At 40.0% G+C, this 111050-nt stretch overlaps 3 protein-coding genes across 5 annotated transcripts; 1 reads left to right on the forward strand and 2 right to left on the reverse strand.

The window, feature by feature from the left end:
* Positions 1-4040: 4040 nt before the first annotated feature.
* ADIG (adipogenin) lies at positions 4041-9533 on the reverse strand. Its single transcript, XM_045528586.1, has 3 exons — positions 9333-9533; positions 5866-5998; positions 4041-4355 (listed from the first exon to the last, which is right to left on the reverse strand). The coding sequence occupies exons 1-2, from the start codon at positions 9457-9459 to the stop codon at positions 5880-5882; spliced, it is 246 nt and encodes an 81-aa protein (XP_045384542.1). The 5' UTR covers positions 9460-9533; the 3' UTR covers positions 4041-4355; positions 5866-5879.
* Positions 9534-11815: 2282 nt separating this feature from the next.
* Positions 11816-110837, reverse strand: RALGAPB (Ral GTPase activating protein non-catalytic subunit beta). Of its 3 annotated transcripts, none has more exons than XM_045528587.1 (30): positions 110565-110837; positions 96840-97055; positions 93405-93607; positions 89241-89404; positions 87398-87584; positions 80187-80318; positions 75503-75681; positions 74286-74434; positions 73940-74156; positions 70325-70526; positions 68012-68179; positions 67430-67544; positions 66915-67062; positions 57884-57948; positions 56441-56570; positions 54430-54563; positions 50013-50195; positions 48543-48694; positions 42814-43001; positions 39632-39738; positions 37958-38110; positions 35583-35792; positions 31365-31523; positions 27645-27810; positions 24058-24180; positions 22942-23078; positions 20559-20667; positions 19690-19768; positions 16421-16569; positions 11816-15949 (listed from the first exon to the last, which is right to left on the reverse strand). In XM_045528587.1, the coding sequence occupies exons 2-30, from the start codon at positions 97023-97025 to the stop codon at positions 15756-15758; spliced, it is 4488 nt and encodes a 1495-aa protein (XP_045384543.1). In that variant the 5' UTR covers positions 97026-97055; positions 110565-110837; the 3' UTR covers positions 11816-15755. The 3 variants fall into 3 exon arrangements, with proteins under 3 accessions (XP_045384543.1, XP_045384544.1, XP_045384545.1); XM_045528588.1 differs by having other exon boundaries at positions 54430-54551; positions 110565-110788; XM_045528589.1 differs by lacking the exons at positions 89241-89404; positions 96840-97055; positions 110565-110837 and having other exon boundaries at positions 93405-93421.
* LOC123622341 (60S ribosomal protein L7-like 1) lies at positions 64340-65088 on the forward strand. Its single transcript, XM_045528590.1, has one exon. It carries the CDS (start codon positions 64348-64350, stop codon positions 65086-65088), a length of 741 nt encoding a protein of 246 aa, XP_045384546.1. The 5' UTR covers positions 64340-64347.
* Positions 110838-111050: the final 213 nt, after the last annotated feature.

A 111050-nucleotide genomic window follows, 5' to 3' on the forward strand; every position in this document is an offset into this window, starting at 1 on the left:
GCCGGGACAGAAAGGCGACGTGCAAATGGTCTTCCTCCACATTGCCCTGCCCGCCCTGCCCTTGTCAAGGCTCTGGTGTCAGGGAATTTTTGCCTTTACTCCAAGGGGCCCCAGAGTGCTCCTCAAGGAGGGGTCCCAAGTCCACAGGTCTGCTCTGGCCTGGGGGAGGCAAGAAATGGGGCCCAGGAAGCTAGAAATAGAGCCCCACTGGAGCTGCCGCGCCCAGGACTGCGCATGGTCCTGGCAGCAAAAGATGGGAAGGGCCCCGCAGGACAAAGCGCCTCAAAGACGCCCCGAGTCTCAGGTGGCCATCACTGGCTCAACATGCAGACTGGGGCTGTGCAGATGTCCCCCTGTCCACTTTCCCTGAGCCTCATCCTGAGGATGATCCCAAGGAGCTGGGGGTCAGTCTCACTGGTGCTGAGACCCTGGCCCGGTACGTACATGGAATTCTCAGTGAAAGTGGGTGCAAGATGACTTCAGGAGCCATAGGAGTGTTGTGTGGGTGCTTGATAAGGTTGGGTGGGTGGATAGAGGAATGGATGGATGGAGGAATGGATGGAAGGAGGAATAGATGGATGGAGGAATGGATGGAAGGAGGAATGGATGGATGGAGGAATGGATGGAAGGAGGAATAGATGGATGGAGGAATGGATGGATGGAGGAATGGATGGATGGATAAATAGGAGGAAGAAAGAATGAAAGGTTGGATGGAAAAATGGGTGGACAGAGGAGGGATGGATGGGAAGACATGGTACCGGAGGAGGGTGGATGAATGGATGAGAGGGTGGACGGGCCGGTGGAAGAGTGGATGACTCTGTACACCAACATGTGAAAGCGCGGGTGAATGAACGCGTCAATGAATGAATCAGTGACCCATTAGGTGAATGGGGGGCTAAGTAAACACAGGAATGAATGAATAAATGCTCATGTGAGTAAACAAGTCAGGACTTGAGTTAATGAACTTCTAGTCCAGAACTGAACACCTAGCTGGCTATCACCTCCCTTAGGTCCCGGGAACCCCTCGCATGAAAGCAAGAAGGAAGAGTAGCCTGAGTCTTGGGTGAGCCGCACTTTCAAGCCTCTTTAAGGAAGTCCTGCCTCGTGGCTTCCTAGAGAGCTGCGTGTGCTCAGGAGGAGAAGCGAGTGTTCCAGGCAGCAGCATTCCTCAGCCCGGGCTGGGCCTGTCCCAGCCCTGGAGTATCGGCCAGGCCGGTTAGGGAGCAGTGGAGTGACGCAGACCTGCTGGCCCCAGCACCTCCCCGGGCGGCCTGCGATCCAGCTAAGCCTCTCACTGTCGTGGAGACTCGGTCTGCACCCCTCAGACCCAGGAAGCTCCCCAGGGACTCACACATGTGTGCTCAGCATTTCCTCTCTGCTTTCTGCCCCTCTGAGTGGCTCCCACCCCACCAGAGCACTGTCCTAGCCTGTGTGATGTCATGGAGCCCCGCAGGCCTGGGCCTGATCCTCAGCCCTGCCACTTAGGCTGTGTGACTTCAGGCAAATGCCTTAACCTCTCTGAGTTACAGCTTCCTCATCATTTAAATGAAAATCTTGCCTGTCTTGAGGGATGATTGTGAGGATTCAGTGCGATGATACATGCCAAGCTCTTAAACAGTGCCTGGCACATGATGTGCATTGAGCTCCTAATTTCCAGGTGCTCAACTGGGTTTTCTCTGGACAGGAATCTATGGGGCACTTACACAGGGCTGGCCAGCACCGTGCTCCGAGCTTTACACGCGTCGCCACATGTGACCCTCATGACAACCTCACGAGAGGGTGTTACGGGTTCACTCGTGAATTGTGTTCCCCCCAAAACATATGTTGAAGGCCTAACCCCCAGTGCCTGGAATGTGACCTTATTTGGACATAAGGTCTTGGCAGAGATAACCAAGTCAAAATGAGGTCATTAGGGTGGGCTTGCTGGCTCCGCTGGCCTTTCTACGTCGGCGGGGAAGCCAAACAATGCCCCAGCAGCCCCGACAGCAAAGGGGGACAGTGGCTGAGTAAACGGTTCCTGGGGCCACCAGGGGACAGGGCGGGTGGAGAAAGTGCCAGACGGTGCCAGGGAGAAGCTTCAGCCGCAGGAAGTTGTTGCCAAAAGTGTTTATTCAGTGCCGCTCCTGAAGTGCCCGGGAACACTCATCAGTCAGGACAAAGCCTGTATGGAGACAGTGTGTGTGTGTGTGTGACTGTGTGTGTGACTGTGTGTGTATCAGAGAGTGAGTGTGAAAGTGTGTCTTTGTGTGAGTCTGCGTGTAAGTGCATGTTTGAGTGCAACTGTGTGTCATAAGAGTGCATGTGTGTGAAAAAGTATGTATGTGTGTAAGAGTGTGTGAGTGCATTTGTGTAAGCATGCATGTGTGTGAGAGAGCATGTGTGTGAGTGCATGTGTGTGTCAGTGCATGTGTGTGAGAGAGTGCATGTGTGTGAGTGCATGTGTGTGAGTGCATGTGTGTGTGAGTGCATGTGTGTGTATGTGCATGTGTATGTGCATGTGTGTGAGTGCATGTGTGTATGTGCATGTGTGTGTGCATGTGTGTGTCAGTGCATGTGTGTGAGAGAGTGCATGTGTGTGAGAGAGTGCATGTGTGTGAGTGCATGTGTGTGTGAGTGCATGTGTGTGTGTGAGTGCATGTGTGTGTATGTGCATGTGTGTGAGTGCATGTGTGTGTGTGCATGTGTGTGCATGTGTGTGTCAGTGCATGTGTGTGAGTGCATGTGTGTGTGAGAGTGCATGTGTGTGAGTGCATGTGTGTATGAGTGCATGTGTGTGTGAGAGTGCATGTGTGTGTGTGCGTGCATGTGTGTGTGAGTATGTGCATGTGTGTGCATGTGTGTGTGAGTGCATGTGTGTGTGTGTGAGAGCGTGTGTGAGTGTGTGCATGTGCGTGTGAGTGCATGTGTGTGAGAGGGTGTGTGTGTGAGTGCATGTGCGTGTGAGTGTGTGCATGTGTGTGTGAGAGCGTGTGTGTGTGTGCATGTGTGTGTGTGTGAGTGCGTGTGTGTGTGTGTGTGAGAGCATGTGTGTGCTGGGGGATGTACGGGGGGGGGCAAAGGGCTGGGAAATGGGTACATACACTGGTGCCACCTTTTGTGGGGCAACTTGGCAGTATCTGCAAAATGTAAATACATATACTTTATACTCAAAAATGTCTCCTTTCAGAATATATCTTCCAGATTTGAGTTCGAGAGTGTCCTTGCTGCCTGCTGGTGAGCACAGAAAGCTCATCCGGCAAATTCAGTGGGGCTCAGGTCCCAGAAGGGGGCTTTTCTCCACCAGATGAGGAGCTCGGACGTTAGCCCGGGGACAGCAGGGAGCCACAGGGGGCTTTAAGCAAGGGAGGGACGTGCTCCAGTCTCTGCTTGGGATGGATCAACCTGTCTAACAGGGCAGAAAGAGCAGAGACCAAAGGCCGGGAGACACGTTAATAATTCGGGCTCTGTTCCCTCTCCTTTGGACAATTGTAAAGCCTCGCAGTGGCTGGCAGGGAGTGCAGCGAGGGAGACAGAGGGGTAAGGTGACACCCGGGTGGCCCCCAGGAGGGCCTGACCCCTCGTCCAGCCCGTCACCCTGCTGCCTCCCCCCACCTCTCCGCCAACACTCCAACTGGGAGAAGAACTGGCACAGTGGCTCGGGACCTGGTTCTGGAGTCACAGGGCCGGGGTTCAAATCCCAACTCCACCGGTGTGACTGTGAGCAAGTTACTTGACTGCTCTGTGCCTCGGTTTCCCCATCTGTAAAACAGAGGAAACCAAAGACCCTACCCCATGGGATTCTGGCAAGGGTTAAAAGTGGCAGCGTGTGTAAAGCACACGCGGAAGTACCTGATGCAGGTAGTACGTGCTCACAAAGTGTGAGTGCTTCCTGTCATACCCAGGCAAAGGCAGACACTCTGTAGCAAGTTCAGAGCAGCTGGTGAAGAGGGTCAGGCGTTTCCGGAGAGGGTGAGGGACAGCTGGGCCCCACAGCTGGTTGAATGAAGGGACTAGGTCAGGCAGGTTTGTCAGGGGCCCCTGAGCACAGGAAGCCCCTCGCTTCTTTAATATGCAACCCCACCCTTTGGCCCAGGCCTGCCTAGGGCCTCTCTGGCTGGGGTTGGCCAACGTGTCCCCCTACGCCTGCTCCTCCTGTCTTCACAGACGCGGGCTCCTCCCTGGGGGGCCTGGGTGGTCTCCCCAAGGGCGTAGAACAGCTGGTTCCTCCAGAGGCTTTCGGCTATCTATCTGCAGAGCACACGAGTTGGGGGTTCCAGGGAGGCACTGCAGTTGCCAAAGTCCTCTTCCGTCCCTGGCCAGTCTCTCCTGTCCACTTCGGTCATCGCCACAGTCCAGATGACACCAGGAAAGCCAGGCTAGAAACAAAGTGAAGGTTGGGTCTGACATTGGAATGAAAGAGTAAAAAAGAGACAGGTAAGACAGGGTGGGAAGGGCCCTAGATAAATGGGATAGGGCTCTTGCACAGCATCTGAAAATCTTGTTTTCTCACCCCACAAATTGTCCAAAAACGGGACAGGCTGCATAATTTATGGGGCCCAATAGCAAATCAGGTGGGACCCCTCGTTCAAAAACTAAGAATTTCAAGCCAGCCACAGCAGAGCATTCATTGTACCAAGCATGGGGCCCTTCCGACCCGGGACCTTGTGTGACTGCAGGTCACAGACCCGTGAAGCTGGCCTTGCACAGAAATTTCTGAGTGCACAGACATGAGTTTTTCTAGGGAAAGGGCCCTCAACTGTCAAGGTCATGATCCAGAAAGGTTAAGAGTCACGAAGTTAAGTGAGGGGCCCTCCTTCCTGCCCTCACCTCCTCCCTCCACTCAGACAGGCAGGGCTCCAAGCTGGGGGTTAGTGACCATGTTGCTCGAGCCAGCTTCAGAGTGGGGGGGGCTCTGGTGGCTGTGGGGACAGAAAGAAGTGGGCACGTGAGAGACGGAGATTAGAGTTGGGAGGGAAAGGCATGAGGCTGACTCCCGGGCGTGTGGCTCAAGCAACTGGATCGGGCAGTGGTGGTGCTGTTCACAGAGACAAAAGCAGAGGATTGGAGTGTTGCACTTGGCTTTCTTGGGCCGACACAGAATCGGGAATTCCACGGTAACATGAAGGGGTGTCAAGGAGACAGACAGCAGGGCTCAGAAAGAAGATTACAGGGAGACACACACATTTTGGGGGCCATTGGCATAGAGATGGCATCTAACCCCATTGGAACAGCCGAGTCTCCTGGGTGTTCCCTGGGTGCAAGAGCCCTGCTGCTCTGGGCACGCTAACTGCCCCGACACCCAGGGCTCTCATCCGTAAATGGAGGCGAGAATAACATCCTCTTGATCAGGTTTCATAAATGCACTTGCGAAAGAAAAATGCTTAGCACAGGCCCTGGTACCTTTGAAGTCCCCAGTGAATATCAGCTGTTATTGTTATTACTAATATCATGATCATGTCATTCCTTCTACAAGTATGTATGGAGCGCCAGGCAGTGCTCTGGGCTTTAGATACTTCCACGACCAGCATGTTAGAAGGCGGTGAGCACTATGGCAAAAGCAGAGCAGAGTGAAGGGCATGGTGTGTGCGTTGGGGGTGGGGGTGTTGCAATATCAAATATAGCAGCTGGGAGAGCCCTGCTGAAAAAGGGACACTAGAGCAAACCCTTGGAGGTGAGGGAACAGCCCATCAAAGACCATAAGGAGGTGAGGTCATTGAGTAGAGGACAGGGGACCCTTGCATGGGCTCCTCATGGCAGAGGTGGCGGGTCCCCTGACAGGGCCAGAGCAAGTCTGCCGCACAATGAGGCAGAAGGTGGAGGGAGCTGCTCTGCCTCCGGCAGCCCCTGAGCCTCCCCTGCCACCCCCACCCCCGAGAAGGGGCTCACCTGGCGGAGCAGGCTCACCCGCAGAGCCACTCCTCCTCTGCGCTAGGCCGTGCCCCCGTCCAGCAAAACCTGGCCAGGCCTTTGCTCCAGGGCTCCCAATCCAAGCACAAATCTGAGTCATTTTCCTCTGAATCTGTGGAGATACAAGACCAGGCCTCAGGGGTGGTCGTGTCCCGTCTCCTACCCTGACCCAGGGGGAGCGCCCTGCCAGGCCGGGCTGCCCCTGCAGCCTTGTCTGAGGCCAGTGGGCCGAGGCAGAATCATACGGGCCGGCCCTGAGGCCTCAGGAAGACTTCTGGGCCTTCAGTGGTGACCAGGGACTAAGAGAGAAGGTTGTCCTGTGATTTAGGAACTGGGCATATCCACCTACCAGAGGGAAGGACCCCAGAGGTGAGCCAATGACATGCTGTTTAGGTCACGGTCCAGTTCAGTTTCTCATTTCATCCTTTTAACAACTTCCCAGAGGCAATTACTAGTATTTTCATATTTTACAGATGAGGAAGGCTCAGAAAGGTGAAATGACTTGTCTGGGCTCACAGCCAGGGAGCGGTGGCGCTGGATTCGAAGTCAGCCTCCCTGCGCCGCCGTTCCCGCGGGTGCACTTGTTTGGAATTTGAAGGCAGCTTTGAGCTGAACATCTTGCTCCAAGGCCCACCACGAGGAGCGGGCAGGACCCGCAGCAGGCGCGGCCTGTTGTGCCATTCCTCTGTTTCAGCCCCAAATCTGCCCCTTTGGAGGTTTGCTTTCCTCCTTCTGCAAATCGCAAAAGGAAACACTTGCAACAGGGCAAGTTCCTCTCGAAGGGCGCATGTGGCTCTTTCCTCTCTCCCCATGTCATGGCCAGAGCAGCACTGTGCCCCCGGCCAGCTTCTCCCAGAGTCCCTCAGTGCCAGCCTCACCAGGCAGCTCCCGTCTCCTCCCCACCTGCTCCTCCAGTGACCTGGGCAAGTGCACCCTGCCGGGCACTCCGTGCTCAGTGCTCTTCCTTCCAGGCCCTGAAACCGCCCTGCTGAGCCCGGCAGGAGTGGGCTTGGGCCAAGGAGGAGGAAGTGGCAGAGCTACTCCCATCTGTTCTTCATACTGGATTCCAGGCCAAACTGATTCCAATCAAGAGATAACGCAGAATAGAAAACCACTGGCCTGGGGGTCCTGAGCCCCCAGTCCCCTAAACCCTGGCAGGCCAGACCCTGGCTTTGGGCCAGCTCCCAGCTCAAGGGCAAAACTCACACAGTAATTCTGAGAGTTCCAAGAACACAGAGACCCTGAGGGAGGATTGCGCACCCCACTTTCAGGAGGATTTCTCTTTATTGCAAAATTAACAAAGGACTTATTTCAAAATGCCACGTGGTAGGTCAGGGAGTAAACAGCCTCTCAGGAGAAAGGCTGAGGAGCGGTCAGGCTGGGGCAGGTTGTGGATGGTTTTGGAGCAGGGCCTCCAAGGAGAATGAACTCCTGGAGATCAATGCCTTGGCCTGGGTGGTAGGTAAAGTGTCCCTCCGCTCTGGAGAAGCCAGCCAAAGCCGCTCCTACATTGCCTACCACATTGATAAAACCAACATGGGCTGGATTATTTTTTTAGCCTATGGGCACCCACCACGTGCCAGGTGTGTATATGCGCTGTGTGCCCTGCCCTGCAAGCACCTGAGACGCATCGACCCACGGAAGCCCTTCCATACCCCAAAAGGATTATCACCTCCATTTTGCAGGTGAGAAAACTGAGGTTCAGAGAGGACATGCCCAAAGTCACACAGATGGTAGGTGGCAGAGCCAGGATTTTAAGGGAAACAACTGGCTCTTAAGTACTTCATAGATGTATGACCTGGGGAGATTGTTTCTCCTCCCCAAGCCTCGGTTTCCTCAATTGTAATCTAAGAATTACTTCACAGGGTTATTTTTAGGATTAAATGAGATACTGCACGTCAAGTATTTAGCACAAGACTTAGTACACAGGTTTCAAAAAAGTTTAGCTATTGTTATGAACTACTAAGAAGCAAGGCTGAAATCTGAACCCAAGTCTTCCAGACCCCAGAAAGGAGACTTTTATAGCCAGTACACAAACGAGTCTTCTGAGTCCCACCAGCTGCTGGGCCCAATGCCAGAACTGTGCTCCTCAGGGAGGGCTGTGGTCTGCCCTGGGAATATGAGGAAAATATACTTTATTTTTTATTTTTTTATTTTTTGAGACAGAGTCTCACTCTGTTGCCTGGGCTAGAGTGCCATGGCATCAGCCTAGCTCACAGCAACCTCAAACTCCTGGGCTCAAGTGATCCTCCTGCCTCAGCCTCCCAAGTAGCTGGGACTACAGGTATGCGCCACTATGCCTGGCTAATTTTTTCTATATATTTTTAGCTGTCCAGCTAATTTCTTTCTATTTTTAGTAGAGACGGGGTCTCACTCTTGCTCAGGCTGGTCTCGAACTCCTGACCTCGAGCGATCCTCCTGCCTCGGCCTCCCAGAGTGCTAGGATTACAGGCGTGGGCCACCGTGCCCGGCCAGAAAATATACTTTAAATAAACATTTTCTGGAAGCAAGAAGACTTCCTAGGCTCTTGCCGGGAACTCCCCATAATTACACAATTACCGGCCCCTACATTTGAGACCAGAGGGCCAGTGGAGCAGGGAGGACTGCTCACTCTGCCTCACTGACGTCTGACCAGAGCTGGCCGCGTGCTCAGCGCCCTCCCTGCCTAGGGGCCAAAGGTCATGGGGCTGAGGAGCAGGAGGTGGGAGGTTAAGTGGTCTCCAGGAAGAGGGCTCTCAATGAAAGGGACACCCAGGGAGACAGGACACCCAAGGGGTAGAAGAATCACTCCTGCCACATGGCCAGACCAGACCCTGGCCCACCTGTCCCCAGCTGTCCTCGTGGCCAGCTTTGCTCTGGCCCTTGCTCCTGTTGGTGGCATGCTGAGGTCAGCGTGAATGTCAGCTGGCTTCCATGATCCTGTGTCTCAGAGAAGCCAGATCCTCTCCGATGTGTGGTCTAGGTGGAAACAGTATGGTCTCTGGGTACCTGAAAAACACCTAAGGCTGCTGTATCCCATTGTCCAAGATGTTTACTACACAAAAGCACCCAGCTCATGGGGTGAGTAGGACTGAAATCCAGCCCATGCTCTGCTCACAAAGCCTTGTGCCCCAGCTGCATTCTCAGGAAGTGGCACCTTTTTCTAATTCATCTGCCCAGAAGAGCCACCTCTTTCTAATTTGTACAAACGACCGTATGTGTTATAGACATGCAAACCCATTGCTCTGCAGTCAAACTCGGGGACTCACTTTTGAACTCTAGATTAAGAAACCCTAAACAACCAAGCCCATCCTCTTCTCTTAAGAGTTCACTGCTTGTATCTGAGCCAGCACTTAAAATGCCTGAACAAAATCCTTTTTCTGTAGTTGATTCAGGACACTCTGGCCCACTCAGGCTCCTGCCCAGCTCCAGGATTAAAGCCCAGCCTGGACGGGTAAGAAGCTCACCTTGGCGAAGTAAGAAGCGTAGCCAGACGATCAGCAAAAATAACAGCAAACCCACAGGGAGGCACAGGCAGAAAACCAGGGAAGAAAACTTGAGGTCGTTCACCAGCAGCACCAAAGGGTACCTCATGGTGCATGTGTGGCTAAGCCAGGCCAGCCTGGGCTAGGCTGGCAGAGCTGCCCCTGGGGACCTGGTAGGCTGGACCACACTCTGCTCTCAGCCCAGTTGTGACTGAGCTGTGATGCAACCAGGAAGTCACAGTGTCTCTCGGGCACAGCCTGCAGGGGCGACCTGGAAGGAGAGCTGTGTGTTTGGATGGATGTGTGGGAGGCAGGCAGTGAGACACTTTGGCTGAGAATAAACACCCAGGCTTCCAGGCAGGCAGGCAGGCTTGCGTTTCAATCCCAGCTCAGCAGCTATTGGGTTCACGTGACACTTCCCTGATCCTCTTTCTTCTAAGATGGAAATAATTCTCTAAGTTAGAAAAATAGAAGAGGTGACAAAAATTACCCCTCTGCGTGGGTGTTGACATATCTGAGGTCACAGATACCTCCAGGAGCCAGCCAGGTCCCCAGTCCTGTAATTCCAGCTGCACGTGTCCACACCCACACTCTGTGGGGGTGCCGGGGACTGCAGTGGACAGGACGGAGTACCCCACATCTGAAGCAGGCAGCTGGAGTAGCTGCAGCCAATTGCTGGGAGGGAAGTGCGGGTTCAGTATTGCCAGAACTCCCCACTTCCCCAAGGGGAGCCAAAAATTCCGGATTTTTATGTAAAATCTCCCAAATTTAAAGTGTTGGATCAAACCTTGTTACAACATTATCGGCTTAACAAAACCTGTCTGCCAGGCTGGATTGGCTCACTGAGCTGCCACTTAGACTTTCTAACACAACACATAGTAGGCCCTCAATAAAGGATTATTTAATCTGGGAGTTTCTGTACCTCTCCTTATCACGGTTTTCAGTGAGGAACTTATAAAGGTATTAACCTTGTTCCTTTTTCTCTGTAGTGGGCAGAACACTCCCACCTCACCTCTGTCCTTCATTCATTCATGAGGCATTCAATAAACTTCCACGTGCCAGACCATGGCAGGAAAGAGGCTCTGGGCCTTCCAGGGCCCAACAGCCCCTAAGCTGGGGGGAAGAACTCGGGCCGGGTCGAGAGCCTGGTAGGCACTAGGGAGCCCACTCCCTGGACCACCTGCCTCAGTCACTGCCAGCAGAGGCGCAGGGGCTGGAAGGTTATCACACATGACAATTCCTAGGCTCACCCTGATCATAGTCGGATCTCTGGAGCCAGGTGTGAGGCTCAGGATTCAACCCGCTGATGAGCAACCAGGGTGATTCGATGCAGACTTGATTGTGAGAGCACAGCAGCACCTGGTTTAGGAGCATCAGTTGAAAAGTCAGGCAGAACCAGGAGTGGTGGCAGACCTTGGGGGAGACACGGGGTGGAAGGAACCCCTTATGGGAAGACACCAGTCCGAGGAGAAGGGCAGGTAGGGGCAGCCATGAAAAAAATAAGAGTAGGGGAATGCTGGGACTTGGTTTTGTTTTGAGGGAGTCCTACCCCAGCTGTAGGACGCCCGAGTTCCCAGAAGTCTGGGAAAATGGCATTAATGTGCATCCGAGGAAGGCAGGAAAGCTGTGCCAGATGCAAGGCCCGGAGACCAAGATCGGGAGTGGGTGCTTGGGGCTGGGGGTGACTTCTTGGCATTGGGTCCTGAAGGGGCTGGGGCCAGAGAGGGCGGAGCATTCTTGTTGAGAAAGGCTTGAACACACACTTTGTGGCTATGAAATCTTTCCAGACACCGAAACAGGGCCGCTGCGCACCAGGCCCAGCTGGAGGTCCTGCGGTGAGCAGGCAGGGCAGGCGTGGACACACCGAGGGGAGGGTCTCAGACACAGATCAGGGGCCGGCACACAGCGTCATTCTGAGTCTGTGCCAGGACAGAGGGGCAGCTCTTGGCAGAGGCATGTACCATGATGGTTCTCACTCGTTTCCTCAAGTGGTCCACCCACCCCTCCATGTGTGATGTAGGCATTTCGGCACTAATCTGGCCCATGGGACCCTCTGCAGCCAACCCTACACAAGGGGCAGTGGGAGCAGGGGTGACCTCCTCTACATCTCCCCTCTTTCCTGGCTGCCCAGCCCTGGCAGGGCTGATTTTCTGCAGGCAGAGGGCATGGCTAGCACTTCCTTGTTCCCGAGACACAGAGAGCCACCCCTCCCCTCAGCAATTCCCAGCCTTTTCAAGGCGAGCCTCTGGGCAGTGTTAGGGTTTTCGTTATGTGAGCTCCTTCCAGCATAGAGGGCCAAATACTTTCTTTGAAAATTAAGCGAATTTTGAGTATTTCCTGAAACTCTACAGATCTCCATTACGTAGGGTAGCCGAAGCCAGGCAGACACCCCCTGGAAAGGTAACTGAAGAGCACCCATGCAGGAGGCAAAGCCCAGCCTGTAACCAAAAGCATACACCAAGTTGTTAGATAAGAATCTCCTTAAAATTTAATTGACTAAATGTATTACATTCAATATTCCATGTGTTTCTTCTGGACAAAGGATTGGCATAAATACAAACAAACCTCTGGGCCTTCTTCCCTAACCGACGAAGATAAAACACAGGAGGCGAGGGGACACGGGTACACCTTCATATTTACATTTCGCCTTTACTTTACAGTTCAGTGCCAGAAATATTTACAGAAAATACAATAAGAAAAAGATCATGTCTTGGCAACATACTGAAATTCATACAAATTGTATATATGATTTCAAGCAAATAATGATACTGCTTATTTTTTAGCCACAACTGCCAAGCCCTTCAGAGGAGAAAGATGTCTTGGTCACTGCAAGAGACGAGGACTTGGGAAACTTGGTTTGTTTCAACAAGTATTTATTGGGCGCCTACTATATGCAAGGCACTGTGGAATCCCAAATTACACCTTTTCCCTCTCCATTAAAAAAAGAAAAGCATCTGAAGAACAGGAGTTGATATTCTGAGAAAAACACTATACAGTACATGGCTTCTTTAGCTACTGAGAAACCCACCGTTTGATTCCACACTGTACGGATGGATCCCCTCCAATCTCTCCATCTCGGGAAGAGGCTGTCTTGGAAATCTTTAAAACAGACCGTCTGAATCCAATGATCATTTCATGTAAACATGGAAATCAATTCTTTTTAGGAAGATAGAACCTGAACGGGTTGTGAAATGCTGAATGAAGAACTACTGCTGGCAGGAGTGTCAAATTGCCTCCAGTATGTGTCCTACCAGCTACCACAAAATATGTCTTTCAGCAAGGCTGACTCCCACTTTGGGTAAAGCTCCACTTGCCAAAAGAAATAAATATTCTTAAAGACTCTGCCTCTCTAAAACCCAGTCTCTGCAGAGCTTGACAAATGCTTCCCCAGCATTATATAGAAAGTAACTGCTCGTGAAGGCTTTATACACACAACCTGTAGGCAACTGATGCTACTGGCCGACAGTGTGGGTATTCTGCATTTATAAATGAGTCCAGAGGCAAATGGGCTGCCCTGAAATACAGGACCTGGAAATGGAGGAAAATGGCGTGTGTGTGTGTGTGTGTGTGTGTGTGTGTGCGCGCGTGCGCGCGTGCATGCGTTTGTGTGTGTGGCCAGGGGAGGGGGATCAACCCACCAGGTAATTATTCCTTTCTAAGGGCCAATGGACAGGAGAGGGTCTCAGGAAGAAGCCCTGGACAAAAGGCAGAGCTGGTAAACAAGGAAAGAGTTAAAAAGGTAAAACCCCCCTCACTGTCCTTAATGCTCCCAGCCAGAGAGGAGGAAAGCTTAAGATGGGAGTAGGAAGGTGACCTGCCTCTGTCTCTTGGGTAACACTTTCCATTTTCCTCTTCACAGAACGCCATACTCATCCATCCACCCCCTGGTGCACCTGGCACAGATGTAGCAACTGAACTGTTTAAGCCACAGACAAAAGTGGTTCTGGCTTCCCCCAAAAGGTTTTGAACATATCCTGGCAAATTTATCAAGTGGGCTACTAAAGATTATTATTAGGTACTAAATACGTTCCTCCAGCATTATTCTACTCAGAGTGATTTCTAACACAGGCAGTTGGGTGAATTTAGGGACCATGAACTCAAACCCAAACTGGTGAAAGGTCCAAGGGTTCTTACCACACTCGCTTTTCCGGCAGATGTTATTCTGAGCAGAAGGAACCAGCACCTGACGAGGTATGCGCATCCCATACTCCATGGGCTCTGCACACACTGGGGGCTTCATGCCTTCAGGGGCTGCATATCCCCTCTTCCCTGGAAGACCACAAAGTCTCCCAGATCACAAACTGCATTCAGCAGGGTTGTTCACTTATCAAAGTCATCAGAATTACAAAGAGTTGCCAGAAATTACAGCTAACTGAAGGATCAGCAAGCCCATATCCCATATATTTTTCTGACATTGAAACTATGCCAAAAGTAAAAGTTTTATCTGAAGAATCACATGAGGAAGTACATCTACATCAGTTATTTTTAACCTCTGGAATGTTATAAGTTGCACATCAGTTTATAGCCTTCTTTGTTCACTCCAACTAGAACAAGGGCCCATTTTCCTCTTGAAATGTCAATCTGGAATTACCTTGAAAGTTTTTAAACCTCACCTTATTCCTGCTGAACTACTAACACAATTTTAGGGTAGAACTTGCTCATCTTTATCACACATCCCCTCTCTCCCATGCTGCCATCTGGAAATGTCAACTTATTGCCCAGCTTAAAAAGAATATCAATTATTGAAGAATATCATACCCTGAATGGAAATTGGAGTCAGAGAAGGAGGTGGTTAACTTTACCTGAGCTTAAAACAAACACAAAGAAAAGGCGATGGGAAACTTAAAACCAAAAGCTGCTATGCTCACATTTCTTGCTCATAGATGGCAAAATACATACTTTCGGAATAGAGTTATCTGCACAGGGAATTAGGTCCTACACTATCCCCTGCCCCCTAAGTAGACTACCAAAATATCAAATCAAACAGACCATTGTAGCCCTAACCTACAAAATCTACTGACATCAGAGTTCAAGTGGGAAAACACCCCTTATACAACTATGATCACTCTTTGGACTTCAAATATCACTTATTTTCTTAACATAAAATAATCTTACTAAAGAACAAAGTATATAAGAATAGGAGAAATGAGCGGTGTACACTGCAGCACTGTAACAGGAATCCTTATACGGATGTTCGGGGTCTGGCCACCTCAAAAGTTTTATCCCTGGCAGAAAAGTAGCAGCGAGGTAACAGAAGTATTTCCAAAACCCTGGCAGGGATCTGTTGTGTCTTCAGCTGGCAGAGTCCAGAAAACATGACGATAGCCATTTCTAACAGTAGCCACCCAAGGAGGTGGGCACTAATAGCTGATGAAACATTACGGTGAAATCCAGCAAGCTCTCTGGGAGAGATATGAATTAGTATCGTTGAGAGGCTACTTTCTGAACCTCAAATTAGAATCCTTCATAAACTATTGCAGTTTGCTGCTTGGTCCTGAAATAAGAGACAGTGGATGAAACCAAATAATTTTTCAACACCTATTGTGAATTTACATTTTTTGATATTTAATCAATGAGTGAGTCATGTGTAACCTGTCATTATGTCACCAAGCTGGACAATAATGGAGAGAGTGGAGGTATCACTACTGTCACTACTGTCTTAGAACTTTTAACCCCACCAACTTCATTTGCATCCCCATTAAAGGACAAGGCCATGCCATCTTAGGTCTGTTCCTGGGTCGTCCAGAAACTGGGGCTTCAGACAGATCTGCACAGCGATGAGAATGACAACTTTTTGAAGTGTGGAGAAAAAATATTAAATATTTTAATGTCTTCTTATCCGAGCAAAAAACATTTACGTTCTTTTCTTTTTGTCAGTTTGACAGTTGGATGACAAATGGACCTACCAGTGAGCAGAAGGTTGAGACTTGTTCCTTCTCCTCCACGCTAGCAATGCGAGTCTTTAAATGTCCTGAAAGATTCTGAGACAGATTTTAATTCTGAATACAACCTCCTAAAAAGTGAGGTATAAAACTATCTTCAACTTCTAATTTGCAAATTTGTTGATACTACCAATGCATGTGTTTAACTGAGATGCATAAAGGCCTTTCTCCTCAAAAGGCTTGTATTTAACTAAAATTGTCACTTTTAAAAGAAAGTTTATGGCTAAAATGTATATCGTCATTACCAGCAGGAGTATGATTGTGTCTGGGAACCCATTTCACTAGAAAGCCAGAAGTCTTCTATCAAATGGGTTTATAATGTGTTTCTTCTATTCTGGTGATTAAACAGTAAGCTCTTGGGAAGTGATTTGTTTTTATTTTTACAGTGATCATCTATCAAACTGTTTTGCTTTGATATCATAGTCCCCAAACTGAAGTTCAATAGTCCTAGACAAACAGTGGTCTAAGAACTGCAGTTCTTGAGTCCAACCTCCTGGAAAAGTGAAGTATAAAACTCTGGCTCTAACTGCTTGTTCCGGTACTTGTTGACGATGTCGGTGATTTTCTGTTTCCGGCGGACATGTGGTGGACTGTAGGAGTCACTCTCCAGTCTCTTTCTTCTGCATATGTTAATTACAGTCTGCCTCACCAGAAAGCCTTGAAAACAGACAGTTTTAAAATAAATGTTAACAACCAGTCAGTTAGGTGTACTATCAGTATTCAGGTGAACTATTCTCAGCATACTCAAAACTATTTCATCAATTTGCAAAACTTCCTATCCCCAGAGAGGCAGATATAGCACTAAGATAAAACTGTCAGAAGAAACACACACTGACAAGGAAAAAGTGTATCAAAATCTGGTCTGACAACCCATTTCCTGCTCTGAATTATAAACAGCTATTTTCATTTTCTAATACTAATAGTTTATGATGTTCTACCTGTACTTACTAGATTAAGGATAGTTTAAAACAGAACAAAACGTGCTCCCTTTTTAACAAGAGCCATAGCATTTCCTACATGTGGAACCTATTAAGTAACATCACCATTTCTTTATTTTCACTTCTTTTTGGTTTGTAAAAATGTTAAAGAAAGAAACTCTAACCCTTCAGCCGCACATAAAGACCTTACCAAGAGCACGTCTGCTGACTATCATCCCGTCCACAAGAGGGATAACCATGTTAAATTTTCCAGTGGCTCCTTGAATTTTTATCCGAAATAATCCAGTGTTTAAAGGGTGGATGAATATGACAGGAACTTCTTTTTCAAGAGTCGTAGATCTTAAGAAAAGAAATTTTTTTTTTTACCCCAGACACACAAGAGTCGAAGGCTTCCATATGTAGCATAAACATACCAAGGGAATCTATTGCCAGGCAGTGGTTTGAAAAAAGTCAAGGGGTCAGGCTGCTCAGAATCCTCTTTCTGGGAGCCCGTGTTGCTGCCTCCTATAACACTTGGCCCTAAATGTCCATTACTGGGGTCAGGCTTTTTAAGCTAACAAAAAGGGGCTGAAAAATATGCTTAGAAAACCACTGGGGACACAGGGTGGAAGGAAAGACCAGAGAACTCTATTGTGGGGAGCTAAGATCTAGCAACCAGCTATGGGACTTTCTCTTAGTTCCCTCTTCTTGTAGGGGACAAAAGTGTTCCCCATGACCAGAGCACAGGGAATTCCAGTACGGTCAAGGCTGGTATCTCAGAGCAGAAGCAGGAATACAGCTAAGGCCCATTATGGGGAACTGATATAATTTTTTTTTCAAAAGTGGGAAGAGGAGGTTGGAAGGGCCATTCCTCTGAGCCAGCTCCAAGTGTCCTCCTCAGCTGAGGTGATAAACCCACATCTTGACAGGGCCAAAGCCCTCACAGCCTCTGACCAGCAGCAGATGCTAAGGGCAGCGACTGCCCTCATGGAAGAGTCAGCTACACATCACATGTCAGGGACAGGCAACCTATCTAGAAGTGCTCATGTCACTTGCAATGTTACATGTTGGGGGTTTTCTGCAACACAATGAGCTTTCTTTCTACACAGGTAAAGTGATTTTAGCCAAAGATTAACTGAGTTAATTTTTCAAAACATAAAAAAAAACTAATTAATCCTACAGTAGTTCTGTCCCCCCAACAAACTGTAAACTTTGCAAAACTACCAATAAAATACAAATTTTACAGTTGAATTGTATTACAACCTTTGACCTAAAAAAGATTAAAACAACAGAAACCGTATACGACAGGTAAAGTTCTCATCCAAACCAGTTCTAGAAAAGTCTCTTTCATGACAACTATCGTATAGTCTCTTTAGCAACTCAGTGTCATGAAGAAAAAAGAAAAAAAGACTATTCCATATTAAAAGAGATTTAAGGAATTAACACTAGATGTGTGGTCCTGGAGTGAATTCTGGTTTGAACAAACCAACTGTAAAAGATATTTTAGGGAAAACAGAAATTTGAATATATTTATTACTGAGATAATGTTATCTTTAGCTATCTAAAAAGTGTTCTTTTGAAAGATGCATACTGATGGTATTTAGAATGTTAAGATATCTGTAATTTGTTTTAAAATACTTCAGCATAAAAAAGTAGAAGTTTTAAGAATGACTTGCCCTCTTCTAGAAATTTTTCAAAAATGATGTTAAGATGAACCATCTCTGCTTTACATCATTTCAACAATAATCTTACAATGTTAGAATAAATTCATCTTACACGCAATTAGAATCAGATCCTGTAATTAGAAGGAAGCTCGAGTTAAAATATCAAGTTTGAGGGTAGCTCTGTGAAGTGAGAGATCAGGTTATTAGTATTTGGAGTGAGAGGCCTGGGTTCAGATCGCTGTCCCCTGCACTGATGGGAGTTGTGATGCTGAGGAATAACCTCTACAAGCTTATTTTTTCCCACTGGTAAACCGGGATAACAACTGTAACTCTTGGAGTTATAAACCAAACACGAGGAAGCAAAAAGCCTTGAAAACTATAAAGCCCATACAAATACAGTGTTACTATTCTTGGAATCAAGAGTATTCTCTTTTTATCTTTCCTGTGTATGGGCAGGTAAAATAGAAACTTTAACATGTTTAATAAAGTTAGTATTACATTTTACTTAAAAATATTTATCCATTAAATAGCTCGTAAGACTAGGATATTTTAACTGTTATTTATCCAGATTGCTTTGACCAATTTAACTCTATTATTTCTATCTAATATTGCCACCCTATTGCCATGGTCTTCATTAGTACCTAATTGCTTCTACTTCTCCATTTTTCTTTTTGCTATAGATAAATGTAAAATAGCAACTAATTATACCATTTAAAAATCCTTACTAAGGTGCTCAACATCACTAATCGTCAGAGAAATGCAAATCAAAACCACAATAAGATATCACCTCATACCAGTTAGGATGGCCATTTTTAAAACAATTGAAAGATAACAAGTGTTGGTGAGAATGTGGAGAAAAGGGAACCTTGGTACACTGTTGGTGGGAATCATGGAGTCATCATGGAAAACAGTATAGCAGTTTCTCAAAAAATTAAAAATAGAACTACATATGATCCAGCAGTCCCACTTCAGGATATATATCCAGAGGAACCAAAATCAGGATCTCAAACAGGTATCAGCACTCCCATTTTTACTACAGCATTATTTGTAACAGCCAAGACATGAAAGCAACCTAAATATCCACTGACAGATAAATGGGTAAAGAAAATGTGGTATTATACACACAATACAATATCATTCAGCCCTAAAAAAACAAGGAAATCCTGTCATCTGCAACTACATGGATAAACTTAGGGGACATTATGCTAAATCAAATGAACCAGGCACAAAAAGACAAATTCTACATGATACCACTTATATGATGGCTCTAGAATAGTCCAACTTGCAGAAGCAGAGGATAGCATGGTGGTTGCCAGGGGCTGGAGGCAGGGGGAAATGGGGTATTAGGTAGAGGGTAGAAAGTTTCAGTTACACAGAATGAGTAAGTCCTAGAGAAGAACTGCACAGCATAGTGGCTACAATTAATAATACTGTATTATATACCTAAAAATTTCCTAAGAGGGTAGATCTTGTAAGTGTCCTTATCACAAAACAATAATAATAAGAAGCGGGCAGGAGAGAACTTTTGGAGGTGATGGATATATGTTTAGATTGGGGTGATGGTTTCACAGGTATACATCAAATATGCACAGCTTTTTGTATGTCAGTCCTACCTCAACAAAGTGGTTAAAAAAAAAATCCTTGCTAATTTGATAACCTTGTGCATTTATGTATAAACTTCTTTGATTCTTTTTCTCTATTTTTATTTATGCCTATAACCCTTTTGTTTCATTATAATTATTTCTTTATTAAGCTGCAATTAGTATATAAAAAAATAGACACTCTGATGAACTTTAAGCAAACAAAAAGAGTGTACCTCAGAGAAGTGCTACTGTTTGCAGTAGTTTCCACACCAGTACTGATCTCTGTCATCAGATCTGAGAGGGGAAAGTTTTCTGGAAGAAAATAATAGCATTACAATTAATATCTCCCTCATTTTTCCCAAACAAATAATAAGAAATCTAATTTACTAATCTCTTTACACAAGTGGGCAACAAATATATGGACTGTGCTATCCTAAAATATATAATCCTAACTATTGCCCACAAATAAAAAAATTCTCCCTCAAAACATATTTTAGCTAATTTCATCTAAAGCAGAAAGTTCTTAGAGAATTATGTTCTACAGTCTTTGAGGGCTTGGTTGGAAAGTATTTATCACATATTCCCACTAACTCTAGGTTGGATGGGATTCTAGCTAAAGTATGCACTTCTAACACTCTCATGTTGCTTACATAAAAATCATAAGAAACTTATTCATAGCAGAACTCTTAAGAACAAATCAACCTTTACACTAAAACTGGACAGCCAGGCACGTGAAGAGAGGGAGAGCAATCTGCCCCTCCTTCCCCTTTCCAGAGGTCTCAGGATGAGTATTACCAACAAACCACTGGCAACAAACCACTGACGGTGATACCAATATGAATAGCTAAAAGCTTTGTATCTACTAGTCTCATAAATATTCACAACTATGAAAAAAGTGCCATGGTGGCCTCCATTTAACAGATGAATAATCTATGGCTTAAAGAAATTGAGTGGTGGAGCTGGATGCAAACCCAGGCTCGCTGAACTCCAGAACCAGCTCTTGGCCACCACATCATGCCTATGCTCCCACTCTGTGTAGACATTTAGCAGTCCTTGTCATTCTCTTGTCATTTTATTTATGGACAAAGTCCTCATACAGTACCTATATCATCATATCGTTCCACCCAGACTACAGAAACTCTTGTCTCAGGTCCGAGAGGAGGCACGGGGCGACCCTGAGGCAGTTTCTTCATTCTGGAACTGGGACTGAGCTGTGTAAGGAAGAAGGCAGGTGTGGGTGTGCAGAAGAAGATATGGCTTAATAAAAGTACCCAGTCATACACTTATCAAGATACCCAGTGATGTAAGTAAGTATTAGGTTACGTGAAATCACTAGGAAAGAAGTGTGAAATACATTTGCAAAAAAGCTATCATTTGGGTTCTGTTTATCAGTCTTAATGTAGAATAAGGAAATGAAGACCTAAAATTGTCAAAGGAAAAAAGTTAAAGAATACTGAACAACTGTAATTTGCATTAATAAAAAGAAAACATATAAGCAATGAGGCAGTATCTTAATGAGGGCTTAAAAGGATTTGAGTCTATCTCTATTATGGCCAGAAAGTAGTATGCTCTCCCTGTTACAGCAACATCACTACTTTGCCTGGGGATCCTAATATCTAAAATTTTCCAGCAAGTTATTCCTAGTTCTCAGACCAAATGTTTTCTACTGAAATCTATGCCTCGTTCTTTTTTCTCGTCAACAGAAAGAAAAAAGACTTGCTTGGGCCTTTCCTATCATGCACAGTGTGCTTGTGTTCCTGCCACCTCATCAGCTGTAAGTTTCACTGTAATGCTAACAGGACTATGTGGCTCCCTGTTAGCAAACTGGCACCCTGAGCTACACCACCACTCTGGCATACAGCTGAGCTAAGTTTGTGCCAAAGCCCTAAATAAAGCTCATGTGTACAGAGGAAGAGTCTCATACTTAAGGTGAATTTTAAAATTAAAACTGCTGTATTATCACAGAAATACATATCTTTACCAGATGACAAGTGTCCATGGCAAGTCCCCCAGTTTTTTGTCTCTACTCTGACATTCACAGAAAATGACTGTGACCAAGAGATTTTTCCCAAACTGTGACAGACACCCAGCCACACTCAGAGACTACTTTCTTAGCATCACGGCTCCTAATCAGCTTTGACTGACTTCCAGCCCCAGATTTAAAGAGCTCCCATGATTAAGTCAGGTCTACTTGGATAATCTCCCTTTTGCTTAACTCAAAGCAACCTTAATTAAACCAACAAAATCCCTTTGCCAAATAACGTAACATAATCATGGGATGTCCTATCATAGTCACAGGTTCCACCCACACACAAGGGGAGGACATTACACAAGGGCAAGGGTCACTAGGAGTCATCTTAAAATTTTGCCCAATACACCTTCTTGTTTTCCTGCAATCTAATAGTTATAGTGGATTTCCAGCAATCCACTAATAGTTATAGTGGATTTTTTAAATAGATTCTTCCTGGATTTTCTACATATTAATACATGATCATGTCATCTGCAAATACACATAGCTTTACTTCTTCCTTTCCCATCTTATGCATTTTATTTTTTCCTTTTCTCATTTCTCTGTGTTGGGCCTCCACTACCAAGCTGCATAGAGAACTGGTGAGAGTAGACATCCTTGCTTTGTCCTCAGGGGGAAAGCACTCAAGAATAACATATTAATATAATGTATAAGTATGAAGTCAGCTGTAGATTTTTAGTAGATGATCTGTATCAGGTTGAATAAGTTCCATTCATAGTTTACAGAGAATTTTTATCATGAATGAGTGTTGAATGTCTGCCAACTGCTTTTTTTGCATCTATTGAGATAATCATGTGAGTTTGCTTTTTTTAGTTTGTTAGCAGTCTGTACATCGTAAGTGATAAATAAAAACATGATGCTTTAAGAGTTGTCAAATTCTCTTAGGTTTTAAAGGAGTATCTATGCTGGCATTCAGAAACTGAGTGCAAGGGTAGCCAATCACTGAATATTAGGTCTGGCTAAAATCCTTCATTACCATGGAACACTGCCTTCTTCATCTTTTCCTGTAAAGGATCAGGTAATAAATATTTTAAATTTATTTATTCATATACTTAGCTATTCTCTAAAACGTTGCCATTTTTATATGGTCACCAATGTTTAAGTTGAACATTATATGATTAAAGATACAAAACACACAGCTACTGCTATATCTTTAGTGGACATTTCAGGGACCAAATAAAAATCTAGGCTTAAAAGGGAACAGGTGAGAGAATCAAGCATGAGACCTAGAATGGTGAAATCAAAGCAAACTGCAAAGGATGTCTTAGATTGAACTATTTGTTGCAGTCTAAAAAAAAAATCGTGAGAATTTTATTTAAAAAAATTAAGTTATTAATGAATCAGTACTCTGCTATGATTACTCTCTGGGTTAAAGTAAAAAGCTTTTCAGGCAGGATTCTATAATTAGCCCCATTTCACCACAAATTTTTGGATATATATCAATAAAGTGACTTACCCTCTGTGAGGAATTAAGATTGTCTGTGTGATTGGGGAAGAGCTCAAGTGTCAGGGATGGCTGTTTCAGAATTCCTGGCATAAGATCCATATTTGAATCACTATCTTGGTCCGAGATGTTACTTTCCAATGAATCAGCTATGATGTAAAGAAAAAAAGCAATTATGATACATTCTACTTCTTGGAGCAAAAATGTTTAAATTAATTGTGCTCATTAATTTAAGTCACTTTAAACAAAGCATTGCTTCTATCTACAACATTCAGAAAATGAGTACAAGGGCAGCTAATCACTGAATATTAGATCTGGCAAAAATCCTACATTACCATGCAACACTGACTTCATCTTTTTCTGCAAAGGATCAGGAAATAAATAATGTAAGCTTTGCTAGCCATACAGGTCTCTGTTGCGTATTCTTCTTTGTACTTTCTTTATAACCCTTTAAAAAGGTAAAAACCATGCTTGGCTGAATTTGGCTTATGCGCTACAGTTTGCTGGCTCCTGCTCTACAGGATAATTGAGGTAAGACTAGAAAATATTTGACTTTTCAGATGTAGAATATAATAAATGCCAGCTGGGTGTGGTGGCGCATCCCTGTAATCCTAGCACTCTGGGAGGCCAAGACAGGGGGATCACTTGAGATCAGGAGTTACAGACCAGCCTGAGCGAAACCCTGTCTCTACAAAAAATAGAAAAATTAGCTGGGCGTGGTGGTGCACACCTGTAGTCCCAGCTATTTGGGAGGCTGAGGCAGGAGGGTTGCTCGAGCCCAGGAGTTTGAGATTGCAGTGAACTATGATACTGCCACTGCAATCTATGCAATCTAGCCCAGGCAACAGAGTGAGACCCTGTCTCAAAAAAAAAAAAAAAAAAAAAGAATAGAAAGAAAAGAATATAATAAATCTCACTGTTACTCTCTGAATTATTTTGATTATATATTCAATCATGTAGCACTATGCCAAATAGACTGGGACATCCAAAAGCTACAGAGGACCTAGTCTCAGTGATTAAAGAGCAATCCTTACATCACTTCAACATCTCTTCCAATGCAATAATACTGCACAAACCAGGAATACAAAAATAGATCCTAAAATAGTGCTATGCAAAAAATGCTCTTACTTAAGGACTCCATAGGAGAAGGAACTACAAAAGCTATTTCCGTAAGGGCATCTGCATAATACAGCACCTTCTTCTGTCCATTGAAAATGCTAGCCCCGATATCTTCAGAGGAAATCACTTCATCTAGGAACAAGAAACAGTACGTTACTGTTTCAAAAAGTGGGAAAAAACAGTGTCATCATGCTTCATGAAATGTTAACTGGTTAATAAAGTGATAATAAATAGAAGATATGTTTCCAATAAGAATCAAGTGTGTACAAATAAAAAATTATAATATTCATTAAATGTCTTTATACATAAAATCATTACTTTAGAACATAAAATCTTAACTTCATGGTTTCTGAAATGACTATAAGAACACAGATTATGACAGGAAAAAAAATGAAACAACTCTGTATCAGACCACTTTGATTAGCAGGGCCTTTAACTCATCTGCATAAAGCAGATTAAGAAAGCAGTCCTGAATCTCCACCACAGTGTACCTGGTTTTCCTGAGTCCTGGGTGGACAGAGTTGGTCTCTGGGGAGGTGGTGGAAGGTGGGGTGTCAGAGGGTTGTGTGTGGCTTACAATGATAGAGGAAGTCAGGGTGAACAGTCAAGGAGGTCTTCATTCTCTAGCCCTGCGGGTTCTATGTGTGTTAGGAGTGGGGCAAGGGGGTGGTCCCCGTGTCCAAGGTAACAAGAGTGTGCTTGTGTGTCACTGAGCTCCCCACTAAGGGATGCCTGTTGGAGGGCTTGGGTCTCATTTAGGAGACAGGTCCACAGATTCATGCTTAGGCTTGCAAGAAGTTGGTAGAGTCATGGTTATTCTGGTTGGAAACCTGACTGACCAGAAACTAATCTGTAACTTCGGTAAAATATCAAACCCTCTGAACTCAAGCTCCTAATCTGCAAAATGGAGATAAAATTACCAGACAATTTATGATTGTGTGGGAATTAATGAGTCTTGAGGCTTGCAAAGTTGAAAAGCAATAGGTCTTGGCATCCTATTTGACACCACACTATCTGATATAGGTAATCTTCAAAATGTGGATAATGATGGCATCAAGTATTTCGGTGGCTGTGAAGATTAAAGGAGATAAACCCAAACCCTGGGTTCAACCTTGGGCTGTCATATGTTACTCCACTCTTGGCAAATATGGTAATTTCCAGAGCCTCAGGGATATTTTATTTGCTCAACAGGGCCTCTGTTTCCACCTCTCCCAGGCAAAAAGGGGATGTGTAGGGGGGTCTTGTGGCCTTTGGATGCCCATGGTCTTGCCTCCAGGCTAAATTAAGCCTTTTCCCTCCTGCCTCTGGGGATTTAGAATGGAGAGAAGGGGTAGGTCCCCTCAGAGTGGACAGGGCCACCTCACCCTTAGGGAGGTAACCACAAGACCCTATTAATGCAGGAGGGAATCACCCAGTGCAGGGGTCCCTATTAACAGCTCCTTTTGAAAGACACAGGACAGACTGGGGAGGGATGGGGGTGAAGGTGACTGCTCATTTCTCTGGCTGGAGCTCTCATAAGGATTGGGAAGCCTTTGCAAGCTGTGAGGTCAACAGCTTCAAAGATTGTTTAGTGACAAAGAAAACTGCTCACACTATAGGAGAAAATAGGGAAATCACAGTTTATATATGAAGTGATAGCCAAAAAAAAGAAAAGAAAAGATAAGAAAAGAAAGCAGTCCTTTTGGAACAGGTAAATAATCAAACGGAAGAACACCCCAGGCTCTCTGAAGGGAACGTGGGAGGGAGAAAGAGAGAGAGAGAGAGAGAGAGAGAGAGAGAGAGAGAGAGAGAGAGAGTGTGTGTGTGTGTGTGTGTGTGTGTGTGTCCTGCTTGCAAGGCACTTCTGTCCCTGGTCTCTCTCTGCTGCTTCTCAGCTCTGCTTCTGCTCCACCTTCCCCAGTGGTCAGTGATGTCATATAAAAACATACATGAGTTTTAGTAATAATATCTGCTCTAAGCCAGCAAGGCTGAATTAACAAAAGAAATATTCCTGAGAGCTAATATAGTTCTCAACTAAAATGAACTCAATGTACTACCAATAATATATAAAAGACCAAAAACCTGACAAAAAGATTGTGCAGAGGAAATGAAGAAGCAGCTCTCAGGAAAGAAATAAAAACATGAAAAGATACTCTCAATTGTAATTAAAACCAGAAAATCTCTCACCTAAAAAATTGGAAGATACCTAATGCTGGTGAAGGTGTGGCAAACAGGAAATTTAGACCAAAGGTTAGCAAACTTTTTCCATAAAGGATCAGATAGTAAATATTTCAGGTTTTGCAGGCCATATGCTACAACCACTCAATTCTGCCATGGTAGCATGAAAGCAGTCATAGACAATATGTAAAGGAGAGTGTGGCTGTGTTCCAATAAAACTCTATTTACAAAAACAGGAATAGGCTTTAGTTTGCTGACTCCTGGTGTAGGCTCTGGGTGGGCACTTTGTATCTATTGTAGTAGACACTGAAGTTACAGCCCAACCCCTACTCTACCTGCCCCTACCCTACAGCAGCCATGACATACAGGGGGGACTGGCCCTTCATGTCAATTTTAACTCATCAGTATCTCTCCACTGGGGTCATTCCATCCCTCTTGCTATAGTTCCAGGGTAGGGGGATTCTGAGACCTGGCTAATCTCTCCTCTTCAGGCTAGTGTGGCATATAAATGTAAAACCTGGAACTGCCTTTCTGCTCTATGAGAGAAGCCAGGCTGGACACAAAGCTAACACACAGAGAACAGAGCTAAAGGAAAACTGCAAAGAAATAAACAGGAGAGTTGATCAAATGACACCAAAAACTTAACCAACTTCTGAAATTTTTAGTTACATGAGGTAATAAATCTAAGCCAGTTTGGGTCTGATTTTCTGTTACTTGCAACTATAAGTATCCAGCTGATATATTTATCAAAACAAAAATGTGCATTGGACATACACACTACCCACTTCAGAAAGATAATACTAACATTCCAGGGACATCAGGAGCCCAGGAACAAAAAACATTAGCCAGGAGGGCAAAGGTCTTTAGTTTAAATTTAGACTTGCTCTGGTACTCGTTATCCTAATTACAGTTCCTCAGGAGGATTTGTAGGGTTGGGCAAGAATCTCTCAGAGATAGACAGCTATTTACTGCAAAGGATATGATATATCCCAAGAATGTAACCTTGAATTGTGACTCTTTATAGACTCACAAAGTCTACAAAACACATCTGTTAATAGAAAACTATTTATTAGACAAAACACATTTGCTAGGAAGCTGTATTGTTTGTTATAATTTATATCTATTACAGTATTTTTACATAAAAATAAAATTGTTTACTCAGACTATAAAAAAGGAACTTATCAGTATTGTAATAATTAAGTCATTAATTCTGTATTAAATCTATTATATGTATATATCTTTCATATATACAGAAAATGTCTAGAAAAATATGTGAACTGTTATTAAGTTATTCCCTATAAGGACTGAGATTAGGGAAAGGAGATTTTTCCATTATATATCCCTGTTTGGTTCTGTATTCTTAACAAGACTATAAATTCATAGTAAAGGGGGGGGAGAGAATAAAAAACCAAGAAACAAACAACCATTATGAATTTTACCTTGCTCAGGTCCTTCACCATCGTCACAGCTGTTAATAGACCAACTGGTGGAAACATGCCCAGTCCAACCAGGGTGTCGGCCCACATCTACTGACCAACCAAGGGAGAGCAAAAATTCTAGGAAATGTGGCTGAACATTTCTGGAAGACTCCACATTCTTTAAAATCTGAAATAGATACCAATCGTCAGCTATAATGAAGGAAACAAAGAACATATCAAAATAAATCTTCATAAAAATTGGTTGGCTTTGAAGCTTATGACATATCAAGTCCAAGTTCAGAATAAATTTGAGGATATACCACTATAATGAAAAATGCATGCTCTGGAGTTACACAGATTTGGAATAGCTGGGCCTTGGGCAAGCTTCTTAACCTGTCTCAGTTTCACCATCTATAAAGGAGGGATAATAATAATAGTTGTGAAGATTAAATGAGATAATGCAGTTACAGCCCTTATGTGTCTTCCTGGCAAAACACTTACTGAACCAGACAAGTTTACCAAAAGACACTATGTCCCTGCTTTCACAGAGTTTACTGTCTATTTAATGAGAAATATTACATAGCTATGTGATTATTTAATTATAAATCTTGACAAACGCTATAAAAGTACAAACCTACTAAAAATTCAATAAAGATTAAGTATTATTAATAAATATGTGTGAAAATATCCTTTTCTTTGTCCAAGGAAGAGAATATAGCCACTCCAGAAAAATGAAGTAAGCAGTAGGTTCTCTCCTCTTAACTAAGTACCAAATGTAATGCTTTGGCTTCCTACTGGCCTCAGAAAGCACCCCTCATTCTAAAACAGTGCTTCTCACCTGGGGGTGATTTTTCCCTTCAGGGGACATTTGGCAATGTCTGGAGACATTTTTGGTTGTCACAATTGGTGGGGCACACTACTAGTACCTAGCGGTAGAGGCCAAAGATGCTGCTATATCTTCTAAAATACACAGGACAGTCCCACAATAAAGAATTATCTGGCCCCAAATGGCAATAGTGCTGTTGCTGGAAAACTCACTTCTAAAATAAGGAAAATAAGAAATTCTCTCTAAATTGAAAAGTAAAGTAGGGAGGAGCAGGGAGCAGAGTATATCAAAATCACCTGGGGAATTTCCCTAAAAATAAGATTCCCATAGCCTGCTCCAGACCTTCTATATTAAAATCAGCAAAGGCAGGATCCTGGAATCACTATTTTTAAAAAGTTTCCCCAAATGACTGATGCAGCCAGCCCACTTGTGAAAGTCAAAATATAAGAAGTTACACCCATTACTTCCACTGGGCATCACCGCCAGGTCACTACCTCTTGAATACAGAACCAATCTCTTTAGAGGTGTACAGTGTACCTATTTAATTTACCCATATCCCTTCATATTCTTACAGTGCCAAGAAACTTTTGACAGCCAGTTCCAGCTTTTGCAATTAAAATTTTTATCTAGAAGTGAAATTTTTAAATAAACAATTTCTGAAAATGTAGTTAAGCAGCAATAAGCAAATCAAATTCAACTTGCAGGCCACTTGCTGGCAGCCAGAAATTAATCTAAATCTACCATGTGCCTAGGAAAGCAGGTCTCAGCCATTTCAAAGGTGGCCTCAGGAAATCTTCATTGTTTCCTAGTCACCCTCAGCCCCTGGAAACCTAAGGCAATTAAACTGGTTTAGGAGTTGCCTCAAGGGTTTGTGTCTTCTTTTGCAAGTAGGAGAAAAATGGTTCCATTATTCTCATATGAACAATGCACTAAACGTCCTTCAAAACAGATCCCTAATCTCTGTAATTAATCCTATTTTACTGAGGTTCTTCCAAAAACCTTGAGCCCACCAATCTCATCCTTGACTACCACTAGCTCACCTTCTCCCAAGCTCCAAGCATATTAGACCCTAAAACGAATTTCACAAAGATGCAATACTCTCTTACCTCTGGGGAATTTACACATATCATCACTTTGTTAGTAACAATCTGCTTCTGACTTTTTACCTACCCCTACCGTCAATGCCTACCTCAAATACCAGTTTAAATGTCTTTTCCTCCAGGACACCTTCTTAAAACCAGGTTAAGTTTTCCTGTTATGGCTTCTATAAAATGCTTTAATGCCCCTAATAGCACAGTTTACTATGGTTGCTTATTTAATCGTCTGTCTTCTCTCTAGAGAGTAGTTCTAGGAGGCCAAAAATCTTATAGATCTTGTTCACCACTGTAACCCTGGTACCTAACAGCAGCATGAAATGAAAAGAACTTTCTCATAAATCAATCTTCTTTTCTAATAGCTCACCAATAATTTAAAACAATGCTTCTAGGGTAAACATTTTGTGACTTTGGTAAATTTCTTAAGGTATGCTAATTTGATTAGCTAATGGGCTTATAATGGTTACAGTAAATCTTCTAAGATCATACTGTTATAGTGCCCTACACACCCAAATACTACATTTTACAAATCTTCCTTTGGCCCTTTCCTAGTCAAAATAACTGCCTGCCTGTTCCATGTTTCAACTATTCATTTCCAACAGAAACTTCAAATCTCCTGCCATTTGCTCTCTGTTTTCCATTCTTGCTTCTTACATATTTCTTTATCCTTCTCCTAGTCTCTTTGTTACATGTATCCAGTTGTGTTTCACTTAGTGTTCTGTTTTTATCCTTTATTTCAGGGGTTATTTCCCTCACTGCATACTATGCATGCCTCAACTGAAATGTTGTGCTTGTGACATCACCTGGCAGGTAAGCTCCTCAAGAGGAAACTCTGTTACTCCCTTCCATACCTTGGCATGCTGAGCCACAGGGAAGATGTTCAGTAAATATTTGTGCTGTTATTTTATTCTTAAGTAATTAAGCCTAGTTTTAGCTTTTTGTGCCTAACTTCCTGTATTTTAGTTTCTTCTGTCTTATGAATCCGAATTCCTTAAGGGGAAGAAAGGCATGCTACAGTTCCTGTCTAAATCATGTTCCTTGAGGGTCAAAAGACTCAGAACTCTAAGCATCACAGTTCTTTTTATTTTTATTTTTTTAGAGATGGGGTCTCCCTCTGGCTCAGGCTGGTTTCGAACTCCTGAGCTCAAGCAATCCTCCTGCCTTGGCCTCCCAGAGTGTTAGGATTACAGGCTTGAGCCACCACGCCCAGCCCTAAACTTCACAGTTTTAACTAATTCAGTTTTTGAAATGGTTCATAACAAGTCTTTAAGCATCAAGCATAAAATATTCATTTCTTACCATGGACAGTGCAAACCATAAAATTCTACATATGAAAAAGAAACTTTTAATCTGAGGAATGCAAGCCCCTGTAAATTATCAGGCCCAGAGAAGCACTGAAATGTGAAAGCAGTCACGTCTTACTCTCCCTAAGGAAGCTGCCTGATATATGGACTCTAGACTGAGTGTTACCACCAATAGCTATAAATTAACCTAACAATGCCCCACACTGGACACCGTAACTCATAGCCTACTGTTCAACAATGTATAGCCAATCACCCATCAATGTTATTTCTGTAAACTAATGAGAATTCCTGACAAACAACTTTTGTAACCACCCCCTCTCCTGATTCGTCCTTTTTCTCTCTAAAAACTCGAGCCTCTCCTTTATTCTCTGGAGCACTTTTCAGTGTTTCCCAGGCTGCAGTCCTCAACCTTGGCCCAAATAAACTCTCTATATTAATTTTGCTTCAGTTTCTTTCTTTAAGTCAACATACATTTATAGCACAAAAAATTATCCAAAAAAATTTTCAGAATTCTTACCTCTTGGTTCGTTTTCTGACCTGGCTTCATATAGAAAATAAAAACTGTGTCGAAAGGACGACATGGCAAGAGATCCAGATACCCAATGTCATCAAAAAATCCAGGTATCGTGGAATCAAGTGCAATAAGGTGAGGAGGTAGACGACTATTTGCAGGTTCCTACCACCAAAGGAAGAAAGGAGCGATTATTATTTTTCATTATTCTAATTATAAAAGCAATACCTGCTCATGGTTTAGTAAAAATTAAGTAAAAAAAAATATTAAAAAATAAGAAATTATTTGGTATTTTTGTATACTTCCTTCCAATTATTTTATTTGCTATTTGTTGTTAAAGACAATTTAGATTATATTGTGTATATAATTTTGGATCCTGTTTTCTCTATAATATCATATATTATCTCTATGTCATATTATATTATACCTATATAATATATAATATAGATAATATTTCTCTGGATTATAATATTTTTAATGCATTTTTGCTCATTCATTGACAGTGGAAATGCAAAATTATATAGCCACTTCGAAAGATGGTTTGGTAGTTTCTTACAAAGCCCAACAGTCTTATTATACAATATAGCAATTGAACATACTGGTATTTGCCCTTGAGTTAAAAATGTATATCCACCCAAAAACCTGCACACGAATGTTTATAGTAGCTTTATTCATAAATACCAAAACTTGGTGAAGTACTATCTTGGGTAGAAAAAAACACACACAAAACAAAATTTGGAAGCAACCAAGATGTCTTTCAATAGATGAATGAATAAATCAACTGTGATACATCCATACAGTGAAATATTATTCAACAATAAAAAGAAATGGACTTTCAAGTCACAAAAAGACAAGGAGGAAACTTAAATGCATAATGATAAGTTAAAAAAGCCAGTGTGAGAAGACTACATATTGTATGATTCCCACGACATGTCATTTTGGAAAAAGCAAAATTACACAGAAATAGTACAAAGATCAGTGGTAGCCAAGGGTTGAGGGGGGCACAAAAAGGGAGGAACAAATAGGTGAAACACAGTGAATTTTTAAGGTAGTGAAACTATTTGTATAATACTGTAATGGTATACACATGTCATTATACATTTGTCAAAACCCACAGAACTGTGCAATACAGAACGAACCCTAATGTAAATTACAGACTTCAATTAATAATGCACCAATATAGGTTCACTAATTGTAACAAATGTACCACATCAATGCAAGATATTAAATTAGGGGAAATGGCGGGGGAGATTTTGGGAGCTCTCCATTCTTTCTGCTCAATTATTCTGCAAACCTAAAACTTCCCTAAAAAAATTTTTAATGCGTTTTTTATTTCGTTTTCCTCCTAATCCTTATCTTCTTTGAGATCTTGATCTTGCCAAAAATGGTTCTGCTAACCATAGTATTTTTCAGGAAGGCATACCCCAGAGATGGCAAGAACTATTCTCTTTCATATTGGCAAGGATTGTGAGCCTGGTCTTCTGATCTGTTACACAACATTCCTAGCAAGGGCTGGGGCAACAGTCTATAATAAAAGATTTTAATATTTCAAAGTTGAATAGTCTATGACCAGTTATCACACTAACTGAAATAAGTAAAGAGTACAAATAGCTTCATATCAATTCAGGTCATATTTTGCCACTAAGTGAATTTGCTATAAATGTACAAAAAAATTTCTATATTTCAGTTTTTACTTTGATATCATGAATAAGGAATTGTAGACCTGTAGCTTGCTGCAATACACCCTATAGGGTAAAATGTCCTCATTCTTCTTCTTCTTTTTTTTTTTTTTTTTGAGATGGAGTCTTGCTCTTCTGGGCTAGAGTGCCGTGGCGTCAGATTAGCTCACAGCAACCTCAAACTCCTGGGCTCAAGTGATCCTCCTGCCTCAGCTTCCTGAGTAGCTGGGATTACAGGTACTCGCCACCACACCCAGCTAATTTTTCTATTTTTGGTAGAGGTGAGGTCTCCCTCTTGCTGAGGCTGGTCTTGAACTCCTGACCTCAAGGGATCCTCCAGCCTCGGCCTCCCAGAGTGCCAGGATTACAGGCTTGAGCCACTGCACCAGCCTCTTCTTTTTTTTTTTAAGTAAGGTATATCCTCAGCTTGTTCTTCTGGATGATCTTCTAATCCAGGAATGCAATGCATATATTTTATATCTCTTAATAATAAGAGATATAATAAGTTTCTTAATAAGAAACTTAAAAGTTTCTTCCTCTAGGTCTTGTACATAGTTTGTTAAGGTAACTTTTGTCAATATCACAGCTATTATTTTTAACTGAATATTAGAGAATAGTCATTAATTTTTATACTTTTTTGCATAGTCATCTTAACTCCCTCATTTATTTTATACATCTTATTGATTTTCTTATGGTTGTGTAATTAGAAGTCATATTACCTGTACACTATTTGCTCATTTCCAATAATTTTTACTTCATTTAGTTTCTTTTAACATTTCATTGACTCACCTTATTTTGATACTGTACTGTAGTTATGTAAGATCGTACCATTGGGGGAAAGCTTCCTGTACTTCTATTTTGCAAATTCCTGCTAATCTATAATTATTTAAAACTAAAAAGTTAAAAAATTTCATTGATTGAAAAATTCTATTAAATAGTCATCAAGGTACATATCCTTTACCTCTGATTTTAACAAAAGGTACCTCTAAATTTGCTTATGGGCTGCCATTTAGAGAGAGCTTTAATGTGGACCTACACTACTATTCCTGGCTAAGTTTTTTTTTTAATCAGAATATTGTTCTATTAAATATTGATTTATTTTATTGATTGATCTACTAGTAGGATCAAGTTATTTTCTTAACAGCTTTATTAATACTCCCCAATAATTATCAAGGATAAACCTTACTTGGTCATGGAAGATAATTTGCTTAACATGCTCTTAACACATTAACTGCCATGTGAGTTGTACTTAACTCACGCTAGTTTTGAGCCCCCGGGCTCGTGAAGCATATGTAACTTACATATCTCTTCACCTTCGGAGCTGAGAGAACTATTTTTCAAGCTGCATATAACTCACACATAGAAAACAATAAAAAGTAACAAATTATTCATTAAATTAGAAAGGATCATTTTGTTTTTGAAATTATTCTATTTTACAATAAAATACTACGGCCCCAAGGAAAAAAATTTTTTTCTACTGTGGTAGTTAATTTTGTTAATTCAGAATTCAGTTTGACTAGCCTCTTCTTTAATACTTTTATATATATATTTATAAGTAAAACTGGTTTGTAGTTTTTTTTGTATGTATGTCCTGAGAGGATTAAGTTATTAGAGTTATGCTAAGGTTCACAAAATAAACCAGGTATCTTTCTGACTTTTTCCTATGTTCTGATACAGATGAGAAAGTATGAGAATTATTTTCTTTAAGCTTAACAATTTCAACTAGAATTGGTAATGTGAACAGAAAATTGCAATCTCAGAGACAGAGCTATTTAGGGCTTTTCTTGTCTCCCTGCAGTCCATACGATGCTATAATTTCCTTCTAGTATATTTTTATTTACTGCTTCTACTCTGTTCAATTTGCTCCACTAGGAATATCACTTATCATTTATATAGTTTGGATCTTTTTTCCTTGCCTTCCATATTTCCATATGCTTTCCATATTTCTTTTTATTCCCTTCTCTCTGCTCTTCCATTCTGTATTAAGAGTTTTTATGTTAGTACTCTGCTGCATCACAAAGTCAATTTTCTACAATGAGCTATGATCATGCCACTGCATTCTAGCCTGGGTGACAAAACAAGACCCTGACTCATTATAAATAAATAAATAAATAAATAAACAAACAAACAAATAAATAAATAAAAATGAAAGTGGCAGTGGCATGAAAGAGCAGAGTGAACTATAGCTTATACTTTCAGTAATAACATTTACTGGGGAAAGATTTTTAACATTCTCTTTTTAATTATCTGTAGATTTCATTTATATGTGCAATATGGGTCCCGCATTACTTAGGAAAACTCAGAGCTGAGTATATTATCAAAGCAGCCTCCTCAGACAGAACTCTGAATGCTTTCATGGGTAAACTGTCCTGGAGCTCACACTGTAACCTACAGCAGCACAGACTTTCATTGACGTGCATACAGAATAGGAGTTTAACCAGTTTTTTAAAGAAATTTCCTTCTATCCTCATAAAAATAATGTAGCTATCACCAGCCAAATGTTAATTTATGCATATATTTACTCATAAAAATTCATGAAGATTACCTTCAATGCTTCTAAGGACAAAAATCCAAAGTGTGAGAGGAAAAGGCGGGCTGTTTGGAATTCCTGGGCAGGAGGTGGGGGCCTGCAATCTGTAACAGGATCAGGAAAACTTCTCTTCTGCAATTCTTCCTCACTCTGTTGCTCAAGGTGTATTTCATAAGCAATCTGCTGGGCCATTCCACTCCTTAATTTTTCATGTCTTTCTTCTAACTGAAATAAACCAAATATTTCATTTTTTGGAAATATTACAAAAGTTACAGGGTCAAACTTAATTTTAAAATGAAAATAAAGCTGCAAGCAACAAAGAGAATGAAGATAATTTTCAGTGATCAACATTGTACTTCCGTTCAATAACACGTTTCAAGTTTGAAAGAAATACCAAAGAAACTTCCCTATAGCTTCAATAATTGCTTCTTCATCTCCTTGCTGTGAATAAAAGCATTCTGTCTCTGTTCCCCTTAAATGGGCAGAGTGGTTGCTCCCACCTTCTCCCCTCCAGTTCACTGTCTATCTTCACCCTGCAGTAGCCCCTCATGTGGATTACTTGACTGTATTCTTGCAGACTCTCCTGACCCCTCCCTTCCCTTCAGATCAATCCTAGTTTAAAATTCCATCCTCTGGCAAGTGATGATCCATCTAACCAACTGGCTCACAATTCTACAACCTTCTCAATCTTCAGACTTTGGCCATCCATGAGCACACCTTGAACCTCAGATATGCCCTACTTTCTAACCTATAATTCTGAAATTCCCTCGCCAGTCATAAGCTCCCTTCCTGCAGCTTCCCATGCTTTCATTGCTTGAGCTCATGTTTTACCATCACTGGAGGGCACTCAATCCCTCCTCCTATTCTCCCATGCCATTAGCATCCTTCTGGCTTCATCTGCTTCCCAACTAAGCCTAACACCCTCGACAACCAGCTCAGCGGCTGGACCTAGAAGAAGCTCCAAAGCACTTCCCAAAGCCAAACTTGCACCAAAAAAAGGTCATGGTCACTGTTTGGAGGTCTGCTGCTGGTCTGATCCATTACAGCTTTGTGAATCCTGGCAAAACCATTATATCTGAGAAGTATGCACAGCAAATCGATGAGATGCACCAAAAACTGCAACACCTATGACTGGCATTAGTCAACAGAAAGGGCCCAATTCTTCTCCACGACAATGCCTGATGGCACCTTGCACAACCAACACTTCAAAAGTTGAAAGAATTGGGCTACGAAGTTTTGCCTCATCCACAATATTCACCTGACCTCTCACCAACCGACTACCACTTCTTCAAGCGTCTCCTCAGCATTTTGCAGGGAAAATGCTTCTACAACCAGCAGGATGCAGAAAATGCTTTCCAAGAGTTCGTCAAATCCTGAAGCATGGATTTTTACGCCACAGGAATAAACTTATTTCTTGTTGGCACAAATGTGTTGATTGTAACAGTTCCTATTTTGATTAATAAAGATGTGTTTGCACCTAGTTACAATGAATTAAAATTCATGGTTCCAAAAACGCAATTACTTTCACACCAACCTAATAGCAGCAGTAGTAGTTTCTCTTTGCTGCCCCTGCCTCATTAATCATACACTACCAGCCCCTTACACTCTGCCCCACACTTTATACTCCTTTGAACCTGTGCTCAAAGGTCACCTGCAATTTCACACCAAAATCGAGAAGCTTTTTCTTATTCCTCCTTCTCCCTGATCGCTCTAGCATTTTATAGTGTAGCCCTTCCTCCATTCTTACCCCTCTATTCTCTCATGCTCTGACATACCAGTCCCCTGCTTCTTGAAATTCTTCTCCCTTGACCTAAGAGACGAATTACCTAAACTAATTAATCATCTAAATTAATCTAAAACCAAATAAATTTTTCCTATATTCCCAAATCTGTCTTCTTCCTAAAAGTCCATATTTCTGTAAATGGCACTGATATCTCTTTGTTACTCACACTCAAAATCTAAAATTCTTTGGTTCTTTTCCTTTCCTCATCAATTCAAGACTGCTTGGATCTACCTCCATAACACATTTTATATATTAAACTTCAGTGACATAGTCCTTCATTTCTCACGACGTGGATTGTTGTAATAGTCTCGAAACTGGTCTCCCTTCTCCAAATATACTCCACTGCCAGAGTCTGATTCTGTTACTACATTATTGAAATCTACGATAGCCCAGGTAGTGCAGTGACACCTCTTTCTAAAGATGTACAGTTCCTTTCAATCGGCCACAATCTGTATCTGTCTTACTATATGGTAACCTCCCAGAATACAGAGACTTGGCTCATCTTATACATCACCTTCAATAACACTAAAGGCATTGTCTTGACTGTGGAAGTCATTTAAGAATGTTTATATTCATTTCCTTAACAACAGCTAAAAATTTATCTTACTTCTTCAGTGACAATTTCATGCAAATCTGGAATGCTCAGATCTGCTTTCACAAAAGGAATTTTGTCCACCTCTTCAGGAAATGGCCGATGTTTCACAGTATATTTAAATCCAACATCATTTTTAGGAACTGGGCGAGGCTCAGGCACAAAAAGCTGTTAAAGTAAACAAATAACATTATGGTATTACATATGGTCCAATACCCATCTTTAAGGAAATGTATTTCCCTAGTCTCTCAGATGCCTGTGTTTGCCAAGGACTACTTGTCATAAAAACTCACTAAGAATCGACACATGCTATAGATAACAGTAAAAGTAAGCAGCCTACCAGTGCACTCTATTTTATTTTTCTAAAAATGTTCATCAACTCATTAGCGATCCCATGATTGACAAACGGGTTGTGGACTTCTACTGCCACAGGCCTGAATCCCCCACATTCAGTGGTAAGCCACTTTAGCTAGAGATTTGAATCTCAAACTTCCTTCCTTCCTCAGGAGCTCTCAAATCATTCCATATGATAAAGTACAAGTTTAGGTCCACTAGTCATCTCTAGAAACTGAGTTCTATTAGAACCTTAGCATGGCTTAATTGAGAGAGTATGGGCACCAAATCTAGGCCTTCATGGCTCCAAACTCTTGCTTTAATATGTATATGGTACATAGTGAACCCTCAATAAATCTTAGTTCCTTTCCTGCTACTGTTCCTCCTCAGTCTTTAATGCTAACTTCGGGGCTTACAGAGCTGGTGACAGAATGTGATCTGTATAACGCCACCAAGAGAAAACAGGGGAGTGCTCCTCATGGGGCAATAAACATATCTCATCTAACAGAGACATCTAGGATATTAAATGATTTTAGGTACATGCTCCAATTTTGTGGGTGTCTCTTGTAAAAGCTGATAACATTTTACTATGTCATATTTTAAAAACATTATTTAGTAACAGAAGCAAAACCTTACAATGTAATAAGTGAAAAGAAGAGTATACAAAAATGACTCAAATGCTATTTAAGCTTTATTATGTATGAAAAGGAAAAAAAGACTGGAAGGGAATCCAATCCAAAAAATTAACAGTGGCTATTTCCTTCTGGATAGTAACCACTAGTGATTTAAAATTTCTTCTTTATCATTTGGATTTTCCAACTTTCTTTCATAATCAATTATTACTTATAAAATTACACATATAATAAAGAAAACAAACTGCGCCACCCCAAAAGATTTCATTAAATTATTTAGATTAAAAAGTTATACAGTATATTACCAATCATATGGCTATAAATCATATAAAACAATTTGAAACTAAGTCCTGTTGCTAGATATATCAAAGGTCTAGCCAATTTTTTTTTCCTATCTGGTATACATCTGACTCTTATTATACTTAAAATTACATGGAAAAAACTTGTTCAGGAAAAGCAGTCCTTAATCCTAAGTGGATGTTAGGATCACCTGGAAAGCTTTCTGAAAATACACCTGCCTTGAAGATGCCTTTAAAGAGTAATTCTATTAATAGGTTCCTAAGAGATGGTTCTGATGTGAACCCACTGACTGACAGTCTGGCTAGGGATCAAAAATATTTGTTATCTGTGACTTCTGCTGGAATGTTATTTAACCTTTAAATCACAACACACACACTCTCTCTCTCTCTCCCCTCCTCACTTCCCTGTAACTTCTGATGAATACCTTCTGATTTGCTTTTGCTCCTCTTGGTAAAAGGCAAAGCTGTTGTGCCCAAGCAAGTCTTCCAGACATTCCCCGGACCAGCACAGTGACAGAGGGGAAAAAATCATCTAGAATAAAATGTTTGTGTAAAAGTTTATATTTCAAACAATAGCCATTTAAAATAAATCTATTATCAACTATAGAGCTTCTCATAATCAAAGCCCCAACATAGTGCTTCCAAAGGTTTGACCCTTTGTGTACCACCTCTGTGGTTTCTGCCATACCCATGTACCATAAGTACTATTATTTTACTTTATACCAACCACTCTTTCTTTCTCTCCTTCCTCTCCTTCTTCCTTCCTTCCCTCTTCCTCCCTCCCTCCCTCCCTTCCTTCCTCTCTCTTCCTCTCTCTCTCTCTTTCTCTCTTTCTTTCTTTCTATCTATCTACCTATCTATCTATTGAGACAGGGTCTTGCTCTGTCATCCAGGCTGGTGTGCAGTGGCATGATCATAGCTCACTATAGCCTCAAACTTCTGGGCTCAATTGATCCTCCCGCCTCAACCTCCCAAGTAGCTAGGACTACAGGCACACACCACCATGCCTGGCTTTTTTTTTTTTTTCTTGTAGAGATAGGGTCTCACTATGTTGCCCAGGCTGGTCTCAAACTCCTGGCCTCAGGTGATCTTCCTGCCTCAGCCTCCCAAAGTATTGGGCTTACAGGCATGAGCCACTGCACCTGGCTGTTCTTTCATTTTTAACTTACATTTATCTTAAAAGAAAATTATGCATCTCTAAACGGAGAATCATGAATTTTGGTGTGCTAATTATGTATTTTTAAAACACGTTTAAAAATATATAAAATAATGTTCACTAACGTATCAACTAAGATCATCTCACAGACCTCTGGTGGTCTACATACACATTTTTAGGAAATGCTGTCCTAGCAAATATTCTTCACCTTCCAATGTTGGGAACAACCTAAATGTAGGAAGAAAGATTGTTTGCAGTGTTCATGCTATATTTGCCTACGCCTTTGTGTACCACTGCCCACCACAGGCAGGCACTGTTCCATCCCAGCAGAAGTTCAGGGGTGGAGTGGTGGTGGTAGTGGTAAAGAACTCAGGATGGACTTCCTGAGTGACCCAGATCCTTTTTCTTATTCCCTACTTCTGTCTCAGGTGTAGGAGTTAAACTTCTCTGTCTCATTTCTTCTGTTATTAACTATTATAATAAACTATTAAAATGCCCTTGTAAATCTATAAAATTCCAATTGTTTACATTTTTGATAGACTTCCTGTGCAACGTAGTTACTTGGAAAGAGAGAAGGGGAGTCCTAGAAAACCTGGAAAAAGGCCAGGAAGCCCGAAGGAGACACTGGGATTCTGCAGACTCTTCTGCAGATGGCTTGGGAGTAGGAGGCTGAAGGAATTGTTTGTGAATAGCAGGCACAGCGGCCTAGGGAAGAAAGCCAAGCAAGCCTCAGTCAGGGGTAGAGAAGGAAGAGGTACCTGCAAAAAAGACTTGGGACCAGTACTTCTGGAGTTGGGCAATGATAAAAGGTCTCAGTCTATTGCATATTAATGTCACTGTATCTCACCACAACATGACGGAAATTTATGATGGTATTCTTTTATCCAAAACTACAGGGAAAAGTCTCACTTTCATTTTATGGATTTATGAGATCCTACTCCTATATACAATGGACACGGGACTGTAAGACCCTGTTCACCTTTGCAAAGGCAAGAAGGCAAGTCTTTAATCACTGAGCAAATCCTATTGTGGCACAGCAATATCAGAAAGGGACAGTATAGGATTTAGAAAATCTGGGTTCCAGCCCTAGCCATACCATATACTTCTCAAGTAACCCTAGCCAAATCAAATGTCCTCTCTGAGCTTTAGTTTCTTCATCTGTAAATGAAGGAATGGTACACCTGGTAACTCCCCGAATCTCTTTATGGGCACAGATTCCATAACCTTCACTTTTAATTCACCTTCCCAGCAATAAGGGTCTCTCTGGAAACATGCTTCCTTTACATACTGGCTTATACCGATTACCATCAGGAAAAAATGTGCTATGAGTAGTTTGGCTTGCAGTGGTAATCACATACTCTGAGATAGTTTATAACTGGGGGCAGGGAAGGGAGGAAAACAGTGCATGCTGTGTTAATAGAAAAATCACTGAAGGGTTTTCAGTGGGGCACTGGTTTGGTCAGATCTGTATCTGAGGATGAATACTATGGTAGCAGCAAGCAGGATGGAAATAAGGGTAAATAAATTTTGGAGTTAGCAAGGGGGTGTGGGGATGGGAGGAATCAGGCCATGCAGGAAACAACCGTAACAATCTAGGTAAGAAATAATAAGGCCCAGTATTTGGATGTACTGGGGGGAATACAGAGGACAGGAAAGATTCATAAGTCACTAGGGAAGGGGAAACTTGGAAATTAATTATATAAGGGGGTAACAACACAGAGCAGACAAAGATGACAACCCAAATTTCTAGCCTGTGTGAATGGCACCAAATAACTGAAATAAAACAACAGAAGTGAGGGGCAGGGGAGTACAGGGGCAAGATCCAAAGTTCAAAAGGGACGAAAGCATGACAATGATAAACAACATAAAATAGCCCACTAAAATAAACTTTTTATAAAACTACAGAGCCATTCCACAAGTGCAGTGGCTCATGCCTATAATCCTAGCACTTTGGGAGGCTGAGGTGGGAGGGTTGCTTGAGGTCAGGAGTTCGAGACCAACCTAAGCAAGAGTGAGACCCCATCTCTACTAAAAATAGAAAAATTAGCCAGTGTGGTGGTATGCACCTGTCAACCCAGCTATTTGGGAGGCTGAGGCAAGAAGATCACTCGAGCCCAGGCGTTCAAGGCTGCAGTGTGCTATAGTGATGCCACTGCACTCTAGCCTGGGCAACAGAGCAAGATCTTGTCTCAAAAAATAAATAAATAAATAAATTTTAAAAACTACAGAGCCATTTCAGATATACATAAAGAGCCTTTAAAGATTCTATTTAGTATGTAAATTCTGTTCTATTTCCTGACCCCCTATTTTTCAGATGCTAGAAGACTTTCTCACAGATGCACAATTACTTAGAATCTGTAGTCTCCTCTTCTCTGACCCTGGAAACAGCTTCATGGTACTGATGAACATACTGGTTTAGCAGTAGAGAAGGCTCAAAATGCTAAAACTTACTCTGTTCATTTCCAAGAGGTTGCTCCAGCATTGCCAGGATGACACTGTTATCCAAGACAAAGTACCGGAAACTATGCTTGTTTATAGTTGGCAGCCTGGAGTATTTAATCAAAGTGGTTTCATTCACCAGACTACAAGGAGAGGCAGGACCACTGGGTGAAGGAAATGCACCAAGCAACTGCATAATACTATGGAGAATGGAAAAGATAACAGTTAATTACCAAAGCAAAATCTTCAGTTTACTTCACGCATTAATGTGTCCTTCTGCTGTTCTGAATTTTAATAGACAGCCATGCTTCCTCTTGACACTGTTAGATTTTTTTCCCCAAGGTAAATGCCATGGTGTGCTGTCCAGATTCTCCCCTCCAAGATTGAAAGGCCCATTCCCCTCGATGCAGGGAGATGGTGGCCACAGCTTTCAGCTGAGTCCCTCTCCAGGGATTCCCCATGGTCAACGAGAACCACCTCACTCAAGAGCACAGCTTCCTTCTGGGAAAGACCCCAGAAGGAACGGTTGACACAGGGGTATAACACAACAGCCTGCTCCCCAGTCTAAAATAACTCCAAAGAGTCAAGCCAGCTACAGAGTGCATTGCTGCAACTGCATCACAGTTTACTGCCTCCCTCTACCCAATCCTGTCTCCTTAATTTCCCCATAGGGATTGATCCTGACAGCACTTTCCAATAAACTTCTTGCAAGCAAATTTCTCTCAGAGTTTGCTATCCAGGGAACATAACTAACAACACTCACAATCCTGAAGTCCTAAATATATATTAAAAAATCTGCTGGTGTGTTCCAGGGTTCAGGATTATTCTAGCTAAAGCATTCTAGACCTAGAAAAAGATCAGCCAAACCCTCTTGTTTTTCAGATGAGGAAACTCAGGCTCAGAAGAAATAGGTGATTATCAAGAGACCAGAAACCAAGGCCTGCTGCCTTCTCACTGTATGATCATGAGTAGATATTACACTCATTTTACAGACAAGGAACTTTAGGCACTAATAACTACATCTCACAGAACTGTTGTAATTATTAAACAAAAATATATAAAGAAAAATACTAACTGGAATTCAGCTGATCAAGCCTTTTCTTTCAAAATGTTTATATCCATGTAGATTTCTGCATACATTCAATTAACAATAACTTACATAGCACTTACTATGTGCCAGGCACTATTTTAAGCACTTTACACACATTATTTCAAATAGTTTCGTAACAATTCTATGAGATGGGTACCATTATAATTCCCATTTTAGAATGAAGAAACTGAAGCACAAAGAGGAAGGATATTGTAATTAAAACAAAGATTTTATCTTGTGGTTCTAATATCACCTGAACCTTCAGGTGCATTTCATTTGGAAAACCAATATTCCACAACAACACTTTTATCATCTCAATCCTCAGCTTGAATGGCCTCTCCTCTACTCTTTCACTCTAAGGCTTAAACCCAAAGATCTCTGATAATGGAAGGCAACACTGCTCCTTCCATTTTCTCTCCTCTTAGAAGGAGGGCTAAGAATTTCAAGGACCAAGAGAACCTAATGTCAAATTCAGGCCTCTAATGATTTGCGGGAAATACTAGGAAATCAGTCATGAGAAAATGTGGCCTCAGTTTTCTAAAATGTGTCAGAGATGGACATCACAAAGCATATGAGCCAAGTGAGCTTGTCGTGTTCCATGAAAGATTCTAAGATATTATCAAACAGGTTGCGAGTAAGGGAATAGGTCACCAAGATCAAATCATACCAGCCTAACTACATTTTCTCTTCTGGATATTGAGCAGATTAGAAAGGCAGATAAATATCTCTGAAATTAAGACACAGAAGTATTTGACAGCATATCATGATAATCTTGTAAATAAGATTTAAAAATTCTCGTGAACCTGAAGGGAATCCTCTGGTGATGTGCTTTGTGAGTCTGTATCTGTTCCACATTTTTATCAACATCTTTGATTAGAACACAAAGCACAGACTCATTAAATCTGCAGTTGACAGGCCAGGCACAGTGGCTCACACCTCTAATCCTAGCACTTTGGGAGGCTGAGGCAGGACGACTGCTTGAGCCCAGGAGTTTGAGGTTCCTATGAGCTAAGATGACGCCACTGTACTCTAGTCAGGGAAACAGAACAAGACCCTGTCTCAAAAAAAAAAAAAAATCTGCAGTTGAGCTGCAGATATATCAGAGTAAGAGTTGAGATCCAAAAGAATCTTAAAAGACTAAAAATAAGGAGGTAAATCTTACATGAAGAAATTTCAGGTTTAAATGTAAAGTTCTGTACATTATATTCAAACACCCCCAAACAAGTAAGTACAGGAGGAGAAAGATGAAAAGTAAACATGTGAAAAAGACTAAAGGATTTTAGTTGACTTAATACAAATCACCAGGTTCTCAAAAACCCAATGCAGTCTCTGAGAACATTTTAATGAAAATATAATAATCTATAGGGTTTAAAGATCATTAAACCACATCTAGAATACAGCATTCAGTAAACCACCTATAAGAGGTACATAGTCAAATCCACACCAGTTGAGAGTAACCAGGATGATAAAGGTATTTGAATCTCTGTAATACAAAAAATATCTCAAGGTAGTGGCAGAAATGACTCAGAGAGAACATGAGCATTGCCTTCAGTTACCACTACTGCCCAGACAAAAAGGATTTCACTAACAAATCTCTGACTTAGAACCAGTGGGTAGAAGTTAAAGTGGGAGAGAGTTTAGCTCAATGTAAAACATATCAAGTTTAGAACTATGAAAATTAGAAGATAAATAACTTGGTAAATGTCTTAAGCAAAGGGGCTGTTGAAATGAATTCTGAAAGTCCTAATTGTGAATTTGTATTAGTATGCCAAGGGGAAAAAACTCAACCAGCTAATCTGTACTCCATAATTGTCTACTATGTACTCAGCATCGTGAGGGTTGTCAAAGAAAGATATAAATGTGACCTTTACTCAGACTGGAGAGATAATGCTGGCACGTATCAAACAGAACCAGGTACAATCATGACAGTATAGAATTCCATGCTGTGGTGGGGTTAGACAGAATGAGCATGGAGGTGCAGAAAAGAGTCATCCTTCAGAAGCAGAATAACCAAAGAAAGTCCCATGGAAGTAGCTAGATTTGATATGAGCACTGAACAGTGGCTGAGGGGAGAAAAGGGAGGCCCTGAAACCCAGGGAAGGAACACAGGCAGGTATGAGCATGGCCAGTTTATAGCCACAAGTTCCTTCTGCCCAACTGCGGCAGAAGGAATGAGTTTGACCAAGGAGTTCAGACAGCATGGCAAGAAACAGAGATCTACTCAAAAGTTTTTACTCACTCAGGAGGCAGGATCAAAATTGTGCTTAAAGACTCATACCGGTAATCCTAGCCCTTTGAGAGGACTGCTTGAGGGTAGAAGTTCAACACCAGCCTGGGCAACATAGTAAGACCCTGTATTTACAAGAAAAAAAGAGCAAAAAAACCAAAACTGGGCATGGTGGTGTGTGCCTACAGTCCTAGCTACTCAGGAGGCTGAGGCAGGAGGATCACTTGAGACCAGGAGGTTTGAGGTTATAGTGAGCTGTGATGACGCCACTGTACTCCAGCCCGGGTGACAGAGTGAGATTCTGTCTCAAAAAAAAAAAAAAAAACATTGTGCTTAAGGATGATGAGTTTAGCAATAGACGTAAGATGACCAGGAACGGTTGAGACTGAAAACAGGTAAATCAGGCAAGAAGTGAGGAGGGCTGGGACTAGTTTGCTATCTGAGGTTGCAGAGAATGGAGGAAATATTTTACAAAAATAAAGTCTACTAGAAATAGTCACTGGCTTGATATGGGGAATGACAGAAAGATAAATCAGAGAGACAGCCAAAGGTTTGTCTTTGCATAACTGGCAAACAGTAGTGATATTAACAATTGTGAGAGAACAGAGAAATGTATTGTTTCATGATGACAGTACTCTGCAGGGCACCCGTCAAGACTGAGATATCATTTGTAGAGTTGCCAGCAAAGACAAGACAGCTGAAGAGAAACAGAAGAGCCATCTAGGTAACTACTGGCTAGGTTAGAGAGAAGCATCCTGGGGCTCTCTTCTCCTCCAGAGCATATGTCCAATCCTCACTGCCAGTCATACTCTCATAGGAACACCCTACCCACGCTAGGATGAAGCAAACTTAACTGCTGTATAATGAAGAGTTCCCAGTGAGAAATGTCCTTCCCCTTTCTCTCCATATCCTTCTTATCTCTTCAAGGCATACATTAAGTTTTAGTTTTATGACACTTTTAAGGCTACCCCAGCCCACACATGGTCTTCTCTCTGAACTTTTATTACTTCTAGTAATAAAATCAGCATAGGCACATGCTTCAGCAACTGTACTCACATTTTTCTGATTGTCTAGCTATTAACCAAACCTCCACAAAGTCACTGAAAGTCCACAGCATAGTGAGCAGGGCTAAACTATAAGAAGCACTCTTCTAAAAATTTACTGAATGACCTAAGCCCACAAGGAAGAAAAACAAATCCAACTTCATTGTGCATACCCCAAGTAAGCACAGGCCACTGCACTCACAGAAGATGCTGAGATCTTGGCAAGGGCTGACTTACATATAAATCTTCAAGTGATCTTGTCTGCCACTTTACTAAGACCAAGGTAAGCCAACCCAGACTGACTTGACACTCCCCCTTCCTGATTTTATATAAATTTTCTGGGTCTTCATCCACAGTTACCCTTTCATTAGCCCTACCTTTCCATCTGTACTATGCTTCCCCCTAACCTTCCCCACTTCACTGTTCCCTTCAGTCCACAATTATGCCTCAACTGCCTTCTTTAACTCCTTCCACTATCCTCACTTGCCAGCCAAACACAAACTCTCTCAACTTTCTCTGCTACTCTTTTAAGGTACCAGCCTCTGTCTCTACCTCTTTACTACCAAAATGCTTGAAATAGCAGGCTTGGTGCCTTCTTAACCAGCCTGCCTTGTAGCTCAAACTTTACCCATCCCCTCAGAGTCAAGCCCAATGTCATTTTCCCTAGGAATGTTACTATGATTTCCCCTCATCTGGAAGTACTCATTTCCTCCTTCCAATTCTCAAGCATTTTATTTGTACATCTTCTCTTGGAACACTTAATTTCCACCTAATATTATAGCTATTTGTGTTCATATCTTGCTTACTGGATAAGATGGTACAGAGGTGGTCATAACTGAATCTGATTTATCTTTATGATCCTATGACCAGTTCTTCAGAGAGAGTTCATAAATCTTGGCTGAATGAACCCATATTATATAATATAAATGGTGTAGTAAAAAACACAGACCACTGAGCTAAGAAGCAGACCTAATAGTGTGACCACAGACAGACCCTGTCTCTGGAAGTGGCCATCAAAGTGAGGGGCTGGAGTAAGACTCTCCAAGATCCTTTCCAGCTCTAACATGCTATGACTTGAATTGCCGTCAACCAGTACAGAAAAACAAGGACTCACAGCCAAGAATGGGGTTTTTATGTAAGGAAAGAAAAGAAAAAATGGAAAAAAAGACTCAAAACTCTCAGCCCCAAGTTCCTGGTTTCTTTTGGTCTGAAAAATAGGTTAAAAAAAACTTTTGTTTTTTTCCATTTTATTTCTGGAGAAAAGTATCCTAAAGGGGCTGAGTCACTTAATGCTAAACAATCAGGCAAGAGATGAAACAACATGGGTCACTGCTAACCCCACCAATTCCTAGGCACAATCCCTGTGTGGTCACTTTCATACCATGTTAGGGTGGCTTCAGCAGCATCCTTTACCCTCATAGATGCAGGGTTTGGCTCCTTATCTCCTTTGTACTTGACCTCTTGCTCACTGTTCTTGGACTTACTTCCTGAGATACCCAGTTCCACAATCTCCAGTACTTCCTTAAGGCAGTCCTAGAAAAAGGAAAAGCAGATCAACTTTTTTTAACACAATTTTCTTATGAACAGATGAGGAAATCCATCAAAATGCTAACAGTGGTTGTGTTTCGGTGGAAGGACTCCAGTTTCTTCTCAACTTTCTTTAATAGTCATATATTAATTTCATTGTAATATAATAAGTTTATACCCCCTCCAATTTCTCTTTAAAGAACTAAATTTGAGTATTCAGAGAGTTAAATAAGATAAATTCAATTCAACTTTATCAGTCACAATTCTTATAAAATTACCATGGACTATAAATCATGAAAGCACAAGTGAAAGAGATGTAACAGTAATTCAGTTAAACCTAGGACAATTTAAGACAGATTAGATTAGCCGAAGGAAGCTCATCAGTGATTGACATTTTTAAGCAATTTCTGATATCATAACTTTAGAACCCATAATGAAAATGACTAAGATTTAATCAATACTATTTTTAAAATTACATAAAGGCCTCTATAAATACCCAATGACCCTGATATCTCTTACTTATACTGTGAATTCTATAATACCTGCCTCCCTATAAGGAAGGTATTACATAGAACAAAGGCAGGGAAAGCAGATTAGACATCTGTGCCCACTTAAAAGGGGAGAAATGAGTGTGAAATAACATTTTTAGATAGAAACAACCTTTATGAACAAACTGTGCTCTAGGTTTGCAGCCTGGCAATCAACTGCCCTTCTTGGTTTAGTAATGGATGACCAAAGCGCCTACTAGATATCCCAAGGCTACCATCCTCTCAAGAAAGAACAGTCTTTATTTTTTTTTTTTTATTCTTATTTCAGCATATTGTGGGGGTACAAAAGTTTAGGTTACATATATTGCCCTTGCCCCCCCAGCCCCCTGAGTCAGAGCTTCAAACGTGTCCATCCCCTAGACAGTCCGCATTGCACTCATTATGTATGTATACACCCATCCCCTCTCCCACCCACATCTGCCCAACACCCGCTCAATGTCATTCCTAAATGTGCTCTTAGGTGATGATCAGTGAAATCAATTTGATGGTAAGTACATGTGGTGCTTATTTTTCCATAAGAAAGAACAGCCTTGATAGTTCAGATAAATTAGCTGAGGTCCCATCTTTCTAAAGAACTTCTCTATCGGTTAATTTGTAACCAAACATAAGCATGATGACAGTTTTCAAGTTGTACTCAAAGGACAAGTATTTTACTGAAACCTAACAAGTTTAAAGTATGCAATACTGTATTTAAACTTAGATAATCTCTTTTAAAAGGCATTTTCCCAACATACATTTTTGTTTCTACTTAATGGTTTAATATTAAATAAACTCACCTTTTCATCTAGCATATCAGGGTGCTCTGTCAGCCAGACACAGAGACACTGAAAGGCTGCCACAATCATGGAGTGCAGATCCCGGGAGTGAAGCGGAGCTGGCCGACTGCACTGGTACACGATGTAGCTGCACACGGAACTGATGGCTCGCTTCCGGTCTCCTGAGTCAACCATCACCTTTACCTGAGCATATTCAAAAGAGTCAGCTAGGAACCACTGCACTAATTTTAAAGCATCTGCACTAAGGTTTGACCTATTTGAGAATGTGATACACCACAGGAAGTCTTGCTTTTTTATATACAGGAACAGAATATTTCAGATATACTATCATATAATACTCTATGAAGATAGTCCATTTTTCAAATCCTAAAATATAATATTAATAATATCTTATTTCAGCATAGTTTTTCATGCCCTAAAACCCAAATCCCTTGGGTACACCTGCTCATCATCGCCAGAAATTCAAAGGCTAGCTGGCAGTGGACCATGGGCATATTTTTAAGGCTCATAACCCAACCTCACAGTGATGTTCTATGCTCTGCACAAAGTTCTGTGCAGCTGCTCAGAGTTATAATTACCATACAGTAAACTACACATATTTAAAGTGTGCAAATGGTCAATTTTGACCTAAATACATACCTGTGAACTATCACCAGAATCAAGGTAGTGAATGTATCCATCACCCCTAAAATCTCCTCATGCACCTTTGTAATCCTTCTTCCCACTCCTCTTTTCCCCCCACCTTCAGCAATTGCTGATCTGTTATCACTGTAGATTAGTTTGCATTTTCTGGAGTTTATACAAATAAAATCATACAATATGTCCTTCTCTCCTGGGGGGGAGTCTGGCTTCTTTCACTCAGCATAATTATTTTCAGATTTACCTACATTTTTGTGTGCATAAATTGTTCATTCCTTTTTATTGCCAAGTGTATTGTATTCCATTGCATGAATATACCACAATTTGTTTATCCAGTTACCTGCTGATGGACATTTGGGTTGTTTCCAGCTTCTGGACATTATAAATAAAGCTGCTAAGAACACTCACATACAAGACTTTGTAAGGAGATATGTTCTCTATCTCCTGGGAGTGGAATGATTGGGTCATATGATAGGTATATGTTTAGCTTTTTAAGTAACTGCCAAGCTGTCTTCCAAGATGGTTGTTCCATTTAACATTCCCATCAACAGTTCTTCCACATCCTCACCAACATGTGGTATGGTCGGTCTTTTATATTTCAGCCATTCTAATAGGTATGTAGTGGTATCTCATTGAGGCTTTAATTGCATTTCTCTAATAACTAATGATATTGAGCATCTTTTCACATGCTTATTTGCCATCTATCTTCTTTGGTAAAGTGTCTATGCAAACCTTTTGCTGCTTTTTGATTGGGTTGTTTATTATCAAAGGGTTTTTGTTGTTATCTTTTAAAAGATTTTATTAAAGGCCTTTATGAAGCAACATCCAGACTCCAGATTGAGTTGCCAGGGAGACCCTGTTATGCAGTGGAAACTGGACAGAGCATGACAAGTGGCTCTGGCTTCCTAACCTTCTGTCTCAAAAAGGTAGGGGTGGTGGATAGTGTTTCATCTTTAAGGTCCACAATGCTCACAAGATCAGGCGGGGACTTCTTAAGGCCAATCTCACCACTTAGTCCCATAATAGCATGATCTCCAATTTGATGAGCAGCACATGGTAGATGGCAGTATCAACACTGTAGTTAAGAGGGTCCCCACTGTGCATCATCAGATCACCCACAAAGTCCATGGATTCAGTTCTGTATCCTTAGAGTTTTCCTGACATGATGACCTTGTAGCCCTTGCCCCACTCTCCACAAAGAACTATAGCACATTATAGTAGACTCTCCACACAGCAAACCCTCCCAGGAGTTTATAATGCAGAGGCTCTGTCTGGGTAATGGCATACAGACCTATTTTAGGCCATCTTTTCTGCATAAAGCTCTACTTGCCCTCAGGGAAGCCAATCCTCTTCTGAACTACATTGGGTCAATGCACATATCTGCTGGATCTTCTCACCAAGAACACTCTGCATCCCAGAAGCTAAGGTTTCTGTCCTTAACTCCAGAGTACCCAACTTCAGCAAGCTTCTGAGTGCGGACCATGCTCAGTTCAGGTTTGAAGGTGCCATTAACAACAAACTTCCTTTTCTTGGAAATCTGCACCACCATGTTGCTGCCACACACCACCAAAAAGAAAAGCTATTATCGAGTTTTAAGAGTTCTTTATGTAATCTGGATCCAAGTCCTTCATCAGATATATCCTTTGGAAAGCTTTTTTTCCCCAGTCTGTGACTTGTCATCTCATTCTTTTACCAGTATTTTTTGAAGAACAGTAGTTTTTAATTCTGGTGAAGCCCAATTTATCACTTTATTCTTCTATAGTGTAATATCTAAGAAATCTTTGTATAACCTAAGGTCACAAAATTTTTCTCCCGTTTTCTTCTAGAAGTTTTATAGTTTAGGCTTTATCTTTAGGTCTACAATCCATTTTGAGCTAATTTTTGTTCATAGTGCAAGGTGTGAATCAAAGTTTGTGTTGGGTTTTTTTTTCGGTATATGAATATCCAATTGTTTCATCACCACTGGTTGAAAAAGACTGTCCTTTCTTCATTGAATTACCTTTGCACCTTTGTCAAAAATCAGATGACTGTGTATGTGTGGATCTACTTCTGAATTCTCCATTCTATTCCACTGATCTATTCATCCAACCATATGCCAATACCAGACTATTTTGACTGCTGTAGCTTTATAGTAAGTCAAGAAATCAGGTAATGTTAGCCCTTTATGATCTGTTAAGCAGGTCCAGAGCAGCGCTCCATCTAGGGCTAATTTCTTACTACTGAGTGTACTAAAGGTCACAGGAAACAGTATTTTGCTCTTAAAGACACTGTGGTCCTACAAGTCTCACAAATGGCTGTTTTTACTTTCTATATTCAGTAACTTCCTCTCACAAAATTACTACGCCTGAGGATCTTTGAGGTAAGCTCCAAGTGGTGGTAAGAACATCTTAGGTTTCCTTGCCTATTTTGTTCCTTATGACATGAGTAAGTCATAGCCTTTCCCACAACTGAAAAATCAGGGCTTAAACTACATCATCCCAGACAGTACTATCTGATGTGTGTGTATATCACCTTTTTGTTCACAAAGTGTTTATGTATTTCATCTCATTTGATCCTCACTGCACCAGGTGTTATACACAAGATAATCCTGCCCATTTTACTGACAAGAAAACACCTGGATGTTAGTGAGGAAGCAGACAAAGTGGAACCCCCACATACCGCTGGTAGAAACGTAAAACAATCAGTCACTATGAAACAGTTTGGCAGTTCCTTAAAAAGTTGTTAATCATAGAATTACCATATGACCCAGTAATTCCACTCCTAGGTATACCCAAAAGAACTGAAACCTGGTACTCAACCCAACACATGCACATGCATGTTCACAGCAGCACTAACGACAATAGCCAAAAGATGGAAACAACCCAAATGTCCACCAACTGATGAATGGATAAACAAATTGTGGTATATATTCACACAATGAAATATTATTCAACCATAAAAGGAAGGAAAATTCTGACATATTCTACAACATAAATGAAACTCAAAAGCATTATGTTAAGTGAAAAAGCTAGACACAAAAGGTCACATATTACATGATTCCACAAAAAGATCACATATTATATGATTCCATTTATATGAAATGTCCAAATAGGTAGATCCAAAGATAAAATGAAGACTGGTGGCTGTCAGGGACTGGAGGGCATGGGGACTCTGAAGCAAAACTACTTAACGGATAAAGGGCTTCCTTTTGTAGTGATGAAAACGTTTTGGAACTAGAGGTCATGGTTATACAACATTATAAATGCACCAACAGCCACTGAACTGTTTACTTTAAAATGGTTAATTTTATGTTATTATGAATTTCATTTCAAAAAAAAGTACATTTAGAGAAGTACAAACGACCACTCAGATCCAAGATTCGACAAAACTGAGATAATGTCTGTGAAGAAATTCTAAAAGTATAGCCATTTTCACTTATCTCTGATAATGGAAGATGGGAGAGTCACAGATAATCACAAATGGCATATTTTAGGAAAATCACTCTTTACAAAATCAGTATGTGTTCTAGTATTATATGTGAATAAATAAATGGCAAGTATTGAAATGTTTTCTGTCATTTAACAGCAAAAATATCATTCATACTCTTTTGAACCTATTTAGAAAAAAGTAAAGTTTCCTTTTATAAATTTTTACCTGGATGCTCAATTTTGCACTTTGGATATGAACTATGTTTGAGTGTGAACAGCACTGCGATACCCACATCAAAAGGTCAAGAGATACAGAAAAATGAGCCATGGCGGAAGGCTGCCAGGTTACAATACAAAGATGTCCTCCTCACCTTTGCAAGGCCAGAGAGAAGCTCTAGAGCTGCCAGTGATATGCTCATGTCTTGCCGCCACTGGGAGTTGAGTCTTTGGGTGACAAGATGAATGCTGCGAATCAGGAGCCCAGCAGCCGAATCTGTATTAAGAGCTAGGATATAACCCCAATGCCACATCCCACAGGGAGGGAAAACAACTAAGCATTAGTAACAAGAAGCACAGCATTCCACTAGGCACAGACCACAGCAGCCACAGTGAACATGACGGGCACCCACACAGTGCTATGCTCCCCGCCCCACTGGCCTGAGTGCCAAGCCTGACTGAACAGTGCACATGGCATGCGCACCGGACCAGAGCAGCTTCTAGGTCCCGGCTTGTATACTTTCACACAGAAAACCATGGGATCTGGCAGTTTCAGCACCATTTTTATAACAATGTAAATCTTAAAATTTCTAAATTTACAACTCATAGAGAGCTACATTTTCAAAAAAAAAATGATGAAAAAGCTATCAGTTATTTTTTCTGGAATTTTATAGAGGAAAGAATTCAAATTTTACACCCTCCTCAGATGCTGGGAATTACCTTAAAGCATCTGTCAAAATTACTTGCAGGGTTTCAACCATCAAAAATCACATGCAATGCCCTTTCAAACACATTTTAACATTTAACTCTCTAAAACTAGTTTATTGCTTCAAAAAAAAATTAAATAACCAAGCCAAGTTTTTATTTGGCCTCCAATTCTATATTTAAAGCAATTACTACTTAGCTAATAGTAAATTAGGAGAAATTAAATTAGGACAAATTAAATTGAATTTATAAAGGAAGCTTTAGGGACATTATACCTGTCGATCCTATCAGAAAGAGGGCAGTGACAACAGAAAAAGGAATGATCATTAAAGAGAGACATTCATGCAACACTAAAACAAATCTGGATTTCTTAGTAAAAAAATATTTTACGACATTACAAGCAGAGCTCACTAACACCAGTTCAAAATGCTGAAACAAACAATAATCACTTCAAACATTTATATTAGAACACATGCACTAATATGAAAATTTCTTTAGCTTAAAAGTTTTAGAAAGCATGAAAAATAAACAAATTTTCAATCTTTAGTACACCTAAATCTATACACACAATGAAGATAACAATTTAAATAACTTCTTTGTAAGTATAGTATTTAAATTGAGTAGAATATCCACATAGACTTTATGTATCTCACATGCTCGAGGATACTTACTACAAACTGAAACCATAAAAACATGCCTCATGAATTCATGAACCTCATGAACACGGCTCATGAACTCTCCAGGTGATTAAAAAATTACGCTCACAACTAAGAATCTAGATATCATTCCAATCTAGTTGGACAAACTGCTCACAGATTCAATACACTGTTAGTATTTATGTATAAAAACACAAAGGTACCCACAAACTCACAGAACCCATAAAATAACTGCCCAAGGTAGAGCGCATCATTGAATAGGATGCTTCACTGACAAATGTTTTATTTGGCTGGGCAGAAAATAAAAATGTTTCCTTACTCTTGCTTAAAATTTGTGACTGAAGAATCTAACAAGATATAGTCGGGTACACAGGTTTTAACATGAAGACAGACTCTCCTCTGAGTTGCTATCTAATGCATACACTATCACCCCCTTACCACAGTACAATAATTGACATACTGTACATCTCTGCCTTTGGACTGTGAGCTCTGAGGCAGAGTCCACATCTTATTTGACTTTGTTATCAACAGCACATGGTACAAAATCCAGAAATGCCTCCTAACTACTCATTACCACCATATGTAGACTCTAATAAACTACCTAAAATCTAACTACTAAAAGCTATATAGCTAAATTTTAAAAAATTGTTTTCTTTTTCTTAGCTTTTTAGACTAATACCCTATTATACTTAAGTACGTAAAAAATCATGAAGATAAAAATTTTAATTTTTGTTTGTTTCATAAATTGGAACATTAAAGTTATTCTATGAAACAGTGAATTTAAAAAACAACAAACATGGCTTACCATAATCCCGTAGGAGAGCTTGAGCAGGTCTTTCACTGTCGGGAGTTGTGGGCTCTGTGCTTCCACCACTTGCTGAACTAATACCACTATTAGTGCGACTATGACTCTTCAGGTTATTTTCTCCACCACCCTAGTCAAGTGAAAATGAGTCAAATATTTGAGCATAGTTTACAGTATAAACAGAAGTCAGTCATCAAAAATCATGCTGATAAAATGGATTGTGCCACCTAAATTACACAAACTGATACACAGATAAAAACTGACAAAGGATTAAAACTGCTGTGGTTTTTCTGCAGACACCATCTACTGGAAGATATGAAGGGTTTCAAGGGTATAGATGCCCATACTGGGTCTTATTTGCCACTGTTTACAAAGGGCCAGCCCAGGACCTTTTTCATCTTCACTAGACTTCAGTAGCTAATGACTTTGGGTCCTTAAAGAAAACACCCTAGTGCCTCCCAAGCAAAACTTCAGAACAGGGATACAATCTTAAAAAACACAAATAGGCTGGGTGTGGTGGCTCATTCCTGTAATCCTGACACTTTGGGAAGCCAGGGTAGGAGGATTGCTTGAGGCCAGGAGTTTAAGACCAGTCTGGGCAACATAGTGAGACCCTGTCTCTACAAAATAATAATAGTAATAATAAAACAAGACAACACAAATAATAGCAACTTTCAAATGTAATTATATCATAAAACACAAACAATAAAATATTAAGGTTAGTATGAAGATTAACTCCTATTATGTATAGGGGCTAATAAACCTATCTGGTAAAGACTTCCCTTATTTTTTTACCATAGAAACACAATTTATTATATTCAGACCAGTAAATTATTATTAACCATCTACTGAGACATGAAATTAATTTCCTTAATAATAATTTGATCACCCACACTACATCCACCCAGCTCACCCCAATATCCCCTATTAATTCCCGCACACTCCAGCCTCTACTCCAAGTATAGGGATCACGTATTTTGAAGACAGAAACAGGGAGCACTGAAGTCTCTGGCAAGCTTTTTAAATTTAGAGGGATTGGTGCTTTGGAGGACCTTCAAACTTTGATCTAGAGGGGCTAGAAAGAGATGATGGGATGGAAAACAATAAATTACATGCCTGCTGGCTGGGGCTTTTCCTACATTATTCAAGCCTGTTCACCAGCAGAGCAAAACATGTAAGAGTTTTAAGTAGGAATAAAGACTAGATTGAGCTGGAGTTTCTCTCACACAGACTCTCTCAGGGACCTGATGTACAGTTGATCAGGCGCTGAAAAGTAAGAAACCTCAAAATATATGCTATTTTAAAATAGAATCTGTCCAAGTCTATAAGCTGGATTTACAAACAAAAGGACTTAAAAAAAAAATCACAGACATTTTGGCATATAATTTACATAAAATCCAAAACTGATCTTCTCTGACAGATTACATGTGGTATGCTTCTTACCATCTCCATTTGGCAACCAATGGCTTCTAAAAGTGCTGAATCTTGAACAATATTTAACATTGCCCCTGCAACAGCAAACCAAAAAAAGGCACTTTTAAAAAGATATACAAGAACACTAAAATGGCTAAAATATCTTATATGATTAATAGAGATGGGATTATGATTTTGGCTGAGCATTCCTGAAATTCCCATAAAATTACAGTTGACTCTCAAATAACATGAGTTTGAACTGCACATACACAGATTGTTTTTCAATAAACATATTGGAAAATTTTTCGAAGATTTGTGACAATTTGAAAAAACGTGGGGAGACAAACTGAGTAGCATAGAAAAATCAAAAAAACTGAGAAAGTTAGGTCATGTCATGAATGCATAAAATATATGTAGTTACTAGTTTATCATTTACAACCATAAAATATACACAGATCTATTACAAAAAGTTGGAATTAATCAAAACTTATGCACACACAGACCGGACATGGTGCCATTCAGGCAAGAGAAATGTAAACAAATGGTAAAGATGCAGTATTAAGTCATAACTGCACAAAATTAGCTGTAGTACATACTGCACTACTGTAATAATTTCATAGCCACCTCCTGTTGCTGTTGCTATTTCAGTGAGCTCAAGTGTTGCAAGTATCCATTTAAAACGCCATTTGATGGCTAATCATCTCCACATAAGCAGTTTGTCTCTCCAGCAAATTGCATATCACAGTTAAAAGTGATCTCTTGCAGTTCTTGTCTATTTTTCAATTGTTTAGTGCAATACAATAAACCTTGATTAACATCATGGGAGCTATATGCAGTGCCACTAGTGATGCTAGAAGTTCTCCCACGAAGCAGAGAAAAGTCATGACATTACAAAAAAAGTTGAATTGTTTTGTATCTACTGTAGATTGAGATCTGTAGCTGCAGTTGCCTGCCATTTCAAAGGGATTCACCTTACAAACAGAAAATATAAACTTACAGTATCAATAAATACAGTAGAGTATTAAAAATGTATTTTCTCTTCCTTATGATTTTCTTAATAACATTTCCTTTTCTCCACCTTACTTTATTGTAACATTATAATATATAACATACAAAACGTGTTAATCGTCTGTTTATATTATCGTAAGGCTTCCAGTCAACTGCAGGCTATTAGTAGTGAAGATTTTGGGGAGTCAAAAGTTATATGCACATTTTCTACTGTTCAGGATGTAGCACCACTAACCCCCATGTTGTTCAAGGATCAACTGTACTAATAAATGCATTGATTGGTCAAAAAAGATACTCTTTAAAAATTCCCTAATTCTGATCTGCCCTCAAAGTTTTATAATCACATTTTTCTAAAATAAATGTGGTGGTCAAACTTTGCTTTATATAAAAACATGCCCATTATCAGATATTTTTTAATTGGTGTAAAAGACCAGAAATAAGCATCTTAATTTCAGGGATAATACAATCTAAGGAAAATATTATGGAATAATTTTAAAACTAAGTTCTGGTCTTCTAAAAATAAAAATAACAAAATAAAAATCATAGCTATACCTTTCTGACTATACTGCTTTTTTAAGAATGACTAAAGCCACACAGTCTGGGGCTTGCCAATGTCTGCATATTCTGAAACCAAGCAACATTTATTTATTATCAAGGAATCCATAGCCCTGGAAAAGCTGGGACAGAAACAAGATGGTGAGCCTAGCACATTGCTTCTCATCCCATGCTCTTGCCCACTGTGGATAAAGAGAAGACAGAAGGAGCTTTGCCAACCTATGGCAAGAGTGACAACTGACTCTTCCTTGTACCTTGAGAGCTCTTCAGAACAAGGGCAAAGCAAAACTAAATATTCCATCAGCCGCAGAAACTATCTAATTTCAAGTGAAATTATGTTATTTGAATAACCTAAAATACTGTAACTTGGAGGACCTCTCATATCAAAACATTCCCCCTCCCTCAGTATTCAAAATGTATCCGAGATAGTGTTGATGCCACTGGTGGACTCTGACTCCAGCCCTTGGTCAGATTGACCACACTAACTTCAGAAGGTCTCTAAAAACCCAGCCTAAACAAGAACATAGCTACACTTCATAATTCAGAATGTAAGAGCAAAAAACTACAGTTATGACCTGAGCTTTTGTACCCCCATGAAGAGCTGAAATTAAAAAAAAAAAAAAAAAACTACAGTTATGAATCTAGAAAAATCATACCCAGAATTAAATTAATAGCATTTGAGATTTATGAGACTCTACAAAACTTTTTATCCAGCTACAGACAACTCCAGTCACCTACTAATTAGGTGACTCTGGAGAAACGTAGGCAGTTGTGACCTACCTCTTTAGGATCAGTCTCTCTGTTTTTTAAAGGCATTTTAGAACCATCTCAAGGATTGTGTTCCGGCTGGAAGGACATGTACCCTACCTCCTCTGGGGCTACAAGAACTTAAATGGAATGTATGATCCTGCCTTTCAACAAATAAGAATCTAAGATGCTAAGAAGCAGCTCAATCCCTGGCCTTGCTAATAAGAGGAGAGTGGAAGCCTCTAGCCACTGCCAAGGTCAAGGCATTCTCAGGGATCAACTGCTCCAGAAGCAGGAAGTTCTATCTGCCATCCAGGCTTTGTGGGCTGGGATGGTATTTGCATTCCCTTGGTTCAGTGGGGACCCCAGTTAGTTGGCTGAGGAAAGCCTGGCTTTCTGAGAGCTACCACTGTCAAGGGTGGTGATCTCCATATCTAGGATTGAACTTCAGTGGTGCTGAGATACAGAAGCAACAACTAAAAACCCCTTGCTTTCTAATATAGTAAATTGCTGGTTATCCAATTTGAACATGGGATTGCGGGAGGAAAAGAGCCCCTTTGTTCATCGGTGCCTCTGATGATGTTTAAGGGAGATAAGACTGTCCTTAGTGCTAACACTAGGTTTAGGTTTGTTAGTCAATCAACAAATACTTTATATTTTTAAAAATATATCAAAGGGGGAGGGGTAAAACATTTAAGCAAACAAGATAATTTTAGGTACTATGCTGTGAAAAAACGATGAAATGAGATCACCTTAAGCAGAGTCTATCAGGGAGCGTCTCTCTAAGAAGATGACAGAAGCTAAGCAAAAATCAAGGAAAGAAGATTCTAGCAGGAGGAATAGTAAGTATGGCTCAGAAGTTATCATGAGCTGGATGTGAAAATGAACGAGAGGGGAAAAAAAGGCCAGTATGAATGGAGCACAGAGAACTAAGAGAAAAGTACAAACAGACAAGCCCTGAGAGGTAGTCAGATGTAAGATAATGTTTGAATGTGGTCTCTTTGAATAGATCAGCGTAAAGAACATGGATTTTACTCTAAGTGTAATGGGAAGCCAATGGCATGGAGACTGACTGGCATTATCTAAGTTATCTTTTTTAGAACAATCATTCTAGCCTAAGTGGGTAGGATATACTCTAGGGGGGCAAGAAAGGAGTGAGATGGTAGGGCTGATCAGGATATCTTTTGGAAGCAGAGCTGACAGAACTTAGGGGTAGATTTGAACATGGGGTAATAAGGGAAAGGGAAAATGCAAAGACAGATGAGTCTTAGGTTCTTGCCTGATCAATTAAGTATACAGGACGACGCCACTTACCAAGATGAGGAATCAGATTGGCGGGGAGCAGATTTAAGGAAGGGATGTGGGAAGCAGGCAAGTTAGGTTTGAGTCGCCTTTTAGATACCCAAGTGGAGACGTCAAGTAGGCAGTTAGCTAGCATCTCAAGTTAAACTGAGAGGAGATGTCTAGGCTAAGGAATATTCAGCATATATGTGAAATCTGAAGCCATGAAATTGATGAGACCACCTAGAATAAGAGAGCCAAGAACAAAGCTTGGGGTCTTCTGACACCGAGATACCTGGTAGGAGAGAAAAAGCTAGCAAGAACACAGAAAAAGGCCGGGTGCGGTGGCTCACGCCTGTAATCCTAGCACTCTGGAAGGCCAAAGATGGAGGATTGCTTGATCTCAGGAGTTTGAGACCAGCCTGAGCAAGAGCGAGACCCCATCTGTACTAAAAATAGAAAAATTAGTCAGGTGTCATGGCACATGCCTGTAGTCCCAGCTACTCAGGAGGCTGAGGCAGGAGGATCACTTGAGCCCAGGAGTTTGAGGTTACAGTGAGCTACGATGCTACCACTGCACTCTAGCCTGGGCGACAGAGTGAGACTGTGTCTCAAAAACAAACAAACAAACAAACAAACAAAAAAACAGAGAAGGAGGAATCAGTGAGATAAAACTAAAATCAGGCTAGTATGGTATGATGGAGGCCTCTAGAAAAAAGTGTTAAAAGAAGGAGACAGTGGTCAACCAAATCAAGTGCTGCTAAGAGGCCAAGTAAGATGACAGTAGTTCTGGCAAGATAGAGATCACTGGGAACCTTGATATGAGGTGATTCAGTGGAATGGTGGTGACAAAAGCCCTATGACAGTGAGCTGAAGACAATGGTAGCCAAGAAGTAGTAAAAGTCAGTATATAAAACTCAAATAGTCCTGATTTAAAGGGTAGCAGAGAATGAGGACAACAGGGTAGTTCGGTAAGGCAGCCAGGGAAGGTATATTTTAAGAGGGTAATATTAAGGCATATTTTTATGCCACTATAAATAATCTATTAAAGAGGGAGAAATTGATCAGATAGGAAAGAAGAGTGATGTCCTTGAGAAGGCAAGGAGGACAGGATTTAGGGTCCAAGCGGAACAACACTAGAATAAGCTGAGGCTACTTATATCTTCATCTCTTCCTTCTTCCACCTTTGCTCTCTTCATTCTGGCTACACTGGCCTCTTCTGTTCCTCAAACACACTCCTGCTTCAGGTTCTTTGCTACTGTTCTTCCCTCTGTCTGATATACTCTCATTCCTGTTATCTGCACAGCTCACTCCCTCACTTTCTCAGTGAGATCTGCCAAGGCACTCTATTTAAAACTGAGCAGCCCCTTCCTCCTGCTACATCTCACAATCACTCACACATGCACGCGCACGCACACACACACACACCCTCTTACCTTCTCTGTTTCCTTTCCCTGCTTTTTATCCTCCATATAACACACTAGTTACCTTATTTATCAGTTGCTCCTTGCCTCACCAGAATGATTTTTTGTCTGTTTTGTTCCCTGCTGTATTCCAGAGTCCAGGATGGTGTCTGGCACGTAACAGAACCCAAGCATTTGTTGAATGAAATTAAGAAGAGCGAACTATGGGTAGGTTATAGATAGTTGGTGGAAATGATAGGAAGATGAGATGATTTTCATCTGATGTATTTTTTTCTATGAAATATGGAGCAAGATCATTAGGTAAATGGAAGAAAGAAGGTGAGAGAAACAGAAATGTGAATTCACTAGGGAAGTGTAGTAAGACCTTGTCAGTGAGTTAAGTGCCACCTGACATTTATAGTCATAAACCTGAAAAGTCTAATCAGCCCTGGTATGTGATTTTTTTTTTTCTCCAGCACTATTCAACCATTTAGGTGTGAGTGTGGAATAAATGGACAGCTAAGTTTAAGCAAAGAAGGGGTTTAAAAGTGTTCAGGGATGGGGAAGAGGTGTTCAACTGTTGTCTGGTCCGATGATAGTATGTTATCAGAACTCATTAACATTAGTGTCACTAAAGTTGGTATATAATCCCCCACTGCTAAATGTGACTGACTTAAACAAAACAAAAAAAAGCATTAAGGGAAACTGCATCTAGGTAAGGAGGGAAGAGGTGACGTGAGAGTGAAAAAGAAGCAGGGTCAATGGATTAGAGGTTAAAGCAGGAGCTGGTTGCCCTTTTGGTTTTTTCTCTCAACCCTGAAGACACTCAATGTGATATGCAACCAACACTGCCTTCTGCTATTATGTGACGATTTTGTAAGGGCTCTCAATCTCTGCAATCAGACTTGCTCAAGGGTAAGAATCATGCCACTCATTTCTCTAGTATCCCCCCAGAGTACCTGTACCTAGGACCATGCCCTTGGCTCTGATGAAAAGCCAGAAGTATGACAAGAGATGGTTACCGTAATCAAGTTGAGAAGTGATGAGGACCTAAAATATGGCAGTGGCCATGATGATGAGGACACATTTAAGACAGAGAATCCATATGATTGGGAGACAAATGGGAAACAATAAAGAAAGAGGGGAGACATACAACAACAGCTATTCCACAACTTCTTGTCAGGGTTCTGATGGGGCTTCCAGAATTACATTCAACTCCAATTTTTTTCACATGTAAGTAATGGGCAGGAGGAAGAGGAAGAGGCAGAAGTAAGGAGAGGGGGAAAGAAGGGAAAAGAAAAAAGGGAAGGAAGGAAGACGAAAAGGGAGAAAAGAGGAGAAAAGAAGAGAAGGGAGGAAGGGAGGAGGGAGAGAGAAAAAATAGCAAAAAGCACAAATAAAATGACCAACCAAGATAACTATAATACTTTATGTCCCTCATCTCACCCCTTTAAATTTTTCTTTACATTAAAAAGCAAACGGAGCTGCAACCCTAGAAAGATGGCGGAGCAAGAGGAAAGGAAAAAAATCCCTTTGGTTCCAGAAAATCTGAAAAAGAGGAAGGCTCACCAAGCCCTCAATGCCACCCAGGCAAAGCAAGCACTTTTGGCAAAGAAAGAGCAGAGGAAAGGAAAAGGACCCAGGTTTAAGCGACTGGAATCATTTCTGCATGATTCCTGGTGGCAGCAACGTGACAGGGTGCGTCTCAGGCGACTAGAAGTGAAACCTCATGCCTTGGAACCGCCAGATAAACATTCCTTGGCCTTTGCTGTATGCATCCAAAGGATTAATGGGGTCAGTTCACTGGTGCAAAAGACCATTGCAAGACTTCGCTTAAAGAAAATTTTCAGTAGCGTCTTTGTTAGAGTCACCCTGCAGAGCCTAAAATTGCTGCGTATGGTGGAACCTTATGTGACCTGGGGATTTCCAAATCTGAAGTCCGTCTGTGAACTCATCTTGAAATGTGGACAAGCCAAGGTCAAGAATAAGACCATCTCTCTGACAGATAACACAGTGATTGAAGAGCACCTGGGGAAGTTTGATGTCATTTGCTTGGAAGACCTCATTCACGAAATTGCCTTCCCGGGGAAGCATTTCCAGGAGATCTCATGGTTCTTGCGCCCTTTCCAACTCCCAGTGGCCCATCATGCTACCAAGAATAAAGTGGGCTTCCTTGGGGAGATGGGCTCACCTGGCTATCGAGGTGAACGCATCAATCAGCTCATCCACCAGCTGAACTAGACCTAGAATATCTGAAAGCACAGTGCATTGGGAGCATGTGTTTTTGGGTTTTGGAATTATCAAGTATCTTCAGAGAAGATTATTTTCTGCTCTATCTTCAATAACGAAGGGAAGGGTCAGGGAAAAGATAGTCGGTTATGCTCATGGCAGGAACGTCTCATCACAGTCCAGTTCTAAGGAAAAATTCCAGTGTTTTCTACTTTGGCTATTGCCACCTCTGAAATCACATGCCATGGAGAAAGGAGTCCTGTTTTGTCAGATCTTGCTTTGTCAGATTTTCTATCCTGTGGTTAAATGTTGGTGAATGAATGACTCAAGCATGTGTATGAAGATCCCTAAGACTCCTGCAACAGTGGACCAAGCCCAGGGGCATACCTGAATCTGGGTATTCCCAGGGCTTTGTTTTGAAAAGACTTGAAATACAATTAGAAAGGAGAATGCTCAGTTGTCTCTTTGAATCCATGTTCCAACTTTTCAGTGATAGCTTTGAGAACTCTCAGACTTCGCGACCTCTAAGTGCATCCGGTGGCTTTTGTATCCTACTCTGCAACTAGTTTAGTCCCTTTCTCTAGTTCAGGATTTGAGGATGAAGGACCACTTTGACTGGTACATGCATATACTCAAAATTTTGCTTACAATTTTAGGGTGTTCATAGACTCTTCTCCCCAGGGACCTTTGCACTTCATGTGAGGAAGTCCTGCTTTTCCCAGGATCAGTCACCCAAGCCCTGATCTTGCTAGTCTCTGGTTCCACTGTCTTGTGGAAGACCAAAGCTGACCAAGATAGCTTTTCCCCTTCACAGTGGCAGACTGTGTTGCCCCTGCACCTTGAAGTCTGGGAAATGCCCACCATTCCTCCCCCTCCCCCTAGGGTTTAGGATGGAATTTCATGGTTTCTGTGTTGATCTTCTCCTTAAAACCAAGATTAGGAAGGAATGAACCATTTTCTTGGTTTGGCATGGATGAGCTTAGTGCTTTTTGGGCATCTGGCAGGCAGCTTAATTGACCTTTATCTTGCATATTCGGGACTCCAGAAGTATTGCCCTTTGTCCTGCTGGTAATGTCGACACCAGCAAGTGGCTTTCTGAGCATGTTAACCTTAAAGAAGTCAGTCTGATACTCCTTGTGTTTTTTCATCAGTGTCCACTTCTAAGCGGGCCTTCACTTGGTTGCCTCAATTGGTGAGGATGTGCCAGGCCTAGGTTAAATTTGGAAATAGGCTTGACCATTGTGTTCCTGGTCCTTTCAGGTCAGTTTTCCTGCAATTTTGGCTCATGGGGCCCTCAAATATAGCTGTGAAATTGAGTTAGAGGTATAACAGTGCCTGAAATGTGCCAGGTTATGAGGTAATTAATTAGGTTGGTTGGCTCCAGAGTTAACCTGCCAGCAATAGATGTTATAGATGTTACTCTTATATTTTAAAGCATTGTGAAATCAGATTACTTTAAAATGATGTATCACAAAGTCATGAGAAAAAAGCTGTTATAAGAATGGAAGCTCAGGGCTTAAATCCCAGCTGTCTTATATAAATATGGGAACAGTATTTCCATTCTTGCCTATAAAATGGAGCTAATACCCTGTGGCATGTCTGCCTCATGTGGTGGTTAAAAGGTTTGAGCAAAATAATAGTTTGTAATTTATAATTCTATATAAATAAAAGGTTATCACAAAAAAAAAAAAAAAAAAAGCAAACGAACTCTGCCTCTGATTGAGAACAGTAAGTAGAGCTGCACTGGGCTCAGGCTCCTGTCACTGATCGCCACCTTCTCAGCATGCCTACGGTCAACAGCACATGGGTTTTCACTTAAAAAATGTGTGAACACAAACCTAGTATCATTTGGGTGTTGTTTGGGTCCGTTTCCGTTTGCAAGGCACCTATTAGTATATTCACAAGTCTCAACTTCAGGGATAGGAAAGTTATTGGTTTATCATAAGAAGAGCTGTCATCATTACTAAACTTTCCTTCCAGGACCACCTACGGAAAAAACAAATAATATTTAATATCAATGCTTGTGGCTCACTATGCCCACGTGGCATCAGCTACAGCAAACAGATCAGTCTAATGAGCAAGGCTTTCAGTCTAATATTCATCACTGTGCTAAATCTGTCACTAACTCATTCAACACATGTTATCAGATATCACTAGCCTGTAACACTTGAAGTGGTAGGCCAAGGCTTGCTGGCAGACTGACAGAAAAAATAACACAACAAATCAACTTCGTTAATTCACTTGAAATAACTTGAGTTTTTTAAAAAAGAGCTCCCATTCCATTTTTAAAATACGACTTAAATTAGCACACAAAACAGAATATAGAATATAAGAAACTTTAATAAAATATTACCTCTGATTTGACTGTGCCAAAATGATGAGGGAGGGGCAACAAAGAAAGTAGGATATTAATGGAAGATCTTCTCAATTCTGTTGGATTTACATAGCTTTTGAATTTTGAGAGTTCTCTGCCAAAAAATAAAAAGCTATTAGTATTTTTTAACTAAAGGACATTTTTAGCTATTGCCAAATATATATTATGCCAATTTCTCACAATCTAAGCATCGTGTGTGTGTGTGTGTGTGTGTGTGTGTGTGAATTTCTATGTTAAAATGTTACTGAATTAAACTAGAATTTGACTGATCTATTTCTTTATTTAAAATGTAAGTCCTACTCGACAAAGAACCTCTGGGTTGGAGTTGCTCTTACCCCTCTAGAACAGGCCAGAAAAGATTCAACAAGCCCACAGACAAACCAGAACTGAAGGAGTTCAGGGATAAGGTGGGTGTGGACAGTCTACATTCACTTAATGTGGCCTGAGTCCCCTTGGACTATGACGACAACTGGACAGGATACATTAGGAAAGTGGGGAGGAGGCACAAAAACAGACCAGGCCACACCAGACAACTGATAACAGTAAAGAATGATAGCTTACCTGTCAGGCAAAATGGTTTCAAGAGCTGAAATAAAGTAAGGAACCACAACATCAATCCCTTTCAAGTCACAGCAGAACAAAGGAGGGGAGTTTAGAATAACGCTGGCCAAGACAGGATGGCACACATAATCATTTATCTGCAAACCTTGAATTAAAAGCATGTAAAATCTAGGAAAGCAAGAAAAAAAATTTAAACAAACTGCTTATCAAAGTTTTCATAATCATTATTTTCTACAAAGTCATCTGAAAGTCTATTTCCACTCTTCACTATTTCTATCCTTTAGAAAGTATTACTAGAATTAAAACAGTTCTGATTCACATACACTAAAAACCAAATCCTCTTTCGTAATGAAAAAAAAAAAAGATTCACGTCTATTACACCTTCTTAAAACTTAAGCTTTGAAACTTGAAGTTACAGGTGCCTGCAAATGAGGCAACCAGAACAAAACAAAACAAATGGCTGCAGTACTTATCAACAAACTGGAGGAATTACTGAATTGAATTCCACAGCAGTAAAATTTTGCAGCATTTCGTAATTCCTAGGGAAAAAAGTATCTTTACACCCTCCCTGCTACTAAGACCATTTGGGATATGTCCCTAGTCCACGGTCTCCCTCCTGAGAAATGTGCCCCCACCACAAGGGGTGAGCTCCAGCACCCTTACCTGACCCACCCTCATAGCTGTAGCTGACTAGACCAGAGACAGACACAAGGTTAATCAGATCCTTTCCCAGGAATCTGAAATTAGGATTCAGAGATGCTAATTGGCCTTGCTGGTTTGGGGCCTCAAGGCCACATGTGGCCTCCAGATCCCCAAGTGCAGCCACTTGACCGAATCCAAACTTCACAGAACAAATCCCTTTATTGAAAGGATTTGTTCTGTAAAATTTGAATTTGGTCAAAAGGCCACACTCAAGGATCCAGAAGGCCGCATGTGACCCCAAGACTGTAGGTTCCCTACCCCTGACCTAGACCAAGGCCATGAGAATTGGGAATTTAGAAGCATATTGCAGTATAAGAAAATGATCTGCAGAGAAGAAAAGAATGAAGCAGTTCTGGGAGACCATGAAGACAGAGAAACAGAACGGAGGGAAGTTGTTTGGAGCCTTGAGCACTTTCTATTCCCTGGTTCCTGCTCTTCATGAGGACTGCTGTACTTCCTGACCTTAGAATTCATTAAATATCACTAGCTTCTCATGACTCATTCTCCTTTTGCTTAAGTCCAATTGAGAGGGTTTCTGTTGCTTCAAGTCAAGAGTCTATGGTTAAGATACCCCTGCCTAGTTCCCTGTATATATCATTCTTTTTCACATCTATATGCTTCTGCACTTGGTTCCCTCAGACAGAGTCAGTTAGTCCTCTCTCCTGAGAACCTAGTAGGTATGCAGATACCTAAATGGTCTTGCTGATATTAACCTCACTTCAGCAGCTGTGTGAATGATTAGTTGAGGAGGGCGAGAGAGTCAAGAAAAATAAGAGGCTATTATTAGTTAATTTAGGCAAAAGTAACAAGGTCTAAAGTGTCATGGTGGGGACAGAGTGGACAGAGAGATCAGAAAGAGAGTTAAGTGGCACAAAGGCAGGAGGAGTTGGTTGACTGACTACAGAGACAAAGGGAGAGGAGTCTAAAACGACTCCTAGTTTTTGGCCTGAGAGACTGAATGGATGGCAGAGCCATTCACAAAGATGGTTGCCAGAGATTTGGATAAGATGACACCACCCAACTACCTAACGTAGTCTAAATAATACCCATCCTTTATCAGTCTAGCATGATCATCCAGGCCTCCGTAACTCTTTTTTGAATCCCCGGGGGTAAGTGTGTGCTGCTTCTTCCTCTGAACGCCCACAGCACTTTATCTCTCCCTCTCTCCCATCAACTTCCTATTCCTATTGGATCATTGTTACTTGAGTGCATTGCTTTGCTCACTCCAGAAAATGAGCTCCTTGGAGGCAGGAATTACAGCTGACTTATGCCTAATACTGTACTAAATGCCTAATACTGTCTACATGCTTAATATTGTACTAAAAATTTATCAACAAATTATCACGGTCCTTCCAAATCTCTCCATAACTAATAAAATTCAAATAAGATGGAATAAATAACACTTCTAAAATAAAAAGAGTCTTAGGGGTCTTTACCTAATCTGATGAGGCAGGTAAAATGGAAAATTCAAGCAAATTTCAATTACTTACAGATACATTTGTAGGTATTTCAGACCAACATTTACTTATTAATTCAGTCTACCAAGCCATGCTACAATAGTTTCACTATCAAAACTATATAAATGGAAAAACAAACGAAAAATTCTAAGACCTGGATAAATAAGCTGGCAGAATCTCTTCTCCAGTCTTCTTGCTACAAAATATCCTACACAGTGTCCCACAAGCCTCAGCTCTTCCTGCTTCATAGTTATCAGGAAATTCACTTGCATCAAACATAGGATTGGAAACCATGGTGTCTGTGGACATTTGTGACCCTTTCCGTCGAAACTCCAAGCTAGCTTGTGTTGTAATGGCTGGGGAGAGAAAAGGAGTGTTTTATTATATTTGTCAATATGCCAAATAGGCTCATGGGACCCTGGACACAAAGATCAAATGTTGGTGTCATTAAATAGCTACTTGAATCCAATAATGCTTTTATTTAGCAACTATGTCTTAAAGTTTTTTAAAAAGGGCTCTCTGAAATCTTCTTTGAAAATGAGTAACAATTAATTTACAGTGGCACTGTCAGTTTAACAGATTCTACCAAAAGCATTTTTCAACTGAATTATTGATGAGACATTTGCATATATCTGTATTTATATACAGATATATAATACAGAATTTGGCTTTTCTATTATTTTGTTTTTTCCTCCCTCTGTAGAATGGTACTTAAACATTAGCTACTGCTACTTACACATTACCTCAGATAGATATCATAATTAAACGGGCAACCCCATGCCAGTTTGTATACTTTAGGGAGAGGGCAAGGTAAGAATGAGAAATGGGTAGGGAGGAAGAGAAAGCATTCCCACCCACCCACCCACCCAACTCCAAAACACACACCAAAGAATCGCCCAACCAAGCAAAATGAGAATGAATTTTAACAACCACAGACAGCAGCTAACTTGAGGTTGATAAATCAGAAAATTGGATTGGTAAGAAAGATTATCATAATCATTTGTATCACTGAAACAGAAGCCCTTTGAAAGTTGCTTTTATATTTAACAAAAGATTTCACAGTGTATTGAAAACCACTCTGAAATCTTTTATTACTCTACATGAAATGCTTAAATTATTTTGTAATAATAGATTTGATAGAATGCAGAGTCAAGCATAAATCTTTATGCAACTTCCCATGAGCCATTTTTAGTCCTGAATAAGCTATCCAGCAATAATACATTTGAAAAACACTACATGCAGAATGCATACAAATCAAACACTAAGTCTGTATAAAAATAAGCTTAAAGCTTTAAAAAAAAAAAAAGCCAAAACACAGTTAGTGCAAAGTCCTGGAATTCATGACATGACCAGACTAGTATACAGAAATAATGGGACTGATTCAGGCAGATTAATTTGCTTTTGCCAACAATCTTCCCCATTCAAAACACAGAAAAGTATTTTTCTTCCCAAGTGCAAAAACTACAAGAGACAATGACAATCAAATTTTTTAATGGAATTATGAAAAAAAATAAAAAAACATGACTGCAATTAAGGAGAAGCTTCTGGTTCCTACTTACAAGATTTATAAGAAAGAAGAATTTGGATAAAAGATGCTGCAAGATAATAGAAATAAATGGAAACAAATCAAAGGACAGCAGTAATTATAAAATACTTTAAAGATGGTGAAATTTTACAATAAGTTAAGAAGCTTTTTAGCTTTTTAAAAGTTAGATTAAAAGCTTTACGATACCACAAGCTAGTTCAAAAACATAGGAAATTGTGCATTCAGATCCAAAATTATGATTTTTGTATCATGCAAAACAATGAACAAAGAAAATTACACAACTACAAAGAATTGAGGTTTTGAACTGCCCATAACGTGCATTAAAATTTTAGTTCATTAACCCTTCCCAGCTCAATGTTACTTTTACAAAGTACAGTGTACTGTCACATAAATCTAAAGCTAACCAGTTCAAAGAAGCAAACATTTTAAGTTAGAGGTGAACTGCAGGGCAGAATTCCTTGATGGCAGCCAGCACTTAAAAAGCAGTCAGTATACCGAAGCCTCCCACCATACCCAACATCATTCTAACCCCTTGACTATTTGGACACCTCATTATCTCCTGGTTAATGGAACAACCTTTATCGTCTCTGAATACTATGAGAAGAGGAGCTTCTCTCCTCTCTCCAACAAGGAAAATGTTAAAGAGTTAAAAGATGTTGCTCACATATGATTTGAATTCTGGTTTCTATATTTGGATGCAATACGGTGAGCAAAGCTTTTACAAACTCCCTAAGAGAGTGGAAAGATCTGTAAGCTCCCCCTAAGCAAGCCCAACAATGAAGCAGGAGGTTGAGCCGTTCTAGATTCAGGATTTCAGTGTCAACAGCTCTATACCCAAAAGTTACATTGTAAGAATTACATTTTAATAAAAATGTCTAAACATATGACTGACTCATTCTAGAAAATACAATACAAATTAATAAATATAAACATGGTTCAGAAGGTCAAAACATAAGGTACAGGAACATAAAGAAAATATAACCGAAAAGTGGTTTTTAAAAAGTTTTCATTTAGTCATCATAAGTACATTTACTTATCCATAAATAAACACTGCTTTCAAACTTGTGAGTAAAATTATAATATGGTAATGGTAGAATATAAAGTGTCTGAATTTGAACAAAATAAATTAAGCAAAGGAATCCCTAAACTCAACATGCAATTCTCAAATGACATTCCTAAAAATCTTTATATTCACAACTTTTCTATATTATTTAAAAGATTTATAAGAACATCCAAAATAATGACATGTGTATAATGTTTACAGTCATAGACCCTAGTTCTGAGATGTAAATAGCTAAGAATGCATTTCTGAAACAAAGCAGAAACCGTTATGGCCATTAGTTTTATCCTCGAAATTAACATTTTCCCTAGAGATGGATAAAGTAAAGCAATTGGACATCTTTTTATCTCAATCTATTTCCGACCCCAGTGGAAAAGTGCTTTCTTACCAAACAACCAATACACTCATTAATGCATATATCACGGTACATGGCACACAGTTATAGCAGCTCAATAAATGCCAGCCATTATTATTTTTCAGCTAAGACATATCATAAATATTCAAAACATTCTGCACGATCCCACCTATCCATCCTGCACTCTACGACACTACTTCCAAGTATTAATAGTAAGATAGAAAAAATAAATCAGATTTTATTTAGTTTCATTTTTATAATAAAATCTAAATGAAGACAGGGGTTGAGTTATTAATTCTGACACCAGTCAGCCTTATTAAATTACAGAGCAAATGGTATTTTCAAAAGTGTGGCTTTGAAATAAAGCTCTCTAAACTAAAATCTGAGAGGTTAGAGTCCATTGAGAAGCAAAACATGTACTAATGAATGAATGGCTGTCAAAATCTAAGAAAACACTTCCTGTGAGTAAAAGTCTTTAATTCTTCATATAAATATTATCCTGGCTGACATGAAGGGAACTTCCAGGTCACCTGCTGAAAGGAATTTGATTCAACAAAAAGGGACTAAACTGAAGTCTATCTTATAAAACCAGACAAAAGGCCAAACCTCATAGAACATACATAAAAAAGACAGATAGGAAAACTTCCAAAGTTCTGTTACTTCAGCTGGAAGGGGTTAAGCACAAGACATTGCTTGGTCAGAAACAGAGAGCTTTTTAAAATACATATTAATCTTGCAGGTAGGAAAGACTAAAAAGAAAAAAAAGGAAAGGAAAAAAATGATAACATATTTCTTGAGCAATATTTACCAGTCATGCTGCTGTCTCTGTTTATCCCATTATGAAGTTTACAGTGAACAAATGCTGCATCAAATAACCATGATCCAAAGAGATTCAAGATGCTGTTAACCTTTGGTCTCCGAGGGGCAGGCAGTGGCCGGGGTTCTGAACTAGTCTGATTCGGACTTGACAGAGGAGAGGTGGAAGATGTCTGGTGCTGAACTTTCGAGGCATGAGCAGTACTAACCTATTAGAAGAACATAAGAATACACCCATACTCGTGTAAAATTTGAGAAAACAGCAGGACTTTATAAAAAGGATGGCAGATTAAAAAGCCAATCATAAAGAGCATAACAATGGTGATGTAAACTCTTACTGTGCTTGTCTTCATGGTGGCCTTATTCACAGTAACAGCCCGGTGCCTCCGGTTATGCGGTGGGGTGGTATTGACAGCAGCGCTCTGAGGCATACTTAGTCTATTCACAGGTGTTGGGGGAGCGCTGTCTGATCGGGGTCTAGAAATGCCTTTTTTAAAAAAAGACAAATGGAGTTATTCTTCATAGTTGAAAATATGCGATCAGGAAATCTTCCCCAAGCAATACTAGTGAAGGCTTGGGACACACAGACTAATACTATAGCAGAGAATGCTAGTTGCCTCCCAATAGCCACTCATTCTTTCCTCCTGAGTAACAGAACACACATTTTAGCTGGACAAGGCTACAGAAAAATAAATGACTCCATTTTGAAGTTGTCCTTGTAGCTAGATGTGGCCATGTTTTGACCATGGAGAAGTTGGTGATTGTTGGGTGGGTTTTCCAAGAAATCCCCTTAAAAGGACCAATCAGCTTTAGATTCTCCTTCCTTCCTAATTCCTAGAGAGGATGATTGAAACTCATTCAACCATCATGGCTCACAAGGCAGTGCACAAAGGATGGAGGGTCACCAGATGGAAGGGCCTAGGATCCCTGACAGTGGGACTGCTATACCAGCCCTATATTGCTTAACCCTGGATTTAATGTATGTGAAAATAAACTTGGTTATACTGGGATTTTCGCTTGTTATGTGGCAGCAAAACTTAATCAGAATATATTACCTATGTGATATATTAATAAGTACATATAACAAATGTTTTAGAAAATGACAAATAAATATTGCTGCCTTTCAATAGGTTAAAAAAATTCTGACTTTTATATATCTAAAATGTGAAAAACAGCTTAAAACAGTGGTTCACAAAAGGTACAATTTGCTTTCAAATGATATACATAAGATTGGTCCCTAATACATTTTAATCTCTAAGTTTCTTGGACAACTAGTGAGCATGAACATTTTTCTCTTTTGCAATCATTTATTCATTCCTTTATCCATATATATACTAGGTTTTTTTCTTTTTCTTAGCATTTTGTTTGATCTATTTATATGAAGGCAACAATAGCCTTCTAGCTATGATGTTCATTGCAAATAATTTTTCCTGGTTTGTTGTCATCAAATCTGTTCATCTTTTCCTTTGCGTTTTCTGTAACAGCTCCTAGGATTAAACTCTAGAGTTATCTGAATGTAGTTCTTCACATATCTAGCAACATACACAAAATTCACCTAAGAACGCATCCACCAGACAGCTGATTCCACGCATGGCACGAAAAAATATTTGAGGCAGATGTTTAAGGCAGGGATACTGATTCAATTCTTGCGGCATTCCGCTCACATTCAAGAACTGTTCCTGAAATTTGGGGGTAGAGCTTATAATAGCTGGGTTACTCAAATCCACAGGATTACTATCAAAAGAGAGAGAAGAATTAATCACACATTTAGAAATCTCTATAGCAATAAAATATATGCAATCTAATTTAAAAACAGGACTGTTTGTGTCTATTTCTTTAATTAAGAGAGGAGAATGATCTGTATTAAAAGGGCTAGGGACTCAAATATCAACACTTTTTTTTACAGAAGATCTACACTGTGTTTACATGAACTTACTCCTCCTCTTCCTACTCAGAGAATGAGAATCAAAGTAAGACTAGAAAAGGTTTTAATTTTTTAAGAATATACATGGTTATTTTTCTAATATATTTGGAATTAAGCAATGGAATGATAAAGATATAAATAACAAGAACTCCAAGGAAAAATTTTACCTTAACATTTCACACTTTTATGTTATATTCATGTGTATGTCCTAAAGCCATAAATTTCAAAACAATGTATTTGGGCTTGAGTTATATGCACAAATAATTTAAAATTTTTCCATTAAAAAACAGCTTTAGATTACTACTCAAAATGGTCTACTTAGCCATCAATTAAATAGCTTCTCCAGTTCAAAGTGATATTGATAACCTATAGCCAATAGAATTTCCACTAGCTACAAAGCAAAAGAACTAGGTTGAGAAATAGAAATTCATGGCCTATATATGCTCTACCCTTTGAAACCTTTGTTTCCACCCACCAAAAGACTTAATTTCATGTAACTGTAAGTGGGGAAAAGGGAATATGTGTGAATGTATGAAAAATCATGTGCAGTAGAGAAGGAAAGAAGTCTCTAGCAGCAGTATCTGCTGGGTTGCAGTTTATCTGCTCAGAAGTTAGAAAAACAGGCAGTAAGGTTAAAATGGACTACACCTCAGTACAGCAGAGCTCTGCTAAATTCATGTCTATTAGCTATTAAAAACTGGGGATAGAAAGGCTTATACCAGCTCCTCCAGATATAAACCAGAAGTGATTTTATTGGTACCCAAATATTCAGAGAACAAAGTCAAGAAAATAAATAAAATTTGGAATGAAAATGGGTAACAAAGGATATGGAACAGATAACAGAAACTGCATTCCTGTAGTTCCCAGTGCTCTGTGTACCTGACACATTTGGGGGGGGGGGTCAGTTAATTTACTGAAATAGAATCTCTAGGTGGGGCCTGAAGGACAGGTGGTCATACACAAACAAGTCTAAGGACAAGCATTTGTATATTCTGTTTTTGATACTAGAAACAAAAATGGGAATCATTTTTTGGTTTCCCTGGAAAAGATAAAGCATTACCATACTAGACAAAATGCTGATGCCTGTTTCCCCATCATATTCAGCCCTCATGCCAGGAAACTTGCCAATAACCATTACAGCCCCTTCTGAATAATCCTCACTGACCTGCCTCCCACCCACCCACAGCTCATTTAAGCAAGGAGGTAAACCTGTCCTAAACAAGTCTATCCAGATGTCTGCTAGAGACCTACAACTACTGTAGCCTAATTAACAACAATCATTTGATCCAATTTATCCCTTTTGAGAATCTGAGCAAAGGGAAAGCCCTAGTGAACTGAAAGGACAAGAGGTGAAGTCATACAGAGTCATAGCTATTTGCAACGCTGGACACTTATCATGGGGTTGCATGTACCTCCCAAAGGCAGGAGAAAACAGGAACTCAGGGGGAAGCCTGCTAGAGAAAGAGAACTGTATGCACAAGAGAATCAAAAAAGCTAAGAGAGACAGATAACAGAGTGGCTTGTCCCAAGGCTGCCTTGATCCCTCCCCAACATGAGAACTGGTTGTTCACCACTTCTTGGAGCCCAGTAAGACCTATCTTCACCTGCATTCGCTTAAGTAGGCGCAGCTCAAGAAGAAAGATTAAGCCTCCAGAGATCAATTAGCAGTAAAGAAACAAGAAAAGATTATCCAAGAACTATGTGCAAAAAAAGATTTCAGGATTAGAGTTTTACGGCATTTATTTCAAACTCTTTTTTTTTTTTCCCTCCCCTATTTCAAACTCTTAAGGAACAGAAAACTTTCACATAACAGAGAATAAAAGAGGACAGGAAGTTTTCCTATTCTTTTTAAGTTACCAAAACATAATTTAGTCAAAAAACAGAACTAGAGACAACTCAGGAAAACATTAAAAGAATAGCATTCCATAACCAAGCGTAATTTTTCTCTCAGTAATAAAGGATGGTTCAATATTGGGAAATAAATTAATATATTGTATCAGTAGATCAAAAAAGAGAAACCATTTAATTGTTTAAATGGATCCCACAATATGATTTGAAAAAAATTCAGTACTATTCTTGATTTTATTTATATTTTTTAAATTTTTAAATTGCTTAGGAAATCAGGAGCATAAAAAAGAATTATCTAATACCAACAACCAATATCCTACTCAAAATTCCATATATTAGAGGCATTCCAATGAAAATCAGAACAAAAGAAGGGTGCCAAAACAGTATTTTTAATTTTTTGTTTAGAAATGAAATCTTGCTCTGTTGCCCAGGCTGGAGTGACAATGGTGTGATCATAACTCACTGCAGCCTCAAACCCCTGGGCACAAGCAATCCTCCTACCTCGGCCTCCTGAGTAACTAGGACTACAGCCATGAGCCACCACATCCAGTTAATTTTTTTTTTTAATTTATTGTAGAGAAGGGATCTCACTATGTTGCCCAGGCTGGTCTCAATATAAGATATCAGCTTTTTCTAAATTACAGGCTTCATACAATTCTCATCTTTGGCAGAATCTGGCTAGCTAACCATCACTTTCTCTTTTCCTCCTCTTTTCTCTTACAATTAAGTGTGGTGTGTGTCTGAGTTCTGGCCAATGGAATATGAGTAGCAATGATTACATCACTTCAAGGCCTAGCTCAGAAAAAACCTCCCACACAATTCTTCTTGCTCTCCCTTCCCCATCTGCTAGCCAGATACAAAGCTCCTGCTTATAACATTGAGGCCCTAATGGAGTCAGATGATGAAGATGGGAGAGCCTCTGTCAGCCCAGGTCCCTGAATGACTATGTGACCAACGATACTCCCCACTCCAGACTTCACGAAAGATTTTCAGGTGCATTTGCTAAAGGAGGATGTGTTCCTTACCCTAGTTAATAATCCAAACCCCAAAAGGTTTTGTGGGGTTTTTCTGTTTGCTTGTGTTTTTTAACTTGACAAATTGATTCTAAAATTCATCTGAAATGTTAAACAGGTGAGAAGTGAAGTAAAGAGGAAAAAAGACATTAGGCCTACTAAATAACAGTAAATATAAAGTTAAAAAAATTAAAAGTATGAATCTGGTATAAAAATAAATGAAGAAATTAATGGAATAATATGTAAACTAAATACAGATCTTGGTATATATAAAGGAATTTAATGTCACAAAGGAAACAAAATTAGAAGAAATCATAAGTGAATATCTGTCTCATTAAAAAAGACAGAAAGACTTTCTAATCTTAAAGGAAATAGAAAATGATCACAGGCCAGATACAGTGGCTCACACCTGTAATCCTAGCACTCTGGGAGGCCAAAGCAGGAGGATTGCTTGAGGTCAGGAGTTCGAGACCAGCCTGAGCAAGAGGAAGGCTCCGTCTCTACTAAAAATAGAAAAAATTAGCCAAGTGTCATGGCATGTGCCTGTAGTCCCAGCTACCTGGGAGGCTGAGGCAGGAGGATCACTTGAGCCCAGGAGTTTGAGGTTGCTGTGAGGCAGGCTGACGTCACAATACTCTAGCCCAGGCAACAGAGTGAGATTCCATGTCAAAAAAAAAAAAAATGATCACAGAAAAAGACATTCAAAAACTAAAATTACCCGAGAAACACAAATTATAACTACAAACTGGAAAGAAATGACAGAAAATGGTTAATATCTCTAATTTATTAAAAAAAGGTGATGGAGAGTAATTTAGAATCATTAATACACAAAAATGAGGCTAGTAAAACCAAAAAGATACAAGGAAAAAGTTTAAGATTCATACAGTTTACAACAGAATAAAAGTTCCACAGAGCACATGAATTGGGTTAGAAGCGGGACAAGCAGGAAGTGATGAAACCAAACTGAACAGAATTACTATAAAGAAACGGACAGCAGGAAGTAGTGGTATATGCTCCTGTGAAATTTTAGGGTGTACCTCTCAGTGAAATTTTAAACAACAGGCTACTAGATGAAGGCCCTGAGAGGCAGACTGACCAGTCAATGCTGGACACAGAGAGGAGCAAGGCAGTATCCAGTTCCCACAGAATGTGACAAAGTCCTAGAAAAGAGCCCATCATCCAGGCTGCAGCCACAGGCAAGAGAACAAGTGCTGCAACTACCACAGGGAACAAGTTCCTAGAAAGTGTAAACCAGGAGCGGCTGAGAACAGCCTAACCCTGCTGGGACGGGGAGAGCGAGAGACACATGATATGGATGTGTCTGTTGTCTAATCTGGCTCCATTTGATGGATTGTGCTTAGCAGCCACATTCTGAATTCAAACAAGAGAGTTCAGCATGGCTCCTGCTGTAAGACACTAGGTAAAAACCACATGAGATAATGAAATAACAATACCTTAACATATGTAAAAAGCGAAACCATGTCTGTGCAACACACTCATTATCCATTTCTGGAGGGATCAGACTGGCATCTTCATCGGGAACTTTAAATGGAGGAAATGAAGGACCATATGTAAAGCGTAGCAATCTAAAAAAAAGCACACCATTGAAATCATTTAACAGAATGAAAGCTACATTCCAGCATAGAAACTTAAGAGAAAATAGCTGAAACATGTGTACCTCACATAAGTGAACAAGATATATGAAAACCTTCATTTATAAAATACACAAACTGAAAGCGGATTTCTCATTTTTGATGTTTGAGATGGATATGTGAACTACCCTGATCCCTTCACTATCTACTATATGTATCAAAATATCACTATGCACCCCATAAATATGTATAATTATGTCAATTAAAAAAAGATATTCTAATTGTTTAAAACATTTAAATTATTTAAATAATTCATTATTTATATTATATATCACAAATTTATTACTTATAAAGAAAATTATATATTTATATAATGATATAATTAATCATAATTTAAAACATAAATATTTAAATTATTTTTAAAAGATTCATCCCATTGCAAATTTCTTCACTATAACTAAGCTATAACTTATTCATAATAACTTTACATGGAGGTTAGAATTTATGGTGCAGCATAAAAGTAACTCAATTCAATGACTGAATTACTTAATAGTAATATTCTAGACCAGATGCAGTGGCTCACATCTATAATCCTAGCACTCTGGGAGGCCGAAGCAGGAGCACAGCTTGAGGCCAGGAGTTTGAGACACACAAGACTGTGTCTCAAAAAAACAAAAAGTAATATTCTAAATGTATTAAAACTGTTCAAAGCCCTTTGACTCAATTATTCTGTATCTAGGGATTATATCTTCACAAAATAATCAGAATACATACAAAGACTACGTATAAAGTATTCATACAACAATATTTTAAAAGTAAGACACTGGGAACAACATGAATATCAAAACAACAAGGAAATTATTAAATGAATTATAATTCCATTTATATAATGTCAAACTACAAAGCCAGTAAAAATATGAACTTGAGAGTTATTTAACAATGAAAAAAGCACATGTAACTAAAGTGACAAGAATCAGACACCAAAAAAACAGATAACAATATTATATAGAATAATCTCAAATTGTTTGGGAGGCTTTTTTTTTTTTTTTTTAAGAGACAGGATCTTGCTCTTTCACCCCAGGCCCCAGGCTAGAGTGCAGTGGCACAATCATAGCTCACTGCAACCTCAAACTCCTCAGCCTTCCAAGTAGCTGGGACTACAGGCACAAGCCACCATGCCTGGTTAATTTTTTCAATTTTTTGTAGAGATGGGAGGTCTCAATACATTGCCTAGGCTGGTCTCAAACTCCTGGCCACAAGCAATCCTCCCACCTTGGCCTCCATAAGTACTAGGATTACAGGTGTAAGCCAACACACCCGGCCTCAAACTGGTGTTGTAAAAAGGGAACTAAATGGGAAAAAATACATTAAAATGTTAACATAGGTTATCTCTAAATGATAGACACTTGCTCAAGCATGTATTGCTTTTATAGTCAAGATAAAAATATTATTTAAAAACATATTCATAATATTGATGTTTGCCATCATATACCAGAATCAATAGAATATTCCAAACTTCATTTTTTAGTTTAAGTGATGATAAAAGATATAAACATTAACTCAGAAAAAGAGTAGTCTACCTTCTGACACATAACACCACCCACAAAGTACTTGTTCCTCCTACCTCTTCCCTTTGTCCCCAATCAAACCTTAATCAGATCAAGCCTCTAGATTTAACTAATAGTTTACAGGAAGCAAAGGGGGGGCAGGGGAACATGTTAATTAACAATGTGGACACAATCAGAAAAACCCAGAATGTGAAACACTCTATAAGACAAACAACCCAGTTTCTTTAACAAAAAAAAACTGCAAAGAAATAAAAATAAGAAAGTAGAAACCTATACAGTTGTCCCTCGGTATGGTGGAAGATTCATACAGGAACCCTCTCAGATACCAAAATCCACAGATGCTCAAGTCCCTTAAATAAATTGGTGCAGTATTTGCATATAACCTACACACACACTCCTGTATACTTTAAATCATCTCTAAGTTACTTATAATACCTAATAAAATGCATATATTCATGTGGGTTCATTTGCAGTACAAGGCAAATTCAAGTTTTGATTTTTAAAACTTAATGGAATTTTTTTTTGATCCCAGGTTGGCTGAATCCACGGATGCAGAACCCATGGATATATAAGGACTACTATACAGGGAAATTTGAACACTTACGGGCTGATCTCTAAGAACTGTCAACATTTTTAGGTGTGATAACAATAGTATGATATTTTTGAAAGATTCCTTATCTATATCTAGAGTTATACAGGCACACCTGCAAGATATTCCCAATAAAACAAATATTGCAATAAAGCAAGTCACATGAATTTTTTGGTTCCACACCATTCCAATAAAGCAAATATTGCAATAAAGCAAGTCACATGAATTTTTTGGTTTCCCAGTGCATATTAAAGTATGTTTACACTACACTATAGTCTATTTAGTATGTCTAAAAAAATGTGTATACTTTAATTAAAAAGTACTTTGTTGCTAAAAAATGCTAATGATCATCTGAGCCTTCAGCAAGTTGTCATCTTTTTCCAGCGGAGGGTCTTGCCTTGATGTTGATAGCTGCTTACTGATAGGAGAGGTGGTTGCTAAAAGCTGGGGTGGCTGTGGCAGTTTCTTAAAATAAGACAACTACGAAGTTTGTCACATCAATCAATTCTTCCTTTCACAAAAGTTTCCCTGTAGCACAAGATGCAGTTTGATAGCATTTTTAGCAGAATTTTCTTCAAATTTGGAGTCAATTCTTTCAAACCCTGCCACTGCTTTATTAAGTTTATGTAATATTCTAAATCCTTTGTTGTCATATCAACAATGTTCAGAGCATCTTTGCCAAAAGTAGATTCCATCTCAAGAAACCATTTTCTTTGCTTATCCATAAGAAGCAATTCCTCATCCATTTAAGTTTTATCATAGGATTGCAGCAATTCAGTCACATCTCCAGGCTCCACTTCTAATTCTAGTTCTCTTGGTATTTCCACCACGTCTGCAGTTACTTCTTCTACCGAAATCATGAATCCCTTAAAGTCATCCATGACTTCTTCCAAACTCCTATTAATGTTGATATTTTGACCTCCTCCCATGAATCATGAATATTCTTAATGGCATCTAGAACGATGACTCCTTTCCAGAAGGTTTTCAATTTTCTTTGTTTAGGTCCATCACAGGAATCACAACCTATGGCAGCTACAGCCTTACAAAACGTATAGTTAATCCTTGAACAACATGGGGGTTAGGGGTGTCAACTCGCCACACAAAGTCAAAAATCCACATGTAACTTCTAGCTCCCTAAAACCTTAACTACTATTAGTCTACTTTTGACCAGAAGCCTTATCTATAACATAATCAATTAACACATATTTTGTAGGTAATATATATTACACATTATAATCTTACAATAAAGTAAGCTAGGGAAAAGAAAATGTGCTTAAGAAAATCAGAAGGAAAAGCCAGGTGTGGTGGCACATGCCTGTACTCCCAGCTAATTGGGAGGCTGAGGCAAGAGGATTTCTTGAGCCCAGGAGTTCAAGGCTGCCTTGCACTATGATCACACCTGTGAACAGCTACTGCACTTCAGCCTGGGCAACATAGTGAGATACAGTCTCTTAAAAAAACAAAGAAAAAAGAAAATCATAAGGAAAAGAAAATGTTTTTACTGTAAGTACTCTACTGTATTTATTGATACCCTAAGTTTATGTCATCTGTTTACAAGATGAATCATGTGTCTGAAATGGCAGGTAACTACAGCTGCAGACCTCAATCAACAGTATATGTCAAGCAATTCATCGTTTTCTTGTAATGTCATGACTTTTCTCTGCTTCTTGGGAGCACTTCCAGCATTACTAGTGGCACTTCATATGGGTCTGATGGTGTTACTGATTCAAGGTTTTATGGTATTGCACTAAACACGATGAAAAATACCCAAAAACCATGAGAGATCACTTTTCACCATGATATGCAATTTACTGGAGAGATGAACTGTTCACGCTGAGATAATTAGCATCATATGGCATTTTAAGCCGATATCTGCTACACTTGAGCTCCTTGAAACAGCAACAGGAGGTGGCTATGAAATTATTATAGTAGTACAGTATATACTACAGTTAATTTTAAGCAGTTATGATTTAATACTACATCCTTATATTTCTCTGTATGTTTCCGTTACTACAAATGGTGCCATGTACAGTCCGTGTGCATGTTTTGATAAATTTTAACTTTTTATAATAGATTTGTGTATATTTTATGGTAGTAAATAATAAGAACAGACTAGTATCTACATATATATACATATATATGCATACATGCATGTATTTTATGCATTGATGACACAGCTAACTTTAAATTTTTTCAATATTTCTAGGCTACGCAGTTTGCGAGTTTTTTTAAATTATCACAAATCTCCAAACAAAATTGTCCAATACATTTATTGAAAAAAATCCAAGAATAAATGGACCCATATAGTTGAAACTCATGTTGTTCAAGGGTCAACTGTATTTCTTAAATAATAAGACCTGAAAGTAAAAAATTACGGGCTACAGAATGGATGCTATATTAACAGGCAGGAAAACATTAATTTTTTTGTACATTTCCATCAGAGCTCTAGTGCGTGACCAGGTAGATTGTCAATGAACAGGAATATTTTGAAAGGGATCTTTTTTTCTGAGCAATAGGTTTCAACAATGGACTTAAAATATTCAGTAACCATGCTGTAAACAGATGTGCTGTCATCAAGGCTTTGTTGTTCCATTTATAGAGCACAGGCAAAGTAAATTTAGCAATTCTGAAGGGCCCTAGGATTTCTGAAATGGTAAATGAGCATTGGATTCAACTTAGTCACCAGCTGCATTAGCCCCTAATAAAAGAGTCAGCCTGTCCTCTGAAGCTTTGAAGCAAGATACTGACTTCTCTCTAGCTATATAAGTCCTAGATGTCGGCCAGGCGCCGTGGCTCACGCCTGTAATCCTAGCACTCTGGGAGGCCGAGGTGGGCGGATTGTTTGAGCTCAGGAGTTTGAGACCAGCCTGAGCAAGAGCGAGACCCCATCTCTATTAAAAATAGAAAGAAATTATATGAATAGCTAAAAATATATATAGAAAAAATTAACCGGGCATGGTGGCATATGCCTGTAGTCCCAGCTACTCAGGAGGCTGAGGCAGAAGGATTGCTTGGGCCCAGGAGTTTGAGGTTACTGTGAGCTAGGCTGACGCCACGGCACTCTAGCGAGGGCAAAAGAATGAAACTCTGTCTCAAAAAAAAAAAAAAAAGTCCTAGATGTCATCGTCTTCCTATAGAAGGATGTTTCATCTACACTAAAAATCTATTGTTTAGTGTAGCCACTTTCATCAATATTCTTAGCTAAATTTTCTGGATAATTTGTTACAACTTCTACATCAGCACTTGCTGCTTCACACCTTGAACTTTCATGTTATGGAGACGGCTTCTTTCCTGAAACCTCATGAACCATCCTCTGCTAGCTTCAAACTTTTCTTCTGCAGCTTCTTCACCTCTCTCAGCCTTCATAGAATTAAAGAGAGTTAGGGCCTTGGCATCAGGGAACGTTGTGGCTAATTTGATTTTCTATTTAGACCACTCAAACTTTTTCCATATCAGTAATAAGGCTGTTTCACTTTCTTATCTTTCATGTGTTCTCTGGAGTAGCACTTTTCATTTTCTTCAAGAACTTCTCCTTTGCACTCATACTTGGCTAACTGGTGCAATGGGCCTATCTTTCAGCCTACCTTGGCTTTCTTTTTTTTTTTTGAGACAGAGTCTCGCTCTGTCACCCCAGCTAGAGTGCAGTGGCGTTATCATAGCTCACTGCAACCTCAAACTCCTGGGCTCCAGTGATCCTCCTGCCTCAGCTTTCCGATTAGCTGGGACTACAGGCGTATGCCACCAGGTTTGGCTAATTTTTTCTATTTTTAGTAGAGGCGGGGTCTGGCACTCCTGACCTCACGCAATCCTCCCACCTCGGCCTCTCAGAGTTGCTAGGATTATAGGTATGAGCCACCATACCCAGCTACCTCGACTTTCAACACACCTTCCCTAAAAAGTTTAATCATTTCTAGCTTTTGATTTAAAGTGAGAGACATGCAATTCTTCCTTTTACTTGAACACTTAGAGGCCATTGTAAAGTTAATAACTGGCCTAATTTTAGTATCATTTTCTCTCAGGGATTAAGGAGGCCCTAGGAAAGGGAGAGAGATAGGGGAGTAGCTGGTTGGTGGAGCAGTCAAAAGACATGCAACACTGATGATTAAGTTCACCATCCTAGATGGGGCTCGGTTCATGGCACTCCAAAACAATTACAATAGTAATATCGAAGATCACTGATCACAGATCACCATAACAGATATAATAATAATGAAAAATGTGAAATATGTGAGAATTATCAAAATGTGACACAGGGACACAAAGTGAGTACATGCTGCTGGAAAAATGGCACCAACAGACTTGCTCAAGGCAGAGCTGCCACAAACCTTCAATTTATAAAAAAATAGTTATCTGTGAAGTATAATAAAGTGAAGTACAATAAAACAAGGTATGCCTATATATTAAAATATGTAGGGCTGAGATGAAAAAACAGGTCTGAAAAAATGAACCTAACAGTTTACTCATAGAACAGTGATATTATAAAGAACTGCCTTTGGTTATAAAGTAGCATGTACAGTATGATCTTATTTCTGTAAAATTATATGTAAATACATATGGTAGGATTTCTGGAAAACTTAACTTTTTCTGTTATACCTTTCTATAATCTGTTTCTTTAAAATAATGATCATGCATATTTTAATAATCAGAGTAAAAGTGGGATTTTTGAGGGGGGAGTAAGATGTAGAATCTATCTACTTCTCAAAAATACTTGATTATTCTGAAAGGTTTTAGACAGGCACCAGCCAAAATGTTTCATCTATTTTTTGAAAGTGGCTCAGTTCTATATCTAAAGTACAGTGATAACAGACTCAGGCTTTTTGTAATGTATCCCATGAATCCCAGAAAGACAAAGAACCACAGAAAAGTTGCCTAAGGTCAGACAGGTGCAGGAAGGAAAGTCAACAACAAGAACCTACCTGGAAGTGAGTGCACAGATGACCTTGCTCCACTGCTCCACCACTGCTGGGTGGTGCCTCCAGTTAGCCACCATTTCCTTGGCTGTTTTCCAGTACGGAGGTGTTGGGAAGCACCGAGTACAAGCTAGTAGCCACACCTCAAAGAGAACACCAATCAACTTCTCTGCCAGATTCTCAGCAATGCCACCTTACCAATAAAAAGAAAATATCTTTGGCAAACTTATTTTTAAAGCAGAATCTTTAATTCACCGATTTAGGAGAATTGGGGAAAAAATTAAAATAACCGCAATGTTAAGTTTTGACTTTCAAATAACCATTTAATAGTAAAAATGAAAAGTAATTCTTAGGAGCTCTGTGAAGAAAATCATGGATACCTATACCTCAACAAATTATTACTTTGAAAGTTTTCAAGTGGCCCTGCTCAGTTTTTACTGAAGATCTTAATCTTTCAGCAAGGGGGACAGTGGCACACAGGAAAGAGTGAAAAAGATAAGTGCCTATGATGAACAAGTGACTACTTTATGTGCCAAGTAGTTCATACATATGACCTCACATAATCTTCACATTAATTCTGCAGGATAGGTACTTGTAACGCCTAATACCAACTGTTAATTATATCCATCTTGAAGATGAGAAAACTTAGATTTAGGAAGTTTAAGTAACTTGTCGAAGTTCACACAGCCAGGGAGAATCAAAACAAACATCCAGGTCTTTCTACCTCCAAACTTTGTCATAAAATGCCCGGGGTATTTAAAAGCCACCCTTCAAAGGAAAGAGAGAGACAAATACAGGAGCAGAAGGACTGGTACTGGGCAGGACAGAGCCTTAACCATGAAAACAGAGCTGCTCCTCTGTTATGAGCCCTGGAACCAGGAAGAACAACAGCAGTGGTCTTCACCCTGCATAGCTCCAGAAGGCAAAGTTGGAACTAGTAGGAAAAGTTACAAGGATGTGTATTTCAAATAGGCAAAACCAAAGTTTCAATGACAAAGAGCTCAAGAAGGGGATGAATTGCCTGCCTCGTGTTGCTGAGATCCCTGGCATGGGCAGTGAGTAGCAAAGAGCCGATGAATCAATGACTGGTCAGCTATTGTCAGTACCAGACAGGGTAGTCCTATTATGGAGTCCCTTCCCACACTAAAATTCTGTGATTTCTTTTAGATATTTCCCTGGACACTGCATCTGTTTGAGAGTACAGGCACACCTCAGTAAAGAATGTCAGCAGAGAGAGTACGCAGATGAAGAAGCAACAGGGGAACTTGGAACTAGATGATCAACTTACAGTTTGTGTACACTGTGCTATAACATACAAAGGAGGCCTTCTGAAATATACTCTAACTCGTATAAAACTGGAGGCTTTTTAATGACTAGCTAATAAACGGTATACTGGCATACTTCCCAATAGACCACTTAAAAACTTTAGAGGCTTCATTTGCTAAGTGAAATACCTTCTCTGTCACTCAAGTTTTCAGAGTCTACTTTGATAACTACTGGTAATGAGGTACATTATCTATAGGCTCTAATTGAATTAGTTAGTTGTTTCTTATACAGGCTCTATCCTAATATACTAAATAAGCTATAGTTCCTATCATTATCAAACATGCATAATTCACTGAGTCCCTCCCTACCTTAGCAAAATCATCACTAAAGGTAAAATAAATTCATTAGTGCTAAAGTCATATTGTGCTTTTGAGGGTTTCCATCCTAAGAATTATTAACCTTGATTTGTAAACTGTCATGCCAAAAATTTAAATCCCCAATGACTCTACCACTCATTGAGTTTAAAGCTGAACTGTATTTGGAGCTCAGGAAAAAAATTAGGAAAAAAAAAAAATAAACAAACCTTGAACAGTTGGCGGGGCCAGAAGTATGTCATTAATCTGCAGAAGAAACAACAGTAAGACTTCCCAGGTTTCTCGGGCCATGATAGATGACTCACGGGCCAGTTTCTGAATGGCTCTCAGGACCTGTAAGCATAGTCGGATCTGACTGGAACCCTGTTCCTGTCTGAAGAAGACAGACAGATATCACTGACAAGCCTGGAGGAGAGACAGCAATAGCTTAAGAATAGGTAACTTATGGATGCAGCAAGCAGTGGTCCAATGAAGCTCCTTAACAGTACAGCAGAGAGGGCTAAGCACATCCTCTTCAGTTTAGACCTACTTCTTCCCTGTTGTATAGTTTGGCACCCTGGAACTTAACCTACCACTCCTCTGAGAATATGGAAAGCTTCTGGGAGAAAGGAGAGAATACTAGAATGTAAACTTCCCTTCTGGATTTTTCTGTGTCTAAGATGTGCCTAACATATAACAGCAGGCATCCAATAGATGTCTGCTGAATGAAGGGGTAAATACCCATGGCTACCCCAGCTGCTCACACTGAACCTGAAGGGCCTTTGCATTCTTTTGAAGTTTTGTTAAACATACATTCATAAGAATTCTGCATGTGATTTCACAATGCTCACAGTCTCTCCAAAGCGCATATCTGTTAGAGAAAAGCCTATGGGCCCAATGGAATAGCCTAACAGGTCCCCAAAATTGATGAGGTAGGTAGGCATTGCCTCAGAAATGAGCACCTGCTACTGCTGCTCTAATAAAAAAGAAAACTTAACCAAAAATGTGGGCTCCAAAGGTCCCAAGATACCCTGGAACAAAAGTTTTAAAACTTTCTTTAGTCTGCAGGACCATTTTTCTTGGAAATCTCATAAAGAAGGGCAATCTGTAAAAGAGATCAAAGCATTGTGGCTAGGACTAAAGAGGAAGATAGAGGTCCAAGCCCCAGCCCTTACTCTTAGTTTCCAAAATGAACCACTAAGAATTTTGAGAATATAAACCTACTGTATTAGCAAATGGTGAGATGGCCTCCAGATCTCTTTTGTGAAACCTAAGGCAAGTATCTAATGTTTCTGAAATAAATCTTTAAGCCAAGTTTCTAGACGTTGTGATTGTCACAATCTAAAAAAGATTTCAGAAACTTGTCTAAATCACTGTAGGGAGTCTTAGAGCCTCCTCAAGAAATTCCAGAAAATGAAGAGATTGCCCCTAGAACCCTCACCCCAACCTTAGAATAGAGATTCTCAGATTCTGGGCCATGACCCAGAAAACTGGACACTTACCCTGGAGTTGCAAGTAAATGACACCTCTAAGTTTTCCCTAAAGAAGTTAGACCTAAAGCAAAATGATGAGACAATTGCCTGGGAAAAGCCAAGCACCCCCAAGAGCAGGGAGATGTCCCACATTCAGTTAAAGGTGAATCCATGTAAAGCCATAAACTCAAGTTTGTATCTGTTGCTCTGATTTACTTGAAGGAAAATATGAAGTTATATAGTAGCCCCAAACTTCAACTAGCCATAAGAGGAAGCCCAGAATAAGAAATAAAAATATCACTAGCGGCCCTGAGAGTGACACTCTTCCAAGCTAGCAATAACACTGCATGCCTCCCAAATGGTAACCTAGGCCTACCCACAATTTCCAGGTACTTGCCCACTGGCAGGAAAGGAAATACCTGCTCCTCGGGTACTGAGGCTCCTCCTCACTCAGAAGGCCTAAATTCAGGAGCAGGGTCCAAGTTTCTAAAGCTAAGAGAAATAAGGTAACCTTTACATAAAAATAAACAAAAGGTCTAAACACCAGAGATTTTCCTTTCCCCCCAAAATTTTCAAGAGTAACTTGTGATCTTTAGAAAAGCTGCTTTAAAATAGGGACTGGTGAACTATGGCCAACGGGTCAAATCTAGCCTGTAAATAGAGTTTACAAACCTGACCTGCCATCTTTGTATGTAAACTTTTATTGGAACACAGTCGTGTTCATTCATTTGTGTACTGTCTACGGCTGCTTTCATGCCATACCAGCAGAGTTGAGTAACTGTGACACCATATGGCCCCCAAAGCCTAAGATACTCACTAACTGGCTCTTTACATAAAAAGTTTGCTAACCACTGCTTTAGAACAATGTTTTTTAAAGTACTGTATATTGAAGCAATTAGACCTTAATCAATTTTAAAAAATGGTTCATTCTTCACTCAATTATGAAAAAAATCAAATTGATGGGCAAAAGAAAAAGGTTACATGTATTCTGCCTTAACCTCTAGCAAAATGGCAGTTCCCTCTATTTTGAGTGTCAGTTCTTAAAAAATCAACTACTTAAGTAAACTTAGTTGACAATTTCATGATCTGAATCAAACAAATGAAATTTCAAATAATTGGAGATGAGATCGTAACACCAATACTTAGCACTGAAAATATTCAGCTAATCTTCCTAAGACATCACTGGCCAGGAAGAAAACTCTAATACTCAGTTCTACACCCTCTTGGAATTTACTAACTCTTATGCACACAAATTTTGGAGAAAACAAGATAATTACCAAATAGTAAAACAATTTTATAAGGTAATCATGTTTTACAAAAGAGAAAAGTAAAAGCAAGAGCCTAATTAATTCAAAGGCCATTAGTTTTTTTTTGTCAATACAAATTAACTGAGCACTGAGAGCTGGTAAGGGTACGATGGGGAAAGAGACACAATGACAATACAACTCATGAGACTGTCCTAAGCACAAAGAAAAAAAACAGTAAATTAATTTCCTAAGTGGGATGACAAGACAGCATTAAAGCTATCAGACCATTTTAGAAGAACCTGCTTACCTATAAACAATATGCTAATACTGACAACCATTTCCTATTATTTCCATTTGAAATCAATAAATACAAGCAACAAGCACTTAATTCACATCTAAGATAATACCAGTACTGCACCAGGTACTATGGAAGCCCAAAACATAGACAGCCCAGTTCCTGCCCTCAAGTTGGTTAGATGGGGAAACGAAACGTATACATTTTAAAAGATAAGCAATAACACAGTGAGAGATACAAGAGTGATACAGGAGATACCATACAGGTTCAGAGAAGGTGTGATCACTGTTGGCCTGGGCGTCAGGTTAGACTTGTCCTTGCAAGGCAGAATTTAAGATGAACCAATAAGAGTGAGCTGTGGACAGCTAAGATATGGAGAAAAGGAGGAGGAAGACAAAAGGACAGATGATGATGGCAAAGATCTTCAAGGACTCCTAGGGGAATGTTTAATTTATGAGTCTGACTAAAGAGCAGGGCTCATGCAGAATTAGCAGCATCTAGTCTGGTTAGGGGCAAGATTACAGCAGGCATTTCATGCAAGGTAAGTTGTCTGCACCTAAACCAGCAACCAGAGTTCTTAATGGAGATTTCTCTTTTTTCATTCAGATTTTCCAAAGTAATCTTCCTTCTATATTTAGAAAGTAAAATTTACAGACCTGGTTTTCAAAGTCCCTCACCATCTAACGGACCAAAAGCTCTAACCAGAACTTTTCCAAAAGGAGACAAGTCCCATTGCCCCTTCACAGACATAAAACATGGCTGAAAACAGATCCTCACAAACAGGTAGGAAACTAATTTTCTTCTCCATTCTTTTCTGTATTCCCCAAAATCTTTACAAGAATATATAATTGTTTTACAATCAGAAAATAAAATTAAAATTAAGCACAACTAAGACAGATAATCTTACATTATGATATTTAAGGCCTTTGCCTCAGAAGATGGAAAAAATCAGTAACAATAGTTAAGAGTAATCCTTTGGCTTACTACAAATTTAATAACAATTTCAAGTATCTTCATTCTCTTATAGGAAAGATTCATTTTAAGGTAGAAGATTTTGTTGCCTTTTGCTTAAGTGGACACAAGAATTATGAGAGGCAAAAGTATATTTTTTTGAGAAGGAAAGGACGTCACAGAATTTTAGTATCTAACAGCTATAAGATTGTAGAAGCCAAAAGCCTTTAAAATGAACACATACCTGTTAAAAACCCCTAGTATACAATTATATGAGACCATCTCTCCTATTATTCATATTAATACACTCTTTAATTGAATGAGTAAAGTCACTGTTAAGACTAACAATGAAATTAGCTCCTATAAAACAGTAACATTTATGAATATTTTACTATAATCCTAATAATGGGCCAGATAGGTATAGCTTACCTTGGTACAAAAAGATTTTGCAGGTGTTTTAGTATACTTTGAACATATATATTAGGTTCTTTAATAACTGGCAATGGAATAGAATCTTTCGGCAACACTAAAGCCATAATCCAATCTGTATATACATCAACACAGTATTTTACAGTCTCTCCATCCAACGGAAGAGTCAGTCCATAGCAAATTACTTCCATAGTCCATTTTACCTAAACAAAATAAAATATCCATATACAATTATTATACATTCCTATCTGTATCTCAGTAGACTGATTTAAAATGTTAACCATTTATTGTCAAAAACCTCTAAACTGACAGTATATTTATCTCAATATACATATCAGATTTAATGTACTTTCCACATAGCAACCATACTCATATAACATTTCCCAAGCAAAACATTTAAGAAGAAAATAAATTAGTTATTTTTAAATATCAAGCCTATGTTGGCTTTTACCCTTCAGGTATTATTATCAGTATTATTTGCTCTGTGAACTAAAAAGTAAAGGTCATTTCAATTTTCCATAGAGATTAGAGGTGCAAAAATAGAAAATTTCAGATTTTTTTCTCCATTTAATTTGTATATGGGTAAGTATGTCATTTAGGAAATCATGTACGTAAGTTCAGCCACATTCCACCTCCAGGTTATGCAACATGAATAAACAACAGGAAGGAAGATAAACTGTTTAACTCTTATTTTACATTTGTTTTCCCTGCCAAAGAAAATACTACTTAAAATGAAGAACAAACACAGATGAGAAGGGGCTGAAGCTGGATAAGATCTTAACAAGGCATTTAGCTGTGCTAAAGGAGTTCCAGCCTCCTGGCCCAGATGAATCACATCCCAGGGGCTGAGAGAACTTGCCTAAGAGACTGCTGAAGCTCTGCCTGCAGTCCTAAAGAATAAAAGAAAGGGGAAATACCCCAATTTGCAAAAGAGGATGAAACTAAATTCCAGACGCTGTGGCCTGGAAAGTTTACATGAATTCCAGACAAAACTTTGAGACAAATTACTAAGCAGATGATCAGTGAACACCTATAAAACAGAAGCATAATCATTCAGAACTGGCCTGCTGGAAAAGATCAAGTTATGCTGGACGAGCTTCATTTCTTTATTAACAGGGTTACTATTAAGAGCTGACAACTGTGTGTATAATTCTTGCAGTTTACAAAGCCCTGTCATAAATACCATCTAACTATCACAATAAGCCTGTGTGAGAGGGTAAATTATACTTACTTTATACATAAGAAAACTGAAGTTTAGCAAGATTATGGAATTTGGCCCAAGTAACTGTTTTACACAAGGTGGAGCTGAAAACTTGAACCCTGGTCTTCCAGCTAGAAATGTGAAGCTATTCTCACCATGCCATTAATAGATTTCTCTGGCAAAGGGGTATCTAGGCTTTAGCAAGAAATCTGGACAAATCTAGGATATCCTTGTGGACAAGATAGAGACATATGGTCCAGAGGAAGGTAGAATGGCTAGATTTATAAATGGTTGAAACACGGCATGATAGAATAACAGTGGATTAATGTACCAAGATCAATTTGGAAAAAGAAGCTGGTGGCAATGCCAAAGGCTCTGCCAAGGTTTTTCTTTTGTTTTGTTTTCTTTTTTTTTTTTTTTTTTGTGAGATAAGATCACACTCTGTTGCCTGGGCTAGAGTGCAGTGGCATCATCATAGCTCACTGCAATTTCAAATTCCTGGGTTCAAGCAATCCTCCTGCCTTAGCCTCTCGAGTAGCTGGGACTATAGGGAGGTGTCACCATGCTCAGGGAATTTTTTTTTTTTTTTAAGTATTTTGTTGAGAAAGGGGTCTCAATATATTGCTCAGGCTGGTCTTGAACTCCTGCCCTCAAGCGATCCTCCTGCCTTGGCCCCCCAAAGTGCTAGGATTATAGACAATGAGCCACCATGCCTGGCCAAGATTTTAACTTAGGGGAAAAAAAGAAAAGAAAAATAGAGTTTATGATGATCATCTGTAAATATCACAAAACTAAAAAGGATGACCAACTTGCTGGACAGAAATTCAGGATTCAAAAAGACTTCAATAGCTTAAAAGCAAAGTTGAATTTAACAAGATAAATACATGTATTAAATTTTTTAAGCTCAAAAACAATTATAAAGGCTAAGTGTAGGAAATACATGGTTTAACAGTAATAAATGTTAAAGAAGTCTATAACAGCACAGTAAAGCTGTGACAAATTTGGAGGAGGGCAACTGGATTTAGCCACATAAGAGAAGGGATATTAAAAGAGGTCACAGGTCCCTAATTATCAGATGAAAGACAAAGGAGAAGATATCTTTGGTGATATCTTCACACAATAGTTTAACTTTATAATTCTAGAGGACACCAAATTCAAGCATTATTCTCTCATATCCTCTTGAGGGTGGGAAAGGAGAGTAAACAAGTGCTGCCCCAGAGCACCTCTACCTACCCACATGCCATCTCTTCCCAGGCACTCCAAGAGGAGAGCACCAGGGCCAGTGCCGGTCCTCAAGGGTAAGTCTAGGGTTCTCTAAAGAGAAAAATGCTCCTCAGACTGAGGGCCTTTGCCCTTCAGTGACCCATGGCCCAGGGAGGATAACTGCCTCTAAAGCTGCAAGCTTTAGTCTTATATCTAAGTCTAATCTCACCTTCATGAGAAATGAAAAAGTAAACAGGAAAAAAAAAAGGGTCTAAGAAATAGAGCACAGGTTTTGGTAAACATGAAGCCTGAAGGCTGTATGAGCTTCCTCAACACAGAGGATAAAGTTCTAATCCTGCATCTTAGCCAAAACTCATACTAGAAAGCTCCTGTGTCACTCCATTCTCAGGGCCCCTTCATGACTTCCCACTGGCAACTTAACTTCAGCTCAGTCCCCTGAACCCAGAAACAAAGGACCAGCTCTAGAGCTGGTCCAAGAGCCCCTATCTTTAGGGCTCACAGCCAGAAGGGCTTAGCTGCTCTGCAGCACTCTTAAACCTGGAAGCCAGGCAGGGGTAGGCAGGGACGCGGACAGGAGAGAGCTCAAGCTCACAAATATATGTAGGCTGAAAACTTGACATAAGGTAGGCCTTCAGTCAGGAGCCATCTCCAGGTAGGAATGAGGCCTTCCAAACACACCTCTAATGGAAATCAGAAGACTGAGCCTAGAGCTTAGGGGAAAAGGCCTGACACTCAAGTCTCTGTCTTAAGTGTAAACTCTACAGAACTCTACAGTTCTCCTCTTAGCTCAAGAGGAGAACTGGGCATGGCTGGTAAGAAGTCCCAACAGTAAAATGGTACAACCCATTCCTATAACCCCCACAAACTCTGAGTCCCAGCCCTCAACCCAAATAGGATCAAAATTGAGAAGTTGCACTACATGGGCAGAAATCCATTAAAAAGTCAACGTTAAAAAAATTCTTAACAAATGCATATTTTCACACAATAGAATGAAATGAAGAAACACTTACTTCTTTGTCAGTTTTTAACAAACTCTCACTGCCAGCCACTGAAGGGGTACCTAACGTCTGCCCGAGAGGCCGGACCACAGCATTCGCCACCTCGCGTCCAACACTCTCTGGATAGCTGTGCAGCACACTGGTATGGCCCTGATCATTCTGAATCACCAAATGTAGTGACCTCCACTCAGAGTACATCGTGCCGCTAAAGTACTATCCAAATGGCACCTGAAAAGACAAAACAGAAGTGCATGTCAAATTATAGTACCACAAATTAATAAAAATAAATACAACATAGATTTACTCTACCTGGTAAGATAAAGAAGACTACAAACATAATTGGCTCTAGAAGACAGCAAAAAACATTTATTTTGGGAATGTTCCAAAACCTTATGGTGAGATTAGGTAGGAAGACAGACTCTGAGAAGCAGCTCTCTGACCACCTCCCCAAAAGAGCTCTCAGAAACTCTGGAGCAGAGCTGGGAAGATGGCCATTGTGCAAGGGAATAAAATGATCAGATGTGGGACATTCACAGTGTAAGGGAACCCTCCCCATTCAATGGTTCCAGGAAAGAAAAACATGGGAGAGCAGAGTGCCCTAAGTAGGAAGGGGAGACAAAGGAGAGTCTACCCTAAGACCCAGACTTTTCAGTCAACTGCTTCCAAGTACCTACTATGTGCTAGAAACATATCTCTGCAATTTCCCAGCAATGTCTTCAAATTAGACTTTAAAAATTCTTTGAGAATATTTCATTCCTGCAGCAGTGGTGCTCAAACTTCCACTAATAGAACACTTAGAAGTCACAGTGTTCTTTAGAAAACATATTAAGAGCTGCCACTTATTAAGCATTTATTAGATGCCAGTCATATAATCACTAAAACAATCCTATGAATATTCAGTGTTATCCTCATTTCACAGATGAAAAAACCAAGGCATACAGGGGTCTGCTTCTTACCTGAAGCTTCAGAGCTGTAACAGGGTAGAACTGGGTTTTGAACCCACATCTGTTGGGCTCCAGGGCCTAGCTATGCTCTTAGCCATGGCACATACTACCTATCTTTATCCTAGACACTCTCTATAGCATGTACTGCCTCTTCCTAAGCTGTACACTCTCCAAGAAATGATATCTAAGTCTACCACACAAATGAGGAATTTTAGCTGCAGAAAACATATCTGCATGAATGCAATGTAAATATTACAACCATAAATGCCATACTCATAAAAAGAATCAAGGATGATTAGCCATTTCAATTCATTTCTATTAAGTTTCATTTTCCACTTGCTCTGAAATCTGCTTGCCCAGCCAGCAGTTTAAGCAAAATACATGGGTACAATTAATTTATCCCTTAAGCTACTTTTTTTTCAAACTGGGAAGAAAATTTTAATTTTATCCTGGAAAACCTCATTCCAGCTCACCAAACATCAGTTTTCAAGAGCACATGACATTTGAGGATCATGGACTTACAGAGTAAAGATAAAACTCCTTAGCATGAGAGTAAAAGCTACTCACAGTCTGGTCTCAAACTACCTTTCTTTCTTCTTTCCATATACAGGAATCCACCACTTTCCCTCCCCCTTCTGTTTCTCCTCTCCCATCCTGTTCAATCTATTCAGCTTCTTTTGCCATCTGAGGAACTCTGGGTCCAGAAGCCTTTCAGTGACTCCATGGGGATCTTGTGATCGCCTCGTCCTCTGCACCATTCCCTGAAAATGGGAAGGCAGGAGATAGGGACCAGCATCTTAAAAGATACTTACAATTCAAAGGAAGGATAGATGCATCTGACTACTAAAATTGCCTCAGTTTCCTCATGGATATTCTTTAAGGATTCCCCCAAAGATATCTTGGTGCCCTGTCCCTGGAAATAAGCACTCTCAAAAATGGAAGGGGAAAAAGGGAAAGCTCTGATAGGGAGCCATCACCATCACAAGACAACTTATTCCCACACCACACATTTTTTTCCTTGTCTTTATTAACATATATACACGTATAAATACATATATGTAATACATGCATACACAAGTATACATACCGTAAACATATACACACTACATAATCTCATATAACTGCACAAGAATATCATACTACAGGGATTTTTGTTTTGTTTTAGTGTAGTTTTTCACCCTTTTCATTTTTCATTTAGCTTCATTCGCTGATCAAATAATGCTTTCCCTGGGTAGATAATCCATGTTAACAATTTAAAATTTCCTCCTGTATTTTGCTCCACCCTAACTCAATCATATTAAAATAAGTTTTATGTATGCAGAGCCAGGGTTGTATACTTTATCTTGTTTTTTTCATTCAATAGTACTTCATGACTATCCCTCCAACTAATAATAAATTCTTTTTAATGGCTGTGTAATATTCCATGACACGTGTATGGCATAATTTACTCAACTAGTCTCTTCATGATGCGCATTTACTTCATTCCCCATTTCTTTGTCACCAGGAAATAATGATGCAATAAACATGCCTGTTCATATATCCTGAAGCAGTAGCCTTTTTATTTCTATAAAATAAGTTCCTAAGAGTGAAACTCTGGATCAAAGGACATAATGAATTTTTAATGTTACTAGGGCTTACCAGATAGTACCCTCAAAAAAGCTGTAATAATTCTCATTTACATTAGGAACAGATGAGAGCCCTTCCCACCTCTCATCACCCCCACTCCCCCCAGAAATCAGCATTATTTATTTACGCTAATTTGACAGATATGAAATGAAATTTCATTGTACTATTCAAATATTTACTTTCATTTGATAACTTCTGGATTTGAGTCTAGCTTAGAACGTTTCTCCCTCCCATGCCCTCTATCAGTGTTTTTCAAACTGTGGTTCATAAAATAAATATAATGGGTAATCCTTCTGTTTTTAATTATATGGAATAGGATATATAAGAGCATCACATACACTAAAGGTAAGGAATGTTCTGTGAAACTTGTTTCACTTGAAATATATGCATATGTTCTGGGTCACAATGAAAAATACATTTCTTACTATAGGTCTTAGTCCAAAAGTTTGAACACATAACCCTACTGTGAATATGTAGCCTCCTAGATTTTCCTGTAAGATAATTATTTAATTCTTCATATTTAAGTTTTATATTCATCTTAAATTTTCCTCTGTAAGTGGTATAGGAAAGGTCCCATTTTATTTTCTTCTAGATGTATGGTCAATTATGCCAGCATCACCTCTTAAAAATACATCCTTTTCCTACTGAACTGAAATACCAATTCTGTCACATACTAAATTCTCATTTATTCTGGAATCTATTTATGAATCTGTTCTGCTCAACTGTTTGTCTATTCCTATGCCAATGCCATAATGATTTAATTTCAGTGGCTTTATAGAATGTTTTAATATCTGGAAAGGAAGTTCCCTCCACCCCCACTATTCTTTCCGAAACTTTGTTGGCTATTCCAGGCATTTATTCTTCTATATATAAGTTGTTATTTTATCCAATTCAAAAAAATCAATAATAAAACCTTGCTAGAATTTCAAGGGGAACTGTTTATACCACCTTCCCAGTCTCGTCTTCTACAGACACTTTCCCATAACATTCCCAACCCATGCCCACAAAGAACTACTGATGATTGCTGAAACCCAACATGTTCTTTCATACCCTGTGTTACTGCCCGTGCTACTCCCATTGACTGAACTGCCGTTCCCTGCCTTGACCCACTTTATGAAGTACTCATCCTTCAAAGCCCAGCTCCAATGTCCTCTCCTTGGTAAAACTTTTCTTGACTTCTCAAACCAGCTCCTCCCAGCTGACTCCGTATTACAGGCTGTTAAAGCTTCACATTAGATTATTCATTAGCCGGTATCTTTAGCACAAGAGTGTCATCCTTTTTTGAATGGGAACCTCAGCTCCTGAATCTCTGAGTAGTAGCACACAGTAGATATTGAATAAATGTCTGAGAATGTCAAGGTTTACCAATGGGAAAAAAGAAAATGTCAAAGGTGTTCTCCCTATTCCACTAAAGTATGTCCAAAATTTTATATGTCACGTACAAATAAAAATCGAAAAATGTTCATTTAAGTTAATTGTTAGTAAAAATTAAAGTCGGATGGTTTCCAAATGTTAAAGGAATATTAATATTTAGTGTCTATTCCAGACAGCACATTATTGGAGGTGGAAAAAAAAGTTTTAAGGCAAAAAAGGGACAAATTACCTCTCAAATTCTCTTGTACACTTAATTATGTATGGGGATCTAGTTGAAAATGCAAATGCCCAAGTCCAATCCTGGACATCCTAGAAAGCTCAATTCTGTAGATCTGGGGTGGGGCTTGAGAATCTGCATTTTAAGAAACAGCAACCACCCTTCTCAATTCTGAGGTAAAGAGCATCATTCTTTCAAAAACACTAAGAAAAACCAATTAAAGCAGGTTAATGGCTCTTAAATCCTTTACAAGGCTGGACATAGTGGCTCATGCTTATACTCCTAGTACTTTGGGAGGCCAAGGCAGGATGATTGCTTAAGACCAGGAGTTTGAGACTAGCCTGAGCCACATAGCAAGACCCCTTCACTACAAAAAAATAGAAAAACTAGCCAAGTGTGGTGGCGTGTGCCTGTGGTCCCACCTACTCCAGAGGTTGAGGCAGGAGCAGTGCCTGAGCCTAGGAGTTTGAGGTTCTCGTGAGCTATGATGATGCCACTACACTCTAGGCTGGGTGACAGAGCAAAACCCTGTTTCAAAAAAAGCCTTCTTTTTAAAAGCTTTTTAAAGTTTTTCAATGCTAGAAATTTTCATTCTCTAAACATATTAATGTTTGAATGATTATATGTAAGAAAATGAAATAAATGCTTTCAAGAGGCATGTAAAGTGGAAAGGTATAGAAAGAATACAATAAAAAATTGAATTAAAATAATAAATTTTATGTAACAAAAATAGGAAAATGTAATAGAAAAAATGCTAAATTTTTTGGTTTTTTTCCCCTCTTGCTCGAAAAAATGCTAAATTTTAGCAAAATACAGATAGACAAAAAACATTAAGAAGTACACTATGATTACAGGCATATTAAGTATAACAATGAAGAGAAAATAAAACTTAGAAACAAACATGAAGAAATCAAAAAAACACAAAGTAAAGCAACTAAGGTGTCATTTTGCACCTATTAAGCTAGCAAAATAAGTGATAAAACTCAACTCAGATTAGGAGGTAAGGACACACTAGAGCAATGGTTTTCAACAGAACAAACCTGCCCGCTAGAGGCACTGTGGAAATATTAAGTGTGCTTTTGGTCAACACAATGATTGGGACGGGCTATTGGTATTTACTGGCAAAGTCAGGAAATCTAGACATCCGGCAATGCATGAGACACTCCTACACAATGAACAATTATGCTACATCTCACATGACTTTTGAACGTCTGCCAGAAAATCATTCTGTTCTCATTTGTCTAAGCCTAAAAATTTTAACTCCATTTTACATATAGATACAAAACACACTGTGCTATTTTAATACATTGAATTTTCTAGTGATGCAATTAATCTTGTAAATTGAGGCAAGACTGAACTTTATTATGTTTAGAACCTTACCATACCAAGAATTGTTCACCACTCGAGAAAAATCACATCACCAATGGCTATGCCACCTGTGGTATCTGAGTTGCAAATACCACACATTGCTGCCAGGAACACAATCACAGGGGACTATAGTGAGCTATGATAGGCCTTATTTCGCTCTTATTTCAAAATGTATAAAGGAAAATATGTCAAATTATTGTCTTACAGCTCAACTTATATACAGACAAAAGCACCTGGCTACTTCATTATGCCCTGTAGTATATCTGTGCCTAAGTATTTTTACTGAAATACTATTAATAATTTTATTAGAAGGATAGTAATCTATGTTTTTCATTTATTAGAGAGTATCACTGATTTTGTAAAAATTCTATGGATTGGTACATTATATATTATCTATTAATTTCAGGATAAAAAAGTAGTCATTACCAATTATTAAATCTGAGAAGACTGAAAACCCCCAGTGTAGAAACCAAACATAATAAGCAATAAAGTGGGTAGAGTGGGCATTTATGGCAAACTAGAGCATACAGGCTCTGTCTAAAGTAGCTGTTTAGAACTATGGGACCTGAAGGCTAAAAAATTAAAAATTAAAAAAAGAAAATAGCTCTATTTACAGCTACCACTCAGCCCTAGACAACTATCACCTTTACGGAATGCAGACCCAGAGTTGCCAGATAATCCAATTTTTTGAGGGACACAGAATATCTGGACATTTCTGTGAAGTCTCCCACTCTTTACATGCTAGCAACTAAATTCAAGTTTTAAAAAAAGCCACAATGTGGGCTGAAAAAGAACTTACCTATAGTTCAATCTATGCCTCTGATCAAAGATAAAAGCATACTCTGGTTGTGGTAACTGAATCAGCACAATCCTAGTGGGAAGAGGAGAGTGAGGCATATACTATGGACGAGCTGTTGCTGCCCTGGACGTCACCCCAACCCACCTATGCTGCAGGGGTTGGGCTTATAACACAACTATAGAGGTCCTATAACTTCATTTTGTTTCATTTTTGTTGCTGTTAGGGAAAAAAAAAGGATACAGGCAGAGTGTACTGACAGGTTTGGTATGGTGAGTTCCGTTGGACCCAATTTTGTCAGTGGTCAGCCTACTCAAGCACACAAATAAGAACCTCCTCTTGCTGTTGCAGCTCAGGCCGTCCAATAAAACAAAACTCAGAGATCTCAGAAAACATCACTACTTTCAGAAAACAGAACTGCTGCATAGCCCAGGCCCTCCTAGGTAAGGATGTCCACATCTGCACCAACCTCTCAGGATAGCACCACGGCAAAACTCTGCTGTGTCTTGATTACCTGGTCCACTTGCCATGGGGCTATTTGTAACTCTATCCTGTCAATAAGTTAGCATACTTATAAGGCACCTCAAGCTTATATACCATTTTTCTAACCATTTAACCAAGAGTAGCATGAACATTTGGCCAGTACACAGCATGAAGACAAAGACAAATGATGATCTACCACTTAATGAATAGTAAATATATTTTCTCTTATAATGTTTTAAAATATCTTTTCTCTAACTTACTTTATTTTATTTATTTATTTATTTATTTAAGAAAGAGTCTTGCTCTGTTGCCTGGGCTGGAGTGCTATGGCATTAGCTTACCTCACAGCAACCTCAAACTCCAGAGCTCAAACGATCCTCCTGCCTCAGCCTGCCGAGTAGCTGGGACTACAGGCATGTACCATCACACCTGGCTAATATTTTTCTATTTTTAGTTACCTGGCTAATTTCTTTCTATTTTTAGTAGAGACAGGGTCTCGCTCTTGCTGAGGCTGGTCTCAAACTCCTGACCTCAAGCCATCCTCCCACCTCGGCCTCCCAGAGTGCTAGGATTACAGGTGTGAGCCACCATGCCCGGACTTCTAACTTACTTTATTGTAAAAATACAGTATATAATATCAGTAAGGCTTCCAGTCAACAGTAAGCTATTAGTATTGAAGTTTGAAGTATTGAAGTTTGAAGGGAGTCAAAAGTTATGTGTGAATTTTTAACAGCACAGGGAGGCCAGTGCCCCTAACCCCCATGTTGTTCAATGGTCAACTGCAGTTTTAACTGAGTGGTAGAACTGTTGGTGCAATTTGATATAAGTTTTTATTAATAAATCTTCATGTCATAGAATTGGTAAGTATATGTCAGCATCCCGACTATCCATGTGAACATTCAGACACTGGCAGGGACCACCAAGTTAACTTATTCAATAAACAGTTATTAACCATCTACTTTGTACAATACAGTGTTAAGACCATGAAGGGGAATGATTAAGAGGACTTGGTTCCTGTTTTCAATTAGTTTATAGTTTAAGAAGGAAGATGAAAATTTATACATAAATAAGTATAAGTTAAAACATTAAACTCCTAATGTGGTGCTTTTTTTTTTTTTTTTTTGGAGAAACAGTCTTGCTCTAACGTCTGGAATGCAGTGGCATCATCATAGTTCAATGTAACCTCCAACTCCTGGCCTCAGCCTCCCAAGTAGCTGGGACTGCAGGCATGTGCCACCATGCCCAGCTAATTTTTCTATTTTTTATAGAGATAGAGTCTCACTCTTGGCTCAGGCTGGTCTCGAACTCCTGGTCTCAAGTGATTCTCCCACCTTAGTCTCTCAAAGTGCTAGGTTTACAGGCATGAGCCACCACACCTGGCCATTAAATGTGATTTTTAAAAAAGCTATATAGGCAGATACTGTAAAAGTTCGGAGGAAAAAGGCTACTTTTGATTTAAAGATAGGCTGAGCTGGAAAAAAAAAACAAGGTAAGATCAGGGAAGACTACAGATATGGGACATATTAACTGCACCTTGAAGGAAGGTTATGATTTTGACAGAGATAAGAAAAATCAGTAGATAAGAACGAGAGTTTAAAAAGAGAAGATAGAAAAGAAAATACGTAAGAGGAAGGACACTTGCTTCAGGTAGCATAAAAAGCACGAGAAACTAGAAATCCAGAGTGACAGGAAAGAAGGCTACATGTAGAAGGTGTCGAGGTTTCAAAAGTAAGCAGTTAGATCAATTTTGAAGGACTCTGAATGCTAGGATTGGATATTTGTCATTAATTCTGTAAAAACTGGCCAGGCATGGTGGCTCACACCTATAATCCCAACACTTTGAGAGGCTGAGGCAGGAGGATCACTTGAGTCCAAGAGTTTGAGGTTGCAGTGATCTACGATGACGCCATGGCATCCTAGCCTGGGCAACAAAGTGAGACTGTCTCAATCAATCAATCAATCATTCAGTAAAAACTGGAGACAGAGAACGAGAGAAAATTTAACTTTATCAAAGGAATGATACAATAGGAATGAAATTTCCATTAAAGTAATTTGATGGAAGTGTCTGAGATAGGCTGAAGGGACAAATAGAAGAGTAAACTCCAATGTGGCTAATATACTGGTAGGGGTGGGGGTTAGGCACTGTAGTGAGATATAAAGACATAAATGAAGTCAGAAGATTAAGGGCTTTGACTGCTATGCGAAGGATCCCATGAGTCTCCTCCCCAATAGGCTGTCTGCTATCAACCTGAGCTGCTAGCAGAGAAGTCTCCAACTTCAATACTCAGAAATAAATATGATAGGAGGAAGGGGAAGAAGATGACAGTGCTCCCCTGCAGATCCCTTAACATTCCTCCCAACTCTACATGTACCCATTTTCTAGGCATTCTCTCTGGAGGTTTCTATCATCAGGTAACTGGGTGCTGGGTAACAGCTTCTAGCTTGTAAGCACCATTACAGAGTAACATGCAAGTTTGGTCTAAATGACAAATTACCAAAATAATCAATACAGTGGTAGACACACTAAGACCACAGGCTGACACTAATTACATCAATTGATGCAACCATTTTTATTACATGCCTTCCAAGCACCAAGCACAGGGAATATAATAGTGAATAAACATCACCCCTATTCCCAAGGAAGTTCAAGTCTAACTACAGAGAAAAAATTTTTATAACTTTGTAAAGTATATCCAGGCATCAGTTATTTCATTAAACATTTATTAAACACCTGTTACATGTCAGGTTTGTCCTAGGATTTGGGAATGCAAATATGAACAGACACAATGGTTGCCCAAGAGAAAGTTTCATAGTGAGGAAGAGAAATTGGTGACACCATACTACAGTAGTATTCAATATGATAACTGACGAGATGAGTTATGAAGGCAGTACAATATGACAGAAAAACTACTTGAGCTCTTGCTTGGTAACAATGTACCTTTGTATAACTGATAATTCTCAAAGAGCTTTTACATGTTACTTCATTTTATTCCAACAACAAGCCTGGAAGGTTAAGTAAGCCAGTCACCACTGGCCACTAGGTAAGGAAACAAAGCAAGGCTACAACTTGCTCAGGGTCACATCAAGTATAATAATAGCAGAGCTAGAACAAGAAACTCCACCTCTTGCCTCCATGTGCATTGTTGCTTGCTTTTGTCCTGACTCCATACCTTACTATATGACCTTGAGTAGGTAAGTCACTTGGCATTTCTTTATCATAGTTTCCTCACCTGTAAAAGAAGGAGAATACCTCCAGTGCCTATCTAAAGTGACTTGGGAGAAGGATCAAATAAAGCAACATAAATCAATATACTTTGAGACATACAAAAGGAAGGTACACATGCCTGCTTCCCTTGGGAGAAAAAGGATACAGAGTGCTAAAACACTGAGCAGATAAACGAACTGTGCTGGATTTTAAGGCACATAGGTGCACTCAAGCTTATCCATATAACTTTATGACTAATAAAGGCAAAAGGACCATAGTTCATATATCTGTTGTAGTCCCACTGACCTCACAAGGCAAACATCAATCAAGGTGGTAAAAAAGGAATGTATTTACCTGTGCAACCAGATACTAACCATTAGGAATCCTATCAAACAATTCAACTATGGGAAAGACAGGATATGCCAGCACCTTTCCCCAAAGACAGAAACAGATGGTTTTTGCTAATCTATCCAAAGAAAATCTGAATATCCTGCCTTTACCTTGGTGTGAAAGTAACAAGCATTCTGTAGAAACCATACTTCAAGTACCCATATAACCATTCTTGTTTCACTTTTAGTACAATATTCAATAAATTACATGAGATATTCAACACTTTATTATAAAATACGCTTTGTGTTAGATGATTTCGCCCAACTGTAGGCTAATGTAAGTGTTCTGAGCATGTTTAAGGTAGGCTAGGCTAAGCCATTATGTTCAGTAGGATTAGGCGTATTAAATGCATTTTCAACTTATACTCTTTTCAATTTACGATGGGTTTATCAGTATGTAATCCTATCATTAAGTCAAGGAGCATCTGCACATCTAATTGAATATCTCAAACGTATTAGACCACTCTGTTCGCTTCCCCCATCCCATACACACACACACACACACAGACACGGACATGCACACACAAAACAATAATAAACAAGACATCCTCTCACATGGAGGGGACTGGTGTGAAAGGGGACGCTGTGTCCAGAGGAAGGAGGCCTGGAGGTGCTAGAAGCCAACTATGTAGGCTTGGGCAAGTTACGTACTTTCTTCATCTACAAAAAGTCAGAATGAAACTCCATGTACCTTACTTCTAAAACTTTAATCATCTTACACCAAAGAAAATCATGTATTCTGTCCAAAAAGCCTTTGCACATGTCAGGAAACATACCTGTTAACACTAATGGGTACCTCATACTAAATGGAACCCATTTCTAGGTCTCAGGCTGTCATGACTGTAGTCATTTTTAAGCACCTTCACCTTGAGGGTCAACTAGAGACTTAAGCCTCAGGCTTAAAGATTGAGTTTCTTCCATGTGCTGAGGCCAGAACTGGATACTCTGTCCATATCTGATCAGAGAAACAAGGGCAAGTTTCTTGAGTATCTGAATTTAACATGAATTGTCCAGTCAGTTTCTATATCAGTGGTAGCCTAAAAATTGAGCAAACAGTACAAAACTGAACCAAGGAAATATTTCTATAACAATCCTTACACTATAAAAAATATCATTGTATGAAATGTATATTTTTAATTCAATCTGCATACTTTGCCAAATTTAACTGCTATAAAAAACCCTTTATTGTCCAAAAACCTCTTCATAATGACCTTCACACACATAATCATTTTTATAAACCTTACGTTGTTTTAAGACCAGCCAAGAACAAACACAATAGGAATTACTGGGCTATCTTCCTTTAAAACTTGTAAATATGTGGGGCAATGGCAGTTCAGGCATTCTATAATAAATATATGTGCTAAGTTTATCAATTTCTCTGACATCATAATTTTACTCTTCATTAAGTACTTATGTCACCTTTCTTGGTAAACAGTATCAACTATTACCAATAGCAATTCCACCTACTTATATTTACTAAGTACCAACAAGGCAACAACATTTAGTGGATGACAACTAAACATTTTTTTCGGACAATGATGTGGGGAACACATGCAAAAAGTCTAAGGGTAATAAAAGGGCTTTTGCTACAGAATTGATTGTTAAAATCAGGCATTAAAAATTAACCAACATTGATTGCACATGATTAGACTTATATAATGTCTTACCATTAGTAAGAATTCAATGTGTCTATTCAACTGCTGGATGGATCAATTAATGAACCTAAATAGAATATTCCCAAGCAAAAAAAGAACAAAACTCTATAAGCTAAGAACTACCAAACATCTTTTACAAAAATGGAAATGGAGAAGAATCTGTTTGCAGTATGGTCTATCTGTATCATAAAAGGGACTCCAACATTCCACTCAGTAAAAACTTTGTGAGTCCTATGTCAAAGCACTGGAAGGAATACAGAGATGAAGAAAACATAGTCTCTGCCCTCAAGTTGCTCATAATCTAGGAGAAGGAATAGAATTACAACACAGAATAATAATAATATGATAAGTTCCATTATGACGGTACCAAAGAGTAGAAAGAAAAACCCAAAGTGGGTGGGGGTCAGGAACAGAAGCATCTTCAAGGAATGTTTGGAATTGGCAGCCAGAGACAGGAAGAAAAAGATACATGTATGTGTATGAGAGAGAGAAGTGTGTGAGTGCAGGTAGTGGCCAGAAAGTGTGGATAGAGGATGGCCTAGACAGAAGAACAGCATATGCAAAGAAGACCTGAGGTTAGACACACTACACCCATGAGTACTGTATATTTAGGAAAATTGTAAACCAACAGTTTTGCATGAGATGTATACATTTTAAAAAGCCCAGCTTATGCAGAATTCCTACACAGAAAGTTACTTCCCACCCCTACCAGCCTTTCACAAGGTGCAGTCAATGGGCCTAAAGGAAAGATCTCTGCCAGTGAAATTTGCATTTTTAACAAGCTCCTAGACAATTCTCCTGCACACTTAGGCTGGAGAAACAGAGATGTCTTTTGAGATGCAGAATTATCGTATTACATGCAGTTCTCAAACTCTGCTGCACATTGGAATCCCTTGGGCATTTTTTTAAAAAAAAAGATGTCTGGCTTTCACCCACAAGACATTCTAATTTAATTAGCTGGGGTGCTACACAGACTTTGGAAATCGTTGAAACCTCCCCAGGTGATTCTACCGGCCAGCGAAGTTGGAGAGCCACTGACCTAATTGTTAATAACTTGGACTCTGGAGTCAGGCTGCTTGAGTTCAAATTACCAGCTATGTGACCTTGGGCCAGTAAGTCACTCAGGGCCTCAGTCGCCGCATCAGTAAAATGGGGATAATAATCCAACCTCACGGAGTTGTTGTTAAGTTAGACGTGATGAACGTAATGGCCTGGCACAATGCCTTGCATATAATAAGCGCGTAAGGGGGGTTAGCTGTTTACGCTCATCATTAACTCTTCCTCATCTGAGTGTCACTGTGCAATCGGCAGCATTATCCCCACTGGGCGGCAGCAACTTGCCCAACCTTCCTGCTGGACCAAATTCTTTGCCGGAGTTGTCTCGCTCTGCTCCAGACCCGCCCCCTCCCCCAGGTTGCCAGGAAGGAGCTTCGCCCGGCCGGGCAGCTCCCAAGGGTTAGACCAGGTTTGCAGAGACTCGACAGAAGCCGCCGACTCCAGGGCCAAGCTCGCCCCGCCCCCGTGGGTTCCCGCAAAATTCGAGGATGCGCTTCCAAAAGCCGGGCCCCTGGAGCGCCCAGAGCCGAGAAACCAGCCTCAGCCGTCCCGGAACCGCCCGAAGGGGAGGAGAGAGAGGGAGAGGGGAGGGTCCGTCCGCGGCGGGGCCGGCCGCCTGGTTACCTGAGGCGACGGGCGGGGCCCGCATCGCTGGGGCGGGCGCCACCGCCGCCGCCGCCGGCCGCACTCGGCCTTCGGCCTCACGCGACGCGCGCCATAGGGCCGGGGCTTTCACCGTCCGGGCCGGCCGTCCTCAGGCGGTCGGTCTGTCCACCCGTCAGCGACTCTCCCAGGGCGCCGGGGGATGACGAAGGCCAGTCGGGCCGGCCGGCTGAGCTCTGCTCAAGCAACTTCCGACTGCCAGGGGCGGCGGCGTCAAATAACTCCCCAGCCAAGTGGGCCACTGCGCGTGCGCGATGGGGCTAATGAGAGACTTCCCGGAGCCGAACTGGTGGCGTCAAATAATTCCCGAGACACAGAGCCGGAAGCTGCGCGTGCGCAGCTATCCCAGTTCGCCGCGCGGGGCGCATTCCCTGTTTCCTTTCCGGACCAAGTGGATAGGGAGGAGTGAAGTGACGGAGGCGCCTACCTCATCGCAGTATGGGGGCG

The sequence above is a fragment of the Lemur catta genome, chromosome 17 (genome assembly GCF_020740605.2).
Source record: "Lemur catta isolate mLemCat1 chromosome 17, mLemCat1.pri, whole genome shotgun sequence".
Classification (NCBI taxonomy): Eukaryota; Metazoa; Chordata; class Mammalia; order Primates; family Lemuridae; genus Lemur; species Lemur catta.

Bases quoted from the DNA above. Each gene is read 5' to 3' on its own strand.
- ADIG (XM_045528586.1), bottom strand. From the start codon at position 9,459: ATGAGGTACCCTTTGGTGCTGCTGGTGAACGACCTCAAGTTTTCTTCC. The intron at 5,999-9,332 runs GTGAGCTTCTTA...GTATCTCCACAG, and splicing joins ACGCTTCTTACTTCGCCAAG to ATTCAGAGGAAAATGACTCA.
- RALGAPB (XM_045528587.1), bottom strand. From the start codon at position 97,025: ATGTACTCTGAGTGGAGGTCACTACATTTGGTGATTCAGAATGATCAG. The intron at 93,608-96,839 runs GTAAGTGTTTCT...TATTTTGTTTAG, and splicing joins TGTTAAAAACTGACAAAGAA to GTAAAATGGACTATGGAAGT. The intron at 70,527-73,939 runs GTAAATATTGCT...TTCTCTCCCCAG, and splicing joins CAGAGACAGCAGCATGACTG to CCATTACAACACAAGCTAGC.
- LOC123622341 (XM_045528590.1), top strand. From the start codon at position 64,348: ATGGCGGAGCAAGAGGAAAGGAAAAAAATCCCTTTGGTTCCAGAAAAT.